A 143,824-nucleotide genomic window follows, 5' to 3' on the forward strand; every position below is an offset into this window, starting at 1 on the left:
AAATTAACATGATTTCTAAGGATGCAGAGCTGTTCAATCAGACCTGGTACTGTATCTGCATGTATTTTCCATCTGAAAACTCTTTTTATCTATTGTCCAACTTTAGGTGTGATAATGGGAGGAAGGTATTCAGAGTGATTAATTTTTGTCAATGAAATGCAGTGAAAGGGTGGAGAAGATACTGCTGCTCCCCAGAGAGAACTCAGAGGTGATTGCAATCTTCCACAGACACCAGAGAATCCATGCAGATGAACCCTTGTGGCAGGAAAAGCCACCCTGGGAGGTTGCAGAGGTTCCACCTTTGTACTGGGCTAGACTCTACTCTTTTAGGATTTTTAAGAAAATAGTTTTAGAAGGATAGTCACACAGTGATGTGCTCAGCAAAGCCTTGTCTGTTGGAGATTGGAGATGGTAGAGTGTAGCAATGGGGATAGGCACTGACATTTCCATGCAAGCCCAAAGGTATTACAAATCCAAAATAATATAAACACAGAGCTCAGTTATCTAAGCATTAAGCAGCATGGCATGGGGGGAAGAATTGTGCCTCTAGCAACAAATATGAAGTCAAGATGTGCAAATTCCCACCCTGGGAACTGTTTTTTTAGAGTATGGAATGGTTATTAAATTGCAGAGATTAAAGGCTACCTCTGTGTTTAAAAGTTGTGTAAATATGTAAAAAATGAAAAATATGGTGCAAAAGAGTGTGTGGCTTTTATAAGGCTGCATTTCACAGATGCAAAATGTAACACATTTTTGCAGGTTTTTCTGCTTTCCCATTACTAGACAGTGGAGTTGCTCAATGGACCTGGTAAGGAGAGGTGCAGTTTAAATGCCCTACATAAGCTGATTCTCAGGCATCACATTGTAGGGCTCAGTTTCAGAGCACTGATTTCTTCTTGCCATGGGGATTGGCCACGGCTGCTTTCAGGTGACATGTGTGACAGCAGCATGGAGTGCTGGCTGATGAGCCTGGTGTTGATACTGAGTCTTCCTTACAGCTGGTCTAAGTCTTATCCTTGTGCCTACAGGGAAGAAACCTGCTCCAAAGTGTCCTATAGACTGTGTGAGGGTAGGATGTGACAGTGCTGGACAATGCTCAACAAGGCTGAACTTCAGGTATTCCACACTGTGGTGGCCAATATTGAAATGGCATAAAGCCTATTCTTTAGCAAACAGAGCTCGCCTATTCCTGATGATGGCCAAAATAGGAATATTTTGCAATGGCAGGATATCCTGCTGAAGCAATGGTACAGCATAAATGGCATTTTTGCTGCTGACATTCCTTGCTATGGAAAAGCTGTGCTCTCTTTAAAGGTTCTCAAACATATCAAGTCACTACTTTATTGTCTATTTCCTACACTGTGGAAGTGATGTGCTCACCACATTATTTTATGGAGTATTATGTAATGGTGTTAAACATTTGGCTTTAGCAGAATCATAAGAGTTATTATGAAACACTGAAGTTTACAAGTGAAAGGAAAAATCTCAGGGAATTGCAGTAGGCAGTTTTTAAATCTCTTTGAAACTGTAAAGATCTATAAGTTTTTGTTATGACCAAGTGTTTCTTGATTTCCAGCTTTAAATGCCTTTTGCAGTCAAAGATAATTGTTTTTCATGCAAATCAATGAGGACCATGCTTACTTTGGTCCTCAAAGTGAAAGATCCCGTGACGAGTGCTTATGAGAAATGACGCTATTAGAGTCAACAAGGAATAGTTTCTGTAATGCCATGGTTGACTGTGAAAGAGAATAGTACAACTGTGAACAGTAAAACAGAAAATTGCTGCAAAAGAGTTTAACTTAGCAGTTCTGGAAATCTGGAGATTTTGAGTTTCTGTGAGGCTCAGGTGATGGAATGTTTTGCATGTGTCAAATAACACTTTCAGATCCAGGCCTCTTGGAACTCTGGTTTTATTGTGCTATTATATTTCCCTTGGAAGTAAATGAGAAATAAAACCAAGCATGTGCAGACCACGTTGATCATGGACACTATCAGCTGATATTTTTCAATTTGAGCTGCACTGTATTTTTGGTACTGTTCCTTTCTTATTCCTTTTATGTTCTTTTTGGATCCTGGCTTTATTGAAACTGATCAGACCTTTAGCCTTTACACTTGTGAACGCAATTCTTACACTCTGCCCTTTGCAGGGTGCAGCAAGCAAAGATGTTTTTGTTCCACCCAGCACAAACACTAGACACAGCCTGGCTGTGTATGTGGGAAGGGGAGCAAGATCTTGCGTGCAGTGCAAGGAGCAGTGACTGCTTGCGAGGTGGGCTTGGTCCTTCTGAGCACTGCAGGCATATTCTTGCTCTGCAGTTTCTGTGGGCTGGGCTGTCAGCCAAAATTCCTTGAACTGGAGGGAAAAAAAGAGTTGTGTGTGATGCACTACAAGCAGCAAATCAAACCTCTGTGGTCCTCTTGAAGAATGGCAATTATGATGAGGGTGGTGAGGCACAAGCATAGGTTCCCCAAGATGTGGATGCCTCATCATTGAAAGTGTTCAAGGCCAGGCTGAATGGGGTTTTGAGCAACTTCATCTAGTGAAAGGCGTCCCTGCCCTTGGCAGAGGGGTTGGAACTAGATCATCTTTAAAAATTCCTTTTAATTCAAACCATTCTATAATCCTATAAAGAGCATCTTGGGACCTGTCTTTCTCAGGAATGGTGGAAATACATAAGCAATGGCTAACCCCATTTGCTGCAGAGAGACCTCAAGAAGAGCTATTAGGAGATCAAGTTATGGAAGAGAGGGCAAACATTGACTGGGTCTTCTGAGAGGGAACATGGGCTATTTGTCACCTCCTCTTCTGCTTGGTAAATTCACACATGCTGAAGTTTTAATTGGCAAGTTTTCTGTCAGAACTCTGCAGGAAAAAGGACTTTGATTGTCCCCTTTCAACACCACAGTAGTTTACATCAGTCTTTAAAAGATGATACAACCATGTGTGGATGTGTCCTTTCTTAATCAAACATTCTAACTAAATGTTAGTGTTGTCTTGCTTGATAAATCTAGGGAATTATGATCTAATCAAACAGCAGATCAGAGAGGTGTTCTTCAAGTACTAGCTGGGATCATCATCCAAATAAAAATATTCATCAGATAGGCCTAAAGTCAGTATTTTCCCTAATGATTTGGATGATGGAACAGTGGTTCATGGTTAAGTATATTTGATAAAGTCATATTTGGACTAGAAGTGGGGCTCAGGGTTTCTAGGCAATGAGTTTCTGGTTCAAAATAACTGAAAGAAATTGAAAAAAAATAAATTTGAAAACAGATTATGTAGGCCAAGGAAGACAAGTGTGAAATTCTTTACTTTGACAAGCAATAATTGGTCAGTTGGTCGCAAGGTGGGAAACTAACAGATTGCAGTTCTGCAGAAAAAAATCTTAAAATGTCAGCGACTGAGATGATAGATATAATTTTTTTCTCAGTAATGTATTTATATTTATCAGTAATATATAGTCAGTTATTCCACAAGGTTAAACTGACAGAGGTGATAATACATGCAAAGGGATCCTACTCCCTCTAAAATCAACTGGAGAGGCTTGAAAGGAATAAGAAGAAAGACTGGGGCCCTACACAGTGAAGAGAAAGACATGGGTTATGGAAATTAAGGAAAGTAAGGCTGAAAGAAACCAAATTAGTTGTTTGCAAAGACAAAAGCAATTCTCTGTTCTCTGGTGCATGGTGGCTGAAATGGGCATTAAGGTGGCTTTGCTGAAAGTAACAGTGGCTGGAATAGGCAAGTTCCAAACCATGTAGGTGACATCTGTCAGGGGTGGTGTATGCTCAGCTGGTTCTGCCTGGGAACATGAATGTGTGCTGTGAATTCAAGGTCCTGCTTGGTCTTTGGCTTCTGATCACACTGGGAGTTGGGGGGGAGGGAAGAACTCTTAATCTATGGTGCTCTAACTTTTTGGCCAGTGTTTGCTTCTGCCTTTCTTCAACCTCATGCTTCTAATTCCTGAATTCAGAGTCTGCTCTGCCTGCTTGTTGACATAAACTCTGCAGCCAGTCCTTTCAGGCAGGGGCTGTGTTTACCTGCCTATTTATCTGGCATCAGTGGGGCTCCAGTGTTGATTGGTGCTCCAAGCATAAACAATAACCATTGTCAGAGCAGATTATTCAGAGCAGAGCAATCTGAAGTCATTTGGTTATGAAAAGCTCCCCAGAGCCTGACTGCTTGCTGTGACCCAGAAATGTTGGCACAAAAATCGATTACATGGTAGGATTTATGTGGCAAACTTGTGGCTCTTCCTTGTGCAGACAGCACATGGTGTCATGGAGATGGCACCTATTGTGTGAAATGTATGTGCGGCCTTCCTAAAGGGAACAAACTCCAGCCATGGGAAAGATGGCTGAAAGAGCCCATTTGTTTGCATAGGGGGTGATGAAAAGAGAGTCTTTGGAATTCCCAAAGTGAGATGATATGAACAATAGTTGCTGGGGAGGGAGTGAGATACAGGGGCCAAAGATGCAGGGTATGAAGCCAAGTGACTCCCGTCGGACATGGTCTCCAAAGGAATGGCAGCTCTGTTGCTTGAGAACTGATTACACAAAGAACTGAAGAATCCAGAGCTGTTTGAAATGGGCCAAAAGCCCTTTTCTTTTTCCATTTCTCACTGCTTTCTACCTTCTACCTCTGATGAACATTCCTGTCATATTCTGCTTGCATTTTAGTTAGTGGGGACTAACTGGGAAAAATTACTGCTGTCACCTGCCCTGCTTCAGACAGCTTTGCTGCTGGAGGTGAAACATCTCTTGAATGGGGATTCAGGCCCTGGAAATTGCTGTTATATTTCCCACCAAAATTGTGGAAACTGCCAAGGTCCTCAGCTGTTTTACCCTGTGGGCCTCTCAGAGCGGTAAAGGACAGTCACTGTAAAGGACAGTCACCTGGCAGGCACACTGCAGGTGCACTATGTAAAAAAAAAAAAAAAAAAAAAAAATCTTTATAAAACTTGGATTTCTCTGAAACAGCTTTAAAATGCAAAATTTGTGCCTTTCTTTGCCAACCAAAACCCCTCAAAATCAAATCACCCCAAAAAGGCTGAAGGTCTTCATCACCCCAAAAAGGCTGAAGGTCTTCATAGAGACTATGTTAAATCTTAATCTGAAATGATAAATCTGCCCCAAGGACTGAATCCATCTGAAGATGATCAAAGCCATTCTTCCAGTGTATTCTGACTTGCAGAGCAAGGGAATTTCCTAGCAAGTTATTATTGGTATGTGAAAGTGCAATGTGTTAAACATCTGAAAGGTATGCTCGGCTTGGAGCAATGAAACTTGTCTTAATTTCTGCTCTGGAGAAGTTTCAGAAACACAAAGACACAGAGCTAGAAAAGTAAAGCAGCAAGAAGATGTGTATGTCCAGCATCCACATCTCCCTCTGGGGCAAATACCCAGTTCTTGAGCCAACAGCAAACAAACCACTTACACAGCTTTGAACTTGTGTGATAGTTTCATATACAGTGAGACACAGTTTCTTTCCTAATCCATATGGTGATCAGCTTAAACCATGAAGTGTGAAATGTGATTACCCTTGTCCAGAGTTTGAATTAGGGGTCTACAAGGAAAGGCTTATTGCTCCAGATTGCAGGAAGGAGGAGAGAACAGGCACAGAGACTGAGCTGCTTCTACATATGAGGCAGGGCAGAAATATTCCTCTTCCATTCATTCCTTGAGATTCAAGTATGGTGAAATAGATAACATTCCTTCAGGAGGGCTTTAATACAGATCTGCCATGCAGATGCAATGCACTGACTTGGAGCCCTTTTTCCTATCCTGTCCTGAAATTATAATTATAATTAATTATAATTGAAAAGCTAGTATGCTTTCCTGTGGATCTAACAGTGGTACTTTTCACACTACAAGGATGAGAAATTCACTTTAGGGTTGCATAAGCTTTCTTTTGAATCTATGCTGCCATTGGAGGTGTCAGAGAAACCCTACTAAACTGTATGTAAATCTAGACTGTAAATGAGAACAGCTGCAAACCAGTGGTGTTTTTATTGAAACACCTAGTGTCATTTTCTGTTGCTTCTTTGCTTGCTTTGCTTTTGTAGACTGCATTTCCATATTTTTTTTAACCAGTTATGGTAGCCTTCTAGAATAAAAAGAGTCACTGCCCTGCTCTGGCAGCAGCTGTGTGAAATGCTTTGGTTTTAAATGTGGTTTCATCTTAGTGCACTGGCATCCCTTGATTGCATTTAGAGAGACAAATCCCATCATAGCTCTGCGCAGTAATCGCCTGCTTGCAAGTATTTGACTCTGCAGTTGCTTGGACTTGAATATGTTATAATATTCATGAGACATTGATGGTCTGTATCAAAGGAAAAGAATTCACTCTGCTAGCCAAGTCTGGAAGCTAGACTTAAGGAAATCCACACAGTACAAGAATCTTAGCTTTAGTTTGGTGGGCTGCTAATACATGATTGGTTTATCTGAGAAAAGAATGTGTTCTTTACCTGCCTATAAAATGCTACACAGCAAATACATTAGAACAGTAAAGATTAGTAGACTTTATGGCTTATTCTCTCTTAGAGGCTTTCTACGGGCCTTTGAATACAAACTTATTTTCAATATTTAAGTATTCACTCCATGCAAGCTATTGCATAGACTATTGGCAAGCTACCTACAAAGAAATTCCAGTCTGGTTGCCTGTTGCCTTTTTCTGTCGCATTATTGATGCATTAATATCTTTCCAAGCATAAGTCTGTGCATTGAGATTTTTTTCATTCCTGGTGTTTTTTCCCCAGCCTGTTGTGTCCTTGAGGAAATTCTGGAGGGATGCTGGAGAGCTGTTGTCATGCTGGGTGAGTGTCGCTGCTGAGCACAGGGATTTTCACTTGTGCATCGGAGCCTCAGACCTGCCTCCTTGACCCAGTTCCACGACTTTGCTGCTCAATAAGAAAAGATGTTGGGAGAAACAGAGTGGCTTTGGGCTGGGAGCCAGGAAAGCTGGGGAGATCCCTGCTTGGCCTGCTGGGGATTTGGCTGGGGTTTTGGGGTGTCTTTTAGTGAGCCCCCCTATTCAGCAACAGCAGTGTTTTCTTCATTCATGCCCTGTCCTAGGCTTGAATGGCCAGCATGTGGCCCAGGCTGTGGATCCTGTGCTAATTAGAATATAAAAGGTCCATTGTTTATTATAAAATAAGCAAGTACAGATAGGAATGATATAGCTTGAGCTATGAATCACATCTGACTCACATAAAGGTTACAAGTCCAATTCTACTTTCATCTGTATCAAGTGCTGTTCTGCTCTTGGTGCTAATACATGCAAAAACAGGCGTTAGGACAAGAAAGCATTTAATGTGAGGTATTCATCTTATCTTGTTTCAGACTAGGTATTTCAACTGTGTCATCACTTGTATTTAACAGTTGTCAAAACAGTCGAATATGGCAGAGGGGTTGTTTCTCATCAGCAGACTTTGCAGCCTGCCTGACTTCAGATAATAAATCCCTTCATAGCATAAAATATTTTCCTATGGAGAAACCAGTTATTAACTTCTGCCTTCCTCAAAGTTTTAATAATATGCTGCATACAGGAGATATCTGTGGTTTGGATAGGATAGAGATGAAAAGAAATATAGCAATTTATTTTTACATATTAGGCAATATGTCTGGACGATGGGGGATGTGATAGAATTAATTATGTAGAGCTGCAGTGACAGCTAAAAAATGGAACGTAGAAATACGGATGTATCTTTTGACTGTTGGTAGTTCTAGCCACCACAAATAATAGAGACTATAAAGCTGGCCCTGCTTGGTTTGGTCATTATTTCCAATTAGCTCTAATTTCTTCCACATGTGTGTGGCATTAGTCATTTTTGTATGCTGTGTATATATGGTTTGCTTCATGCTTTTCAGATTATTTGCTATTTGTACTCTGGACTTGGTTTAGTAATCCCAATTATGCTATTCCCTCACTACATGACCAAAATGCACTGGCAAGAAGAGCATTAAAGAAAGAAAGGAAATGCACTTAGACATCCTAAATTTCATGATCTTGTTAATACTGATCACTGTTTTAGGAGCTATGAACAGTTTTACAAATGCTTGTTAATCTCCAAATATTTTCAAGCCTTTAATATTCTGCTCTGGTAAATGAACACAAATTAAGTTACTGGCCTAATTTCTTTTTAAAGCCATGCTTTATTTTAAGCTTTCTTTTCCCGTGCTACTGCATTTGATGCAATTGCTGCTAGCCACAGGGGTTTGTGTTTGTCACAGGCTATCATTTTCCACAGGAAGCCAGGGGCCTTTGGGTTCCTGAGGCTCTCTTGCTGTGTTGCTGTTCTTTGTTCCCAGGGTCTCTGCCATAGGCATGGCCAGACTCACCACTGCTGCCCCAGCTGCTTTTCTCTTTCCTTGCTGTGGCAGGAGCTCAACTGAACTGGGTTTGCATGGCAAGGCTTTGGTAGCAGGGGGCTACAGGGAAGGCTTCTCTAAGAAGCTGCCAGAAGCCTCCACCGTGTCCTGGAGGATGCCCCAGGATGGATCTGCCATGGATTGAGGCTGAGCCCATCAGTGGCAGTAGTAATGCCTCTGTTACAACATGCATAAGAGGGGGGAAAAAATTATTGTCCAGAAGCAAATTGAAGCCAGAGAAAAGTAGAGTGAGAACATGTGAGAGAAACATCTCTGCAGACACCAAGGTCAGCGCAGAAGGAGGGGCAGAAGGTGCTCCAGACACCAGGACAAAGGTTGCCCTGCAGACCACGGTGAGGCAGGTTGTGCCCCTGCAGCCCATGGAGGCCCATGGTGGACCAGATATTCACCTGCAGCCCATGTCAGAATGGGTGGATGCCCAAAGCAGGCTGTGACCCTGCGTCAAGATATTTGCTGTATTTTCTCTCCCCTGCCCAGCTGAGGAGGGAAGTGATAGAGCAGCTTTAATAGGCACCAGGTGCCCATTCCGGATTCAACCCACTATATCAACTTCGTTCAACAAATACATTTTTTGGCACTGGCAGTCACTCCTATGGTCCTTGTGCCAGCTGGCTGGTGCACAAAGCACAGAAAGCTCCTGACCTGTGCCTCCAGGCAGCTCTCATGACTGGTATCAGCAAGAACCACCTTCCTACATAAGTCCTTATCTCCTTCTGCCTTCCACCATCTCCTAATTATTTGCTGATACATCTTCATTTATAAGGCTGGTTCCTAAAATTAGCTTACATCACTCTTGAGGCTGGTAACAGCAGAAGGTCTGGACCCTGTGCTTTGTGCATGAGCAGTAAGAGATGGTTGTTGGTTCAGGCAGAGCTTCTGTAACATCTGACATGCAGCTTGTCCAGAAAACCCTAAGGAAGACCATTGTTCATCTACAGCTGGATGTAGAAATGAGAAGATGCCATGGACCCACCTGGAGCCTCAGCTGTGAGTCATTTTTGGTACCAGACTTCCATTTTCTGCTTTTCTTGAATCCATAAAGAAAGTTAAGAACTAATTGACATCTGTCTTGCACATCTCTTCACATGTGAATAATGGATCTAATGACTACCAAAGGAGACCTTGAGTGGAATAGGCAATAGAGAGGCACAGGCTCAAAATTTTGCAAATATTTTAACTGTCTAGCTTCTTGGGATGTTAGTTTTATTTGTGTGGCTCCTAAATTTTAGGACTGATTATTTTATATACAAGCTAAGCAGGATACATAATTATGTAAGTCCCTTAGCAACCTTTGGAAATGAAAATCATTTTGCTGCTAGATCCCACAAACTTCAGGAGGAAAATACAGCTTTATAATATCAGGCAATAAAATTAAAATTTACCCTAGAAGACACCTGCAGGAATAGGGTAAAAAGTTAGCCTGTCATTTCTTCTAAGTGCAACTAACAAGTAATTTGTAAGTTCCCATGTGAAGCTGTTTTGAGACTTAGAAGTTCCTTTAACACAGCAATCTATTCTGAGGGTGAAAATTAAGTGCACCTGTAATAACAAGGGATTTGTCCCATGAGAATCAGTAAAGAAAATATGTAAACAATCTGAGAACAGATAGATTTCATGGACATGTAAAATGTCTTTTACTAACTAATAGAATAATTAACAAGAAAGCTATTAACCAATTAGAAGTTGCCCTCAAGGTTTGTAAAAACTATCAAAGACAGCCTGTGGCCATAATAAAGAGCTTTCTGAGCTTTTACTGTGTCCCTCTGTGTGTGGTGACTGCCTCAACAGTGACAGAGACCTCTTTGGATATTTCTTCAGTTTTTCATGATGTCTTAGAAATGCCTGATGTATGCAAGCATAATAAACCTCCTGCAGTGTCTCAGCTCACTGAGACAAATGGCTCCATCTCTAAATGGTCCATGCAAGTGGTTTTCTATACTTGAGGGGTAAATTGTATGATTAGGCAATTAATAGTAAAAACTTTGCTCTTCTCCAATGGAGTGCAGCAATATTCAGCTGAATGTATTGCTCATTTGTTCCATGTAGTTAATTTTTCCTTCTTAAACAGTCAGCACTGGTTGAGTAATCATTTTTTCATATAAGAAAAACAGCTCTGATTGCAGAGTCACCCTTTTCTGTAGTCCCACAGTGAAAACATCTCACATTCATTGCTCCTTTTGAGCCTACCAGTAGAGGAGTCATCAGTGCAAGATACTTGCAATTACCTCTTCTTGTTCAGAGAAGGCAATTAAGCATGTGATCCTTCATTTAGTAAAGTGATGCTTTGTCTTAATGGGCCATTTTGCAAACAAATTCCAATGATCCATTGAGCACACAAGTTCACATGCTGAAGTCTCATGCTAATACTGCTGCAGCAGTAGGTGGTAAATAGGGCAAAGGGATGTATGGGCAGTAGCATTCTTTCCATCAGGGCATATGATTTTACTGAGGGAGAAAATACTAGCACTGAAGAAAAAAAGTATTCCTCACTGAGTCATTGATATCCAGAAGTAAATAATTCACTGTCTCCAGTGAATTATCCACTGTCTCCAGTCTTTCCAAAGTCATCACTTTTGGTAATATGGGCCTGTCTGTAAGAAGCAGTAGAACTTGCCTAAACAGACTATGATTTTGGCAAGCCATTTCTTCTCTTTAGAAAGGATTATGTGTATTTGCTGACTTATTTGGCATGGATACTTGATTATTTTACTTTGTTAGATAGTATTTACAGATGGCTTTTTGAGTCTATTTGGTTTGTGTGTTTAAGCATTCCTTTCACTGGTGAAAGGAATAAATAATCTGGAGGAGGATGTTTAATCTGTCATCATTTTTCATTAATAAAGCAAAATCTAAAGAAAATAGTGAGGATGGACCTTAGAATGGCTGCATTTGATCTAGTCCTGTGAGGTACTGCCTGCTTTGGCTATCTAGCTTGGGTTTCTCTCACAAGCAGAACCCCTGCCCAGTCTGTCCCAGCCTGTAGGGGTGACTGCTTCTCATCAATTAAAAAATATGTTTTAGTCGTGATTTAAGAGTCAGTCAGAAAACCAGTCTTTTCAATTTATAAGAACTGGAGATATACCTGCATAAAGCCTGCAGACAGCTTAGGATTTGAATCTACAGGAACATTCCTTAGGCTATTTCTGTTGATAGATGATTTTTGTATAGGAACTTCTTAGCTTATAGAAGATGGGTTTTCAGTTTTGAATATTTTTTTTTCAGCCAGCTTTAAACACTGACACTTCTAACACATTTATCTTCTTAATATGAGTCTTCTCACTCCACCTCCTTTTCTCTGCACCTGTAGAAGATATTCCAACATGCCTGAGCTTATTATATGGACTCATGAATGGTGTCAGTGAATATGGGCAGCTCTGGTATATGGGGAAATAAAAAGGGAGGTGGTTGAACACCTCTTCCCCAGGAGTTTAGAGGAGAGGGATGGTCTGAAGCTGGGAGAAGGCAGCACATGTATGTGCACACCCATTGCTTTTCCTGGGTTCTCTACAGTCCCTCTGTCACTTTTAGGAACATGAGTTGGATGTGAGGACAGAAAGGCAGAACAGACATGAGGGGTGTGGGAGAGGCTGAAGCAGGCTGTAAATCTCTGTGGGCTTTGGATGCTGTCAAGGTCAGTGACTACAATCCTGAAGGTGAATGTCAGCTGCCAAAAAATCCAGGGCTTGGGCCAGATGTCTCCAGATGTTTTGTATCTCCCCAGTAAGTGCCAAGGGCACTTGGTCCACTTAAAGAAAGCCTTTCTCAGGCAGGCAGCCTGGAGCAGGAGCAGTGCTTCAGAGAAGCACTTGGTCATTCCTTACATCCAAGATGTCAGGGGCCATCAGTGGAGCTGTACAGCAGAGCAGGGTTTGTTTGCCCACAGCAGCCCCGTGGGGCTCCCACACAGGATTTCAGGCCATTGCTGCCCCAACCTGTGCCAGGAATGATCTGCAGAAGCAGCTACTTCACACTGTCACTTCCCCCAGGGAATTAAAATTCCCCTTGGACCAAAGTTATTCCATGGCATGGGAGGGGTACATGGCAGTTCACAAAGGAAACAAAAAGGGATTCTCCTGACACAGCTCCTGCATACTGTATTGTCTCTTTTTCAGAGATGAATTAGTGTCACTGGTTGCTGACATATCCTGGATAGAAAGATCAAAGACAAAAAAGGAGTGCATGAGGAGACTGGTCCTGTAATGAAACCTAGACAGTGAAATTACCCTATCCTTCCCTTGGCCATGAAAATACCTGTTTACAATTTACTTTGAGTATTTTGATTGAAAACTGCATGTGAATTGTGTGTAATCCACAATGATTAGTCACTGCTGCAGACATAGGCAAAAATTGCACGACATAATTTTCTGAAGTGACAATTGGTGGTGTCTTCTCAAAATACAATGTAGGGTCTGGATTTTTAGAGGGGAAGTCATCAATTTGTCTGAAAAACAAAATCATCTGAGTAGTTCTGTGTGTTGCATGTGGCAAATCAGAGATCTAAACTCACAGGTACTTTAGAAAATATGGACTGAAATATAAAAACATTTATTCTTCATCATTTTACTTCCAGGGTTAATTCTCTTGAGATCACCACTGACATAGATGTTGTCAGTCTTTCAATTTCATTCCTGTTGCTGTGGGTACCTAAGCAATGGGAGCATTGTAAGACTTCAAATTCTTGTAGTGCAAAGAAAAGCCTTTTTTATAAGATTTGTTTGTTCTGACTGAATTCAGAGAAAGATCATAGCCTTTGGTTTAAAAGTTTGGTTACATGGTGACTTTTGGCAGTCTTTTTCACAGAATCAGTCACAGAACCAATTTAGGCTGGAAAGGACCTCTGAGAATGAGTCCAACCTTTGCTGGAGCATCACCCTGAACTAGATTGTGGCACTAAATTTTTCTAGATTTTTCTTGATTTTTTTTTTTTTTCAAATCTAGATTTTCTTGTATATCACAAATCAAAACCTAAGTGAAGTGTAGCAAGACTTCAAAAATATTCGTTTTTCCAGATGTGACATTTGAGCACAAGATGTTCAAAGGAAAAGCTTTTGGCTTTCTACCAAAATGTCAATGACATTTGTGATGAATTAAAGTAAATTTTGTTGGTTGCCAAAAACTAAATGGGAAAAAGAAAGCATTTGCAGCTATAGAAAATTATTCTGACTCCTTTCCATTACACTGGATGATAAGGTCCAAATTCCCTACTCAGACTGTTGCAGATCCATAATAATTCTTCCAAAATCAATACCTAGCTCAAATTTACATATTTACAGGCAAGTGAAAGAAATATTGCTCACATAATTTCTGCAACTTTGATAAATATTCCAGTTTTCTCAAATTAATCACATCAGATTAAACTTTTTAAATGTTTACATAGGTCTTAAAATGTATATTTATATTTTCATCATTTCAAATTGAAAGTACAGAGCATTCTGTTTGTGGAAAATAAAACCATGGTTTAATTGATACTGGTTACATCCTGTTAAAATATTTTCTGAAATGTAATAATAAGTGGTTCTATATACTTAAGAAAAAGCTGCTTATTTAGAGTTACATGGATGTATAATATACTGTGAATTAAATTTTAACAGCCTGGTTGCAGGCATTGAGCATTAGGAGTAGTAACCAACAAGTAAGCAGACCTTAAAATGGTAATAGTGATATTTCATTTTGGATTAATCTCTGGAAGGACAACCTGCTAGTTAAAAACAGAACACTGGATGTCTGTCCCCTTAGGATCCTTTACCATGGTTCCTAGAAAATGTGAGTTATTTGCTTCAAATACCTACAGTAATACTTTACCAAACTTCCCTGGCCCAGCAGGATACACCTTGAGCTCACCTGCTGGGATAAAAACTAACATTTGAAATTTCCCCTAAACCATCACTGGGCCAAAGTGCAGGTCATGTGTCCATGTCAGCGTTCCTAGGGGCACGTCCTTCCCAGCAGAATCCCTGGGGGCCCTGGGACAATGTCCAACTGCTTCCTGCTTAGAGATAACAAAAATCACAGAGGTTGGCTGCTGGAAGTACTGATGGAGAACTGCATCCTTCTGAAAGGCAACAGTAACAGGCTCTGAACGAGCTAGGCAGTAAAAAGATCATTTATTTGCCTTCTAAAAAATTTCAATGGTTTGATTTTTTTTTTTTCAACAGAATACATTTGGAGTCCACCAAGAGGAGCACACAAAGCTAACTTCTTGTCCCCTGTGCTCTTGTCTATTTGGCCTAAATTGATTTAGCAAATTTGATCTGAATTTGTACTTCTGATTTGAAGAAATTTCTGGCTATATTTTGCTAATATTTATTTCTCTTGCTAATGCTGAATAAGAAAAGAATTTTATTTATGCATCAAATTTTATGAAGCAGGAGTGTAGAGTATGCTCTGGGATTAAATTATTAAATATAATGTATAATATAAGTGACAGAACTAGCAGAGTATATATATATTTTTATATAGTATTTATTGTATACTAAACAAGAAAAAAAACACTTCAGCCATTATTAATACAGAATATTAATACAGAGAATAAAATCAGAAAGCAGAAGGGACACAAGACTACGTTTTTAAATATTAGTTTAAGTTAATGATTAAACATCTAAATATCTGTAGGATAGGTTATGGTGGGAGAAGAAACCAAGTGATGACAAATCAGTGGCTGATGTAGCTTTAAGACTTAGAATCTGTGGCTCCTGCCTCCCAAAACTCATCTTTGGAAGGACTGAATAGGGCCCTTCAATGGAGCTTTGGTGCCATTTGGGTGCCTGTTACTCTTAATTAGATTTCCAGACCACTTTTCAGTTTTGCAGAAATTTGAGAATGTAAAACAAATACCTCATCTTTTGGGGTTTTTTCCACTTGATTTTTTTTTAAATAGAAACCAAAAGAGCCTGGTTTTCAGTTTTAGCTATGGAAGAAACTGGATTTCTCTAAGAGACAAGATAGCATGAGAAATGGCATGTTTTAGTATTTGTGTGTTTTACACTAGATGAAGATGACAGATATCACCTGTTTTCATTTAGAAGCTTCTTTTAGTTAGAGCTGCCCTTTTTTCAGCGTGGGCTTTACCCTTATGCAGCAACTAACTGAGTAAAATTAATTAATTTTAAAAATACAGTTTGTATTAAGGCCCCAGATTACAGTTTTTAATCTGAATCTTCAAAGAGTCTTTGACCTGAGCAATCTATTTCTTTCTTCTCCTTTATATTCAATCCAGTGTTCATTCCATTTACCTCAGTGCCTCATTCAGATACTGAAACACATATTGTTCTTGTTTACCTTGGGCTGTGATTCCTGTACCTCTGCAGGGTTTTTTTTTCCCCACCCAGCAAGGAAACAAAAGACAGGGTGTGCTTTTAAAGGCAGGAAAGTAGCTTCAAATATCCTGATGGAAGAGCTGCGGGATTTATTTATGTTTTTAAAAAAGGTATCATTTTCTTGAAGACTTTCCAAATTTGTCCCTTTGTGAAACAGTTATTTTAGTGTCCTTTCTGAGTCTGGAAGTGAAGCTTCTTCTAACAACATAAGCAGGACTTCCTTTTCTCCTGTCATCCCCCTGGCTTCTTGGGGCTTTAAAAAGAGCATTTTTCCTGTAGAATAAATAAGTTCACCAAAATAGAAATATAAACCCACTGTAGAACTCCGTCTGTTTATAGCTGAAACCCAACTGTTATTTTGCAGCTGGTCTCTGTAGTCTATGTTGAAGCTCACAGAAAGTTGTCAGCTTCTCTGAGATCTTTATGTGTTAGTTCCTTTAAAATGAGAAATTAACTTTGTCCTGATCTTTCTTAATGCTGAGTTCTACAAGCAGTAGGTACAGGAAGGCTCAATACTTTGTGAATCCTTAAAATGTGTTCACCATGTGCACTTTCCTAATTGGAAGTTGCACCAGGGTGTGTCAGGGCTGAATGCAGCTCTGGCTGCTGTCGAGGTAAGTAAAGGAAGGTGATGAAGCAGAGGAAGGCGACCAATGTGAATGTGTGCTAAAATAATGCAGACAAAGAAAAAGCTCCACGTAATTATCATTATTCCTGCTCTACTAAGCTGTGCTGCTTTGATTTTTTGCATTTTTGAGGTGGGGTAAGAGAGACAGAGACGAGATTTACAAATTAATCTGTGCGGGACCTTTTGTGGGTGAGTTCAGGACAGAGCTAGAATCTTCATTTTGTAACAGACTGTAGTTTCTGAGCTAGAGGTCATGGTCATAAAAGGTTCATGATCCTGGAGGTGATGTTATGTGCCTAGAAGCATGAATAAGAAATGTATTTACAGAGCAAAAAATTTTTGGAAGCAGCCCTCTCTTTTTGCCAGAGCTACTTTTAGGTTCCTGACCACAAGAAAGCAAAGTGTGGAGACAACTGGAAAATCATGTTGCTGTTCCAGTTCAGGTGGTGTTTTCAGAATATACAAGACCTAACAAGATTAGAGTAGTTTTGCCCTTTAATTTGAACAGATGCAAGTTCAAGTTACTAGTAGATCTACATCATCACTCTGGTTCAACCCTGAGTCATGGGATTATTTCATTCTGCTATACTCATTTTTGATGAAACACTTTGCTCCTTTTTTTTGTTTTGTTTTGTTTTGTGAGGGTGGGTTAAACAAATGCTAATTCCTCAGTGAAATATTTCTCCCCTGTTGAAACTTGAATGGGATATTACAGAGTGCAAGATCAGAAACCACCCTTTATGCAATAGTTGTGCCAGAAATGGCTCACCAGGAAAGCAGATTGCTGACGGGTGGGTAACATGAATGAGAGGGACAAGGTGGGGCTTTTCAAGGGGTACTTATATTTTGATGTTTCTTGTCTTTGTCTGATAATAATATATTTTTACTTTTTTTTTGCACTGAATCAAGTTGGATGTCACATATTTCTTTAATCCAAATTGTTGAAATTCCTATCTCTTGCTCAAGCACCCTGTCATTTCTGCTTTTCCTTAAGGCTGTCTGACTATTTTATACCATGGAAAAAGAGGTTATTCACATCACAGCTTTCCTGGTTGTGTGGAGCAGATGGGACTGTATCTACCTGACTGCTAGAGCAAGTCCAGGACCAGGTCATGACTCTGGATTTTACAGGAACCCACATGTTCAGGTTCCTACAAGGCCAAACAGGTAGGAGTGCAGAAACACAGCATCTACCTCACCCCACTGAGGAGGAGGCCCAGGACATTTGCAAAATGTGAGTCACCTGTGCAGCTCCAGAGTGCAGCTGCTACAGCATCATAGGAAAAGCACTAAACTGCAGCTTGAAAATGAGGGGAAGGGACAAACTCAGTGTAGAAAGAAATGCTAAGTTAGTTGAAGTGTGCAGAGAGGATTTTAATAGAGCCTTCTAAGATTTTCTTGTAACTTCTACCCTTTAATGAAGAGAAGCATTTTTCCCAGGATGGGAACAAGATGCAGCTATGTGTATAGTCAAAGGAGGCTTGACTGGTTGCTAATGCAAATGAACAATGATTTTTTTTTCAAGGCACTAGATTTAAATCAGAGTTTAAAGTATGAAGAAAAATTCCATTCTTGCCCAGTACTGATCTTCTCTTTGCATTTTAGCTACATTTATATCTATTTTGCTTTCTCTCCTAGAAATTCAATTCTCCCCAGAGCAGACTATGTAGTTATAAGAGTAAGACTACACTACTCTTGGAAAAATCTGCATACCTTTGTGCTTACATTCCCCTGCTTTTGAGTCTGAGCTGAGCCCCTGACAACTGAAAATATTTAAAGAAGAAAAATTAAACCCCAATGAATGTGAAAAGTATCTGCACAAACCCACAAACCTTCTTTCTTCTGTCTCAATTGAAATACATTAGTAGGCTTGTGGAGGTTATAAAAGTAAAAACAGCTACTCATTTCCTCTCTGTTGTTGTACACCAGTTTTGAAGATCTTTGGTACTGGTTTTGTGTCCTTATTCTTTACCTAATAAAGACCCCTAAGTAAAATTTCTGTCTATGTCTAAGCTCAGCAGCTACGTGGTCAAATCTCTCCATCATTTTTCCTGTGAATTTTCCATTCCTTCTCCTTTACTTGGAATAAAATCAAGCATTCTGTTAATGGCCAGAAGCCATACCACAGCTCATCTGGGCCTGTGGATGCAATAGGTGAAATGCTGTGCTGATGGAACCTATTGCATCCACCCTTCTGGAACGGTCATGACCATCTTTAAAGTCACTTTCCTATAACAGAAACTTCTTTTAAGAGCAGGAAAAGCATTGGTCCCCTTCATGACTTCTCAAGACCTGTTTTTGCCACATAAAGTTAATTGGCTGTAAGCTGTGAACCCAGCTTGGCTTCAAAGTGTGCCTGGCTGTTCATTCACAAACTAAATGCTCTACAGAGCTGCCAAACTGGGGAGATTATTTTGTCTCGTTTTCTGGCAAGCCGCGACTGCGTGTACCACTTCATTTATATGCTAATTGAGGCCAAGCCTCCAAAATAGGCTCCATACAATATCAGTGTGACTTGGCTCTGACTGTATGGTTATTCTGCCTTCAGCAGCCTCAGTGTGTGTGCTCTGAGCTGGACAGGGTTTAATATGTCTTCATCAATGAAGTCTTGAGTCCTGACCCGGCCTTTTGGAGAGTGACAACGGAACTTGAGGAGTCATTCACACTGAGGATTACCACGTCTCTGTGGAGGTGAGTTCATGCCATTTCTTGACCAGGACTCAATGCTTTCCAGGGCTGAGGAGATGTTGATGTTTCTTAGGCCAGCTGGCGTAATAAGAGGTTGCAGAGGGCACAGCTAATTATGGGGACAGCATGTTGACAAGCCAGCTAAGTTGGACAGCCGGTTTTGTTGCCTCCTCTTGGGCATTGTGAAAGCTCACTCTCTCCCAGACTGCCCATTTTGGGAGCATAGTAAGCATCCATACTCTGTCAGCCATTCCTTGAGGCACCCAGTATTGTTACAGAAAGAGCAGATACAAATACGTGCCATTCAAGGCTACTTTAAAAATATATGCATTATGGGTTCCATTTGACTGTTTTGGATGTTATGAATTCCAAAAGTCAAGCATGGACTATTCAGTAAGTGGACACGTGGCTCATGCTGAATATTATAGGACGTTTCACTGACAGTCTCTGACCTTAGGTTGGGAAATGTACATACCTTTTCAGAGAGGAATATTAGTATCTCATGCCTTAAGGCAGAGATGTGACACGTACTTTGCCATCAACCTCAGAGATCAGGGGTTCACACTAAGTTCTGAAATTTCTGTGTGATATAATTTCCACACTTTTTTAAACTTTCTTTTAGAAACATATCAAGGTGTGTTTTTAGAATCCCATTAAAAGAGAACTGAGTGCTTGAAAGTTAGAAAACTCCCAGCTGTCAGTCACCTGTGTGATTCCTCTGTGGGTCTACTCTGGAGCACATACCATTTTGGACAACAACAGAATGGGAACATGGAGTTGCAACACGTCTAACTTTTAAAAACTGAGGGCTTGGGCTGCATTTCCAAGTCCTGGTCCAAGTGTCCAAAATGGGGCTACTAGCCATAGCTTACTGGAGAGAACAAACAGCCAAGGAAAGGCTGTTGACAAGAACAAAAATGTACCAAAAATTCCTGTGCTGTCCCAAGTTGATCGCATGCTCACAACTTTGAAATAAGGGATTATATGAAATCAAGATTTATGGCTTGGGCTCAGGCACTTGCATTGTCATTTTATATATCAGGGGATTTGCTGTTCTCTTTGGAGTTGTATCAGTGCCCATCTCTTATCCAGGAAGCAGGAGAATCAGCTCAGCATGAGCTTCCCTCTCTTCCTGAGGCAGCTCAAACTTGCACCCACCGTGCAGGATAATTGGCTTTTCCAGTTAAAGAATTGACTCGGAGAGGCTCTTCACCTCACCTGGGTTGTGAACTCACAATTTCATCAGAAAAGGAAGATTCATCAAGCCACGGAGCAAAAAGCTAGAGGTAGCATGACTGCTCTGCCTAGTGATGAGGCAATTTCCTGGGATGGAACAGTTATGGGATCAGGAACTTCCCAGAAGTATCTAAGTGTTTTTGCAATCTGCTTGCCATTCATCAGGTAAAACTTCCATGGGATTTCCAACGCCTGCCCATGCATTCACTTTTCTTTGTTCCTATGAGCAGCTTGTGCCTGTTTGCAACAGTGTGTTGCCTCCGGGTTATGACTTGTTGGTTGACAAAAATAGGTGCCAGGTAAGACTCCTGCCAGGGCATGACTGCCAGGCTGAAGAATTCCAAGGAGGTGGCTCATTTATTTCCATGATACTGTGATCCTTTGTGTGCTCCGTGGAGCAGGTCTTGGCAAGCGGTGTTGAAGCAAGTCTCTGTTTAAAGTGGAAAAGCTCCAAAGCTGATAAATTTCCTCTGTCAAATGGGTCAGAGAAAGGACATCCCTGCTCTAGGCCAGGCTGGTGTCATTAGGTAAACGAGGGTTGTTCCTCAGCCTTGGAAATGGCCCAACACAGAGCTGAGCATTCGGAAGCTGTGCTAAAGGGGATGATTGCAAAGGGCAGGATCAGGGTGGAGGACCTGCAGCACTGCAGGGAGGAGAGCTCGCTGCTGCACTCAGAGCACCATCCTGTGCTGCGTGAAGCTCTGCAAGGGGCAGCAGTCTTTGTTCCCTCAGGTGTCAGCTTTTGCCCAGGAACCAAAGGCAGTAAAGAAGCCTGGACAAGCTGAGGAGAGCCAAGTTGGCACAATTTGGCTTCTAGGAGACTTGTAGCTGAAGAACCCTCCAAAAGTCTGAAAATACCCTATGAACAGTGGAGTCTTAAAGATTTCTTCCCAAACTCCATTGCTACCAGTGCTGCAGTTCTGTTACTGCTGGAGTACATTGCTTGCGCCTCAGGAGCACTGGAAGTTTGAAATTTGTTTATTCAACTGTTCTCTTTTTACGTATGTATTTTTCTTGTTAACTCAGTTGCACTAACATTTACTTTTGGATGCTAACAGGATGCTTTAATTCATTAATGCTTGTTTTGTGGTATCAGGCACTGACCTGACACAGGGCCCCACTTAAAAGTTCTGCCTAAGTTGGACCAGAGGTTTTTACTCCAGACCCACACAGATGAACAAAGGAGGAACTTGAATGTGGGTGTCACAATGTCAAGACCTTTCCAGGGAATGAAGCCAGCTTCTACTCATTGCCACAAATGCCAGTTTTGACTGAAAGGTAAAAATTTCTTTATTCTGGCTGTGCTGTATCTTAGCACATTAAGGCTAGCTGACAATACCAGTTAATTTTGAAATGTGTAGAGTTGTGTTTCGAAAAGTTCTAAATCTACAGTTAAGGCAAAATCCAGATATTTCTGCAAAGAGAAATATGTTGGCATATTTAACTGGAAAATAGATTTAGTTGGGGATAGGAAAATTATTTATAGCACAAAAGATAGAGTGGAATAGGCCTTTTTCCTGTAGTACTCAGAGTCTAGTTTTGTCAAAAAAAAAAAAAAAAAAAAAAAAAAAAAAAAAAAAAAAAAAAAAAAAAAAAAGTGAGGCACTGCATTTAAATACAGGGTTTCATTACTGTAGGAATGTAGAGGAAGCTGATGTTGTCTGCAGTTCTAGAAGTTCCCTGGGAAGAGATCTGTGTGTCTGAGCAAACTTACTGTCAGTGGTTAGTGTCCTGCTGAGTAGTTCTGAGGGACATACACACAGTGGCTTGCCTGGGTACTAAAAATGCACATCTTATGATGCTGGCAGTTGCTGAAGGTAGTGGGTGTAACAACCACCCTTCATTTAAATCAACTGCAGAGTGCAATTAGGCTGCAGGGAATAGATAGCTGAAACAATGGGAGCCACCACCCCAAAAATAAGGGTATGTACGAAGATGTTTAAGAATGTGTTGTGTAGGTGGAGGGTTTGACAACAGGCTGAATTAACATGCAGGTGGCTGAATGCTGTTCGTGTGGAAGAGATAACAGAAAGACATCAGGGGAGCATGCAGAGAAGGTAAAAAGAAAGCTACAGCCAAATAAATACTTTCTCTCTGACTGAGTAAAAGCTGAGTTTTCAGAAGTCAGGCACCTGGAGCTTCAAGCAAGCAAGGTGTTATCTGCTTTGAAGTTCTCACTGGTATGTGAGAACCTGTGTTTAAAGAGTTGCTCCAAAATCAGAAGGCTTTGTATCAGAAAAATGCAGTACCAGATTGCAGCATTTGTCAAACTGCAAAAGATAAATTATGCAAAAGTATTGACCAGTTAGAACATGGTAATGCTCTGATGGATCTCCTCATTATTGCAATAGCAAAGAAGCTGTAATTAAGCAAGTGAACCTTTTCTTTGAAATGCAACTTCAGATTCCAGTGTAGAAAATATAAATTAGCATCAATTAGAAGAAAAAAGCCAGGTCAGAATAAAACACAAACCAGACCCACCTGGCCTAAGTCAATTCTACTGGAGCTTTCTACATAGCAATATTTGCTACAGAGTTGAATTTGGCAAAATGAGAGTTGCACTTGGAGGTTTGCTTTTTCCTTATTGTACAGTCAGCATGATCACAGTTCAGTTTTACTCCTTGGTTACTACAGTGTCCAGCACGGTCTCTCGCTTGAATAAGCTCTCCTTGGTTATTCACCTACCCCACTGCCTAGAAGGTGTGGGTTTTTTGCACAATGTTTGTTTTGTTGACTAGATTTAGGATGTAAATGGGTTGTCTGCTGTGATAGAAAGGTTGTCCCTTGTGTTTTTATTAAAAAAAAAAAAGGCTTTTGACAATCTATTTATATGCCTGACTTTAAGAGATTTCTAACATTATGAGTTTGTGAGACAAAGTTCAAGACTCTCTGAACTGTGGCTTTCACAGATAGTTCCCCTGGTTTGAGTGTCTGCAGGCTCCACACAATTTCCCCTGCAACTGAGTCTGATTTTTATTAAAGCACTGTCTGCATCTGCCTTTCATTAGTCCCATGAATGATCACTAAGTGTAGATTTAGATTCTTCTTACACTTACACTGCAGAAAATGAAAAGCAAATGGGTTCAAGGTAAGACTGAAGCAAGGCTGTACATAATTCTGCTGCATTCTTCTGAACCTCAGCTAGCTCTCTGGTGATGCAGTATTGGCTTTTCTGAGCATTCCAGAATGCATTACCCACAGTTCAACATCTAGACATTCCTTCATGTGTATTAAAGAAGCTTTTAGTCAATTTTCAAAGTGAGAATACAACAAAGGCAATTATTTATATCACTTAAAACGGTGAGCAGTGTGAGGTATCACACACTGCACATGGAATAAGCCACCATGGTTATCCAGTCCAGTGCCTCACAAGCACAGGGGTTTGATCCAGAAGGTCTACAAATCACCCATTCTGCACACACCACAAGCCACAAAACCCTCCCCAATGCTCCTTAACAGCTTGAAGTTGTACAGCACAACCATTCAAAGACACAGACCGTTGTTTGCCACAGTTGGGCAATCATGGCAATCCAGCAGCTCTTATCACATACCACAAGAGGATAGCAAAGAAATCTAAGGCATTTTCAACATCCTAAGCACCAAACACCCTGAAGGCCTCTAAATGAAAATGCACTAAGCAATTTTACCCTTCCCCATTCCTTAGCCCTACTTTTGCACTCTGCTGGTATGACACACGCTCAGTAGAGGACTTGTACCTTGCACTTGAGCATGCATGTATGTAAACATAATCCCCAGGGAGCTTCCAAAAAATACTTTTTGGAATTGTGGTGTGCCTTCTTGCCTCTCCAGAGCCAGAGAACAGTGGTGGCACCTCTCTTCCCAAGCACTTCCAAAGCTTGTCAGCAAGCCACCCAAAGCTCAGCAGCCTTGGACATGACCCAGTCCAGAGGCTAAAGGCTTTTCGGTCTCTCTGATCACTGGAAAACACCCAAAAGCTCTGATCTGTGTTTGAGGGGAAGAAAGTTTTGGGTCCCAACTGCCTGAGCAGACACATCTTTGGGACTTCTGCTGCTCAAATGCAGAGGTTTTTTTCCTTCTCTTTTCCTGCTAGTGACTTTTATTTCCATGAATAATTAGGTGTGAATTGCCAGGAATATTTCTTCTCTTATGCAAAGCCACCTTCTGTAATTTCAGAAACAGCTGTGTGGATTTAATATCACCATATCTGGATGCTTCTACCAGAGTCACTGTGCCCGGCTCTCTGTATATGTGCAGAAGAAATACAGAGTATTTTCATTTGCTTTTCTCCTCCTCTCAGAGCAAAACATTAAATAGAGTAATCAAAACATATCTGCTATGCAGGACCCTGTAGAAAATAGGTATGTTTTCAAAATGATGTTTGGTTTGAATTTTGAGATTTAATCCAGTTTAGATCTTCACTTACCCAAAGCAGTTGCATTCACCTTATTTTAAAAAATGGAAATAGCTCTGCTAGTGACCAGAAAATTGATTCTATAAAGCTAGTTCTAAATAAAATGGTTCAAGGAAAAAAAATAATCTGAGAGCAGCACTTCTGGTAGTAGGTAGATGAGAGCTTTGCTTCATGTGGAGAATAGGCTTGAACTATTGGCATCAAAACAGATCAGCAATGTGACATTTGTTTCTCACAGGAAAATCCTTTTCCCTAGGGTACAGACAGGAAGTCCAAAATGAGAGGAGGTAAATTCCAAAGGACCACTGAGGAAAGGGGAGGAGAAAGAACAAAAAACACAGTGTTCACTTGTTGTGTCCATTAAAGAAAGGCTCAGGAAAGAAAACTGCCTGAGAAATAAGTGCTTATTTTGATATTAAATGAAGTGCTGTTATTGCAGGATGAGCCACTTCCGTGCTGCAAAGCTGTAGTTCAGATCACTGTGCAGCCCAGTGAATTATTTATTTACTGTGTTCTTTGTGTCCTTAAAAAGCATTGAATTCCTTTGGGGATAAAAAAAATACATCAAAATTCACCTTATTCAACTAAAGCATGAGATAAACCCTTAAGTTTGTTCACAGCATTTGTTTTTCTGAGTGCTGCCCTCTGTGAACCAGCAAGTTTTGTGACCCTTTCATGACAGAAATTTTGGTGCAAACTCAGTGATGCAGTAGTGGGTGAGGATTACAGCACCACACGTGTATTTAACTCAGGGACCTTTTGCTGACTGTACTGTGTCTAGACTCACACAGCCTCCCCAGCTGCTCCCCTCTGAGTACAGGATGCTCTGTCTCAGATGTAAGGAGGGCTGGGCGGGACAGGAGCCGGCCCACTGAGCCTTGCAGTGGCTCCTGGAACCCACTGATGGGAGCTTTGCTCTGGAGCAGTGCTGTGGCATCAGCCTCCCCCAGAGCTCAGCACGAAAACTCTGGGCAGTGAGGGGTGGGTAAGGAGAACTAAGCAATGGAGCACCAGGAACAGACCAAGGATAATTCACCTTGGAAGGAAAGAAGGGTAATGCAAGAGGCTCTTCTGTGTGGTGCTGCTGAGATGCTCCGTGACAAGGGAGCCTGTGAAACGGGGGCTCTGAAAAGGACATTCTTCATGCTGGAATTGCGCTGACTTGAGGTTTTTGTCAGCTGGATCTTTGGGCTTCTTGCCAGCCCAGAAAAAGCTAACAAAGGCCATTTCTCCTGTTGCATATGATCAGGGAAGAAGGAAAGGAGGAAGAAAATAAATGAGGGACTGTAGTCCTTTTAAAAGAGAAACATATTTTTGCAGAGAAGTAAAAATGGAAAGTTAGGACAGCTTGGAAACTGAAGCTACAATCCTACTGTGGTAAAAACTTAGAAAAAAAAAAAGATTAAGACTCGGAGTTGTTTGAACTGGATTTGTTAATCAAAGGCAAATTTATTTTAAAGTGTTATTTTCACTTACTCAACATTCTTTCACTCAGTTTCCTATGTTCTTTGGTGGGTTCATATTATCTTACTGTTTATCAGGATTGCATGATTTCTGTGCCTTCCAATAAAGAAACAGGATACTCATGTATCCCTATTTTTCAAACTTCCATTTCAGTTTCTTAGCCATTTAAAAGCTGTCCAACTGAGATCAAGGATTTCATGGTGCTCATAGCCTCTGGTCATGGCATATTTAACAAAAGTTGAGGTCTCAGATAATGTTTCCCAAACAAATTCCAGTACAGCTACATTTTTACATTCTCTTCCTGAGCTTTAACCAGACACAAGTGGAACCATTTCATTGCCAAAGCCTATCCAACTTCTATAAAAAAATAGAGAGGTGAAAACAACATTTCTAATAGGGAAGTATAACTAACTGTTGCTGTCCTTTCTCTGTGTAAACTGTTATCAAGACTTTGAAGTTCTGCCAACTTGTTTCCATTACAAGGAAAACCTGATACCAGCTGGAATTTTTGGAGTACAAAGAGAGCAATGGCAATAGTCCTGTTGACTTAAAAACTATGCATAATGTCCTGGGGTTTAGGAACACAGAATAAAGAAACTGGAAACAATTTTCTTTTTAGAGGTCACTGCCTTTTCAACACTCTAAACAGCTTCATCTGTTAAAACTTCTAATGTGATATCCACAGGAACTTTTCTCATTCTCTCATTTTCCAGGCTTTCATTCCTCCTCTCTCCTGTCCATCAGTACTTCAGACTATCAAATGTTCCAGCCCTGTGCTTATCTGCCCCTCGAGAAGCCTCGCTGCTCACACAGCATAACTTCTACTTCATGTTTTGGGTGTTAGCTTCTGGGATTTCTCAGGCATCGCTGCTCCTGAGAGTCCTCTAGTTGGCTTAATGCAAGCCTGGGACCGATGAAAAGGGTGATTAACACTTTCAGCCCAACAGCTGGCTGCAGCTGGGGACATAAAAACCAGCTGCCATGTTCTGTTGCTTGCATGCATCAGCGGGCAGGTAAAGCTTTATAATCAGTATAATCTGTGGTAAGGGTCCTTCCTTGTATACACACACGAGCTTCATCTGCAAAACAGTATTCAGTTTTAGCAAAATGTGTACTGTATTAAGTTTTCTTTGCATCGATGTAAAAAAAAATAATCTTCTGCAATATGTCGTGATTTGAGCCATATGGTGTATGAGAAACAGGTGGAGCAAAGGCTGAGCAACAAGCATGGAAAGAAGAAAACAGCCATTATTTTAAATAGTCAAGGTAAAGAATTACATTTGCGGTCATCACCCTCCAAACAATTATTAACAGAATAGTCAAGCCTGAGAGATGTGCTGCTAGCAGTTCTCTGCTGTATGTTGCCTACTGCCAGGAATTGCTACAGCTCAGTTTTCTCTGACTTACATTTTGAGTGTTCACAATCTACTAGTTTTGTTATGATTTTTTCACCTCCATCAGGGAGATTTATTTAAATGTCCCTATTGTGTGATTCTCAAACCCACTAATGCCCTTTTCAAAGTGGTCACTGGAGCACTTCCCAAGTAAATATTTGTTGAAGTGCTTATTAGCAAGACAATTTCCTTGGATATTTTCTCTTTCTATGAACATTCTTATTAGAAATGTTAACAGAAATGAGAGACAATTTGCAAAATTTGTTGACATTTCTAGAGTAGTGGGAAAGGATGGTTAATCAGGATATTTACAAATGCAAGCCTCCTCTTTATTTTGCCTTTTGCTTGACATCTGTTTTCTTTTTATAACCCTATGCAGTTGTATGTTCCTATGGCATGTAAAAGCCAAAGCAGTCATCCAGCTGTTAAAATTAGTGTTAGATCTGAATTTTCTATGGCTTTCCCACTGCATGGCAGGAAATCAGCTTTCATTGCTGCTTCCCCCTCCTCCCTATCCAGCCTCCTATTAGATTAATACCAGAAGCATGAAGTAACGTTTAACAGAAAGTTGTTGCTTTTAGTTCTGGAAAACTTGGCAGCCTCTCCAGAAATGAAGGGGGAGGGGGAACCTGAAGCCTCCCTTAACTAAAGAGGAGATTGGAGGCATAAAGAAACATTTTTCTCCCATTAAAAATCTGAAGTTTAAAAAATACACTAATGACAAACTGTTTCTAAGTCTAATGAGGATCTGCTGTTGTTCCTCCTCTCTCTTTATGCACTAATTGCCCAGCTCCTATGGGCTACTTTTGTGTCCCCATTTCATATTGCTTACTAACTTATGTCCTGTTAGCAAAGTGTAGCACTGAAATAGTGCATTTCTCTTTTTGTTTAGAACAGGTTTCTAGTTTACAGAATGGTCTGAGGAGCTTGCAACCAAAAAAAAAAAGGTTGTTGCTCAGGTATGCTGAGATGCCTCCCCTTGAGTGCTTTAAGGTTTCAATAGTACAAATAGGAAGAAAAATAAAAAGGAACACGTAAACATGGCATTATGACAAGGAAGCCAGACTACCCCTAGCTTCCTATCTCAGTTTTTACAGTGGTCTTTAAACTACAGTACAAAATTAGAATTTATTAAAACAATGTGTTAAAGATTGTCACATGTTAATTTCCTGTGATACTGTGGGATCAGTAAGCATATTTTATTGCTTCCTGTGGGCCTAATCCTACATGAGTCAGTGGGAATTTCATGGGAAATGGGTGGTGTCATGGTCAGAGCAAAGAGTATATATGGGACTCTGTGGAAAGGGGTCCCCAAGCTCCAGGAGCAGCGTGGTGGGACAAGGACAGGTGCTTTGTGGGGAGCAGTGTAGACAAGGACATGTGCATAAGACAGCAGACTTTACATGGCTCAGCTCCTGTAAAATGGCATTTTCAAACTACTCATATTCCCAAAATATCTGTTGTTGTCATTTGACTTCTACTTTGGTTTAGGTCGATTTTACCTTGGGTATTTGTGCATCTTCAGGATGTCCGTCTTTGGGTTTGGTATATTTTGTCTAAGCATTTAAGGCAATCTTAAGTAAGGTCTGTGTAGGGAGAGAATTGTTATCATTCACATTTTTCAGATGCTTTTAATCCTGTCTCTGTTAGGAGAAAAAAAAAAACAAACAGAAATGTGAGGCTAAAGTATATCTCTGCATCTTATTCTGCCCTTATTACTGTGAGAAAGTAGTAGCAATATTTTGTCATTCTTTGTGCTGCTAATGGGACATAATTCCACATTTGGGGGCCATCTGCTGAAAAGAAAATCTCTACAACCCTTCTGAATGCACATATAAAAACTTGTCAGCAAAAACAGCTTCATGAATAAACTGTGAGAATATATTTTATCTAAACTTCGTTAGGCAAAGCTTTTTCCTTTACAAAAGCCCAAATGACTCCAAACAGAATGAAAGAAGTTCTGACAACCATCTTTCTTTTTGGTACAAATACCTCGTTTTACCTCTTTTGACTCCATACTAATTAATTTAATTTCACTTGAAGGGAAAGAATGCCTTTTTGCAGGAGGAAGAAAACAAATGAGAATTCATTTCAACACAGAGAGATCCATCTTTACAGAGATTAACTGTGAAATTAAAGTAGTAAATTTGGTTCTTCTGTTCCATACCATGCCCCCACTGAGATTTCTTTTGTAACCTTGGGCAAATAGCTTAAATTGCTTTAGGTTTCTTCTCACTTCCTACTAAAGGAAGTAGTGTCTTACTGGCATGACCCACAGTATTGTTATATACGCATCCAGATTTGATAAATAGAGACCAAAGGAGAATAGAAAACTTCCCTGGCTTGGCATCCGAAGGAAATCATAAGGTCCCAAACTTCAGTGCACGTAAGGACTTATGAATCAGCTTATTGCTTGCTGGGTAAAAGATAAGACTAGAAGGGGCAACCATGGAATGAAGATACCCATGTATCAACCACTGAGTACAAAACAATTAGTTGTCCTAATCTGCGACTATAATTGTAAACCAGTGTAGCTACAGAATTTGCACCATGTCTTGTGCCAACTGCTTTCCTACTGCTTTGGTTTTCCTACTGCTCATGAGGAGCACTGACCAAGGTTTTGCTAGTGCTTGTAGTTTTCAATATTTTTTCACAGTTTATATATCAGAAATGTACTTGTGTACAGGAAAAAAAAACACTTTACTACCACTGTAGAGAGCTTAGCAGCAGTAGCAGAGCTGGCTGATGAAGCCCTAAGCCACCCCCACTGACCAGTGCACACGCTGATTCTAGGAAAGGGAAGCAATTAATCAGCTGTGAAGACAGAGAACCATACACAAGCTAATAGGGCAGTGCTCTTGTGATTTGAAGTGATGTCCATACTGTGGTAGCAAAAAAATCCTTTTGATTACTAAAATACCCAATTTAATGAAGAAATACCGTGCTCTTCTATTGCATTAAATGGTCCAGTTGCTTAATAAAACTGGTTACCTCTCTGACAAATCTTGTCTTGTTTATATCTTTAGGCCATTATGGATACAACACTGCTACTACTTAAATGAGTCATTAGGAGTTGTGCAATTATAGACAGACGGATTTTTAAGGTAACTACTTATTATTAGCAGAAAATTAACTGCTGAAATTAATCTCCCTTTAATGGTAGTTCTGCAACACAGTTATACTGTGGGCTGGGCAGTCGGCATAAAGGCAGAGCAAACCTCCCAAATGTGCTGTAAATCAAAGCAAAAACTCACAGATGTGCAACAAAACCCACCTACCAGACCTGTCCCTTAAGTTCTGAATCCAGCTGCAAAAGCAGCCAGTGCCTGATAATTCAAAAAAATGCAAAATATAATCACTTTTTTTTGCCTTGCAATTACAACCTAGTTAATTGTCTACAACTGTGCAAAGGAAGGGAGTAAGGAAATTCCTTTCTTGACCCTTCCAGCAATTGACTTGTGCCCTGAAGCATGAGATTTGATTGCTCATGTAACTTATTTTCCCCAGGCACTTTCTTCATGATAGCTCTTGTGTGACAGTTCAGGAAAGTTTTAGGACGAATCCCAAGAACACTCCACTGGTTGAACTCCAACTTCTTTTATTACTGATAGACATTTCTACTGTGTGCTGCATTAAGAGATTTTTAGATTTTTAACTAGGATGATCAGTGTAACTACAGGGTGTGATTTTTTTTCATCAGAACGCTACTGATGAATGCAGTCATCCTCCACATTGCCTTTTGATTTTGCAGATTCCCAACGAGCCTTAAAAATCAAGATTCTTTCATAACCTAGAATCCAGCCTGCTACACTGCCTCAAAATGTCTTTGAGGAAGTTACAGCAGAGGAATCACTGCTTGCTTTGAAGTTTCACCCAAAGTTCTGATTTTCAAGCTATGAACAAGTAGTTCAAAATGCTCTGGTGACATGCTGGAGAGCACTGAATCCTTACAACTTCATTTGTTGCGACAGGTTTGTTCAAAAAGGGTGCAGCTTAATAATCCATTGGTGAGTTGGTGATGCTGGTTCAAGAAACAGAGGTTCAGTCTCAAGCACCACTGCTCAGATCTATTTGTTTCTCTTCTCGTCAGTCACTCTAATGCAATTACTTTTTGGACCTTTTTCAGAAGAGGTTGAGGTGTTGGGAAGGAAGAGGTTTCAATGGATCATTTCCTTGATCTGGTTTTCATAATTGCATCACCCCACCTAAGAATGTAACAAATCATAGATTGTGAATCCAAATGAGTAGTTAAGGCACAAAATGGAAGACACCAGACCAGTTTTGTCGCCAAAGAAAAGACTGGGTGTAACAGCACCCAACGTCAATGGGAAGCTTTATCTCAGCCGATTTTGTCAGGCTGGGAATTGCCTCTCCTCCTGCAGGTAACATAAAGCCTGCACCAACTCCCAGCTGTGGGCTCTGGTCATTTGACAGAAATGCAGTCATGCCCACAGCTGATGTGGATAAAATCTGTGAAGGTGAGGGACAGGTAATGCAGAGGTTGTGACTGTGGGTGCCTGCTCAGAGATTACTTCAATTCTGAAGCAGCTGAAGTGATCTTTCCTATCTTACAGAAGCATGGCATTGAAGTATGGTAACAAAATGGCATTTTATTACCATTTTCAATGCTCCTGATTAAAGCATGCTTTTTGTAAACATTCCAACATTTGATTTCTACTTATATGAATTACCATGGAAACCAAACTTTTATTGGGCATGCTTGCATACTGAAGGGTGGAGAATTCTAAAAACCTCTGTGATATGCAGTACAGTTGATGTTGAAGTGCAATTGCCATGAGAACTGTTAATGCTGCTACATGGACTGTTGAACCCATCTATGTAGCTTTGTAGCTGCTGTGCATATTTCCATATACTTTTTCCTGACTTCTTTTTTTTAATAGTAGCATTGCTTCTTTTGCTCCAACTAGAGTTTTCAGTTCTTTCGTTTATGGAGGGTCACTTGTTTCCTAATTTTTAAGTGTTTCCTACTCATAAAATGTAAGACAGGGTTTTTTTGTTGTTGCTTTATATTGCCAGACTCTTGCCTGTTAAAATGTTACAGCTTACTGAGTTATTTTAGAGCCTCAGCTACAGCTGGTTTTAAGAATTTATTATTATTTTAGAAATTAGTCTTATTCTGTATTTTTATTTCTTTTGCTGAAAACAAACAGGTGACACTGATTTAGACCAAGTTTTTTCCCAGCATACAGGTACCAGGGGAAGCATATGGTCTGCCTTACCCAGCTTTGCTGCCTCCCACCTACTGGGTAGGAGCTAAGAGAAGGAACATTTCAGCTGACATATCTCAAGTCCTTCAGAGCAACAATTTGACCGCAAGAGCAAAGTCGCAGCTTTCTGTACTCCAAGGCTTCACGTTCCCTGGGGAGATTTTTGCAGACTATTACTTACAGTTTTTTCCCCACTTAAAAGGAAAAGGAAGATCATGTGAGGTAAAGGGAAAGCTGGCTGATTTTGGTTCTGGCTGTGGCAGAATTAAAAGCAATTTTCAGTTCTCCCAACCGTGAGCATGTCCTTAACTCTGCATTTATTACACACTATGCCTTTATTTTTTAAGTGTGTGTGATTCTCTTTGCTTGCTCAGAGAACAAAACAGGTTCAATGCTAGTGGGAAATGAAACATTGGAATGCTTGTGGAGACATCACAGGAGGGACCATCTAGGTTCTGGCCTTTTAGAGTAATTAGTCTCCAGGCTTGTCTTTTTATAGTAAACTAGAGCAGACACCAGGACAGCCAAGGGCGCTTTGATATTCTCTGGTATTGTGGGTGTCACCACACAGATTCCAGGTATTAATGAGTTATTACAAAGTTTACATTGTAATAAAGTTAATAAAGGTTTTAGCCGAGTGAACTATCCCTTGGAATAGGTGATGCAGGAGGTGTTATCACAGCAAACCCCTTTGCCCCCGGCACAGGGAACACTCTGACCCGCCCCATCCCCTGCACAGCAGGTGAGCGCTGCTGCTCCCCAATTTCCTCCCTGGGAAACAAATAAGGAAAGGCAGAGTGAGGAGGCCACCCAGCAGGAAACAAGACCGCTGTGCAGGACACTCTGGCTCGCTGCCCCGAGTTCCCCAGGCTGGCTGGCATCTCCCAGCGCCGGCTTTCCTTACCCAGCCCGACACTGCCCGGGAAGCGGGGCTGGGTACACACCCCGGGCTGCCCAGTGATCCCGGGAGAGGGATGAGCCCTCCTCGGAGGATCTGTCCCCTTCTTTTCCCCCTTGTAACAGCTCCAGCCCAGCCCGGGTCTCGCTGCCTCTGTCACTGAGCAGCCTGAAAACCCCTCCAGCTTTTCCCGGGCTGGCACCTCCCAACGGGACGGGACGGGACGGGCCGCTCTGGCAAAGCCGCTGCGCCGAGCTGGGGCTGGGTTTAGGGTCGCTTTGGTGTGAAAACCCCTCCGGCAAGGGCTCGCCAGCCCAACCAGGGAACGGAGGCGACCCGGCTCCGCTCCGGGATGGGGATGGCGGGGGCAGCCCCCTCTGGATACGGAGGAGGAGGAGGAGACGGAGGGCGGGCGCAGGTAAAGCGCGCCCCAGCCCCGGGCACGGAAAACGGGCCCCGCGCCCTGCCAGCGCCGCCCTGTTTGCTCAGCTAATCTCGCGGGCAGGAAATTGCCCGGCGACTCATGTTTATGGATGGCGGAGAGCTCCGCTGCCGCCCCTCGGGGGATATCCCTGCGCCCCTTTCCCCTGTGCTCGCCCGTCCGCCCTGCTCCGTCCCTTCCCTTCCCCCCCCATTCCCGCTGCCCTTTGCCCGCCCCGCTCCCGCGCCCCCCGCCTGCGGGGAGCGAACCATTCGGCCCGCGGGGGTGCCCCGGCCCCGCCGGGGGGCGGGCGCTGCGGCGGGGGGCGGCTCCCGGGGGCGGCGGCGCTCCTGCGGCCGGGCGGGCACCAGCACCGGGATCGGGATCGGGATGCGCGGGGAGCGGCGGCGGGAGGCGGCGGTGGGTGAGTGAGGGAGTGAGTGAGTGCGGGGGAAGCGCCGTCCCGGGGGCGGGTGAAGCCCCCCCGGGCCGCGGGGATGGGGAGAGGGTCCCTCTCGGGCTGGGCTGACGCCGGCTGGGCTGCTGGCCACCGCTCCCGGTTTTTGGGCTACTTTTAAGGGAGTTTGTGCCATCATCACCACCACCCCATCCGCTCCCCCGCCTGCGGTCCCTTGGCACGGCTGAGGGGGGCGGTGGGGTCCCCCCTTTGCCCCGCAGCTCCCGGGGCTCCCTCCCTATCCCTGTCCCTTTCCCTTTCCTCGCCAGACGCTTCTCCCTCTTTGTCCGGGTGCTCCCCCGGTTGTGCCGCGTCCCCGCTGGCGAACAAAGCCGGGAACATCCGTCCAGGGGAGCGAGGGAGGAACGGCGGGGTTTGGCTTCGCTTGGTTTTGGTTTTCCATCGTAAATAATCTACCTGGCGGAGGGGGAAGACGTGGGACAAGGCTCTTTGTCCGCGATCCTTTGTTCGGCTGGTGGCTCATTAAAGGCTCCTGCGGCTGTGCGAGGGCTGCCGTGCCCGGCGGGGATGGAGAGAGGGATGGATGGAGGGATGGATGGAGGGATGGATGGATGGATGGATGGATGGATGGATGGATGGATGGATGGATGGATGCCGGCTGTCCGTCTCCCCTGACAGATGCCGAGCTCTGAGTCCCCTGTGTATCCCTGTCAGCAGCCGGGTGGGATCCGGCGCCGCCCGGGGTGAGTTCAGCTTGGGGATCAGAGCTTTTCCCGGGAAGATTCCCGCTGCCCACCAGCCAAGGGCTGGAAACTGCGCTCCTCGCTCCTTCTCCTGCTGCCCCAGAGCTGCCTGAGGAATTTACCCATAGAAGTGTAAATAGACTCTCTGCGCTTGCATAAAGACACCAGAGATGGGCTTTCTGCTCCTGCGCTCGCCTGATCCCACACACATGGCTTTTGTCACCAGGTCCTTTTCCCCCAAATGCTCCTCCTGTCAACCTGTCATCCTTGTCTCTGTGCCTTGACTCTGCATCCTCTGTGCCCCAGTCCTCTGTGTCTGCATCCCCAGGGCATCTGGGTGATCATGCTGCCAGTCAGAACATGGTGAATATTTCATTTCTGTGCCATATCTTCCCTCTTTTTTGGATGATCAGCCTTTTTTTGCAAATTTTCCTCCTTAGTGAACTTTTTAGTTTTTGCAGTCTCTACAGTCTCACGGATAATGTCCTCAAAAATAAGTTATTAACGTGGGAAAGGATCAGAGATGGGCAAGTAAGGCATGGCAGAATGGAATTGCAGAGGGTGAGGATGGGCTTGTTTTCCTACAGCAGAAGGAAGCAGTGTAGGAAATAAGGAGATTAAGTGATCAGAAGATGGGAGGGTGCCTACCTTTGCTGTCATGGGGAGGGGGAGTCTGAACCAAAAGGGTTACAGAAAAAGAGAGACCTTTAGGGCTGTCAACTTGTAGCATCCCACCATTTATATGTAGCTCATTTTACACAATCCCTTTTCTACACAAGCAATTTATTCTGCTTCCATTTTGACAAATGCTAAATCGACTCATTAGGGTGTCTCTTTTTACTGAGGAAATGGAAATCTTTGCTATCAGCCAGGGCAGGAAGAGTGGTCATTTTTCCCATTTTTTACTGTCCATGCTTATCAGATACAATTATCAGCCATATCCTTGGAAGTAGTCAAAGGCATCTGTTGATTACTGCTGAGAAAAAACAAAACCCATCATGAAAAATTTGAAGTATTTTGCTTTTATATAGGAAGTGGAGATTGGGTGAGCTAAAGGTTGTTGTTCCATCTTGAGGCTGGAGTTGGATAAGAAAGACTGAAGATGTTCAGATAGGAAGATGTTTTTTGTCTTTTCCACCTGAAGATCCAGAGAAAAGCTGAAATAAAGTAGGTGTGGGCAAGTGCTGGTGATTGTTAATGAAGAGATTAATGAATGCTGTGTTCAGTGCACATATAAGTGTATTATTTCCATTTTAATTTGTTAAAATGAATGGTTAATTCTGGTGTGTAGTAACTCCCAGCAGGGCAAACAGTGTTTCCCACTGAATTAAATGAGCAGCTGTAAATGGTGTTCTGGGTGTTTTGAGCAGGTGCTCTTCATTTAGGATTTGCTTTAGACTGATGGAACACATCCAAGATGCCACAGAAATCCAAGGGGAGTTTTCCTCTGTAGAAAGAAGGTCCTTCAGAGACTACAGTAGAGTGAACTGTGGAAATGTGACCAAGTTTTGGGTTTTTTTCTTACTCAGGTCTCGTGCGGGTGGAGTCAGTTTTTAAGTGAACCACTTCATTGAACATCCTTTATTATAGCAAAGGGTGTAACTGCAGGTGTAGCAGCAGCTCTGTCCCTCACCCAAGGGAACACAGCAGCCCTAGGACCTGCTGGTGACAAATGCCAACCCACGCTGGCACAGGCACAGCGGTGGCTCGGTGGCACAGCAGCCACAGTGGGTGCCACTGGAGCTGTCACTGCCCTGGTGTGACAAGAAACATTTAGTCTGGGGGCATTCTTGTTGCCCCGAGAGTGCTGGGAAATGAGGAAGCGTTAAAGAGCTGGAGGGGATGTTTGGAAATATGGGGCAGGCAGCCCAGGAAGGAGAGAAATTGAGGAGAAATGGGCGAGCGAAGCAGGAGAGACAGAAGCTGTCAGAATAAGTGGGCACTGGAGAGAACTGATTAGCAGAAGGAAGTGACAGGCACAAAGTGGCAGTGAAAGAAATCAGCGCAGAGGAAACAGATCGTGGGCAAAGGTTGCCTGGGAGTGGGAAAACGCAATAGATGGGAGGAAAATGGTAAGGACATCCAAGAAAAAAAAGTGTGGATGAAGCTGTTTTGATTAGTTTTTCTACCTGCTTAGATTTTCTGGGCCTTACCTATCTGATCTCATTGAATTTGTCAGGGATGCCCTAGGGGCAAGTTTGTCACTGGTAGGATGGGAACTGAGAAACTTCTCTATTAAAGTCTTTCTGCTCTTGTACAGACAGAATTTCTGTTCCTGTGTGATATGAATTTGGATACATAATTGGTTTGCACTCAGTCCCCTTCCTGAAATTTTAGATGAAGAAAGTCTGTATTTATTTGGCTTCAGGAATGAGAATTATATTGGTCTAGAGTATTTAAGTGTATTTATTTGTACACCAGCTATGTTGTGTGGTTTGGATTTTCTTAGTCTGCACAGTAAGCAGTCACAGCCCACCAGGAGACCTTTCTATTTGCCATCTCTGTGTGAAACTTTCAAGTTTCAGTTTGCAAATCTTTTGAGTGCACTCAACTTTTCAATAGGAAAGGAGTTAATGAAATAGCGTCAGAATGATACGAGGGAGCTTGTCACTACTGTCATGAGATGATACAGTCATTGGGTCAGATAACTGACCCTGGAGCTTAACTACCAGAAAGGTACCAAAATAGAAAAGATGAGTATGACTGGAGTTTGGCTTGTCCTCTGTCAACCCTGTTTTTCTGCATGATGAAAGGAATTCATTGTTTTAACAGAAATCTGTTCTAGTATGTTTCTACCTGTCCAAGGCTTTTGTTCAAGCAGAAAGGAATTAACTCTCCTTCCTCCTTCACCTTATCTCAGTGAACTACTCCAGGTGAAATGATTAGTGTGGCTGCAAGGTTAGGAGGAGGCAGTGATATCTACTAAAGTAATGCTGTTTGAGTAGGTGGCCTAGTATCTTCTCTTACCAAATGCACAGGAATTAGTTTAGATTCATTGGAATCAGTGATTTAATAGTTTCAGTTTCGGGTAAGAGTAGCTGTTATGGCACAAAAGTTATAAAGCTTCAACATTTTCCGCATTATTTTTATTTGTGTCTCATGTGTCAATGGCTTGACCCTCAGTTTGTAATCACCCAACCGCAGTATTTACGTGGTAATGAATGTTTTCGTTTTGATGCACATTTAAAATTGTCAGCTGTCCTGACCTGATTAAAATTTTAGATTATGTCCATCTATTGGAAAGAGCAGTTGATGTGACAATGCCTACAACATCAATCCTTATCAAATAGGAGAGAATCATGTTTTAACAGTAAGACAGAGTAATTAAAAATATCATTTTTAAGTGCAATTTTTGGAGTAGTCAGGTGGCTTATTAGAGTAAAATATGCGTGGTTTACAAGGGGGATAATGTTGCTTAGCATGTTTTCTGTTTATTTTTCCTCCTTCTCCAGTATCCAACGTGATAATTTCTCAGAGGAAGAGGTAAGCCATAAGAGCAACTTCCTCTGCCACTCCCTTTTCCACATCGGAAACCTGCAGGATTGCAAGGGAGTGACTTAGTCAAATGTGATTCACAGATACTTGATTTTTAATTTATTTAGTGTTGCTGAAGGTGCCAAGCTGTGAGTTTTAGGAGCTAAAACACTCTTTGCCTGAGACCTTATGCTCACTTGCATGCAAGGATCTATGTGCTGCAGGATTTATATCTTGGAAAGACAGGGACTGAGCAGATTCCAGGGCTATGCTGGCAAGAAGTCAGGTGTAGTTTGGGATCTAGTGTATTATGTTGTTGGGGGAAGAGGAGGAGGAAATGAAGAAGGATATTTAAGCAAACCTTTAGATCACAGCCTTGCTGAGTTGTCCAGTTTTTGGCAGAGATGACTTTGCTGTCTCTTAAGTATGTGTCCATTCATGGGTACAGAATCTCCACCACATTATCCAGATGCCTTTCTGTGAGTATATTGTTTTAGTGTGACAGTGGGCTTGGGAAAGGGGGATTTCCATGTGTTCTGGAGGTAAACAGTAGATTCCAGTGAGTTTTACTTTGCCATCAGATTGAGCCTATCAAGAGTTTTGTTTGTAAATAAGCAGAGTAAGTCAGGAATAAAACCAGGTTTGATTTAATCAGGAGTGAGTTCATTGTCCTCAGATTATGCAGGACAAAGGTAAATCAGCTCGGTGATGGAACAGTCTGTTTATGCACGTAGGCGTGCTATACTGTGGGAAAATGAAATCTCCAGACACTGAAGCCATCAGCACTCATTTCACCAAATTTTGTTCAGGGTGTGAAAATTCAAGAGACTTTCTTGTTTCCAAAACAGTGTGTGTTTTATTGGACTAGTTGAAACAGTCCCTAATCATCTGAAGATCTTGTTGCAGAACAAATGAGACTCTGATGATGTGCAGACAGTGCCAGTGATGGGCTTTTGTCCTCACCCTCCATCAGTTGGGATTTCATCTGTTTTCCAAGAGTGGCAATCCACTGCTGTAGGAGTTTCTGAAGAGAAATGTCAGAGATAGTAGAGGTGCCAGGAGCTGTAGGGAGCCACTGTTAATGATCAGTGAGAAACTGAAAATGAAAAAACAATGAAGAGCAGAAAAGCCTTAAAAGATAGATGGCCAAGTTTGCGAGTTTTGTTTAAAACTGTTTATTTTCAGTCAGAGAAGTGCCTTGGTGATGCCTGAGGCACTGCAACCCTCTTGATTGGTAACATAAGAGCAAAGTGGGTGCCAGGGCAGGCTCTGCTAAAGCGAGGTGGGTATCAGCCCAGGCAGAAGTAGAGAAGAGGTGAGAAGCTTATGTGCTGGGAAAACTTTGCCATAAATCTGTGGATGAAATGTTGGGAAGTGCTGTGTACACAGGTAGTGCACTTGGGGCTTGGTTGAGCTGCAGCTTTTGGCTCTGACACTAAGATATCCTGGGTTTGGCTGGGGTACAGTTCATTTCTTCCTGGTAGCTGTTGCAGCATTATGTTTTGGATTTAGTGTGAGAATAATGTTGATAACACACTGATGTTTTCAGTTATTGTTGTGCAGTGTTTCTCTTGAGTCAAGGACTGTTCGCCTTCTTAGGCCAGTGAGGGGGCTGGGGGGGCATGGGAAGTTCAGAGGGGACACAGCTGGGACAGCTGGACATCCTGTGGCATCATAATCAGCATACAAAGCTGGGAGAAGAAGGAAAAAGGATCTCGAACATTCAGAGTGATGGAACCCTGCTTTCCTAGGGGTTTAATTCCTTATTTTGCTTTGCTTTGTATATGACTTTTGCTTTATCTGTCAAACTGCCATTAATGAAATACATGTTTTCCCTCTTTTATGATTGTCTCCCCCATCCTGGGTGGGGGTTAGCAAGCAGCTGGGGGGCCTGAGTTGCCAGCTGGGGTTAAACCACTGCACAAGGGAAAGGAGTTCTTACTGTAAAGCCACCCAGTGTTATAGTATCTTAAAATTGGAATCCTTTGTTTGACTCTCTGCTTGAGTTGTGAATCACTGTTTTTTCTGGTCGTTAGTGAAACAAAACTTAATTTGGCCTGGGCACTGTAGAGATGAAACATGATTGGTAATGCTGTATACATTCACTTCAGATGACTTTATAAACCCCAGATGAAATCATTTTGCTTTGTTCCAGACAAGGCAGAGTGTGGCATGTGCTCTGTAACGAGAGTCAGGCTTGCTGCAGGCCCTGCATAACCTCATCTGAAAGAATATGATTTCATGAGAGCAGATATACTGTGGATTTTGAGCTGTTTGTTACATTAGCACATTAATTCATTGATTGTTTCTTGGTTTTGCTCACAATGGAAAGTTTTTTTTAAAGAGTTCTTTTTCTCTTCAAATCCAGTTATTACTGAGTGATGATTTCTCTGATCTCTCATCCTCTAGGAAGGGAGATGTGTAATGAGTTCTCAAACCTGAAATGAAACCATTTAAATATTTAACCTTAAAAAGGGTTATTAGCAAACCCAGGTATTCACCAGATTGAATAAAAGATTGAATTTTTAATTGCATAGAAACCCTGCTCTCCTTAATGTTTGTCACATTGATTAAGTAGTAGCTGTCACCTCACGAGATAAGAAGGATGGGGGTTTTGGTGATCTTAACCATAAATCAGTAATATTAGAGACATGGGAAATGCAATGAATCTTCTTGTCTTTTTAACCAACCCTTTGTTCTGTCGTCTGACTCCAAGTTGTCCATGATTTGTTCTTCTGTTCGATTATATGGTGACAACCTTGTTGCAGACAACTGTGAAATGTTGAGTGTCACTGGTTTTCTGTGTCAAGTTGAACATGGCCTGAAAAGTTAAAATTTTGGTTCTTTTATGGGGACCTCTGGGCACAACGTGCAGTATTTTTAATAGAGACTATACAAGCAATATGCCAAGGCATTAACACAGTGGCAGAATTAACACAGTGGCAGTGTTAACTGGATTTTTGTCTGGGTCCTTCAGTGTTGGGTCTGCAGACAAGTGGGAGAGTTCCTGTCACCTCATGCTGGGCTCAGCTGCCTGGAGCTGCAGCTGATCTGGGGGTCCAGGGGCAGCCCCCAGCTCCATTCCAGCAAAGCTGCGTGCCTGGGATGCTGTGAAGGCTTTGAGTGTGGAGGATCTGAAGTGAGCTGGAAGGAACTAGGGAAAGGGTCTGTCCATGGGTTGGAAGACAAATGAGGTAAAAAGCATGGTAAATTTTTCATGTCAATAAAATAACCTTTTGAAGATGAAAGTTGGGTTGAAAAGCTCTCTGCTGCCCAGGTTCTTTCCTGTCAGCTGCTCTGGAGAACTTCAGTCCTGTTGTGTTGAAGAGCGTGGACATGAGGGTGAGTCCCTCCAGGAGCTGCAGACTCCTGTTCTCTGGCAGAGATTCCAACACTATTCCTTGGAGAATAGTGCCTTTTGCAGGGAGCAGTGGACGGGTTAAAACTTTCCTTAAGACTGAGAAATGACCTCTGCAGAGAAACTATAAGCATTGCAAAGTGAGGCCAGCACAGGGGAGGATTCCTGGGGGAACAGAGTGGAAGGACAGGGACTGGCCCCCCTTGGGAGAGCAGCTTGCAGGGAGAAGGAGAGGCAGAAGCCAGAGGTCAGAGAGAATGAGCCTCCCTCTGCAAGGATCAGCAGCCAGTCCCTTCTCCCAGGGTGTCCTCTCAGGAGAATAACATGTGAAAGCATGGCATGGAAAGTCAGTGCACCACAACAAGACCTGCAACCTTGGGGCTGTGATGACTGCAGTTAATTAAATAGGTGGCTTGTCTCTAGACAGCCCCAGACATCTGTCTCCATTCTTCCCTTGTTTTTCTGGCACATTTCTATTTGCTTGTCCAGAGCTGAGCCCAGAGGACCTACAGATGGTCACCATTAATTTTGTCACTTGATGCAATTTTTAATTTTTTTTCCTCAACCTTTTAAAAAGATATGTGAATAAAAAAATAAATCTTTTAATAGACCAACTCACTAGAGGTCTTCTAGTTGGATTTAGATGTAATTTTAGTTTTTTATTGGCTGGGATTCAATTTTGGCATTTCTTTTAAACCAAGTCTCCCTTGTCGCCATATCAATTTTTAATTTGATCTTAAATAAACTTTTAGAATTCCCTTTGCATTCCAAGTCTGGCTTCTTTGGAAACTCAGAAATCGTTGCATGCCAAAACATTTCATTTGTTTTGGATCACATACCTGGTTTTGCATAGGTTTATTCATGATTGCAGGATGCTGGTGTTGCGTGGGCTGAACTTGGGCTATGGGCTTTCCAAATAAAGTCTTCAGCAGCTAAGTGCAACCTTGTTAGTGATTTCTTAAGGAAGCCTCAGGATTACAGACAAAACTCAGGAGCTGTGACTAGTAACTGCCTGTACAGAGTCAGGATCATAGATAATGGCTTGTTATCAAAACGAATTACATGTACTTCTAAACAGATAAACCAGCTGCAGACAGGTTTGGTACTTTTTTGTTATTGTTGTTGGGTTTTTTTCCCCTTTTTCTTTTTCATTTTTTTTTCTTTTCCCCCACAGTCACCATATTAAACATGGAGTGTCCTTTCCAAATATCTTTTAACATATTTCTCTTTTAGTCAGATCTGGAAATTTTACCACAAGAAAAGCCAATGGTGTTCTATATTATGCACTCGAAAAATGTTCCCAGGACACACTTCTTAACACAATGCCCTTTTTTTTTCTTTCTTTTACTTTATTTGCAGGTCAAAATTACTCTGGTTCACTGAAATAAGTGTCATTTTAACCACACCATAGAAGAGAAATATGATGCCAAACAGAAGTAATCTCTCCTCCTTCCAGAATGTTGGATCAGGTAATCAATTCAAATGAAGTTTGTTTGTAATGCACTGAGATATTTCAGAATTTCTAATTGACTTTGGCCCTTTAATTCTCCTGACACATGGATAAGATCAGTGCTCTGTTCTTATTCCACATCTAACTCCATTTACCAGGCAGAACAAGGCCACAGCTGGATATGCTGCAGACAGCCAACCCTCCCCCATCACTTTAATGCCTGTCTGGAATAGATATCAGTGACCCCCAGCTAAACAACTCGGGAAAGGAAGAAAAGGAATGAGGGAGGGAAAATAAAATAAAAATAATTAAAAAAAGAAGAATTTCCTTCTGTAGCTCCAGGCAGCAAGTACTTTGCTAAACAGAGGACCCTTGTGCTGAGCATGAATGCTGGGTCTGACCTGGATGCAGGATGGGTTCAGGGCACATCATGGGCTCAGTCCCATCCTCAGTCTCTATAGCTGCATGCTAAGACAGCATCAGCCAGGATGTGTAACACATCCTGGCACATTCATCAAGTTTCTACTCAAACATTACCCTAAAAATAAACAAAACAAGCACGATCTGGTTGGTGGGAAGCAGCTATGGTTTATTTAAACATGTGCTGTTGTCCAGTTGGGATTTAACTGTATGATTGCAGGCACTATGGTGCTGGAAGCAAAAACATGGAATAACTGGCATAAGGGACAGTAGGGAAAAGCTGAACTGGAGTGGCTGCATGAAGGTATTGTGACCTTTTTCTTATTGTACTTGCTTGGATTTCGAGTACAATGAACCCTTCACTGCTGTGGTGAACAGGCATGAAAGTTTCCATGAGCTAACTTGTTTTTTGGCAAAAGCATCCAGTCTTTGAAGGATTAAATGTGCCCTACTGCTGTTGCAAGGGAGTAATGAACAATTATTAATGTCCCATTAATATGTCTGCCAAGCTATTTATAGAGGAGCCAGTGAGAATTTTGCAAAAAATATTTGAACTTCGCTGTGTTAGTTAAGGTTTGGACAGTACAATTTTCATATGAAATTAGATTTCAGTTGTAAGAAAGATTTGGAAGAAGGGGGGAGAAAGAGAGACTGAGGTGGAAATTAGGATCAGTTCCACAATGAAAGGTTAAATATAAAATGTATATACATTGTGCTTTACATCTGGGCTCTTAAATAACCTCTACATCTTACTCTTCTTCCTTAACACACCACTAATATGATGACTGCTTGATTTATCCAGATGATTTTGAATTTGGTCACATTTATCCTTTTGTTCATTTGAACTTTATCATTGCTGTTACCAAAATTTATGAAAATAGCTAAAAAATGTCAAGTAAAATATCACAATATAAGAAACTGCAGTTACAGTGCTCAAAGTGGTGATGGTGTAATAGAGAACTCTATGAACTCACTGGTTTAAAGGCAGCTTAGATAGTTGTATGAGCATAATAAGTATATAATAAATATAATATAATATAAATCCCATAATTACAGCCACCGTAAAAATATTAAATTCTGCATAGAAGTAGACTTGAGGTTTAGTTTTGAAGCTGCAAGTTAATGCTTTTTGTCCACTACCAGAGCTTGTATTTAACAACTGCTTAACCAGGTCCACTGTGGTCAAGAAGATGTGTTGTATTTTTACTTTGTTTTTTGTGTTTGTGTCCCCTAATGCTGACTCCTTTTATCTCCTGCCTATTCAATTCCATTAGTAATGATGGTTACCTTTGTTCCAAAACTTCCAGCTTTTTTCCCTAATAATTCAGGAGAGAACCTGTTGTTGCCTGCCTGGGCTGTGCAGAGGGGCAGCAGAGGATTCTGATACCCTGGACAGGGGTGAATTCCCTGGTGTTTTGCCTTATCAGCAAGGAAGGTCGCAGAAACCAGGACCCCTGTGAAGAATGCATTGCCACCTTCCACAAGATCTGAACCTAGTGATTCTCAATGAAACCAAGTCATATGAGCTCTGGTGGCAGGCAGGAATCCCAAACTCTGTCTCTTGGTTCATACAATTGAAGGGATACTTAGAGTAAAATACTGCCTCCAAGGACATTAAGGGCACTTTACACATTAGATTTTTCCACTGAGTGACAAGCTGAAACTCAGTTTCTCATGAGGAAGCTTAAGTCACAGGTGAAATGTGACTGAGCCAAGAGTAGATCCCAGATTTGACCCTTATTTTCAGAAACAGCACTTGCTGGCACTGCAGTAACTGACACTCAGGAGTGCTTTATTAGTTTTAAGTTTAGACTAGCATAGCCCAGGAGCTGCTGTAAATGTTAATGGTGTCATTTCTGCCTCAGCTGAGGTCTAAGTGTAAGCCTGCTGGGGGTCCTGATAATCTCCTGCAGTAACTGGCACGGTCAGGAGCTGAATTCCTTTCTTTGCTTTTGGCAAAGTGGAGCTCAGAACTGTGTGCTAGAGCTTGATATATTGATGTACAACAATATCCACCACAGCAAAGGCTCTCTTCCTGAGTATAAATTAGATTTCTGATAAATCATTAGGATCTGTAACCTTTCCCCAAACAGGATTTTTAATAGTCAGGTGGTTTTGTTGTTTTGACTGAAGTCATGCAACCTAGCACTCTGCTTCCTTAAGGTTATCTTTTAACCAAAGTGCTCTTTGCAGATGTAGTTACAGCTTTGTTTTTTTAGAGCAATGAGCTGAAACATCTTGAAAAATGTGCCTTGGTTTTGTATCTTCCTATTAAGCTTTGCAGGACCATCCACAAAGTAAGCAGAAAGGTGACAAACTCCTACTGAGTTTTAAATTGAGCTCACTAGTGTATTGGGGCTCAGATGCACTAGTTGCACAGATTAAAGGAAGAAGTGATCCAGAGCAGTATCTTATGTCTTTAGCCCTGGGAGACCTGAGCTGGGTCCTTTACTCTCCTGTCTGCATTGCATATTCTCCCCATGCTTCAGTTCCTCAGCTGCAAAACATCAGGACAATGATTCTTCCTTACTTCATGGGTATCTGAAGAGGCTCAGGATTATAAAGGCTGAGACACAGGGTCCTGCAATGGATAGGACAGCAAAGAAAGAGTCTAGCCTCTTTCCAATTGTGTTGCTGATTTTGGTATGGCTTTTTTGCCTCTACCCCTTATTTTTCAGTCTCCCATCTTTTCCAGAAACAGATGGGAAAATTGTGCATCTTCTCCTTTGCTTAGTGATCTGAGACACATTCACTACAAGCACAGTAATTATTGCAAAAAGTGTTCATGTTATTTTGCAGGCATGCACATGCAAGAGGCTACATACTTGCTAAATTTTTTTCTTATTTTGTCTTTTTTACAGATTCCAGTAAGATTATGGCAGACTATAGCCACTCACAAAAACAGATGGAATTACAAAATGCTAGTTTGGGAAAGGGTTCTGTGGCAAATTCCCTTGAAAATGGTCTCCAGGATATTATGGAAAACCTCAACACGAAGAAATATTCATCAACTCTTAAATTTAAAACAAATGGGGACTATGCTGGCTCTTATTTAACCCTTTCACAACCTATGCCAATTAAACCTAATCCTTCCACCAGTGTTAAAAATACACACGCTATTAACAAAATTCAAGGAGGCAAGCAGTTTCCCTGTGAAAGCCCTTATCTTCCAGATAAAAGCATCTCTGTAAAGCATTTGGGTTCTATATCAAACATGTCTCCATCTCTCAGCGGGTATAGTTCAGGAAGGACAGATTTTGACATTCATGCCAACAGAGAAAATGAAAAATCCCTTGGGCACATGGATAAGTTTCATTACTCAAAGTACAGTCAGAGAAATAAATCTTATGACAACATCTACTTCCCAGGAATGCTGGAGTCAAAGAAGATCTCAGGCTCTCTTCTGACTATGTGGAGTGGAAGCTCGGGGAACGAGGTGGTGCTTTCACCTGGCAGCAATTCTGGGGCAGCCAGCATGCCTTCTAGCCCAAAGCAAGGCAGGAGAATGAATGCTGAAAACAGTCTGGCCCTTCACATAAAGCCAGTTAAGTACAAGGATGGGGTGATGGAAGCTCTGGGTTCACGGCCCAGGAAATACTCTGGTGGATCTCTGAGTCATATGGGAATGTACAGTCGTTCTCTACCCAGACTTTATAAATCAACAGAAAACCAGCTGGTGCCATTAAGTTTGCCCCCCAGAAGTTCTCTGGGTAATAGTAAAAGGAAAAAACTTGGAGAAAAAGATCTACCTCAGAATGCTTTTGATGCCGATAATTACCTGAATTTTTCTTCTTGCAGCTCAGGGGTTTCACCACATGCAAACTCTGTCTCTGGGAGTAATCCCTATGTCAGTTCAACTCTTAGTGTCCCTGCAAGCCCTCGTATTGCTAAAAAAATGCTTTTAGCGCCTTCTTCCCCATATTTCCCCGATGATTTTGATAGACTTGGACTCTCAGGAACAAGTCCCAGTAGTTCTTTCTCCCCAGTGGATTTTGACAGGTCGTTCTCTGTCCGAAGAAACCTTTCCACCAGCTCTGTGGAACTTGATGACCCAGATCTGGAAAGTTACAGACAGACGCCAAATTCCCTGCAGACGTCCATGCGGGAGCGGAAGAACAGCATTAGCTCCATTTCAGGAAGGGAGGACCTCATGGACTACCACAGGAGGCAGAGAGAGGAGCGACTTCGGGAGCAGGAGATGGAACGGCTGGTAATTCTTTTTCTCTTCCTCTTGGTTATCTGGGATAGTTAGCATTTGCAAAAACACCCATCCCAGGTCTAGCCCTCAGGAAGATACAGCAAAGAATAAGCTGCTCTTAAGTTTTGAAATTCAAATTCAGCCTGCTCCAGATACCTTGTTTGTTGTCACAGTGCATGGAGCTGACACTTTCAAAGCACACTGCTTGGATAGACGGTACCATTCAGCCACCCTGAAGAAATGTGGGAATCCACATTTAAATCCACATGTAAATTGTGTTCAGTTATCCTGCGGGCTGTGTTAAAATGTCTGCGTACATAAAACCCACAGATTACACTGCAGGCATCCTGTGGGACTTTTTATTTTAGATGATGGCTCTGTTTTGTGATAAGTGGGCAAAGAAAAAGAGATTCTGCTATAAACTGCTCAGCCTTTTGTGCTGTAGAGTCAGATATACATTGGTGTGGGCTAAACAGCCATCAGCAGGGTTTTTCTGCTTAGTTTTCATTTTTTCCTTCTGAGCACATTCATTAAAAGAGGCCTCCTTGCTTCTCCCCCTCCCAAGATGGGGAGTAGCAGAGAGGGACAGTATCTCTCTTTGTCTTAATCAGTATAAAGCAGTGCATACTGCCTCAGCTTGGGATTATCTAGATAGTAAAATGTAATTTTTGTATTACTGAAACAGTTTGTGGGTGGGAAAAGTAAAAAGGTCTTCAGAACCCAGAGATGTTTAAAACAGTTTTGTACTGAAACTGTCTCTGGAAGAACACATAACAGTTCTTCCAAAGGGTTTTCAAAGTGGCTTTGGGAATCTCTGACCCTATTAATATGTATTCATATTTTATCATCCACATAGAAACAGAGATCATTAGATGGGCCAGTTGGTGTTTCTGAGTTTTAAATTTGAGACATTAACTTTACATTTGTGTACCTTAATTCACATCTTATGAATTTGAGCAAAATAGCAATAGGATACTCTTAAACCTGTCTAGTTTGCATACAGACAACAAGCCTGCAGGAAAATTCACTTTTTGGGCAGGCTGGGGGTGAAAAACCATGGGGAGGATCAATGCAGGGGTAGTGGGAATGTGGGAGAAGGAGATGCCTGTCAATGACCTCTAGCAATGGCCTGGTGCCTGCGCAGGGCCACAGTTCCCATCTTGAACCATACAGGTTCAAGCAGGTTCAGGCTAAAGAACTGTAACCCCGTGAGATGTTTTCCCCCTCCCCATCTCACCTATGTCCTTGATGCAAGGTCATGAGGAGCCTGTTATGCTGACAGGAGTCTGTCTTTTCCTCCACTCCACTGATCACTGTCGTTTATAAGATACACACTGTTATTTGCTAGATGTGAAGAAGCTAGTCTTTGCCTGCTCAAAGGCTGTCGAGGCTCAGGTGTGAGAGGGGCAGGCACTGCCCCCTCCCAACTCCATGAGTTTCAGGGCAAGCCACCCCTGTCCTGCTTTGCTCCCCAAAACCTCTGCTGGCTCCCCTTGAAGATGCAGCTTCTCAGGAGCAGGAACTGGGCATCCCAGGGCAAGAAGGAGGGAGTGAAATGGCTGGGTGCCTTAGGACAAAGGTTTTGAGAAACATCAGAAGAAATGTTTCTCTCTCTTCTTGCTGCCTTTTTCCTGCAATTCCTTTTCTCCTTTCAGTAATCTTCTCCTAGTCCTGGTGTGTTGTGTGCACAGTGGAGATTGCTTCTCTGCTTCTTATCAGAAGGTTTTGCAGGCAGTCGTGCTGTAAAACCTGAGATAATCAGTCATAAAAGCAACGTATTTGTATTTCAAAGAGAGCAGCCTTCTTTTTGTTGTTGTTGTTTTAATTATTATTTTTAGTGATATAATTTGTATTATTTGTTATTGGGTTGTTTCAGTATTCAGAGATGCTGATAATCATTTTGGTCTTATGTTTGGATGAAATGGCTACATTCCTGCTCCTCAATATTTCCTCTTGCTCAACAATATTTCCTTCAAGTCCCAATTCTTCAAAGAGAGAATTTGCTTATTTGAATTTGTTTTTTCAAAGCTTTTGAAGACAAGATGATGTGTTGTGTGTTCCATATAGTTTGAACATGGTGGATTTTCCTCCTGCTTGAGCTCGTCTTATCCTCAAGATACTGCTCCATACCAGCTCCAGTCTTCATTTGCTAGAGCTGTCTGGTAGAGGAGTGAAATATCAGGACAGTGCCCCCTTCCAATGGTTTTGGAGTCTGAAAAATGCCATAAGCAGGTTTCTAAACCTCTGAGAAGTAGGAAGATATATATTAATAAATCCACACATTTGTTCTTTGTGTATTAGAGCCTGTCCTGTTCTGGTGTTATTTTGTACTTTTGTGTGGATCCCTGTCCAAATGATAGTCAAGGATCTGTCCAAACAGGGTCTTGATATATCCATCCAGAGCTTTCAGAGAAGGTTTGCCCTTGTGTACTGACATGGGCAAAGAATCCGTGTCTACTCAGGTCTCTCTTTTTTATGGGGTTGGGGAAGGTGTGAATAAAACCCCCAACTAAAGAAGCGCTCATGGATAGCAAAACTGTGTGCTCTGAGCTTTCAGTACTCTGTAAAAGCGCAGGCTGAGTAGCTGGCGGGTAAATGGTGGGGGAAATGTAGTCTCTCTGTGCACAAGTGTCAGGATTTTCCATACTGGGTTTTTGAAGCACAGTAGGGAGAAGAACAGTGTAGGAATACTCAAATAAGTCCATCAGAAAAATAGCACCCTTTTTTAGAGGACTAGACTGCTCTGTGGCCCAGATAAGATGTGGATAATGTCTTTCTTTGCACCAGCACTGCCCCTGTAGCTATTCTGCTGGCACAGAGTGGCTTGAAAGTGTTCTATTCAATAGCTGATATTCACTTCCGGACTTTTGGTAGTAAAATCCATGCACTCATTGCAATCTGACCTAGTATCTGCCCTTGAACCCTTCTGTTTACTTACACTTGTTTACTTTTTCTTTTCCATATAAATTATTCTGTGAGATTTACTTGTGTTTAGTTTGCTTTTAAGTGTCAGAGGCTACTCTGGAAGTTTTAGAGCTGCTGCTGCAGCCTGTGTATGAAAACAAATTATCTGCTGTCATTTCCCAAAAAGAGAACCAGAGATTTAAAAAAAAAAGTACAAATAGTAAAAATATGGAGGTTGGGTTTTTTCTTTAATTATTTGAAAGTCCAAATTTTCATTTGTTCCTGTGCACCAAATACAAAAGACATAAATGTATTTGTGTAGGATTTGGTGGTTTTCCATATCTATTTCTTTAGATCCGTTGCCGGTGGTTGGGTTCACATAAATTAGCTGAAGACTGATGCCACTTCTGCTTTGCCAGTCTGTTCCTTTGTGGCTTGAAGAGCAGGGGGAGCTGGCATTCTCCTTCCTGCCATCCCTGTGGCGCTGGGGGCTGCTGAGCAGGGGTGGGACAGCCCAGGCTGCTCCTGGCACAGACAGCAGGTCACGACCTGCTGCTGCTTCCTCTGCAGCCCAGCTGACCGGACATGGCATCCTGGCACGGGGATCTTTATTCCAGCTGGACACCAGTAGAAGTTGGAGCAGCTATTGCTGACACTAGCCCAGGAGCCTTATAAACAAGGGAGAAAGTTAATGCTGTGATCTAATTATGTTCAGCGTGATTCAGTTAGCTTTTATTTATTTATTTATTTATTTATTTTAATTATTATTTGAAGATGAAATCTCACTCTTTTTTTTTTTTTTCTTTCATGTCTGAGATGAAAGCCCAATTGAGGTAGCTGCTGGAACTAAAAGGGGCTCTTTTTCTTCAGCTGATGGGGTGGTTGGGAGTGGAACTGCACAGGCAACATTAGTTGGGTAGATATTAAGGGTCATCTGTTTTCTTTGATAGCTGCTTGTTTAAATAGCACTGAAGTTTTCAGTGCTGGTTTTTAGGCAGTACAGTGTATTTCCTCTAGATGGTGGTAGGTACCCAAAAATTAGATGTGCAATAGGTTCGGGATGCCTTCCATTGCCCAGCTGTCTGTAGGGATCTATAAACATACATAGACATTGTTAATTAAGTTTTACTAGATCCCTAGATCCGGGATTTGTACTGGGAAAGGTTTCAATTTATCAATGCCTGAATGAGCAGTATTAAAATTCAAGGGGCTTATTCCATAGTCCAGTTTATCACAGTCAGAAGAGCACTGAATTTCATTAGTTTATTCAGAAGTAGGGAATAATACAGAATATCCCTGTGCCTGGCTTGCACTGATGCCTTGCAATTTAGTAAGATGTGCTTATGCAAAGGGAAAATTAAATGAAACTGTTTTGGAGTTTTTAAGATAGTACTGCTTTAAAATCATGGTTAATAGAGCTATTGTAAATCTTCATACAGTTTGTGGAAATCCTCTTATACATGTTTTATAAATTTATATTGGCACTGTGTCTTTCTGTAGATCCTTTAAGCATAAAGTACCCAAGCTGTATGTAAAACTCTAAGTGATTAGCTCTTAAAGGAGCCCCAACCAAGTAGACAAAGACTAGCTTCAAGGTAATTTTTCCCATCACTAGTATTTGACAGTCTCTACAGCATTACAGAATAGCTTTTAGTTTTGTAATTGAAAGTGCTGTATAATAGGATAAAACCCCCTGCAGAATAGAACGAATATTGATGACTCCGTAACTTTCTTGGAATATTCAGTTTCAATTGTGTTGTAAAACATTTCTGTGGGGTCTTTAATAAGCCAAAATCTGGATTACATATACTTAGTTTTTGCAGCTATATATATTATGCAAATTAACACCACGGTCCAGGAAGAAATCAATTACAGGAGACCTGTTCTCATTTACAGAACTTAAGTACTTCTCTGGAACTCTGGTGTTCAGGCTCCTGCCCTCGGTGTGGTTTGAAAAGGAGCATCTGCATAGGTGCTATGGGGACAAAAGGGCTGAACAAGGCTGTTATTTTGGCAGCCAGTGGCATTCTCTCAGGAGCAGAGAGCTAACTCTCAGAAAGCCATCTGCTCAGCTCCTCCCTGCAGGCTGTCTCTACTCTGTGCCACTGCTCTCTCCTGCTTTTACCTGTCTGTTTCTCCTGTGCCTGCTCTGGGAAGGGAAGGAGGAGGCACACAAGCTCCTCTGCTGTGACCTGGGTCTCTGCATGCTGCTTCTCCGTGCAGGTGTCTGCTGCCAGAGCTGCCTCTGAGAGAGGGGCATGAAGTACAGGGGCTGCTTCTGAAAGCTGTGCTGATGGTGGTAACTTTGGAGCTGAAGCACTAACTACAGCAAGACAAGGACTGGCAATGAGAAAACAAACTAGTCTGGAATGAGAAACTGGAGCAAACTGGAGGGAAGAGAAAGAACACTTGGCGAACTGTTCTCAGTCCCAGTTCAAGTTTATCATTGAAATAAGCTCTTTAGAGATGTAGGAAAGAAAGGAGAAAGCTTTCTCCAGCCTCTCGTCCATGAGGTAGTGAATGTACTTGTGAGAAAGAAAGTTTGGGGGTTTTCTGCAGCTCTCTTCCCCAGTCTCTCTGCCTCTTTCCCAACCATCCTCTTTGACTAACTCCTGTTCCCAGCTTTTGCTGAGAAGGTGGTGTTTTGTCTGTCTGAGCAGCAGTAGGAAACCACTGTTCTTTGGCAGCTGAAAAGTGCAACAGCTTCTTCAGGCAAAGAGAACCTGGCTGCATGGACTAGCCAGGTTAGTCTTTGTCACAAGGGATAGATTGCATATGTATTTTTAATGAAATTTGAGGTTATCCAGTTCCTAATGGCGCTTACCTGAAAAGCTTCCTGTTTTGCCACAGCTGATTAACCAAGGCTTCCCTTGATACCCTGATATAGCAGCACTTCTACACATTTGTAAAATTCATAAATGTGATATGTAGCAGAGGAACAGATTAAGGAATCATGGCATGGTTGCTGTTAAAAAAGTGGGATATTTATCTCTGCTATTTTGGGATTTTTTTTTATAGTGTACCAGGGATGTCTCTTAATGTCATTGATAATCAATAGCAGGGAGGGTTATTATCTCCTTATCCCACCCTTGTCCTTCACTTAAATCTGCAGCCAACCGTAGGTGATGTGCGGCTTTCTCAAAGCCAGGAGTAGTGAAGCTGCTCAGGCAGCAGCTGCACAAGACCTGTTATCCCTTCTTGTAGTGGGGAAGAGAATTACAGAAAATACACAGAATGTGTGAATCTGTTAGAAAGGACATTTTATGGGGAAACACACTGACCAGTTTACAAGGCTTGACTCAACATCCACCCCTCCCACCAGAGTCAATTTTAAATCCATTTCCTGCTTTTCACATACCTTTTTTTTTACTTTTTCCTCTGCTGTGTTCAGTGTCACAAATAACTTGGGTGGTATCTCTTGCACAATTATTGACTGGATTTTCCATGTGCTACTTGTTCTGTGTTCTTCATTGCGAGGGTGCTTTCCTAGCTTCCTTCTTCACTGAGAAATTCATTCTGGAAACAGTTACATGCAGGTGTGCTGGAGCTGGAATGAGCTGGCTGAGATGAAATGATGAGAATAGAGTGTATAAAATAACCACAGAGCTTCCTGTCCATAAGCCTCTCAGCACATGTCAAAATAGAAGTGAGAAATATCAGTATTTCTGTAATGTGTCTGAAAGCTCATCAGGAATTTTTTGAAGACTGATTTTCCTGCAATTTTTAAGCTTTTTCTGAGCAACTGAGACTTAACAGGGGAAAGAAAGAATCCCTTTTTTCCCCTGACTGCTCAGCAAAGGGCCGGTTTGCAGCCAGAGCCCCTCACCTGAGCATTTAGGCTGGAATGAGCACTGGCCCTGCTTTGAAATTCGCTTCCTATTATTGCCCAAGGGATGGAAGCTTGGCTGTGGGGAAACCTGATACAGCCTGTTGTTGCAGGAGGGATGGGACCTCGTGTCCTGATGTCCATGTTTCCCTTCTCTAACCATTACGACAGGCCTGATGCTGTCACAGCAGGGAGAGCTGCATAATTACCGGCTGTCCCAGCCAGCGCTTGCACAGGGCTTCAGGAATTGGGTTGCCTGGCCAAAACACTTAGTAAGAGGGAGGACAGCAGCTTTGAAGAGTTATAATTATGTCGACCATTTGGGGTTGAAGGATGTTTGAGGATCTGCTGGACCTATTTAATGGAAAATAGAAGTTTGCAGTTGCTGCCCCGGGCTCCGTTATTTCATCGGCTCATCCCGTTACAGGAGGATTCCGAGGAAAGCTGCAGTGGGAACCTGGGAATAAGCCACCCAAAGGCAAAATTGCTCTCTCACAGCGCTCTCTTGTTTGGGTAGTGCTTGGAAAGGGGTGGTGGGTTCAGACAGGTTCTCCAGCTCAGAGCTCTCAAGTGCGGGTGATGTGCACATGTGGTGCGTACAGCCAGGTAATCTCTCAGTAACTGTATAAAACTGGGGGTGTGTGTAACCTGTGTTAAATTTCCATACAGTGCAGTGGCTTGCTGCAGGGAAAGCTGGGGCACTGCACTGCCTGCCCTGTTCTGCTTGATCCTTATCACTTGCTGTTGGGCATAGGAAGTGTTGGGGCTGGCAGAAGTAGCTGCTGTGCAAGTCCTCTTTGCAAATGTAATGCCAGGTAGAGCTGGGAAAGCAAGTGTGTCTGTAGTGGTTCCTGGGGGGGGAGGCTGAGGGTGCTGGCTTTTTGGCTTTCTTTTTAAATACAACTGTAGAAGATGTCCTAGAAATCAGAAATTAGATCATTAATGCAAGTATTAATGCCAAGCTTAGAATTCTCACAGTGGTCTTTTTTCCAGCAAAATTTTCAATAGACTTATGGTAAGCAATTTTTTTCTTTTTTTTTCTTTAACAAAGGTAACATGAAATTACAGAAGTGCTTTGCCTCTTAAAAATGAAAAGTATAAAAAAATTCCATCTGAAATAGAAGTTACCAGAAGCTATGCATACAGTAAAGTAAAACAAATACAGTTTGCTAATAGTTGATAAAAGTTATCGTAGAGATCTAGAAATCTTTCAGAAATTAAATGTTTATCACAACTTGAAGTATATCAAGTCAATATGGCACAGCTGCTCTGAGTCTCAAGTTTGAAATGTTGGTATGAATCCATAGGGAATTTGAGTAAACTGGTAAATAAAGATTTCCTCCAATTCTGTGCATTTGACAGATGTTGTACTTTAGATGTGATGCCTCTTTTTTTTGTTAGTGCTCCTAAAACTGTGTTTTTCAAAATGTGGACTAATTCTCTCAAAAGGAGGAATCACAGTTAACAAAATGGAAAATGTAAAAACATCAGGGGTGGGTGAGTTCATGGAAAATCTGTGCAGTATTTTGCAGCTTGGTAGGAATATGGCGTAAGTGTGAAATGGAACAATTAGTGATTTACGTAGTGAGATCACTGGATGTATGTACATACAGATGGGGTATAGACACAAAAACCTCAATAAAAAAATTTAAAAGTACATTTCACAGAAATGAATAGCAACTTAAATAAGATGTCCCTAACACTTACTTATCTTTCCAATGTAGAAAGTTTTAATATTCTTAAAATCTTCTTTCACATTAATTTTGATTCTTCATTTTGTACTGTAATTAATTTATTTATTTATTACAGTTTATTATCTCTGAGTGGTAGATGGACTTCACATGGACTTTAATCCTTCACTCTAAAACAAAAAACCAAACCAAAGCAACAAACAAACAAAACTCCAACCCAAACAATACAAAAAAGCCCAGCAAACTTTTTTAAACTTCATCTTTACTTTAGCTCACATGTGACACTCATTGCTGTCATCTTTTTCTGAACTAGGAACGACAGCGGCTCGAGACAATCCTCAACCTGTGTGCAGAATACTCCAAACCTGACAGCGACCCTGCCGCAGCTACCACTGTAGCCGATGTCCAAAAAATTAACAAGGAACTCGAAAAGCTTCAGCTCTCCGACGAGGATTCCGTGTTCGAAGACTCCCAGATGAATCTGGAAACGAGGTTCAGAGGGCACCTGAAGTCGTCGGCGAGCGACTCGGATTTCTCGGAGCTGAGCGGCCACAGCCGCAGTTACCTGTCCTCGAGGGGGCTCAGGGCTGAGGAGCCCTTCTGTGACAGCACCAAGCCTCCTCCTTTCCCTGCTCCCAGCTTCCTCAAGGACACCACCGAGTCATCCTACCTGAGCATCACACCAAAGGTAAGGCTCTGTGGGGGAATCCAAGCTTGAAATCCTCCTCTAGGAGTTGGCTGTCCTGGTGGGGGCTGCAATTAGTTAAGCAAGTTCTTGCTGGCTTAGGTGTGAGAATTAATCTCGCAACTCATACAGCTTTGTAAGCCGTTGGATGTAGAAAGTATAGCCAGCAAAATGTAGCAGCCAGCAAATGATTATTCCAGATCTTGTGGAAGCTAATAGTACTGTGTGACCACCTCACACAGAGGGGGTCACAAGTTGTGATGTGGGTGCAGACCCACACAGAGGACAGCAGGTAGTAGTAGGTCAGACTTTTTTATTTTTCTGACTCCATCAACTTACATACACTTTTACAGAAGGCCAGGATTGGCTCAAGAAGGTTACAACTTCATTACCTTATTGGTCACTCTTACTATCTATTAAGTTCTCCTCTCAGAGAAGAACTAGGCAAAACACATAGATAATTTCTAAAAATACATATAGTTTACATGAAACAGTGTGAGAATTAGGCTGCAAAGATTCAAACACTTGAAAGCAAGAAAATGCAGGGCAACAGTACTGGAAGTTGGGGTTTTTTTTAGTGGGATGTACTGTTCAGGAAGAGTTTTAAGATCTTCCAAGGAAGAAGGATTTGCATGAACAATTTTAGCTACTTAAATAAAGGTTTCCAGAACCCTGCTTAGCATCCTGCTGAGATGTAAGAGGGAAGGGATGCTCTGCTGTCTTCTCCCAACCTGAGGCTCTTGTAAGAGGAGTATTTTCTCACACTCACATGGGAGGTGAAGAGGAGTTACCTGAGCTGAATTATCTGTCTGGTCTCCTTTCCTGGGGTTGGACTTAAGCCACTTGCCAGATCAGCTGTTGTCTCTTGGGGATGATGCAGTGGCAGCAAGCTCCTGCCCCTCCAACCCAACTGCTGCCTTTAATAATCTGCACCTCCTTTCCTGTGTGCTTCTCACTGCTGTTCCATTACCAAAAGGAAGTTGTCCTTTAATAAAGGAGCTAGCAGCATTCCTAACCATTTCCTTACTAGTGCAGCAGCAGCCTCCTCCTGGCTGTGCCAGAGCAGCAGTGTAGCAAATCCCAGCATCAGGCAGTGTGTTAAATAACTGGATTCAAGAGCTGGAATCAGGAGCAAAATGAGATCAAGCACAGCCATAAAAGCCGGTTTCTGTTTAACAAGTTCACACCTTCAAAATACTTTGTCTCTTCCATTTACTGTTATTTACACACTGTATGATCTTCAGGGTGGTTACATGTCTCACTAAATTGTATTTAACCCCTGCTACACTCACACTTGAGAGGAAAAGTGTGTGTAGAAGAAGAGAGAGGTGTGATAGAAACACATTTTCACTTCCAAAGGGTGATCTCTCTGGAAATCTGTCTGCTGACCCTTCTGGTGTGAAACTGTGTTGAAGAGAAACATGCTATTATGGCTTGACTTGGTCCTTCAGTGTTGAAAAGAAAGTAAAACATTTCACTTACAAGTTACTAGGGTCTTGGATTTCTTTCCCATTTGTTGCTTTCTTCGTGCGAGTCAGAGATCCTATTTTAAGTCCTTATTAGGAAGTTGAAATCAAAGATGTTATGTCAGCATTGTCCAAACAGGAGACCAGACAAAGAGGCTTTGCTGCTAGGATTAGTATTGCTAAATCAAGGAATACCATTCATTCATTCATTGTAAAGGGAGTGCTGTTAAGCCCTGAGGAGAGCAGCAGCAAGCAACTGCATTAATGAAGTGCAGCTCGTTTTAAAATATTGAGCTGAGTTTTGTTCAGGATAAAATGCCTGCTCTCAGAGTGGCCATTCAGTGGCTGAACTGAGCCTCCATTGAGCAAGGCTGTGTGGCCCAGAGGTGACTGCAAAGCCCTGCACTCAGCCCACCTCTAACCCTGGCTGGGGATAATGCACCTTCCCACAGGACGTATATTGCAAACCCCTGGGGTCAGGTGAATGTGAAAAATGCATTTCAAACTCAGTTCTGTTTGATCTAGTGTTGGATGGTGTAAGTTAACAGGTATTTTCTTCATAATCTTGTTTAATTCTTGACACAGATGTCTAGTAAGGAAATGGCAATGAAAAGAGGAGCATTAAGGGCACTACTTCCTCAGTGCTACCTGGGGAGATGGAACCAACCTTTGTCCTTATTTTACAGAAGCCACCCATCTTTATGGCTAGTTACAAAAATGTCCTATCCTACCTCCTGGCCTGTATTAAATGAACAGCTGAAATTTACATTAAAAGCATCTTCATCTGTCTGTGTTATTTTTATAAGGGAAAAATTGGATTTTTACAACCTAAATAGCACAGCATGTAAAGTATTCTCAAAGGTTAAGTTTTAGTAATTCCTTCAGAATGAATAGTATTTACTGTTAAGTATAGTATTTACTTCCAGTGCCTGGAAGTGAAGTATCATGTTTGTTTCTCTTGTACACCTCCTAAATATAGAAATAGCAATACAGTAGATAGGAAATATGTAATGGAGTCAAAACCAACAGAGCCATCCTTTTCTAAAATGAAAACCATATGAAAGGGGGCAGAAAAGAGACAGCCTTTTCTTTTTTTTCTAATGAACCTCTTGTGATGTGCAACTGCAGATACCAGAATGCACCAGTGAAGAGCAGAGGAGGCAGGAGCTTGGTCGCCTGGAGGAGGAACGCATAGTAATACTGAATAACTTGGAAGAGCTTGAGCAGAAGATCAAAGATTTAAATGACCAGATGGATGAATCCTCAAGAGAGGTATGAAAATATGTTCTTGGTTTTCAATGTCTTGACTGTTACATGTATCTACATAGCATAAGTCTGATGGGGTCAGCAAGTTCGACATGAGGGAACTCATGGATGTGTGTAGCCTTCATATTCTGTGCTTTTCCACCAGAATCACAGACCTGGCAGTCTCCTCTTAGGAAGGGTATTTTTCTCCAGCTGGGGGATGCTTATGATGCTTGGATTAGCCTTTCCCAGCTGTAACCATTACACTCTGAAGTGGAATTGGAACAATCTTTCTTGTTTAATGGTCACTCAGTTGATCCAAATACCTTATGTCACTTGGGAGTTTTATGGTGGTATCTCCTGTGACTGTTTAAAGAGAAAGGAAGTGAGACAACTTCCTTTCAAACCTCCTTGGCTTTACAGTGGCAAGGGTATGTTGGCACTCTCTTGGCTTTTGGAATCTCACAGTTGCAAGCTAAGCTGGCCAGGCATTTGGGTTGTGCCTGCTCTAATTATCAGCAACAGGAAAGAAACAGCTGTTACAGAAGGGTTTCCTACAGAGCCTGGGCACAGAGACAGTATCATAACAGGAGGAAGCACAGAGAAGAGATAGAAAATAAAAAGTTTTGGAAAAAAGAATCTTCAAGCTAAAGTTGGTTTGGACTTTATTTTGCAGTATTTTATGTTGCAATTTTACTTTTTCTCAAATTTGTGAACTCTTTTTAACTTTTGTGGGAGAAAAACCTAGGGGTTATTTTTTTCCCCTTCCCTTTTTAAAAAAATATTTCTCTCTTATGAACCAACTCATTCCCCTCCCCCCTGAAAATAATGTGTATCAAGATTTCTTCTGACTCTGGACTGCTTCTGAAAGATGTTTTGTGTTCCTAGTTGGATATGGAATGTGCCCTTTTGGATGGGGAACAGAAATCTGAAACAACAGAGCTGCTGAAAGAGAAGGAAATATTGGATCATCTAAACAGAAAAATAGCTGAACTGGAGAGAAATGTTATTGGTGAAAAGACAAAGGTAATTCAGTTACTGTAGCCTGCTGTGTGCTCTGTTCCCCTTGATTTTCAAAATATATTTATATGGTTAATACTAATGGAGCTTATTTGATGAAATTCTGTAAGAAAATTTGCTTGATAAATATCAGGAAAAGAAGAAAAAATAATTTTCACCATAATTTCCTTTTAACAGTATTGTTTTCCAAGGTATGATTGACAAGCAAAATAGAGTAATCTCAAGTAAAAAAGACTTGACCTACTGTGAAGATACTTTTATTAATAAAAACACCATATAAGGCTTGTAATTGGGTTATCTTTTGTTTAAAAGAACAGTGTTAATTGAACTGTTCCAGTATCCTCCATTATATAATTTGGGTGAAAAGAAAGAAATTATTTTCTCAGCAAAGGAACAAAATGAAAAAGGGTGCAGTTTTTATCTAATATCATATAGAATATATAATATAAGGCATCCATCAAGTATGTAATTTTAAAGTAATTATATTCTTTTATTTTTTTGCTGACTGACAATTTAAGTACTGTGGAATACTCCCTCTGTAATTATGTCTCAGAAATTAATTAGTTTTGATACACAGTCACATACTTTATGCTCTCAACTACACAAGAAATAGATAGGCATATATTTCCTAAAATAAGATGGCAGTATAAGAAGATTTTAAATGCAGAAATGGAAAGGGCCTGCAAGATGAAGTGGCATCACTCAAGCCAGGGAGTGCAGGTTCCCTCCAGCAGGCTCTTTGCTGGCCTCTCCAGGCATGCAGTTCCCCTCTCCACAGGGGATGTGCCATGGCCAATAATACCTCAAGGTCAGGAAGTTTTTCCAGGGATTTCAGCCAGTGTTGTTTCCTTTTTAAATTTCACCCTGTACCTCATAATTTAGACCTGTCACTTGTGGAATTGCTCTAGCTAGTCTCTGCTCTTTTCTTGAGCTTTCCAGAAATATCTGGAAGTCTTCTGCATTTTCTGCTTAGAAAAGCTGCACGTTTTTAGCACTTTCACAGTTCCCATTTAACTCACACCTTACAGCTTCCATTGTTTTATTCTGAGCTTTCTGTCTTTGGTTTCTGCCTGCCCTGTCTGGAGCCTGGCTGCTGTTTTGTGGCTGTGCTTATCAAGCCTGTGTCTGAAAAGGAGAATGGTGCTCCCACATCTCCACTCTGTGGGGAGACAGTGCACATCCAGTTTGAGTTTGAATCTCCCTGGACTTCCCTGTCTGCACTTTTCCTTGTGCTTGTGTACCCCTCACTGATCCTTCAGCTTTCAGTGTTGCCTGTGGTCACATTTTAAGTTGCCTATGGGACATGTTGTGTACTTGCTTTTTAGCAGAAAGATGAGTTTAAAGTGGGTGGCAGCAGATAGGGTGTGCAACCAGATCCTCTTCAAAAGGATGCTGCTGGAAGTTTTGGTTGGTAAGTGGTAATAAATAACGTGTTCAGAAATTCAAGAGATATTTTGTCTTTTGCATTGGCTTTCCAGTAGCTGAAAGCTCAGTTAAACTAAAATCTAGAGGGAATTTAAATTTCCTTGCAGTCACCTGTTAGTGTGTAGGTAGCAGTCAGAGAATTCAAATGACAGGTCTAGTTTAAATTTTCAGTTGAAATGAAACATGGGAAGCAGCCTATAAAAGGCACTTTTTGTCTAAAAGGCAAGTTTACTCAAAACATTCTTTTCAGTATGAGGCATGGTACTAGTCAGATCAGCTACAAAATTTTAGTTGTATTTTCTTTTGTGTTCCTCTTTGTTTTAAACAAACCCAGCTGTGAGTGTGTGCTCTAAACATCAAGCCATGGCTCAGTTAATACTGAAATTGTACACTTTCAGTTTTGTTCTGTTGTTGTTTTTGTTCTGTTTGATTGTTTTTGGCTTTTTTAATATGTCTGAAAGCCTTGTATGAAAGTGAAAGTTGAAAATAGAAATGGGAGACAGGCTTCTACAAAGGGAGTAAAATATAAAGTGACAGCTGAAGTGTTCTTCAGCTACTTTCAGGGGAAAGTAGGGTCAGCCAGCAAAACAGATGGCACTGATCCTGTCAACAAATAAAAAGTTCTGGCTGGCTTGAAACAGAAGCGTTTTTTAAAGCTTGATTATTGTGTCTATGTTGAAGTTCAGCCATTCAGCTCTGATGCATGATAGTCAACTTCTTGGCTCAGTAGTAATACAGGATCAACTCCCACCCACAAAAAGGGGGCTCAGGTGCAGGTGATAGGTGGTCCCTTTTGTGAAATAATTTGAAACTTAGGACAGAATTAAGTACTGATGGTACTTTTTGTGTTATGTCTTGCTAAAACAAGTGTCCCAGTGTCCACAGGTTGGTCACAGTTTCTATTAGTTGCCTGAGTATTCCACCCCTTCTGATACCTGGGGTCTTGGCTTTGGTGGGGCTTCAAGGCAAGAAGTTGTAGGGGTCTCAAACAGTGGTTGGTTACATTTCTGCCAGGGCAAGGGAGTGATAGCTGAATACACCACATGGTGTTGGCTGTCTGGAGGTGAGAGGGGGAGTTCATTTCACTTGTGAAATGATGTTGGGGCATTAGTGCTGTAAATGATGGCAGTTGTCTCTGGAGCAACTTGAGCATCTCATGGAATTTGCCACTGATCTTCGCACCTGTTTGACAGGAAACTCCTGCCTGCTTGAATCTCATCCTTACCCATGCACCTGTTTGAAAAAACCTGTGAAATTCTTAAAAAGTTAGGTAATAAACTACAGTCTAATATTTGAGCCATGTTAAGTGCTTGAAATGGACTGTAGGTAGAAGCTCTTGTACTACCTTCTACCTGACTCTTTGGGGTTTTTTAAAATTATTATTTTTTAAAGTGCCCGGTGCACATTTCATTTAGGTGATGACACAAAGTTTCACCAACTTTTTCAGAGTATTAAAGCCCTAACTGTTAGTCCTTGCAAGGCAAAAGAATTGACTGGAAAACATACTGGAGGTCAGAAGGCAGGAGTGAGTTCAGGTTTGGGCTGTCAGTGTGCTCGTTGCTGTGGTGCAATATCTCTGTGTCCCAGCCCCTTGTTGTAAACCAGGGATGTATTTTGTGGGTGGGTTTGTACATTGTATGTTAAGCTTCATGTTGGTCTCATGTGATCCCATGCTCAACTCTCTCAGATCATGAGGCAGGACTAATGGGGGGAGAGAACAAATGAACCAGTGGGGAGGATGGTGTAGTGCACACCCTCAAGTGAGTTGAAAGCATTTCCCTTGCCTTTGTGATTATGCCACACATTGTAAGGAGTGAAGGCAACTTGTGTTGGTTTGCTTGGGTTTTGAAAATCAGAGCTATGGGTGATTGCCATTTCAAAAAGATAACAAGACCTTGCAGGACTTGGCATAGTTCTGATATGGTACCTGGCCTGTCTGCCAGGTACAAGTGCTGTAGGACTCAGTTGTCCTGGCTGGGGTAGCTGCTTCCAGAGTTGTTTCACATGCCCTGTATTTTCAGCTGTATGTAAACCATGCCAGCATATGGAGAAGAGTCCAATTTTGCCTCATTTGGCTGCCCTTCTTGAGACAGCTTACAATCCCCTTCCTTTCCCCTTCCTTTCCCCTTCCTTTCCCCTTCCTTTCCCCTTCCTTTCCCCTTCCTTTCCCCTTCCTTTCCCCTTCCTTTCCCCTTCCTTTCCCCTTCCTTTCCCCTTCCTTTCCCCTTCCTTTCCCCTTCCTTTCCCCTTCCTTTCCCCTTCCTTTCCCCTTCCTTTCCCCTTCCTTTCCTTTTCTCTACAGAAAAAGATGATAACCTAGATATGTGAATATTAGCTATTTAAGTTATTAATCACAAGTTCCATTTATGCAGAAAGAGCCCTGATAAGTCCTTACTAACACAATTTGACAGATACAGCTTGAAGCTCTCTGCAAAAGAGCTTAGTTATGGATCTTGACAAAATTACTTTGAGCACAGCCTGCTCTAGAGGGAGCTGAGCTGGGCAGTAGCCGAAATGGGCAAGGAGGTGAAGCTTTTCCCTTCTCCCTGCCACCAGCTCCCTGTAATTTCCATGGCACTACTGTCAGTGTTCAATAATGATGCTGTTGTTTGAGTGGAACAGCACCCCAGGTCCAGGGTGCTGCTTACATTTACAACTTCCTTCTAATGAACCTTCGCTTGTGGGACTTAGATCAGGATTTTGTCTATATGGGATGTTTGTCTATAAGGGAATTGGAGAAAACTGTATTTGGCTGATTGGATGTCATCCAGCTCTGCAATGTACTTTGTTTTCGCCCAGTGCCTCCATAATCTGTGCCATTTTAAAACATGCAGTCCAGAATATGTGGAGAAGGATGGTTAATGACTGCCCACACCCTGTGTCTCCAAGTAAAACATGAGGCCAAAATTAATAGCATAGCCAGGGAAAGAAAGAATAGCTCAGTAAGCATGAATAAACAAGAATAACTGAAAATTAGTAGTGAATTCAGCAGATGTGCTGTGGGAGGTAACCACAACTAAATAGGAGTTTTGGGAGACTTTCCAAAACAGGCATTTGTGTAAAAGTTGAGACTCTTAAAAAAGAGAGTGAGATTATTCCTTTTCTTCTAGAGGACCTTTGCCTTATGTCATGGAGAAATACATACTCTGGAGCTCATTTATCAATCTGGATTTCCTCTCCCTCTTCAAGACAGAAATCAGGAGCAGCTGGCGGGGGATAACTCATCCTTTTTGGAATACGCTTAATTTTTGTCCACATGCTTTTGTGGAAATATTTTTTCAGTCATTGACAGAATATCCCAGACATGCCAAAACATTTGAAGCTCAGCCTCTTCTGAATTTGTACAGCAAAGACTTGCAAGAATAGAGTCAGGAAAGAGCAGCTGTCTGAAAAGCCATTAGCAACCAAAGTTAAATATACTGATTGCCTGTCTCCTCAGTCCTTTCTCTTCTGGATGCAACATTCCTGCTGCTGGATTTTATCCTGATGAATCTGACAAATTTATGTCTTGTAGCATAGCCTCTTAAATATTTACTGGTCAGATTCCAGTTCAGCAAGATGTAAGCAAGTATTTTAAAAGGATGAGCTACCATGTCCATAACATTATCTACCTCCTTGAGATACAATACACAGCATTAATTGTTTTGGGGAATAGTTGTATCCACTGGATATATACACATAAGATTATCCTGTAGAGAGAACACTACTGACCACAAAGATGATAACAAGACTCGAGGAGAAAAACCTGAATTCACAAGCTTTATTCTAAAACATTCATGAGTGAAATAGCAGAATGTTATATATTATATATAGGGTATAACATACCCCTAATGCGAGTCCTCTTACTGTCATCTAAATGTTGAAGACTATAAGAATTTGAATTTTCTGACTTGAATGTTTTTCTCTTGTGATTTGGATGATTGTTTCCTCATTTACACTCATGAAGGAACAGTGCTGTAGAATCATGGGCTTCCTTTTGCCTCCCCGACTGTTCACTAGGACAACACATTGCAATGATGAGAGAATGAGCTTAGAAATTCCAATAAATTTGAGTTGTCTTAGGAGGAGGTTACTGTGTGCACCTATTGGGACTTTTTTAATTGAAGCAGAGGGATGGCTTACTCTGACTTAAAATGCTTTTTAATGGTAGATTAATACATGCATCTGAAAAAAGCTGAGATCTCTTGTATAGACACCATCACTGAATACAAACTGTTAAATAAATTAGTTACTACTCATACAGAAAAAAAGAACTATTATGAACAACTTTCTACTACTATCTTACTATGCTCCTTTTAATATGCCTGGCATACTTTTTTTCTCCTCCTAATAGTTTTTGCCACGAAACCAACAGGGATTTACTGACAAAGAGTTAAATTGTGGCAAGTTTAATGCATCTGTCCTTAAAGGGATGGAGGAATGCAAGAAGGAGTAGTCAGAAAATACAGAAAAGGAGCAAGTACAGTTTGCACAGGAGACTCTGTTTTATTTTAGTGGGATTTTCTGGTCAGTTATATGCAGTTACATTTCTCAGAAACCTGTGAGACTTGTGAGACCAGCTGTTTCCATACTGAGAGGGACTGAAGGTGCATGTCTGAAGTTTGGTGTGGGTTATGAGATGTTGCTACCTTAAAACATGATGATTTATAGGTTAGTTGGACTAAGGAAGATCCTGGAGTACTTCAGACTAGAACATTGAAAGTATTAGAAGCAAATAATTCAGTTTGTTGGGGTTTTTTCTTTCAGTTGCCTTGTAGACTTATTTACAGTTTCTCTCTGAAACTAACATATACATTGGGTTTTAGATGGGGCTTTTTTGTTTGTTTGGGGGGTTTTGGGGGTTTCTTGTGTTATTTTGGAGGGCAGGGAGATTTGGAACATTGGTGAATGAGCCCAAATCACCTAGCCATGCAATTCATTTCACAGTGAGCTGGTAAAATGTTAGGGTTCTTACTTGTTGAGGGGGGTTTGTCCAGTTTTTAGCTGGGTTTTCGAGACATTTTCTCTATTTCATGTAATTTACTTCAGTTTCTTCAAAGTTTCTACGAGTTTATGCAGGAAGGTTGGTTGCTCTACAATTTTAGCCAGCCAGCCTCCCTGCAGTGGCAGGCTGGGATGAAAGACAAATTGAAAAGCAGCAGTTCTCTGCAGAAAGGGTGTGAAAAACCACTAAGGCTTGAAGTAGCAGTATTGATCAGGCATAGGGCATCTTTAACCACTGGAGACAGCACTGAAGCAATTTGTTTCTCCTTTTTCCGGTTGTTCCCATTCCTGTAGGGGCTCTGATTGCTCTTTATACCAGTCTTTTCTCTCTTCTCTGTCATGATCATCTATGAGATGTGATGTGTATATATAATTTTTTTTTTTGCTTTTGCTTTGCCCTAAAGTCAGTTCTACCAGATCTGAAGACTGATTTCCTTTTCTGACCCATGTTGATCATTTATGGTCTGTGTTCATTCCATGTGTTCTCTGCTGACATCCCATCTGTGACTTTGGGAACAGTGTCACACATCAATTCTTTCTACTGCTATCTTTCACAATTCCCAGAAATCCCCCAAAACTGATGCAAGAATTGCCCCAGCGTCATCAAACCCTAAGTCAGTCCTGCTTTGTATTCAGGCTGACCCCAGGTTTGTTATAACGTGTTTAGAGCCAGACCAGAGGCCAAGTTGGGAAGTGGGCTAAGACCAGATGTTGCACTTGCTTTCTCTGGAAATAGGATGTTAAGAATTCAGCCAGACTGCAGCTGATGGGGCAATCTGCAGAGAAGCATGAACCAATCCCAGCTCCTGTAGTGAAATGAGGATGAGCAGCAGGAGCTGGCAGCATGGCTTGTTCCCAGCCATGCTGCCAGCTCTGCACAAACACATGTGGAGTCACCCACAGACCTGCCTCAGTTGCATCTTCCACTTGGCTTGCAAAGTCATGAATCTTCTCCCCTTCCAGAAGAACTCACCTTGATTCACTTATAGAAAACACTGTGTGAAAAATTTCTCATTCACATTCACTCTTTTCTCATTCTCATTGAAATTACTTTTTGTGTAATAAATGGACTTCACCAGTGCACAGCCTGAGACATGAGTGAAATCAGCTCCACAGCTGCAAAACATGTAATACCTCTCGTTGCTGAAAGTGATACTTCCTGTTAAGGCTGCACATTTTGAAGGGAGCCAGTTTGGTGGGATGTTAGCACTTCCTATGCTATAAATAGACCAGATGAGTATCACTTTCAATCTCAAAGGAATACATTTCTAATTTCTTGAGGCATGTAACAGTATCTCCAGCAGGATTCTCAGGGAGTTTTATCCTTGCTGATGATGTCTCCTCACGCTCGAGGTTGGACTTGCTTGTTGATGATTGAGCATGCTTGTAGCAGTGCACAGACATTTAGAGAGCTATTTATGGCTTCAGAGGCACTGCAGCTAAGGTCAGAGAAGTCCTTGCTGCTTTGGATGGCTAGGTGGGCAGAAAAGGGAAGTGTGAAACAAGGTGGCAGACTGTGGGCTGAACGTTAAATGGACAGCAGAGTTTGTGAGGAGGGGAACAACCAGTTTATTCATAGCTTTCCTTCCATGTTGGAAGTGAGGATGATTCAGCAGATGGGGCGTCTTGGGAGCAGCAGCCCAGAGGTCACCTTGCAGGAGTTGCATGCTTCTCCCTCATTGTGCAGCTCCCTCATGCTACATCCTCTGTATTTCTGCTGCCTGCTGCTGCTGTTGTGAGACAGAGGCTGGTACAGGAAGTTCAGGTCATGGAATATGCTGGCTCAGTAGCTATTTTCACAAACTTTATAAAATGTACTTGTGTTCAGCATATTGTTCATCTTACTGTGTGAACTGAGAAGCTGCACGTGTAGATGAACATAATGGAGCTGGGAATCTGGTTGACATTGGACTTGATAAAAATTCTTAGTGTTGTTTTCAGATACTGGGAAAACTGGATCCCAGCTGCTGGTCCCACTCAGATTTAGAAACAAAATCATAAAGGAAGCAGGCAGCTAACACATGTTTATTACTGTGCCTCTGCCATGCATAAGGGTTTGAGAAACTTGTCAGGCATAGCAAAGAGGAAGTGTTCCCACAGTTTGAAATGGTCAGGACTGTGTGCTGAAAGCCATTCCTTCTCTGTGGCAAAGGGCAGTGCAATGTCTGATCATACAGCACCTGCTGCACCGCACATTTGATTTCAAAATTAAATAATAGTTAGGACTGGAAAGAGAGGAAATGATGAGATGCTGTGACAGAATTCAGCTGTGTCTTGGAGTACTCAGAATACTGATAGTTTTTGAGTATTAAGGAGAGCTAGAGACCATCAGGAAGGAGATGCATTACCACAGAACATGAAGTAGGAAAAGAGAGCTGTTCAGGTGTGATGCTAGAAGGTAGCAGAGGGCCTGGCTTCAGGGACCTAATTGATTATTTTTGCCTGGCATATCAGGCATAAATTGTTTTTTTCCAGTTATTAATTGCTGAATTGTAGAAAATGCATCTGCTGTGTCAGCCAGTGTAGGTGTAAGTGAAAGACATTGAAAAAATGCTCTGTGCTGTGATTTGCTGGTTCCTAAACTTTGGTCCACAGATAAATAATAGTCTACAGGCAAGCCTTAAGTGATGTGCAGCCAGTTTTGGAACAGTGTTGCATAGTAAATCATGTAGTATTTGATTACAAAGATTAAAAGGCCAAAAGCTTTGGAGGGTGAGAGGCAGTGTGCTGAGTGCTGCTGCTTGAGTGGAGTAAAAGGAAAGCTGAACTAGTTGAAGGAGACCAGGGAAGCTGTCCCCTGTGATCCCCACAAACAGGTTGCAGTTGCTATATCCTGAAGCAAGTTTGCTGGATCACTTGGTGTTTCTGCTGGAACAGGATTTCCTGGCCCAGAGTTATTTCTTTATAATGCTCTGTCTCATTCTGGCTTTTCACTGCTTGCTAAATGTATTTATCTATACAGAGCCACACAGGCATGAAATTCATTCTCCTGGGAAGGTCCATTTCTCCCTCACTGCCAAACTGCAGTCATTTTCCATCCATTTTGCTTTCTAAAAGCTACTCTTTCACTCTTAACTTCATCAGTTACCTCACTAACATGGCTATAGTTCCCTTATTTTTTTATTTTTTTATTTTTTTTATATTAGGTGAGACAAGTGTTTGGGTGGGGGCTTTAACAACATCATCCAGGCACAGGTCCAAAGCACAATGATGAGGGAGAGAATTAATCACCCCACTAAAATGATGAATGTTTTGTTTTGATCCTTTTGCATCCCACCATTGCATTTCAACTAACGAGGTTTCTGTCTCTGACCTGCGTGCTTCAACTGTTCAGCAAGGTTTTGCCACACACTGTCATAATCACTAACAACTGCTTGGGTTTGAAGGTAATTGTCTTTATTTTCTGGTTCATGCTTCAGGAAAAATTAAAACTTGATGCTGAGAGGGAAAAACTAGAGAGGCTTCAGGAGCTTTACTCCGAGCAGAAGACGCAGCTTGATAATTGCCCTGAGTCCATGAGGGAACAGTTACAGCAGCAGCTGAAGAGGGTCAGTAGCAAGTTTCAAGATTGCACTAATTTTTTATTTTGTTGATTTTAATTTTTTTTCTTTTTTTTTGCAGTTAAGTGTTACATTTTCCCTTTCAAGTATCCAGTGCCTGAGCGTATTTGCAACTTAGAATTTTAATAGTCGTGAGTTACAGGGTTTTATTTTTGTGGAATGCTTGTAATAGATTATGTGCATGATGGCAAACAAGTAACATGCAAATGTGTGGATTAGAAATCATTTGGTGTTGAATATTTCTAAAGCTTTGGGTCACTTGCCTGTAATTAGCCCTTTAGGCCTGCTGGGTGATGTGGAAGCTGTTGTGATGTTTAGGTGGCTGGTGGAACATCATTCTTCACCTGAGTGAGCGAAGAGAGGAATTGGCCAGTAAATCACCATCTTGGTGAAGCCATGGATAACTTCTTTTTTTCAGTATATAGCTTAGCTGTTAGCCTTAACTGTACTTTGAAAAATTAATTTTGAAGATTTTACCAGTTACTAAAATAGCTTTATTTTGTTCTATATTTTCAAAAGTGTCACACTGGTATAAATAAACTTCGCATAAAGTCTAATTGCAACCTGATTTTAGTTTGTAAAAAAATTACAGTATTGTCAGTGAAAGCACCCTTAGCTTCTGTAGAAAAATCTTGGTATTCATTAGCCTTAAGTGAGTTATACAGCACATATAGTTATTTTATAATAATTTTATCATTTTAAAATATCAGTATGGGAAACTCAAGAGGCCATCTAAAAGTTAAATCTTTTTTTTTTTTTGTCTTGGGTGTTTATATCAGGAATAAAGGCTGTAATAGCAGTAATGAACAAAAGGCTTTTCTGCTTTATAGGAAATACTCTTTAGATGTTGTTTTATTTGCAGATTTCTATTTAATTTTTTCAAAGAGCAAAAAATAAAAAAACCAGCTTTGGAAACAACAATGTTAAATTCTCAGTTGCTACAGAAAAAGTGTGCTGATTTTGAGACACTTACAGATTTTTGTATGTTATCTTAAAAAAAAAGGGGGAGAGTATTATGTAATGTCTCATACATATTTAAAGGAAAGGAAGCTTTTCCTCTGCAGTCACATGTTTGAATCTGTTAATTCATGAGATGCTGCAGTCTTGTTGCTGTGGGATGGTAGTAAATCTCTTTTCACTATTGACCACCACGAGGCTTCTAGAAATCTGTTTGGTTAAATTTTAATTTTTTTTAAAATTTGTTCCTTGAAAGTTGTCTTAATAATGATTTTGGATTTGAAAGAGGGACAGAGTTGAAACGTGGGGGTGTAGTTAAGTGTCCAGTTAGTTTTATTGCATATTATTCCTGGCCAGTTGTAGTGGGAGTTTGCTGTGGCTGCTGCGATCAATGCAGTAGAAATTGTCACTGAATAAGTGCCCAGTAGCTCTCAAACTGATCTCAAGTGTGAGAGCAGTCATGGAATGATTTAAGTACTGTACCCAAAAGAGAGAAAATACCTTCCCCAAAAATAACTGAGGCTCCCAGCAAAAGAAAGACATGGACCTGTTGGAATGAGTTCAGAAGAGGTCACAAAGATGACCAGAGGGCTGGAGCAATCACTGCTCTAGAGAGCTGCCTTCAGCCTGGAAAAGAGAAGGCTCCAGGGAGCCCTTACAGCACCTTCCAGTACCTAGAGGAGTCTTCTAGGAAATTGGAGAGGCACCTTTTAAAAGAGCAGGTAGTGGTAACCCAAGGGCTTTAAACTGAAAGAGAGGAGGTTCATATTAGATGTTAGGTAGAAATTTTGTATTCAGAGGTCAGTAAGGCACTGGAACGAGTGGCCCAGAAAACTCGTAGACTCCTCACCCCTGAAAGTGTTAAAAGCCAGGTTGGATGGGACTTGGAGGAACTTGGTTTAGTGTAAGGTTCCCTGCCCATGGCAGGGGTTTGGAATGAGATGATTTTTAAGGTCTCTTCCAACCCAAACCATCCTGTGAAATACCTGAGTCTGCAACATGTTCTGTTGTGCTACTTTATTGACAACAAGGAAGGCATCAAGGAGACTAATTCCCTTGTGGTTCTCTGAGGCTTCAGTAACTTGGTAGTTTGTGCCCAAGGGAGTGAGTGGCCAATTTCACTTAGCAGCTGGCTGCAGGGTGGGCCTGGAGTTTGGGTTGGGGTGGGCAGCTGGCAAATTCTTGCTTCCCTGTGTCTGAAACACATATACGCTCTCCCTGTTGGGCAGAAGTGTATTTTAAATGCCCACAGCTGGCTTTTTCATTATCAGTTGCCTTCTCTGAAGTCTTTTCTACTGCCTCAGTAGCAATTATTGTTGTGTAAATAGGCTGAATTTACTGACTCTCATGGCCCAGGCAAAGCCCCTTTGGGCATTTTGGGGATGCTGAAGATGTCTGGCCACTTCTGTATTGTAGGTAACTGCTTTCCTGTAAATTTTAGCCCACACCTTTGCTTTTGATCTCTTCACTGTCTCCTACAAGTGAAGAGCACATCTTTGGAGAGTAAGGGGAAGATGTTTGTATTCCATGTGGGAACTTGCATTCTTCAGTTTCTGTGAGTGTGTCATTCTCTGATACACTGGAACCTAGTTTTGACTTCCTTCTATAGAGATCTACCTTAGTAGTGGCTTATCTTGGCCACTAACCTTTGCCTCAGGTTGAAATAAGAAAAGGAACAAGTTTCCATTCCTTCCAGGATGTAGGTTTTCTTGTGTAGCAAGTCAAGTACAATGTGCTTACTTTAGAGAACCTTACCATCTACTAATGCTGCAATTATTAAACACACCCTTTTCTTCAGGACTCTGGAACTTGTAAGTAGGAATTCATATTATGAATGCACAGATGTTGCAAGAAATTATTTCTTCTTCAGCACATTCATTTCTTGTGCTGAAAAGCACTGTGAATTAAAACTCACGGTCTCATCATCCCTAAGCGGAAGGGAGGTGTGTTCTTATTTCTTGGTTAATTTCTGCAGCATTCAACTTCTTTTTCTGATAAAACGTGGTATCAGTTCAGGGGAATGCATAAAAGTGGACTGATACTTTTTATGAAGTACTGTACCTACTGGCTAGGTTGGATGACTAGAGTCCTTAATTGCACAGAGAGCCATTTCCACCAGTTAATGCCGTGTTCATTTCTCTGGGGTTACTGGTGTAATACTTTGTCTTTTTTGGTTGGAAGGCAGATGCCCTCTGAGTTTGGCATGTGGCAGCTTCACCAGGTAGGTTCAGGCTTTGGTGGTGTCCCAGCCAGGCTACAGCAGAGCCCAGCTTGGGAGGCTCCACTTGCTCTGAGTGCTGCAAAACAGCTCTCTCACTGTGCAGGTTCTTCTTAGCAAGAGGAACAGTAGGATTTATGGAGAAATCAACATCAAAATAATAATTAGCCCTATTTACTCTCTTATTATGCGAGTAGGTAATTAAAAGTATTGAGATCCTGGTGAGACATGTTGTAGGAAATATATAAATATAATTTTAGGTTGATTTTTGTGTTTGTTTGTATGAACCTCTACTGTGGTATCAGTGAAAGCATGATTATGTTTTTTTATATTACCTTTTTGTGTTTTTTTTCCTTAAGGATGCTGATATTCTGGACATAGAAAGCAAACACTTTGAAGATTTAGAATTTCAGCAGCTTGAACATGAAAGCAGGTTAGATGAAGAGAAGGAAAATCTGACACAACAGCTCCTGCATGAAGTAGCTGAATATCAGCGCAGCATTGTCAGTCGAAAGGTAAGAGCACCAAAAGTTCAATTAATTTGTTCTTTGTTGCTAGCATAAAGGCAAGGAAATGGATCTACAACCTGCCCACCTGCAAGAAATAATGCAAAATGTTCCTCTTTGAAAGAGAACAAAGACAATGGCCCAGTGACATCCCACACAAATCAAATAATGCACTTATCCAAGAAGTAAGAAATTAATAACATTTCATGCCCTGTTCGCATATTTCATGTAAAAATCAAACCTTTTAATTTGCTCCAAAAAAGTACCAAAGTTTTTTTTTTTACCTCTTTAAGAAAGAAGATTTGTACCCTTTGGAGGAAACTACAGTTATTTTAGGCTTGTTATTGATTTTGCTGTTAAATGGTTTTGTTAAAATAATGGTAGAACACTAATTAAGAAAATACAGTAATTTAAAAAAGTAGTTATAAAGGTCCTATGTCAATCAATTAAATATCATTTTTTTTTCAGAAATCAGAGGTTGGATCTCTAAACCTGTTCTGTTCAGTATATGAATGCTTGTCACTATATTATCAACTAATATATGCAGTTATTCTTTTGTCTCTTGAATAAGTTTTCTCTTTACTGTCTGATTCTCATTTAATTATCTCCTTCAGAGCATTGAGCTGTCTTGTAAAAACTTACTTTCTTGCTGCTTAGTCATGCATATGAATAAGTGAACTTTAATGAATAGGATCTTTGCTGCAGGTTGTCTTGAGATTTGAAAATAAATCATGTAAATTGTGATTTTCTTATATTAGGAAAAGATTTCAGCTCTCAAAAAACAAGCCAATCATATTGTCCAACAAGCACAAAGAGAACAAGATCATTTTGTAAAAGAGAAAAACAACTTAATAATGATACTGCAAAGGGTAAGTATTTTTTGTCTTTCAAACATTTTTAGCATGCAATAAAAGAGAATTTCATAGTTTAAATGAATGTAAAGGTCAAGAAGAGCATCAGTTGTGCAGAAGATAGCAAGTTGGTAATAATGTGACAGATATTCACCTTTAAAATAATAAAAAAAAAGGAAATCTTTTGCAATCAGCAGATATCCTTAAGAGAACACACTACTGGTGTTTGATAAGCCGGAGTGTTTTAAAGGTGCCCTCCTTCCCGAGGACTCAAGCAGAGGCACCCAGCCACATGCTAAAGCTGGAAGCCTCTGCTCCCTGTGTGGCTATTGGGACTGTGCACAGTGTGCTCAGAGTTTTGGCTTGTAATAGCCCCTGCCAGGCCATGAGATGAGCTACTTCACATCAGCCAACATCTGGTTAATAAGCTGGTATGACCCCTTCACATCTGTTTTATGTTCTCCTTTTAATCATGAGAGAAACCATGTTTAGCTCACTAAGCAGAATCATCATTTTCAAAACGCTGAAGGAGCACTTTCTTGGTTTGGCTGTAGTCGTTAAATAAACTTGATCATTTGTTTTTTGTTCTGTACCTCCAGTTTTTGTTCAGTTCTGTTCTAAAAGGATGAAGTTGAAGCTCTGCTGTGCAGTTTCAGTCTTCTATCCCAGTGTGTTTCTTCACATAGTTAGGGAAATGGCTAACATTTATTTTCACTACACGGCTGTTGGTATTTAATATACAATGTCTGGTTTTAACAGGAAAAAGAAAATCTCTGTAATCTGGAAAAGAAATATTCCACACTTTCCGGAGGAAAGGGATTTCCTGTCAGTCCCAATAGTCTGAAAGAGGTAAAGAGTTTCTCTGCTTTTGACATTACCATAACTAACTTTTATTAGTGCTTCATACAAAAACACTTCAGTATGTAGTATTTAGTGAAGTTCTAGTCATCAAATCTTTACAAAGTAATTTCATACCATTTTTTTAACTTTTTAACAGAAGTCTAAATTCATTAGTGAGCAAAAATAGCTTTTCTTGACATTCTTCCAAATGTAGCTGGTATCACTTTAATCTCTTGCTGTGGAGAAATGATTGGTTTTATGTGTGTGGAATGTGTGTGTCTGTCTAATTTTCTCAAAATAGACAATTAAACCTCATTGAAGTGAAGAGGAATGAGATCTGGGAATAACTGTTCAAGTACAAATACTGTTTGGTCTTAATTTTTTGCACTGTAGGTTTTATCGTTGCCTCCCCTCCCTTATTCTAAGGCTCTTTGCTAGAATAAGGCTCTTTGCTAATGTACATTTTATTCTTTTTAAAAAGCATTGATTTGAAGACTTCAAGCTGTTGTGGTTCAAAGATACATATTGAGCTATTTATTTCACTTTTTTGAAGAGTCAGAGGAAGCAGAAAATTTAGCATTTAAAATACACAGACAGGCATCTGTGACTGCTTCAGTAACTTACTCTTAAGAGTTCTCACTGGTTTTGCTGGATCTGCCTGTATTGAAGCCCTGAACAAGGTCTGCCACATCTAATGATGTAGGTGTCTCTCTGGAAAGTTGGGCTCTCAAAGTCTAAAGCAACCACATATCCTTTCAGCACCTGGGAACTGGAGTCTTGCTTATCTGATCTCCAGGTTCCTAGTGTACAGTTCCACATGCCAGTGGGATTGAGCACCCTTCCTTACTTGCTTGGACTTTCAGTTTCCTGGTTGTGTTCTGACCTGCACATCTGACCTCCCACCAGGACATCCAGCAAGTCTAAGCTTCATTTTTTCCCTTTTGAGATGGATCTGCCTATTCTCTCACTAGAGAGTGGGTGCTGTCTGGTTGGGTTTTTTCACATACACTTCATGGCTTGTTTACTCACGTACTTCAAAATGCAACTACATTAAGTGAGTCTACACTCTCTTTAATGAAATGGATTATTCAGGGGTGTCATTCTGATCACTGCAGCGGAGTCAGTCAGAACTTACTCCAAGGCAAATAAGAGAAGGAGCAGCAAGGGTTATGTGTTTCATCCTCAGTGTTTCCACAGGCTCTGTCCTATGAAAGAAATACCTTTGCCAGATGTCATGTTTGTCTTGGGCCTGTTTAATTTTTCTCTGACTGTCCTGGCACCTTTAAAAATCAGGCACCAAAGACAGGCTTACAGAGACTGCTGGCGCAGCAGTTCATTTCACCACAGGGTTGCTCATGCATCAGTCAAGTCTGTGGTCCAAAGTTTGCCAGCCATCTTCACTAAAGCACACATTTGTAACTCTCTGCCATCCACTGGGAGCTGACTCACAGCCTGCACAGCAAGAGAGTAACACTGCCTCACATAAAGAAGCAGGATGCTTATTCCAGTACTTAAATAAGCAACGAAAATCAATGCTGTTTAAAAGTTCAGCACTGAAAAAATTACTTGGATGACTAATCTGACTTGAAACCCTTTATTTGAGTAAATGTAACAGTGGTCTGAGCTAGTGCACAGGATTTGTTCCTTACGTAGTTTTTTATCTTCCTTCTAAATCCTCACTGGCACTGTGAGTCAGAACTGAATGTTCTTCATCTAAAGGTGAAAGTGTTTCAATCTTTAATATTAACACAATATTGCATTACAGAATTGCTGAGTTTTGGTTGCTGATAAACTGCCACTACAAGATGGTTAGACAAGTTTTATGTTAATTCATACTGGATTCTATTTTACTGTACTGTTGTCACATGTTTTGAGAGATAAACTTTAGTATCTTAGCCAGTTTCCTCAATTAATGGGACATCAAATAATATGAAAGTTAAGATTTGCTGCCCATTTGTAAAGTGCTTTTTTCACTGTATGATACATAATTTTCAGAATTGTCTTATCAGCTTGAAATAACTGATATCATACATTGGAAATTATGCTAATAGATAGTAATGTTGGCATTTCTTTTCAAGTTGTCTTCTATGCTCATTGGTAAATTTAGGCATTTCTAAAAAGAAGAAATACTCTAGCAGTCTGTGGCTTCTCTTACGGAATTGCTGAAGTGTACACACTGGTATGTCACTATGCTGGTGCAGTAATAAAAACAGCCCTTGCCACACACTGTCAGTGTGAAAGCAGCCTTACATCTTGATTTAAAAATAATTATGTTTATAGCTCATCTTTATGACACTTCTTTAACAGTGATTTACTTTTCCTTTTACATAGCCTTATTTTCTGTGGATAAGAAATTAGGAGATTTGACTTTGTACAGCCTGATATCCTATGCACAATGGATAAGAATCCATATTTTACTTCCTAAAAAACATTTGTGCAGTTACCACCAAAATACATGCAATAACTGCCTTTTGCCGTCATACCTTGAATCTGCTTGCTTAAATCTTCTCAGCAGGCAGAAGCACACTTGATATTCCTGCCATCCCTCAGTCCATCACTTTCTGTATGACTGCTTAATAAAACAAACAAACAAAAGCAAATTGTAATGGCTGTAAGCCTAACACTAATGGCATCTTACCTGGTTCTTCTGGTAACATATAAAAGTTAGAAGTGTCTTCAAGATAATGCAAATGGAATATGTGTTAGTGTAATTTTTGGGAATGGCTTGTCCTTATAGAAGTTCTTCCCAGTTCTGTTAGTAATTTGATTTACTCAAATTAGCCTAATAGTTAGGCAAGAAACAAAGCAATTTGTTTAATCAGAGACAAAAAAAAAATAAAAATTAAGACCTCAGAATAAGATTTATTCTTACTTTTTGCCCAATCTGCTTTCCTGAGAAAGAGCTACATAATTTCTGAAGGGTATTTGCATTTTAGTAAAATCTTTTGGACAATTAATGCACATTTGCACTTTGATTACACAAACGTTTTTGGCATTAAATTAAGAACAATTTTCAGAATCCCAGCATTTAACATTCAAAAATCTTGATGCTAATTTTATTTTATTTATGATTAAGTATTTCAATGATAACAAATATTTGGCTGAATCACTCTAAAACTAACTTTCATTGTACTGGATACATTAATACTCTTGCATGTCTTTTGGCTTTTGCTCCTGGTAACTTCTGCATTCCTCCTTTTAGGGCTATATCAGTGTAAGTGAAATTAGTGAGCTGTATGGCAATTCCACGAATATATCCCCTTCCACTCAGACCCCCTCAGATGTTGAAGCAGTTGCCACTGAGCCTTCCACGGCTGTGCTGACGAGCCAGCCACAAAATAAAGAGGTTTGTTTGAGAGACATTTCCCTTTGTTTGCATTGTTTTTTTCATGGCTGCCTTTTTTTATTTTCTTTTTATTTTTATTTTTTGGTAATTCAACATGTAACAAACTGACCCTAAAGCAAACTGCCCTCTGCCAGTTACCAAGTCAGGTAACAGGTTAATAGTAAAGCTGTAGGACTGCTCCAGCTGTAAAGTGTCTTTGACTAGGTAGATGGGACTCTGAAGGCCAAAAAAACTGAATTCATATGACCCAAGCAGCACTAAGTGACAAATTTTGCCTGCCAGACACTGTAATGTAATGCACCTTTGGGAAACCATCTGTGGACAAGCTTAATTAGAGCTTGTTTAGTGGTGTTCAGGTGTTCATTTTGTATGTTTTGTAGCTTCTTTTTCTTCCTCCCCTGTTAAGTGGTAGAAGTGTATCTTGAATAGTTATGGGCGGTGAATAACTTCTACCTATCTTAGCTATTCCTTAGCTATTGGAATCTGTCCAGTCTGTTTTCTAACTTACTTTCTTTTCCTCATTCTTTGTGAAATTTTGAAAAAATCGCCTTTTAAAGGAACAGAATAACCTTATAATTGTAAAGCCACATAATTTTGCATTTCAATAAGGCAGAAACTGGTTTAGAATTTGGCATTTGTGTGCTGCTTCTGGTAACTCAGTATGCCTTGAGATTTGCAGTAGAATGCACCTCCTTTCCTGCTAAACACCCCAACAAACACAGTGCTAAAACTGCAGCTTTTATGTGCCGTATCTTTTGAGAAATTCCAAAAAGAAAACTCTGTGTGTAATTTCTCTTTTTTCTATAAAGCTAAGATCACCTCTCTGTTCTGGATTTGTGTTTCCTCACTCTCTTTCTCCTCGCTCTATTGCTCAACTTCCATCAGTCCATTGGCCTGAGGTCATGGCTACTCATGTAGATCCTATTCCTTTATCTGATACACCTCCACCTCTGCCAGCTAAGAAACACCGCAGGCAACAACAGGTAACAGATTCAAAGCTGATAACTTGGGATTATTTTGTTTTGTTTAAAGTTTATTGATGTGTGAGGACTTTAGAATGATAGACTGTAAGTTGACTGTGCTTGCAGTATTGCACTTAAAAGGCACCACTCATTTAAAAATCAACATGATGTATTATAGAATGTTTCTGAACAAAAATTCACCTTATAATGCAGAAGCAAATATTAATATTCAAGAGCCACTGTAACTGTCAGAGGACTTGCAGCAATAATGTATATGTGAAATCCCAAGTTAATTTTTCATATAAGGCATTGAACAATGCCTTTCAAAAGCTGTATTGGTATTAATCCACCAATTCATTAGAATAACATCTAAGGATAAGTTTTACTTTGTCATTGGGTTCCACTTGTATGCTAGACTTGACACAGAAGTAAAGGTACAGGGACATGTACATAAAATGTGTGCATGAATTCGATGCATTTTTTAAATCAGTATGACTTCAGTGTGATGGAAAGCACTGTAAAGCAGGAGGCTCTCTGTGTGTTAGATTTTGTTCTTTACAGACTATCAGTATTTTCCATGTAGAGTATAACTGAGCAAGTGCATCACTTCATTTTGTCAAAACTGTAACGAATTCCCCGTGAAGCATTTCAGAAGCCTGGAGGAGCGCAAGAAGCAGCACAGGGAGTGCACCTACCTGAGTGACACCTTGCCCCGCAAGAAAACCCCCCCGGCTGTGTCCCCCCACTTCAGCAGCGCCACTCTGGGACGCAACACCGCAAACAAGGTACGTGGCTGCTGCCTGCAGCCTTCCAGCCCCTGCAGGAGATCCTGGGCTGGGCTAGAGGGAGGGCTGGGGAGCACCCTGAGCATTGTGTAACCTCCCAAATTCAGGCGTGAAGTGGACTTTGAAATGACTTGAGGTTTATTAACAAACGGGAATGTATGTGTAACCTTCTGTACTAACAGCCATTCTTCTGGCCTCTGGAAATGCCATGCTGTAGTACATTAATCGTAAATACCTGATTTCTGTCTCAAGGATTGTATTTTTGGGGTGGTTCAAATTGATTCCAGAGACACAACTTGTTGATTTCTTTCCTACTGAAGAACCTCTAAATGGTAAAGATAAAGTTATATATAAAGTTAAAATACTCTTTATTTGTGATGTGGTAAATCAACAAACAGCAGGAAGGTGGAGGTACTACTTTGAAAACATTTTGGCTTAATAGAGACTTTACACAGTTGAAATATCGATGGCTAATTGAAATGACGTGACATTAATATCCATGACAAAGCAAATTATTTTGCCATTGCTGATTTTAAAAGTCTTGAAATACAGTTTTAAGCATGTATTTACAAAACTTCCTGCAGGGACATTTACCATTAGGACAGAGCAACAGCTGTGGCAGCGTACTTCCTCACTGCCTGGCAACCATGACCAAAGAGTCGGAGTCGAGAAGGATGCACAAAGGTAAGACCTTTTCATTGTTTCATTTCTGTTTAAAAATCAGCGTTCAGTTTTCTCAGAAATAAGCATGAAACTAGTGTTGCTATCATCAACAGGTCTGCAAAATAAAGTTTACTTTTTGGTGACAAAAGCAAGCTCTAAATGTAACTGATTTTTTTTGATAGTGGCAAAATAAGAGGTTAATGCTATGATATAGGTGCATGTGTAGTTTTTAAGGTCACCAAATATAATCCAGTAAACAAGAAAAGTATATTGAAAATACACATTGTGTTAACTGGGTAATTTCTGTGAGTGATTTTGAAGCAATATATTACATACTCTTTCTTTTTTCCTCTTCCTGGTTTTTTTTTATGTTGGGATCTTAAAAATTGTTTTTCACAGGCACATGTTATTGACTGGCTAAATTCCCCTGAGAGAGTGAGAAGCTGTGACTGTGGTATTATAAGTGGTCTTAAATATTTGGGCTACAAAATAGGAAGGGAGAGGGCTGTTCTGTTGTTGATAGATGGCTGTGTTTTTTAATAGGGACACAGCAATTCTGGGTCCAAAGGCAAGCTACACCTCTGAGACGTGATCTTGCAGGCGATGGGATTCTGTGTCTGTTGTTTGTTGACTTGAGTGGACACACGTATTTTCTGCTTTAATGGGATGTATTATTCATAAGTGCTCCATCTCCAAGAGGAGGCACTCCTCAGTGCCATCTGTCAGTTTATTTTCTTTCCAGCATCTGCATCACCATTATGGATGTCAGTGCAAGAGGTCCTTGTGCAGAGCTGCACTAACTGAGGCTGAGCTGAGCTAGATCCATCCCGTGGTTACAGGATTTGTCAGAGCTTGCAGCTGGTAAAGGTCACTGCACTGACTGAGGTCACTCACACGCACCAAGATGACTCAGTGCAGGGATGGAACAAGCAAGCTGAGAAAGGATCGTGGCTTACAACAGCCCCTTTATAGAGCTGATCCAGTTGTGATTTGTTGGTTTTGAGCTTTTGCTGTGCAGCAGGCCTTACACAAACCTGCAGTGTTGTGGCTAACTCACCTGTACATATTTTAGGTACAAGGCAAAAGGAGCTTCATGCTCAGCTTGGAAAGCATCTTTGATGTAATGTGTGTGCAAAGATGGAATGGCTGACAATTATCTTCAGACTCATCATTGTGGTGTTATTCCAGTCTGAAAATCAATAGGGATGTTTTGGCTAAATTTTGACAAGAGATCAATTGTTTAAAATTGGAAATATTTCTGTAAAAATGGTTCCAAAGAGTGTTAGTGTGTGTCCTAAACCACGATTTTAAACTGTTACCAAAACTAACACAGGCAAGTGTTTTAAAAATAAATCACTTTCAATGTTTAATTTTTTGTCACTGTGTGATTGAGACAATCTAAGAGTGTGGTCAGATTTCTTGTCTTAAGAGTGAAAAAGAGAGAAACCTCATGAATCAAGATTGAATTATGGCCTGACAAAGAAGAGAGGCAGGGGAGAAGGAGAGAGATGTCTTCATTGGCATAGCACATATGCTACTGAGGAATTATGTGCTATACTGTTTGTCATACTAGTTGGCTGTTATTCTTTTGAAAGATCCAACAATTTGAATGGAAATAGAAAATTATGAAGAGAGCCTTAGGGGATTAATTTGTACTGGGAAAGAGGATAGTTCTAGATGTCCTTTTCTGAAACATCAGCTTTGCAAAAGGGAAACAGGTGCTTTATTTATTGTCATAGGAGTTTCAAAGTGTCATAAACAGGGAGGATATAGGAACACAAGGATCATTTGTGGCCTCTCTTAGTTACTAAAGGGTTTATTCCCTTTCTGTTCAACCTCAAGCTCCTTGAATTTATTGCTACAGGAGGGACTTGAAGAGTGTAACTTATTTTGCACTGGAGTGCCACGTTTCTAGGTTGGGGAAAGCTCCTTTGTCTGGGTAACACACCACAAAAGTGTTTGCAGGGCTCTTCCTGCACTGCAGTGCCAAACTCAGCAAGGACAGGAATATCAAAGTCAGGTGGCTGGAGTCAGATCCCAGAGTATTTATATCCAGCTACACAGAAGGGCCAGAGAAACAGTTTTCAAGCACTTTTCATTCAGCCTTACAGGTAAAGCCTTAATAGAAGTCCCTTCATGGTTTGAGCAGGGAAGGCACTGAGTTTAACTTGGTGGGGTAAACTCACTGGTTTCCCCTCACACACTTCACACCCCTACTCAGAACATGGAAGGAAAACAAACTTTCTTCAAAGTCAAAGTAAAGAAAGTGCATTTTTGTGGAACAGTGAGATGTGGGTCATGTTCTGAACACCATGTATTGCTTCAATGCACCACACAGGACCACCGAAATAGAATATCATTGCCCAGTAAAATTATGAAATCTTACTTGTCTTACACTAAATTCAACAGTACTTGAGTCTGAGTAAGTACAGTTAATTTCATCAGACATCTTTAAATGCATCTTTGAAAACCAAGCCAGATGTCATGTCACTGGACATCCTTGGAGATGTTCTTTTATTCCATCACTCAGTGATAAATGTTTATATTATAATAAATACAGCATATTTATCATAAAAACATTCTTGAGGTAGCTCAGGTTTGCCTTTTCAGAATAAGTGAATATTTTTCAAAAGATTTACCGACAAATCAGTGGAACTTCATAAATGTGTAGAGACTGATTATACTGATAAACACAAACTCTCTAATCTTCCTTCTCCAAAAGTTATTTGTTTGTCTGAAAAAGGTGGTGAATAGATAAAAAGTGTTCTCTACCTGTCATGTGTAGTGAGTCAGCACTTGCTTTCCTTGCGTTTCTTTCCCCAGTTGACAGGTTTTTCACTCTGTCAGTTTTCTGTGGCCAGGGTGATCTATTACAAACGACATGGGCACCTTGTCTTCCTGATACCTTGGGCACAGAGCTGCACCCAGTGCACTGGAACTGGGTTCAGTGGAGAGCCAGGGCCTCACATGATGAATTCCACCTCATCCACTCAGTCTGGAGCCCTGGCTATGAAGCAGTGACCCACACACTGTCATCCAAAGAGGAGGATGTGCTCCAGATGTGGTGTTAGTAGCTTCCTGTGCTCCTTAGGGCTCCACAGCATTGAGCAAAGTTCTAGACCAGATGCTCAGGTGTGTGCATGTAGATCTGAAAACAAGTATATGCAAGGCTGGTTGGAGGCAGTAGCAGCTCAGCTGTTTTAAAGATATTATCTGAGTGTTATCACTAAACTAGTCATGGTCTGAAATGAGTTTTTTCTAATATACTTTCTCCAGTTTTTTTATTTCAGTCCAAGAAGATAACTGTAAAAGTCTGAGCTGAAAAAAAAAAAAAAAAAAAAAAGGAAAGTTAAAAGTGAAATCAGGAAATTAAGAACAGCCTCTTGGGTTTGAACATGAATTTTATTCTCATTTTCTTTATGCAGGAACAGGCAACATCTATGAATAAATTTTAGGCTGGATGCAGTAATATTTTCATGGATTTTTAGGTACTAAACAGTCTTTATTCCAGAGTTATCAAACTGTGTTCAGTCAGTTGTATGAGTTCAAGAATAGTTATTGAAAGAAACAGTCACTGTCAGTAATCACAGCCTGAGTTAAGGGCAACTTAAATGTTTTAGAGGGCACGTATTTGTTATAAATCATTAGTGGAAAAAGGTATTTCTTAGCAGCCATTCATGAGATATTTTTGAAAGACTGTACTTATAAATTCACCTCCTGTGGACATGCCTTTGTACCCAAACCACACGCAAAAACAGAACAAAGAAGCTGCTATTTGGTACAATCTCGAGAGCTCACCCTGTGCAGGTGGATGCTTGGAGCTCCCAGGCAGGGCTGGTGCCAGAAGCTTCCACAAGGAGAGGCAGGAGCAAGGAGGGAGGGTTTGCCAATGCAGACTCACTGACTACAGGATGGACTCCAGAAGGGAAGAAGGAATGGTTAGCTGGGAATTAAGGTGTAAGACCTGACACGGCACTGGAAACAAAGCTGTTGAGACAGAGAACTTAGGTAGCAGCAAGATGATTATTTGGGTCCTTTCCAAGCTCTGTATAAAAAACCCCAGTATACTGCAAGCAAGGGATATTTGTACAAACAATCCAGAAACTTTTCAAATCTACTTTTCAAATCAGACTCTTCAAGTCTGCCTTTTTTGTTTGTTTTTCACTCTTTTTCTTGTCGAACTCAGGAAAAACCAGAAAAGGTATGAAAATATTCCCTTCCGTGGCTGTACTTCTCATGTGATGTTTTTGCAAAAGTACCAGTTGCATCAGCACTGTCAAGTAGTTTCTAGACTCTTTAAAAACTTTTAAATAATTGTTAAATAATGACAGCGTTTCAGAAATTCTTTTTTTCCTGCTGTCAAATAACCTGTCACAACAAAACTTCTGACTTGTGCTAATGTCTGCAGAGCTATGGTTTTGCACAGGCCTAATTTTTTTGCTTCTTTGCTCATAGCCACACAAATAGAGCAGAAAATGTAGAAATCTTTGCAGCTCTGTGGGTGACAATGACAAGGTAGGCAGACTTGGGCCTCCTACTTTGGCATGTTTCCACACAACAAATGTATCTTGACATGTTAATGTCAGTCTTTAAAAATGGAAAAAAAAAAAAAAAAGAAGAGAAAGAAGAAAGAATAGGAATAAAAGAAAAATGTAATGGGATCATTTTCATAAAATACTGGTGGGTTCTTTACATACTTGACAGTGCCACTTTTAATAACAGCTTTCACCTTTAGTTGTTCCTCACCATAATTTTGTGGTGGTATACCTGGATTTTGTGATTCTGCAGTAACTCCTTTGGAATATTTTTCTTTGATGACACGGCTTTATGGATTTTTGCTATATTTTTCTCAACAGTATGGCTTTTAACATTGTTAAGTTTATGGGTTTGCTGCAGCAAAACCAAGGGAACAACAAATATTTTAGCCCTTGTATCAGGTTAGACTTAACTGATACAAATCTTGGCTTGTGGGAAGCTTTAGTTACGTGCTGCATCTTACAAGGAGTCTAACATTTTTAAGTGCATGTTGTGTGAATGGGCACCTGAGCAGTTAAAAATTCCTTAAACAACAGATTGTGCCTGCCCAGGGTGTAGGTATGGATGTAATGGAGGCAAGTTGGTTGTGTGGCCTCGTGGTGTTGGTTCACAGCTGATCCTGAGCTTTGAGCTGCCTGCTGCTTGCAGCATGAACATAAAAGGGAGAACTCTGAATTATGCTTTGTTTCTGTGAATGCAACTCATTTTGCAACCTAACAAACATAGATTTCTTCCAGTGTTTAGTTATATTTGCATGATTGCATAAATTTGAGTGATAGATGTTTTCCTCAAAAATGAGTTCTTCATGCCCTGTAGATGGGTTTATTTTTCAGTGAAATATGAAATACGGAATTAAGATTTCTGAGTAGGCAAGGATTTGTAGAGGGCTCAACAGAAAAGCATGCATTTGAATAAAGTTCTTTCAGTAATTTATTTTTTTCTTTCTTGCCCTAATGAATCATTGATAACTATTTCACAGGAGCAGTTAGTCATTCCAAAGGTTCGAGTATGAAAGGTAATTGCTTATCTGCAGTAACAGAAGCATTTGCCAAAATAAGGGGGGAAAAGCAAACCACACATGTGAATCAGTAATACCTGTGTTGTGTGATGCTATTATTTATCGCTGCTGAGGTGTATTTGTGTCCCTTCTGTTTCTTTTACTAATTGATGCAGTTGAATTTTTGATTGAAATTTAGTGTTCTTTTAAATGGCATGTGAATCCTATTAATTCCTTAGAAACCAGCTTTAACTGTCTCCAAGAAAGCTTTGTATGGTACAGAGGGAAGTGAGGAGAAAACTACCTTGGAAATACTTGTAGGGCACAGTTACTTTAATGGCATGCTTTAATTATTCAGATAAAGACATGCTATTGAGATAACTGCGGTTGTTGGCTCTCTGAACTGGGACTCTCCCAGCTCTGGCATGCCAAAAAATACCAGAGAGTAATCTTGTATGCACAGATAGGGAATGAGAATAAGGCAGAAAAATACTGCACTTTAACCATGCTTACTTAACATCAGTGTCTTAATGGTGTCTGGTAAAAAAATTTTATCTGGACTTTGGTTCATTTGTACATTTGTCTGCATTTTTCCCATGTCTGTTTATCTTAAATATGTGGAATATCAGTGGCTGCCTTCCTGTAAGCATGAGAGATTTTCATGTTGTCTGTCAGTCCTTCCTAATCTCCAGCTCTGCCAGCAGCTCAGAATTTGGGTCAGAAATGTGCAGAGAATATTACAAACCTAACTATCAGAACTATGAGAAAGTCTCACTTCTTGTATTCATTGAAGGAAAAGATGAACAGTGCAGTTGCATTTCTAATCACATAAATGGAACAACCTTAAAAGGGCACTGTAAAGTAATTCAGCAGTTAAAATGACAACTCCTCCTCATCAGGCAAGCTCAACAACCTCTCTCTCTAAGTCTGCATTACTTTGAAAGAGCAACAGGGACACGAGATAAAAATAATTGTGAAGAGACATTTTCAAAGGACACGTTGCCAAACAAAGTTCCCTGTGTTCAAGAAGGATGACTTTTCAGAAAAAATGTTTTTGTGGAAAAATAACAGAACAACCTTATTTTTCTTCAGAATCATTAAGCTATAAGATCTGCTTCAGTCCTGTAGGGTGAACTGCAATTTCCAAACTCCAGTAAAGTACCTCTATCTAGTAACTATGATTCTATAACAAGCAGCCTGTATTATTTCAGCAACCCACAAAAAAAAATCATATTCAATAAATTCAACCAGAGGAGTACTAAAGAATATTGAATTTCAGGACTTTTTTTCTTTTTTCTCTAATTTATTCAGTGGCATTTCTTCTAAATTCCTGAATTTAACTGCCTTACTTTCCAAACGAGGCCTAATTTTCATTTTAAAATGTAAATTTCTTTTTTTTTCAAATTACATTTTCATAATACACATGCAAGAACATATATTGAAAAGTCAGCTATACTAATGTGCCTATATTTGAATCCATCATAGATAAAACAGGTATTTAAAGCTTTTATTTCAGTGTGATTAACTTCTAAAAGTAACCATAATATTGTAGTACCTTGGTCCCAGTGCAGTGAAGACTGAGGTGGTGTTCAGAATGCTTGTGCTGCTAACAAGTTATGCTCCTGTCCCATAATTTTTGTGTGAAATCAGTGTTTCCTCTGTTCTTCACAGGGTATAACCATCAGCGCGTCTGTGAGAACCAAAGGCAGAAGTCTCCAGAGTTCTACAGCAGGACAGCATCGGAATCCAACGTGTATCTGAACAGTTTCCATTACCCAGACCGCAGTTACAAGGACCACGCCTTTGACACGCTAAGCTTGGACAGCTCCGACAGCATGGAGACGAGCATATCAGCATGCTCACCAGATAACATTTCCAGGTAAATCCTCTTTCCTCCTGATCCTACAGTGGTCATAGGGTCAGAATGAGAGAATATGTACATGCTGACACTGTTATACTGTGAATGCTGCTGACTGGTTAAAAAAAATGTAAGATCATTAGACAGGCATTATATTTGTCTAGCTCCTCATAATCAGGTTTAACTACACCTCACCAGTTCATTGAAAGATGGAAAATAGAAATATGAAGAGTTAAGTCATAATGCTGAAGTTTACAGAGCAGTCAGTGCTTCCTCACCTGATCAGGGAAGGAATTTCCTCTGATCAGAAATTTCTCAAGGGTATGTGCCATTGAAACCTACACTTTTTCTACAAGTCCAGTGTGTTAACCAACTAGATGCTTAAGCTGAAACACTCAGGGTTCCTCCAAAAGTCTTTTTGCCCTTTCCTCTCCCTTTTCTGGGTCAGTAAAAATGAGGAGATGACACTGAAAGGCTTGCTTTTCTCATCTTCAGAGGCTGTCAGCTCAGGCATCATTTCTCAGATGAAAGGAATTTGCATGATCTGTGTTAAAAGTCCAGATGAGTCTCAAAATTGTGTGCAAACAATTTTCTCCTGACAGACTGTTTTTTATTTCTGACATGGTAATGCTTTCATTCCTGCCCAAGCAGTTTCTCAAGCACAAATAGAGGCTGATACTTAAGTACAGCTTTCTCACAGCACTGTTAATACCTTGTGAACACAAGGACAGTTCTTTTGACTAGCATGTAGTGTTTTACTTAGCAGCTGTTTGCTGTGGCAGGGAAGCCCCTGGCTTTCCCCTTTTAGTGATTATCACTGCAGCGTTAAGAGTTTCAGAAAATACCAGTGGCAGTCATTCTGCTGGCTGGTTTGCTTGGGCTTTTTTGCATTGGCTGGTGTTGGTTTTTCTGAAGGAAAAACATTAGGACTTGGGTTTTGAGGATTTCTGTTTTAAATGGATAGTCAGCAAGTTTCTGATAGCTGGAGACAGGCTGGGAACTAATTCTGTGCATTGATCTAATGTGCCAGTGATATGAAACCTTTCTGACTTCCTGCTCTGACCATTTGGAAGGAGGATGGTGTGTGTCTGAGCTTACCATCTTTTAAGTCCACTCTCCAGCCCAGGACTGGGAAGCCCCAACAGCTGTTGAATTTCACTGGCACTGTTTGCTCTTCTCCTTCCCTCTGACTCTTGCAGCCAGTGCCAGAGGAAAACAAAAGAAAGCAACACAAAGAAACAAATAGCCCAAATCAATACAAAAACCAGAAAAGGACCCTCTACAACACATCGTTCAGTTTCTCACAAGGCAAACTTTGGTGAAAGAAGAGTGTGACCTGATTTTGTTGATAAAAACTGGAAGATAGGCTGTTAACTTTCCTTGACAAAGTTTTATTTAAGCAAAATTAATGGTGTTTGAGGATATTTTCTAGCCATATCAGACTTAAAAGGAAAACAAATTATGGTGTTTTGTTCTGACCAGTTCAAAATGTTTAAGTTATATTTTGCCAGTTTTAAGGCGAGAGAAACACTATTTTTGTAGAAATGCATAAAATTTGTGGGTGCTCCAAGTACAGAAGAACTGCTGCAGTCATTGATCAACTCACCAAATGTATCTCTTTTTTTGTTAGTGGCTACTGCACTGAGTTGGATCTGAACACTGTCAACTCCATTCTTAAATTATGTTGGACTGCAAAATGTTTATTTAAATACCAACTATTATTTTAAATAAGAAATAATGGGGTTTTTTGCAGTGCTAGCACTTCAAACGTTGCAAGAATAGAGGAGATGGAGAGACTTCTCAAACAAGCACATGCTGAAAAGACTCGGCTGCTTGAGACCAGGGTAAGTGTAATTTTGAGTAACTAAGAGCAGGCATGTAAGTTTGGATAATATTCACCTAATGCAGCATAGAAACCTACCCAGCTTATACCTAATAGACACTTAAAAAATACCTCTTCCCTCTTGGCTTCATCTCACTCTGCATCCTTGAGCCCATATGCAATATCTGCTGTCTTAAAGGACAAGTTGGTAAAATCCCCAGAAACTTGGTTGGCATTGGTTTGACACCTGCTGGGGGAGCTGCTTAAAAAGAACTTTCATTTCTATTTGCAATTCTTACTCCAAATTTCAGTCCAGTGTGCTGGATATATATTTCTGCCTACTTAAGGGACAAAAAGGTATTTAGCCCTAGGTTAGAAATGACATTGCCAACTATAGTTTTGCATATAATTGAAGTTCTGTGTGTGCTGTGGTATTTAGGAACGGGAGATGGAAGCTAAGAAACGAGCTCTGGAAGAAGAAAAACGCCGCAGAGAGCAACTGGAGAAAAGATTGGAAGAAGAAACGAGCCAGAGGCAAAAATTAGTTGAAAAAGAAGTCAAAATACGTGAGAAACAAAGAGCACAGGTCAGATATGGGGATGTGAAGTGGTTTTGAACTGCAAGATTTCCCCTTCATATACAAAAAAAACCACTAAGTGTATTTTTACCAATGGCAAACAGAATTGCTTTCAGCTGAACATACAGATTTAGTATTTCTGAGGTGCAATTGTTTTGCTTGGGTTCTTGGTGCCAAGTTTAATTTAAAGTTAGATAACAGCATAGGTATTTAGCATTTTATATATATAAAGTATCAATATTAATCCTATAATGTTTGTTACTAAATATAGGAGGAGCAGATTTTTTTTTTGCCAAAACAACAGAAATTTGTGAATTTTATAAACCATTGGTATTTTGCTTTTATTTTTAATGCATAAAATACCTTGAAATGTGAATTATTACTTCCAAACATTTGACTGAAAAGAAAAAGACAAAAAAAGAAATTTTTTCAGCACCACATCTACAGTAGAGAATAAATACTGTTTTTTCTTAAGTTAATGGGACTGTACAACATGAGAAATGCTACATAATTTAAAAAGTGTTACCTCCTACATATTTTTGCTTCTTGTTTGGGTTTAGAGGTACCTTGAGTTTTCTTTAGGCTTAGGGTCTTACCTATTTGTTTATTCCTCCAAAGCCAATAATATCTGTAAGGTACAGCAAATAGACTAGGCAGTCATTGCTAGTATACCAGAGCAAGATAATGTCTCCATCTTAATAGATGTATTTGAGTGCAGAAGATTCCATATCATATTGGAATATCTTTCTGGTTTTATCTGTGCTACCTTTGCTGATGTTTTTAACCAGCTGTTTCTAGTTAAATATATTAATTCATTTGTTTTTATATAAAATGTAATTAGTAGTGCTAAATTTTACTTGCTTGCCTTCTTTTTTCCCCAGAAATTTTGATGACAACTCACATAAGGCATAAACAACAATGCAGTGCTGATATCTTTATCCCAAATTAGAGCATACATGTGTTGTAATAGAATGTCCTGTCAGTTACTGCTAATTGTCAGACTTGGCAGAAAGAAGAAGACTGAATTGGCAGGAAGACAAAAAAATATCTGTCAAAAATGACTGATTTTTTTTTCCTTTTTTATTTCCTTTGTACAGTGATACCATTTTTTTTTCCCCAGCGCATTTTGACCCTTAGAAATGTAAACGAGAGGAAGGAACTCCACCTTTGCACTTGCCAGAGCTGGTGCCAGCTTGTATCATGCAGGACTGCATAATTCTAGAAGGGTGCTAAGAGTTCTTGTGAGCAGCACAGCTCCTATTGCACCAAGAGGCCCTTAAGAATGCAATGAGGGAAAGTCCCTTTGATTTGAGACTTACACTGGGATTTAACAGGCTAACTTGAGGAATGGAGCAGCGGCAGATTATTTCTCCAGGTCACTGGAGTCCAGTGGGAGAGAAGACAGGGAGACGCTCCTTTCACAGATCCTTGAAAGCATATAAAATCAGTTTCTGTTCCAAAGTAGCCTCTCTCTGCCTCAACTGCAACAGGAGCCTTCTCTGGGAGACCTGTTTTCTGTGTTTAAAATGAGGGGGTGGTGATTGTGCACAGACCCTCAGGCACAGAAAACAAGCCCTCAGTTACCAGAGGTTCCAAATGACTGTCTCCTCCTGCTTGTTCTCCCAACTGACACTATCCAGGCTTGGTGCAGAGTCTTGAACTGCAGTCAAGAATGAGGCACTGTCTCCTGCACTGCTTTGTCTCGTGCAGAGGGATGCACTTCAGCTTTCCATACCATACTGTGAACTAGTTACTAAAGTTAATTTGTTCAGCAGAAAATAATTCTGTTTTGTTCACTGCAATCTCTGTGAAACTAACTGGCAGTTACAATTCATTCCCATTATTACTGTTTCCTGCAATAGCATATTCTTATTATTTATATATTATACTCTGCATGAAAATACCTGTAGCAGTAGAATTAAAATTAAAGAGTGGCATGTGTGCAGTGAGTATTTGATCCAGAGGAATAAAGGGTTTGCTTAACATGCTACATATGAAGTTCTTGGACTTCATCTAAGGCAGCAGCACACCCTTACATTTAATTGATGTCTTAATTCTAAGACAACTTTTCTGTGCTGTGGCCTCTGTTTTACCAGCTTAACAGCTGTTGATTTGAAGAAATTTCTTATGCTCTATCTCGCTTTGACAACACTGTAAAGTTAGACATTAAAAAAAAATTTCTTTTCAAGAAAATTAGAGCTGCGTAAATAAAAACTCTTTATTTTTCTTACATTTATTCTTAGACTCTATGAGTAGTTTTCAGTTATGTCCTTGCAGCAGAAAGGGTAGGAGATGATAATAAGGCTTCTCTTAAGAATAATATGATTTTCTTTTCTTTCCTATAGGCCCGTCCCTTGACTCGCTATTTGCCCGTTAGAAAGGAAGACTTTGACCTCCGAAGTCACATTGAAACAGCTGGGCACAACATAGAGACCTGTTACCACATTTCTCTCACTGAGAAGACCTGCCGAGGCTTTCTGATCAAAATGGGAGGAAAAATTAAAACGTGGAAAAAACGGTGGTTTGTTTTTGACAGAAACAAGAGAACTTTTACTTATTATGCAGGTAGGTGGCAGGATTGCTACTAGGGTACGTCTGTTCTTCTGTTTTCTTACCAAACTCAGCTGAGTTATGAACAAATAGGGAGTCCAGGTAAAACTCAGATTTCCATTTCATCCATTGACTTAGAGGTCATGTGAGCCCTTCTCTATAACATTCAATCCTAAGTGAATGCTTCTGCAGTCCTGTGCTTAATGTAAGAAAAGGTTGTCAGGAAATTAAACACGCAGGGGTAGACTTCTTGAGTTTGCCTTATTTTGAAACCATAAGGAATTTCAGATAAAGAACACACAATACTCCAAAGGTGTTTGTGTACACAACATTGTGTTACACAATATCTGGAACCATTATAAGCTTTACATTACTTTTATCTTCAGTAAACCCAGAAATGGGGAATTTAAGAACAGACTTATTTCTCCAAATGCTGTGCAAATATACATGTGGTTTCACTTTGAAGTTTCGGTTCTGAGGAAACCACAAAAATAACATTGTGCTCTGAATATTGTTCAGAGAGGCCAGAAAGAGGCATATGCAGGATGGTCATTGCTAAAACACAGAAGGAAACACTGAGTGCAAAAACCACCCAAACAGTTTCATTTACTTTACTGACAAAACTGCTTTCCAGCAACTCGTAAGGAACTTAAAATTGAATCGATTCATTCATTACATACCCACTGAATATTTCTTACTAGTTTGCAGTACAGCAATGAAGAATGTGACAAACATTTTTTATTTTTGTTCTTAACATCTGGTTTATTGGTTAGGAAGGCCTGTAACACACAGTAGTGTTCCCATCTGGTACTGATCTTTTTTGTCTTTTTTTAGTAGTTATGTTAACATTTAATGGTTTCACTTCTGAGTGCAGTACAGTTGCCATAATGTAATCTCAATTACCAAAGAAAACTTTTGCTAATGTCTCAAGGACTCAAGCCAACAAGTGTAGTTTTATGAGGAATCTGTACCAGCTGCACTAAAATGCTGCTGCTTGTATGAGTGAGGATCTATCTAGATCTTTAAATACGTAGTAGATTTCCAGAATAAATACTGGTGCTGTAAATTCAGAGTAATTGAACTCTAAGTGAATGTACTGAGATAATGCTTTAGTTCTGCAGTGCACTGAATCAAGAACTTACCCTGAAGTCTGACAGCTTAGTGCAGCAACTGAAACATCTGCACTTTCTGAACTGCAGCATTCAGGGAACTCTACTCCACTCTTCCAATGGGAGTTTGTAGTACCTGAAATAGTCTGATAACCAAGGCCCCAGGTGGGGCTTCCAAAGAGAGTGGATGCTCTGCTTACTGGTAGTGCACAGACAGCATGCTTTGTGTAGTGCTGTGTTCATCTCAGTATAACGTGTGCTGTAATCTCAAAATCCTGTACCTCAACGCTTCAATGCTGCTTCTCTGGGGACTGTCAGGAAGATTTCCAAAGCTGCATTGTTTGCTCTCTGGGATTTCGTTTTGCCATCATATGAAGCTTTCAGAATTGCCTGCAGCTACACACAGGATGTCAGCTGAGTTCCTCAAGTGTTTAAATGACAGCAGAATCCCTTATGGGACTGATAAAGATGTTTTGCGTGACTGTTCAGTGTTGAGATGATACCATGACTTGGGGGCAGAAAGCATTACATTCCCCTAATACAAAAGTGCTGGGAATGAAAGGAAGTTTGCCTTTCAGTGTCCAGCCTGCAGTTGGGATGATTCTTAACAATTTCTCTCTCCACTGCAGGAGAATGGGGGGTGGATGCTGCCCTCCCTGCTCCTTTTTCTTGTGAACAATTACAGTGGTGACTCTTAAGTTCACAAGTGAAGAAGCATTTTTTAAAAAAGTACATGCACAAACTGTGTTCTTATATAAAAGTTTTGCTGTAAGATTGTATTGAAAATTGATCATTGTTACAGTCTTCCCTTGAAGGCATACTGGAGGTCTTAGCATGTGAACTGTCTGAAGTCTGCCTGGTTTTCATGGAATTGGAAGAGTGGATGTATCTGAGAGACATCTGTCCTTCTGTGGGCTAATATACCCTAATACATTGAGACACTTCAGTGAACAGAGTGACTTACAAGTGGATGAGGAAATTACAAAAGCTTTTATCCTTGGAAGCTAGGTGAAAAAAGGAGACAAAGTCAAAAATGCATCTCTCAACAAAACCAACAAACTAGTAAGAAAGGTTGAAGGTTTCTGTGGGATTTCAGAAGCAGAACTGTTAAGTCAATTGCTTGTCAGCTGAACATATATGGAAATGCAAATTAAGCTTTTGCTTCTTACTTCATTTTGGTTCTGAAGTCATTCTGTCTTTTCTGTTTTAGACAAACACGAAACTAAATTAAAAGGTGTAATATATTTTCAAGCTATTGAAGAAGTCTATTATGATCATCTAAAGAACGCATACAAGGTAAACTTTGTTACTGCTGTTTTAACCACATATCACATGGAGTACCCAAAGTATAGTAGCTGCTGTAAAATTAAAGGGAGAACTAACATTATTGGGAAAAAAAAAAAAAAAAAAAAAAGAAGAAACAAATACTAACAAAAACCCCTTGAGTGGAGGAAAAGGATGAGGAAGTTAATGAGTGACTAGCACTGTTTTGGATGTTTTTTACACTAATTGAGGCAGAGGTAAGTGTCTACCTGCAAAGTGGGATTTGCTGCAAGGAGTTCCTTAGTCCAGTGGCAAGTCCACTGAAATCAGTGGCTTGGACAAGTCAAGGGCTGGCTGCATGCCTCTGTCCCAGGGAGGGAGTTAACTGTGCCAGCAGCTCATAGCCCCCCCTGCCTCTCACCTATAATTTAAATGAGCTGTGAACAATTTATGGAAGTCACTGGGCAGAGTGGGGGAGTTAGTTATTTGGGCATGAAACAACAGTTTGGAGCCCTGTAGTGCTGTATAGTAGGAAAACATGAATGTAAAAAATGGGAAAAATGGTATAAAAGGTGTTTATGGTGGCTACAAACACTTAAAATAGATCTCTGCTGCAATATAAGATGCAGTGGTACAGCATTTTATCTTTATTCTTAGCCCTATTCATAAATATCCCTGTAAGCAATTCCACTTCTGTTACAAATGAATGGCTTTGATTTTACTCCTTTGACATCTTGTGTTTTATTCTAGAGTCCCAACCCATTGCTGACCTTCAGTGTGAAGACCCATGACCGCATCTACTACATGGTTGCTCCTTCTCCAGAAGCCATGAGGATATGGATGGATGTCATTGTTACAGGAGCAGAAGGCTACACCCACTTCATGTTATAATAAAAAGGGGAGCAATAGGGCATCCTGCAATAACCTAACTAATGAAGTTAGCCATAGCTAGTGACAGCTGAAAAGCCAGTGAATACCCTTAAATGTCCCCCTTATGATGTGCACTCGAAACTTCAGATTGAGAGGGGGTTACAGATGCATTGAAAAGGGGGGGTTGTTACCTGTTGTAGTTGATATTTTATAGGAATGGACAAGCTAAAGCTGTTGAGAGAATTGTAGTGTTCCAAAATGGATAATCAGGCAATTTTAATTACGGCATCTTGACCGAATGATAAGTTTCTACAAATTCTCTTATACAGAGAATGTCTTCATAAATTTATACTGAACAGTTTACAAGTGTGTGTGTTCTCATTGGTATGCAAAAATTTTAGTAGTGAAACAAAAAGGTGTATGTAATAAGCATATATTTTAATATGCAACATTTGACATTTATAGATGATTAGGTGACTTTTTAAAACTTTTAGTCAAGTATTTTATAAAATAAAAACGAAAAATCAGCCCTAAGGTACACACAGTTCTTGCCTTAGCAGATAAGTGTTACAACAGAGCCAAAGAGTGACAAGATTCCCTTACGTTTTCATATTATTACTTGTACCTAACTTTCTGTAAGGGGACAGTGCCAAAACTCTTAATGACTTTTAATGTAATTAAATTGTTATATTCTGTGTGTTCAAACACTTTGTGGCATCAACTGTATGTTAAAAGTTTCCATCTATGGAGCTCAAAAAAAAAAAAAAAAGGATAACTTTATAAAGATGCTTTGTTTTTACACAAGGATGAGGAATGGAAACACATGTAATAGCTTCCTCATAAAGAGATTTTTTTTTTTTTTTTAATCTTCCCTGTTGAACAGAATAAGCTGATTCTGGACCCCGCAGCAATTTTCTTTTATGTAATAAGGTCCCAGTATGGTTCTAATCTTACTCTGTGCCAAGTGAATGCTCTATTGAAATCTCTCAAACATTGCCTACCTTTAAGCCAGCACCAAAATCTCTACCTATCTGAATTCTTTGGAGCCAAGCTTTCAGTCCCAGAGAATTGTTTTGTTGCTTAATGTGTATCTGCACAAAATAATGCTGTCAAACAGAATAAAAAGAGAGAGGTGAGTTATAAGAGTTTACACTAAGCAGTGTATGAATAAAAACCCCTGAAAGTTTGAAGTAGTAGGGATTGAGATTCCTAAAACAGCAAAAAAACTGAGGGTGCAGCAGTCTCCCATTTTAAAATCACCTCCAAGTCTTTGAGTGATATTGCAAAAATATAAACTAATTGAAATGAACTTCAAGAAAGTGTCATGACTTTAAGAGGTTTTATTTCAGTAATTGAAACTTACACACTCTGTGGTTTGTTACTAGAAGAAAGCACATTTGCTTTTTTTTTTCCTTTATGAAAAGTTAATGGCTTTTGATTAAACAAACTGAAAAGAGAATAGAAGTATGCTGGCAGAATATTTTTGTTATACTTTTTAAACCCTGTAACTGTAATGAACAGGTTCATGGTATGCACAGGTGATGTCATTGTTCTAGCATGACAAACATCAGTTTCCACTTGAATCATAAAAGAAGAAACTGTTGTTGCAAGATAATTGTTATCATCTGTGCAGATCACGGCCTGTAATCTATTATTTAAAACACTATGAAATAAATTGCTTTTGTTTATACAGTTATTATTTTTCCCTGATGTATCTTGATTTTACTCTGAAGTATAGTTATAAAGGTTTTCTAATATTGATTTTTGTATCCTGCATGATGCAATGAAGGCATTTCAATAAACATTTTTAAAAATACCCTTGGTTCAAATATTTTCTTGCTACATTATCCTGAGACATTTCTGCTTGTCTTTTAAATAGTTGTATACAGTTGTGCAAACAATACTGTATTTCTCATTAACTTTTAATTTAACTATTACATGTATTTTCCCATAAAACAGCTATGGAAAATAATCTTTTGGAAGGCAGTGCAGTTAGGAGTGTAGTCTGTTTTCTGCATGTACATACCTTTTTCATTTTTTATGAACCTGTTTGAAAAATTTATCACCAGCTTTGGATATTGACAAATTTTTTTTTTTGTTTAACTGCAAACCAGATATTGCTGGATCTTAAGGATTTCGGAATTTTCCCAATATTTGACTCAGACATGACCTTAATGGGAATATTTTTGTGGAATTGGAATATTTTTGTGGAAATGAAAACCGGTGTGGTTTTATGATTGATTTGTTTTCACTGAGTTTGCTATTAAGTTTCCTCATCATGAAGCGGGGTGGGTTCTGTAGTGCGGTACATGAAGACAACAAGAAGATAATGGTGATGGACACCCCCTTTTATGATCAATCTGCAGTGATCATAAAAGCCTGTCAAGCTTGCTCGCCTGGGAATCAAATACCTGGGAATCATATGCTTACTCTGAAGGCTCTGGGGCAATTGCAAACACGGAGTCTGAGTCTTAAAAACCTCCTCTGTGGTGTCCCATCACCTACAAGTGCTGTCCTGGTGCTTGGATGGGAAGAACAGCCTTTCCTTGGCAGGCACCGACCTTTCCTAATGTTCATTTTCGTGTCCCAGGGGAGGTTGGAGATCAGGAAGAATTTCTTCCCAGAAGGGGTTGGCAGCATTGGAATGGGCTGCCCAGGGAGGTGGTGGAGGGACATCCCTGGGAGTATTCCAGAAATTACTGGATGTGACACAACAGTGCCATCATCTAGTTCACGTGGTGCTATTTAGTTAGAGGTTGGACTCAATATCCGAGATCTTTTCCAATCTAAATGATTTGGAGATTCTATGATTTTATTATTATTATTATTATTTTCTTTGTGGCTGCCATGGCCTGTACGTAAAAGGTACAGTGCCTAAAGATGCAGCTTTGGCTCCTGTGCTCACACTGCACCTCAGGCTGAGGGAAGGTGAGGAGGCGTGAGCCTGGCAATGAGGTCCCTTCTCTGCCGTCCGGAGGCTGAACAGCCCCGGGCCTTTCCCTCGGCCTCTCCTCCTAACAGAGGTGCTCCAGCCGCCCTGGTTGCCGCCACAGGACCCGCTCCAGGCGCTCCGTGTCCCTCCTGCCCTGAGGAGCCCAGACCGGACATGACACTCCAGAGATGTCCCTCAGGGCTGAGCAGAGGGGCCGCGTCACCTCCCTCCGCCTGCCGGCGATGCCCTTCCCAAGGCACACCTTTCTCCTTCTTGTCTACAAGGCACAGCCGCCTCGGGGAAAATACACGCGCTGGGAAACGCACTATCCACGTTTTGACTCTTTTTATTGACAAAACTTGGCAGTTTCCCAGGGAGGCTCAGCCCTGACCTCGGCCCGCCCCGCCCCGGCCGAGGCTGCCCAGGGGGGAGCGGGGGAGGCGCGCGGCGCGTGCGCGGGCGGCGGCCATGGCGGCCATGGCGGGAGCGCTGCTGCGGGCCGGCCGCGCCTCGGCCCTGCGGGCACCGCGGGCACCGCTCAGCGCCGCCCCGCCGCTCCTGGGTAAGGGAAGGGCCGCGGGGAGCCCCTCGGAGCACAACGGGGTGCCGGCCGGACGGGGAGAGGATGTGCGTCGGTGCCGGCTGTGACGGCTGTGGGCGGCGCCCTTTCCTCCCCTTGAGCGCCGTGTCCGTGGGGAAGGGCCGGGGCGCGGCCTCTGGTGGGGATGGGCGCCTTAACTCGGTTCCTTTCCACGGGGTTCCTGGCTGGCTTCTCCTCCCCGCCAGGCCCAGGGGGGCTCGGTGTCTGTGCACAGGACAGGGCGGCTGCTTTCCCACGTGTGTTTTTCTGGCTCTAAGCTCTTGCTCCTGGTGGATTTTGAGGAGCCAGGTCTCTTAATGGGGTGTGAAACCTGCCTGTCTATAAAGCTACGCCAGGCACCTGGAAAGGTTTGCTGGCATCCAGTCCTGGGAGAGATCTGTCTCTGCCCGAACACGCGGTTTTGTGTTTGGGTTTATCTGTCCCTTCTTGTGTGTCAGTCCCCCTGCTTTTCTGACCTGTCGAGTTTATTCATTGCCTTTAACTGGGCAGATGAATCTCACCTAAGGTTGTTCAATGAGTAAAATTTACTCGCCACTAGGGGTGCACGTTTTGTAGCTGCGTAAAAGCTTCAATACAGTGGGGTTTTGTTGCTGGTTTTTCTCCCTTTTTGTGTGTTTATAACAGTAACATTATCAGAGTGTTTTTATTTGAGTGTGTCTCTAGCTGCTTTGGGACCAGGCCAGTCAGCAGTTCCTGCTGGAAGGTGGGTGGTTGAATGAAACTGGATGTGGACAGAGTTGTGTCCATTACCTGTCACAGCTGCATGAATCTGCTGCTGCTGGCAGTGGGGAGAGCTCAGTGCAGGAACATTCCCACATTTGCTCAGGGAATGTCTTTGGCTTTGATGTGTAATGTAATATTGGTCTCAGTCAGAGTTTCTGGTGTTCATAAAAGTGCACAGTGATTCCCGTAGGAAGAGAATTCCGTAGATACCATCAGTCAAGAGTCCTGTGGTCTTTCTGTAGCTATCACCTTCTGTCTGTAACTTGCTTTTATAAACACTAATACCTGCCTTGCACCCTTCAGAAATGCTTCCCTGGTCTTACCAAGGTCTTTTCCTAAAATCAGGAGGAGAAATTACTGGGTAGCTGCTGATGGTTTTGTCTGTCTAAAGAGAAATCCGAGAGGGTGACTGCATTGAGCTTTGCTTTTAGATTGGCTGCGGTGGTTGCTTTAGAGGTTTGCATTATTCAGGTCGGGATTGCTGCTGGTGCTTCCATTAACTTGTTAAATGCAAGAATAGTTTGTGAAATAGCTTAGGCAGTGGTTGTGTCTTGTAGCTGCAGTTGGAACCCTGCCCAGTGTCAGAATAATTTGAGGACACCTTCAGGGTGCTGCAGTGTGGGAGACAGTGGCTTCAGAGATGGCTGTCAGGGCTGAAGGGAGAGAAGAATACTCTCAATTATTTTTCTGTTAAATTTAGCACTTCTTGGTGTGTCTCCTCTTACTGGCACTTGAAGAAGTGACTGGTTTGGTGAGAGACACACACAAATCAAAAGCCACGGTGTGGATGCATCTGAATACCTTTCCCGTGGAAGTCATTCACCTTTATAAACAACTCATGCCTCAGTAGGATAAAGAACTACCTCATTGTTTGAGGAGCAATTTAATGGCTTTAATCTGTAGTTCAAATGATACAGTTTCTGTGGCAAAATATAACTCAAGGCTGCAGGACAGTTAAGTGTGTGATACTGTCAGGGCTCGGCTTTTGCAATATTTATCCACCCCTAGGAAGGCCTGATGCTTTATTTTGGATTGCATCGTTTCTGTGCCCCACTGTTGAAGAGACAGTCATCTTCTAATCCAAGAATTAAGAGTGTCAGAGTCTTAGAAGACTTGACCAAGCTTTCAGTTTAACAAATTACCTTGCTGAGTTGGATAATAGGGTGGATTAAGTCTCCTTAACAGCTCTCTGCGAATTACTTGTCCTCACCTGCAAGAGGTACAACTGACTGCTAAAGTTAGATTAAATCCTGTAGCAGCTGTTGAGATTCAGTGGAATTATTAATTAGTTAGCATTTCCTCTGTTAATCTTATTTCCTTGTTTGATGTTATTTATTTCATTTGGTTTAAACAATGCTAATGTTGTTTTATGCTCATCATGATGGAAAAAGTCACGAGATTCTTTCCCAGTTCTAATTTTCATGAAAAATTTGTCACCTCATGTACTTGTAAACTTCCATTGCACAGAGTAGTCTAGTCTCAAAATTATGCTTTTTGAAAATAAAAGGTTAAACTAAGCAGATACTAAATGGGAAGATTTTTTTTGTGAAATGAGGAAGTGTATTCAAGATGGTATGAAACATGAGGACTGATGAAGTCTAGGAAACCTTAGTGTTTGTTTTCAGTCAACCACTTTGCTGATTGCTGAGTGAACTCTCTACGTGGTCGGCGTTTAATGATTTGAGAATGAATCACAATAAACTTCCTCTCCCAGGTTCATCAGTACTTGTCAGTCATTAAAGAATATAGGAGATGTTTTTCTTCTCTCTTGAGCCAAAATACCTTATTTTCACATAAGATGTCCGTATTTGCCTAACCCTGTGTTTATGAAATCTTGTGTTTCTGCCAAGGTTATCATGATGATTGCACTGAATAGCTTCTCTTATTAGTTTGCAGGCTGAAGTCATCAGTCAGCTTTCTTTCTCGACCAGATCGACCAAATATTGCTTATCAGAAACTAAAAGGGAGGAATCCAGGGGTTATTTTCCTTCCAGGCTTCAATTCAAATATGAACGGTCAGAAAGCAACTGCCCTTGAAGATTTCTGCAAATCATTAGGTCATGCCTTCATCAGGTACATAGAGGAGGATTGTTCTTGAGAAAATGAAACTCGTCTCATGGGTTGTGGGAAGGGGCTTTAACACAAACACATAAAGTTTGGCTTTTGGATTGGGATGCTGCCTGTGCTAAGGGAGCAGCTTGTATACAACATAAGAAGTCTTTCTTCCATTTCCAAATGTAGGATTTCTGTCAGTAGAGAGACTGAGATAAATCAGGAGAATGTATTCTGAAAGTAATTCAGAAAATTCTCTTAATTTTCTGTAGTCTAGCCATTGCTGCATGTTACAATCAGGCTGTAGGCATACAAATTAAAAATTAAGGACCTGGAGTTGTGGTTTTTATGTTACCACTATAAGCACTGTCCTTGCCTGCCAAGTCTGATTAAGTTACCCTGTGTCTTCTGTGGGTTTAGAAGAACGTGCCCCTGCTTGATGATGCTGTTCTTTGGTAGACAAGATTGAATGCTGGATGTCACAGGTCTTCATATTTGGGTTCAGTGTTTGAAAGGGTTTGTGCATTTTAAAAATACCATTAGAATTGAAGTGTCTGAGGGATCTTTTTATCTGTAAGGAAAATTTTTCGTCTAGTCTTGTAAATTATGATGTTACATCAAATGATAGAGAACGCTGTGTAGCTTAGTTGTGTATGTTATATTTAAACTGTTTTTGTGTGATTTCTGGTCCTAGTGATAAACAGGACCAAATAAGAAAACACTCAGTGTGGTATCTTGTCCCCTGCTGATTTGATTTTACAGTAGTGTTTAGTTAGTGTCTGTGTTGCTGTAGACAGTACTGTGACTTTCATGTTGATGGTTATTTTTTTCAGATTTGACTATACAGGATGTGGAAGTTCAGATGGTAAATTTGAAGAGTGTACAATTGGGAAGTGGAGAAAAGATGTTCTGTCTATACTGGATGAACTTACAGATGGACCACAGGTTATATTTTATTTTTAAATATAGAATGCTGGTTTTCCCTCAGGGTAGAACCTTGATTAAAAATGTGCCATAATAGCTCTGGTCAACAGTAGCTTTTGCTGAACAGCTGACACCTGCTCACTTCCAAGCTGAATCATTTGAGGTCATATTCATAGGAGCTCTTTTGCAAGCAGGTAGGTCACAAAATCATGGAAGCATGGGTTGGCAGGACCTCCTGGAAGTTGTTTGTTAGAATCTCCTGCTCAGAGCGTGGCTGTTGTCCCAGAGAGTCTGAGAAAGCCTCATGGTGGAGGTGCCACCTGACAGGGGACAGGGAATTGTTCCCGTGCAGTGCTGCCCTGTTAATGAAAAAGTGTGTCACTGTCCCATGCTGATGTATTAATTAAAGGATTTGAGGAAGGTTACAAGATACTCCATATGATTAAATAGCTTTAAAAAACAGGCAGGAGAAGCAGCATTTGATTTCTTCAGTTACTTTAGAAATTGAGAAACTTGGAATCTCCTATGACCTAGAAATAACTATTGTGTTTAAAACCAATTTGTATTATGAATTGCTTTTGTTTACTTCTTTCACAGCACTGAGCCTTTACCATGTGCGTTTATCTTGAGAAGGAAGCATAAAAGTATGCATATGATACTGAATTGTTTCAACTCTCATTTTGTTTACAGTGTTTCAGTCTCAGACAGCAATAACCAGCCATGCCAAAAAGAATAATAAATACCAGATCTTGTGGTGCTTACTCAGGCAAAATTTCCACTGGAGGTGACAGCAGTTCTGCCTGGGTAAGGACAGCAGGATTATGCCCGAGGTTTAAGTAGTTATACCAAGTGAACACTGATACTTTATGCAAGAAGAAAAGACCTATTAGCCATTTCCTGTAAAACACTATATTTTCTTCTCTTTTTTTTTAAATTTTCTTTTCCAGATTCTGGTGGGCTCCAGCATGGGTGGATGGCTGATGCTTCATGCTGCAATAGCGCGCCCAGATAAAGTAGCTGCTCTGGTGGGAGTAGCTGTAGCAGCAGATCACGTTGTAACAACTTTTAAGAGGCTTCCCATTGAGGTAAGTGGTGGTTGGCTTTTGTGCAGTCTAAAAATCTTACCAGAAATTATGTTATTTAAACTGTAGTTTTCCTGCAAATTTTAGAGTAAGTTTTCTATGTTTGTTTAATGTAAGCTTACACAGTATGAGACTAGTGTGAGCACAAGCCAGTGTGCTTGTATTACTGTGGTTTAGAGGATGTGAAGGCAGATCCCTGCTGTTTGCAGTCCACTGGATTTCAGTGTTGAATATCTTACATTTGCATTGCAATTGGATCCTTGTGCTTTGAAGGATGGAGAAGTAGCCACTGAAGTAACTGAGGTGGCACTGGATGAGATGAGTATGACACAGGCTGTGTGCAATGAAAGGAAGTTCTTCGATTAGTATGTTTGTAAAGACTGTAAGATTTAGGTAGTGGGAACTCCCCTTCTGAGATTCTTCCTTGATGGTAATAAAGTCCAGGAAAGTAAATGAGGTTGTTACATGGCAACAAATAATGTGTGCTTTAGAATAATGAAAATATTTTCCCAATTTGGGTTTTTTCTAAGGTGCTTTATAGTGTCAGTATTATTATTTAGGACTTGGAATCTGAAAATACTTAAGAATTTAGAAATACAATATTTAGAGACACCTGTTGTGGCAAAGACTAAAAAGACTGATCGCTAGAAAATGTCTTTTCCTTAGGATTTCTCCTTATTTGAGGATCAGTGAACTGATTGAAGCCAAGGAGATTCAGTGTTCATGGTGGCTATACATCTTATTCTTTTCTGATAGATTCTGTCTAAGAGACTTCATTTCATTGGTGAATTTTAACTAGACTAATTTGGAGAGCAGCTTTTGTGACATGGCAGGGGATTTGTCTTCTCAGGTGCTATGAGAACAGTAATATACTTCTGCTAATAAAAGTGAACAAGGTGAAATTTTCTGCCTGGGGGAGTTTTACTGCTTTTAGAACAGAAATAAGTTGAGGTACTCTTAAGTACTCCTCACATCTGTTTTGTCTATTCTTTGCTCTCTCTTTTTATAGGCACAAAAAGAGATAGAAGAAAAGGGTGAATGGAAGTATCGAACAAAGCACAACGAGGAAGGCTATTACTCCTTGACCTATGACTTCATCAGAGAAGCAGAAAATCACTGTGTGCTGAATAGTCCTATTCCTGTAACGTGTCCCATACGCCTTATCCACGGCATGAGGGATGGTGATGTCCCCTGGGAGATCTCCATGCAGGTTGCTGACCGTGTTCTGAGCAAGGACGTGGATGTTATCCTCCGCAAGATCGGCCAGCATCGGATGAGTGACAAGGAGGATACAAAGCTCCTTGTGAATACTGTTGATGATCTAATTGACAAGTTGTCAACAGTAGCATGAGCTGAAGAGTAGCAGTAGTGCATGAACTCTGCACCTGACTTTTCCTTGAGTAACAAAAGCCTTGTTCTTACCCAGATGGTGACAGGCCTGTGACTGTCACAGTAGGAACTGAGCTTTATCTGCTGTTTCCTTACCTCTGTTTGGTAAATACAGGTATTGTATTATTGCTATATTTGCACACAGTTCAAAGTGTGAAGGAGTGCTGCTGTTGTGTTCAGAACCTCTCCTTCACCACTTCAACCATTTTTTTCACAAATTTCCTACAATTTTGTACTGACATGTTGATTATTTTTTGTTACTATTGGCCTGTACAGTCACTTTATTTCCACATCTTTTACACCTGTTATTGTCCTTCTGCTGTAACATCATTGTATCTTATGTCTGAAACCATCTGTGCAAAGCAAAATACAACTCGAGTGTTTACTGAAGTCAGTTATTAGAATAGTGAGTACCATGAAACACAATAAACAGATTTCAGATAAATGGTTATTTTGTTCTGAAATGCAGTTAAAAAGTGGAAGGCACACCCTGATGGTGTGCTTGGGGTACTACATAGGGAAGAATTTGACTTCCAAGAATGCAGGGCCTCAAAGCCTTAAGAGCTCTTAATCTGTGATTATCAAGAGGGTGTGTGTCATCTTCTCCTGGCTGCCTGTCTGTTTTTCATTTGTGGGCCTACTGTTAAGGGAACAATAAATAATCTTGATGTAAAATGAAACTGGATCAATAAGGTGACTTTAATAGTAACTTATTCAAAGTGGGGAGTGCAGTGCCACAGAGCACCACTGCCTCTTTCCTGTGACTTGAGAGCTGTGGATTACTGGGAACAGGGTCTTCTTCAGCTGTGAGTCCAACCCTGAGAAGCTGTAAATGGAATTTGATAGTTGGATAATTCTTCAAATGTAAATCCATAGAATTCAATGGGAAATGGACTGAATTGCTAATATGACTGTTACCTCGGTTTTGTACAGAAATACAGTACCATGCATACACCTGAGAGAGAAGAGCTCAGGTGAGAGGCTGGAAATTCAGGCTGGCCTTAATGTGTAACATCAGTCAAAAGCATAGTTGTTTCTGGGTTTATTATTTGAAGTAGTAAATAGCATCTCTGTTGTTACCTTAAAAGACTAAAGATGTTGGGAGTAAGGTATTTCTACAAACTCATTCAAAAATGAGTTTGTCATTTTCAGTTTTAGCCATGTCACTAGAAGTGTGCTGAACAGGGCTTTGCTGACGTAATGGGTTTTAACGTTAAAAAAACACCACAAACAACTGAAGTAAAAAAAAGCAACAACAAAACCTAACTTTCAGATGAGTTCCTGTGAAGTACAGTTGTATTTAGGTTTCAATACTGCAAAAATCAAGAAGCTGTGATGTAAAAGAATTTAATTTTGATATAAGGGTGAAAAAAGGTGGCTCTTGTTGAGATGCAAGTTTTCTGCTTCAAGTGTACCAATTCATTAACTTAATTAGTCATAGAATCACAGAATGGTTTGGGTTGGAAGGGACCTTAAAGGTCATCTAGTTCCAACCACCATACCATGGGCAGGGATATGTTCCACTAGACCAGGTTGCTCGGAGCCCCATCCAACCTGGCCTGGAACACTTCCAGAGATGGAGCATCCACAACTCCTACGGGCAGCCTGTTCCAGTCCCTCACAGTAAAGAATTTTTCCCTAATTATCTGATCTAAACCTACTCTTTAAGTTTGAACCCATTCTCCCCCTTGTTCTGTCACAACGTGCTCTTATAAATAGTCTCTATCCAGCTCAGGATAAACTAGATTGGGATAATTGCTTGAGGAATTAGAACATTTCATGAAATGTTGTTCCCAAGTATTTCTGGCATAGACTGTTCTTCCGTTTGTATCACTATGCAATTCCTTTTAGCTTTAAAACCTCTGGAATATGTTTTTGACTTTGGAGAAAGTGAATGCAAATTGCATTTCTGGAGTTGGAGCTGTGTTCATGTTTATGTACTGTTAAGCAGTTGTCATCTTCATATGCATCTGATAAGACCTAAAAACTAAATTTTACAAGTTTTAAAGATGCAGTCAAACAAAAATGATTTCAAAACTTTGTGCCCTAAGCCATGATAGGCTTTTTTAAATCCAGTTTTGTCACATCTTAGACTGGTTTGGTTCATAATTGAAGAAAAGGGTGAAACAAATGAACTGCATTAATTCCAAAGTAATTAATTTTAATTAATACCAAGAGTTACCAGTTGTAATAAACTTTTTCTTCACACATATTAAAGTTACTTCAGTGACTGAAAAGTTTAGAGCCTTTGTTTTTAAAAGGGAGTTATACCTGTAAACATTCAATTTATTACTTCAGACAAGAAAAAGGCTTTTTGTGACTGCATAATCTGTAGCTGTGTATTCCTCTTCAAAGAGTTGCATTGTATTCATGCTTCACATTACTCTTTATTAAATAATTGATATTTTAATTTCATACAGGTAGATGTCTGTTGTAATGCCCTAGAGCAAGACAGGTGAAAGCAGATGTGAAGTGGAGCAGTTGTGTAAATAGTGTTCAGGAGGGTTTTTTCCTTGTTTGCTGTTGGTGTTTTGTGTTGTTGCCCACTCCACTATTCTGCTGTAATAACATGAGCTGAGAGAATTAACAGGGTTGGCACAATCGTTGGCAATACAAAACCAGCATCGGTTGCTGAAAGCACAGCATTACTGAAAACTTAATCCTAGAGGAAGTGTTTTTGCTGTCACTTGTTTTGTAGTTCTGTTTTCCTTGTCTGCTGCCTAAACAGAGATCACTGGTAGCATTTACAGTACAGGTAAATGCTGTATTTATCAGCATCTCTGCCTTTGCATACCCAAAGTTTGTTACATATGGCCTAAATGCAAAGGCAGAGATGATACTTTCTTCATAAAGATGCTATTCCAGGTAGTGTTTTGAAATTCAGAGGATGCTACTGTCCTCTCTGGGCTGACTTTTGGTTTTTGTAAATCTGATTTGCTTAAATATGAAGAGCTGGCTCTGAGTAGACCTTGTGCAGACAGACTTTTTTCTTTGACTTTGCTATGGTAGTTCCATTGATACTTATCTTTGCAAGCATAAGCATTTTCCCTGTGTTCATGCTGGAAATTACCAGAGTTTTGAGGACTGTTGGCAACTTGGCATGCTCAGATCCCTGAAAGAAGGGATAGTGATAACTAGGGAGATTTACATCCTACCTCTGAGTAGCTGTTGACCTACCAGGAAGTTCTGACAATCTGAAATAATGTGATATTCACATATTACGGTGTCATTCCAAACTGGTACTGTTTTGTCCTCTGTATTAATGCCTGGGGCATTGCTTTTTACCAGTAGATGCCTACATAGGAATTATTTTCAGTATCAGTCCTGTTTAAAAACTAGTATTTCATTCCTCTGTAGAGATACTGTATTAAAATAGGACATTACATGCTTGGAAAGCTCTGCATGGTGCAGATTTTTAAAATCCTTTGTAATTAATTATATTCTGTTTTGGGGGCTTTTTAACAGACTGCTGATTTGTTGACGAATGCAAAGTATATTTTATGACTATATAATGTACATTTCCTCAACAATAAGCTTGATTTGCATGAAATAATCAGTTTCTAAAGCTTATTCAACTTGTTTCCTAATAAACAAGTGCTCTTATTCTGCTTATATTCAGCTGTACTTACACAGTTTTAGATACATGTATTTTTATCTTGTTAAATATTCTACTTATTTTGTCTCTGCTCTTGTTTGGCTTTGTATTACACACCAGGTGGTTTGAGTTTTTTGGTTTTGGAGGGTGAGGGGGTTTAACTTAATTCGTGGTGTTTCATGTAGTTTCAGTTTAGCTAAGCTGTTTTCTCTTGCATCAACACTAAATGCAAACAAGGCAGTGTTCACAAAAAAAAAGCCTGGCTGGATAGGCTTTGGAAGAACCACCTCCTGCTGTTTCATTTTTATGTTAATTTGGTTACATGCTCTCTTGGACATGCTGTTATTCAATGGGACTAAAAGATTTATGGTACCATACTTTTCATATCAAATTAAAACGTGCTTAGAGAGGAACATTCAACTTGTGACTTCTCTGCAGCTGCTCAAGTATCTTCAGTGCTCCAGTCACGCTGCAAGAAAGAGTTGTAACATTTTCTGAACCACTACTGGGGTCAGAGTTTCTACATTACCTTTGTGCTTGTCATTTCTTTCTCCTCTGTGGCAGGAGAAACCCCAAACAAGATCTGAATTTGTTTTCTAAGCTACTTGGTTGTGCTGTTACAAAGAGACCTGCCTTATCCTTTCACAGTTTGTAGGGTTTTTTTAGTGCTGAAAAGTTATGTTATACTAAAGACTTCTGGGGATATAGAAGAGGATTCTGTGTTTGACCTGTCTGATATGAGCAATCTCTCTGCTTTGTATTGATGACCAAATACATTATGATGTGTATGAATGTAAAATTTCACCAAGGCTTGGTGAAAGTTCATCAGCTGTGTAAGGAATGCAGACAGAAATACCAAACATCAGTGCACTCTCACCTTTCTAAGTTTGTTCTCAAGCCCAGCAGGGACAGGAAAGGAAGAGGGAACTCAGCCATTCCATTTAATAGCAGACAGCTTGCTGAGGTTTTAATGCCCCTGTTCATGAAACTTGGCTCCTGGCAGGTATTTTCTAAGGGAAGATTTTACTGTTGGGAAAGAGGGGCAGAGATGAAGGTCAGAAATGCACTGCTCATAGATTTACTGTTTGTTGGTCAATTTTTATAGCTCACATTTGCTTTGTGACTGTAGCACCTCATCTCTCTTCAATATATATTTGCCTCGAACACAAAAATGTTACAGCCTTGGTCACGTAATGTGTAAATCTATATTAGAGAACTTACAAGGTCAAGCATGCAACCAGACTGCAGTATTTCTCTTTCAAGCCCTGCATATGTATGTTATTTGGTCCAGTGCTTCTTTTCCATTAAAGAGAAATGGGCATCCTCCATATGATGCAGTAATTGCAGCTCACAGTTAGACACATTTTCAGCCTGCTGCAATCTCTTGATTTGTGTCTGGCAAGGAGCTTCAGGCAGCTCTGCCTTTATATTTGGAAGGAAAAGCAAATGACAGCTCCTAAAACTTCCAGTCATTTGGTTCTGAAATCAAAATACGTATTTGAAATGTTTCTAGGCTAGCACGTGAAAGGTTGTGTTCTTTCTGGGCCTTCTGATCTGCACCATTGCTGTCCACTTGCCTCCCACGTGGCAACATGAGAAGGTCACTGCTGCCTGCTGGGGTGGAAGCAGGTGCTGGTGTCAGTGGAAAGGTCTGCTGAACAGTAGCACGCTTAGGGGTTGGAGTGATGCAAGTGGGCTGCCCAGACTGTAGCCTGGGAAAAGCATTCCCTGAAGGCTGCCTAGGATCAGATCTTGGCCTTAGAAGAATCCTCAGGTTTGGGGTTTAATGGGTTATGGCTTGCTGGCTGAAAGTGTGCCAGAATGTCCTTGGGCCAGTAGCTCTTGATAAGTTCCTTAGAGTGAAACTAAATCCCAAACCATAAGAAGCAGCATTTATGTAGTTAGAGGATTTGGTCTTTTGGGGGAGTTTTTTGTTTGTAAATTATGCTGTCTGTTTTGACCTATGTTTCAGTGAAATAAAGATGTTGCTTCCTTTCTGTTCTACTGTGAAAGTGCATTGCAATGTATAATTTTCAAACCAAAGTAGTTCTCAGGTACCATTTTAGTTGGGGACAAATAAGCAATTGATAGGAAACCTGGATTTCTTTCAAAGAAGTCTGTTAATCCAGCACAAAACTTAAGAGGTCCTGAGAATTCAAATGCACAATTTACCTCCAAGATCATCTTGAATACTGGGAATACTGATAATTATTGGTTTCCAGTGCTAACTGTTTCTGCTGGCAAGCTGCTTGGAAGGTGGTCAGTGACTTAAAAATTACAGAAACACTCCTGTTCATGGCACACCTTGTTCTGCAGGCTGGAGTATTGGTGCATTCTTTTTTGTCACACAGATAGGAATGTCCTTCTTTCCTGAATTCTTTTAAACCAAAATTGGAGGTGTTCCAGGTATGCACTTGCTTGGGGCAAGGGCATAACATCTTCAGAGATGGCAAAGAAACCTTTCTGCAGGTGGAAGGGAAGATACTTGCTTAAGTCAGCACTTTTTGTCATCAAGGACCTCTAGATTGTAGATTTCAAAGTAACGGAGAAGTTAGAATTTCTAAAATAAATGTTGTCCCCTGGTTCTGATAACTCTGCCACCTGTTTTTGCACAGTCCAAAAGAGGGCAATATTCTAACAGTACCTTTTCCCCCTAGTCTGACTAGTTCTCTTATGTAGAACACCTACAGGTATCTTATGACAAAGCAAGGCCATGCATAAAACCAAGGCTCTGCAGAGCACTTTCCTGCCTTGAAGCTCCCAGAAAAAGGCCCTGTACTTGAACTGAGCCTGTACTGGACCTGAGCATCCTCCCTGCAACTCTAGAAAACTTGGCATCACATGCAGACATTCATGCAGGGAAGATCTTTGAGCAGCTCTTCGGACATTTCCTTTTGAAGGGAAGTGCTGTAAACTTAGTTTTGGGAAACTCCCTCTTTTTGTTTTGGTTGGTTTGGGGTTTTGGGGTTTTCTTAACTTAATAATGAAAGGTCCATTATTGTACAGTGGCATACCAGAGAAATGGAGCCTGGACTTCACAGTTACTGCTGGATAGATTCAACATACTTGGTAAGATCATGCTTGGGAAAGCTGAAATATCAGGCTCTTTCTAAGGGATGAATTGCCAAACAGTGAATCTGGCAAAGGTTAATGATTGCTCTGTGGTACGATAGGTTTTACTTTTTCTTCTGTAGTCTAGTTGGAAGATATTGAAGACTATTGACTTACCCTGGATCTACACGTGGGTAGTGAGCTAGTTAATGTCAGTTTTGTTGTTGGTTTTGGCATTGTTTGTTCGTAGGCTTACAAAGATTTTTTAAATTTATAGGATAATATTGTGATTATCTGGGAGCATAAGGTGAGTCATGGTGCTTACAGGCATGAAATGCTACTTCAATAATTCAAGCTTCAGCCCTAGTTTTTAGTCATAAATTCTAGTCTTGCGTTGCCAAGAAAAATAAGAGGACAAAATCCATTAGAAGCAGCAGGTAAATTGTTCTAATGGTAGTACCTTCATGCTGTAAACCTGCCCCTTTCTTCTACATCACGTTTCTAACCTTCAGGCTTTAATCTGTCTTTGTCTGACATAAGGAACTTAAATTTCTTCAGTTTTTCTTTAATTTGTAGGCACATGTGCTTGCCATTTCTTAACTTCTGGTTTTGGTTAGATAAACAGGTAATCCTTCTGATGTGTTTACTGTAAAAGCTCTAATTTTCAATCCTTCAGTAACTGGAATCATATTTAAATTTACTTGACTCTTCCAGTCCTTTTTATGAAGAGTAATTGTCAGAACTGGATATGATATTCCCACTGCTGTTTGATGTGCACGTTTCATGTTTTATTCAGCCAAGTCCTTCAGTCACAGTGTATTAGCCAACATCTTCATTGTCCTCTGCATTTATATTTTTATTTTTATTTTACATCTGTTTTGTCATAGGACAGAGTGCTGCGTTCTTAAAAGTAATTTGTCAATGATGACTGGACTTTGGCTGCAATAAGACACTTTTTGTCTGCTTCCATGTAGACTGCTTTCAAGAAGGTTTTTTGCTTACGTGAGCTGAGATCTTAGGAGCCTGGGAGGTTTTCTTGTGACTTCTAATAACATTAAATAGTTCAGGCCTGGGAACGTATTTTTGCACAAACTGAATAAAATACACACCATCATTAATGATTTTTCAGTTACAGTCCTATTACAGGATCGACTAGTTAGCCAGCTTTAATATCTCTAACGTGTCATGTTGTTTCAGAATTGGTTTAGTTCCCCAATCAACATGTCATGGAGTAGCCAGCTCTAATATATTACAGAGCATTTAATAAATTGCATCAACATTATCACTTAAAAAAAAAAAAAAAAAAATTCTATTCTTTTCCCCAGGATTGATGGCACAGAAAGCAGGCTTACAACTTGTTCAGTGGTACTTTGGAAAATATTGGTGGGAAGCTGGCATTTTTCCAATCCTGTGCAGTTTCCCAGTTTTTCAAAGCCTTATGAAAAATTGATATTGATGGACAAGCTTTTCAGCTTTCCCAGCATGGAACAGTCCCTCGAGAACAGGTCGCATAGGCAACATCTGTGAAGGGGGAGACCTCTGCTCTGCAGCTCAGGAGAGTTAAATTACTCATCCCTGCCCCAGGTTAGGAAACAGAGTCAGAGGCTGATGCAAAGGTAGGTGACTTTCATGAAATCTTGTTGGCAGTGAGCACTGAGCCCCCTGGGGTGACCAGAAACAGTCAGGTGCCCGAGGTAGCTCCTTCTAAACAGAAGAACACAAAAATGTCTGAAAGTGTAAAATAAAGCTCACTGGTTTTGGGACTGGCCAAAGAGTGTGAAGCCCAGCCCTTAACAGCTGCTTGAAGGGAAAGGATGTCAAATTCATATTCTGCCTCTTCCTGTTGCAGCTGGAGCCTGTTCCTTCTCTGATCTCCAGGCTGGGCTTGCAGCCTTGGTTCCTGCACATCCGCTGTGCCTTCAGCCCCGTGCTCACTGAGATGGAAAGTGCTCAAGTGGTGGCCCTGTCACGTAGCCTGCTGAGTTATGTAATCAAGTGTTTCATAGGGGTTTAAAACTACCAGTGCAGAGAAGAGAAAGCACTAAATGAAAAGCCTGTGGAGGACAACAATGAATTAGGTCATCTATTAAATTTTTCATCTCTTGAGTCTGCTCAAGCCCAGCAGCACCAGAAGCAGTATAAGTCTGAGAATTCAAAATCTTAAAATGAGAAAGTAATGGATGAATTATGAAACAGATATACAAGGAACTGTATTGCTTTCCCCCCTTTTTTTTTTTTCCTTTCTGAATGCAGCAGAAGGACTTTTGTTGGCCAAGTTCATTGTGTATCCACCTGGAGTTTATCAACCTTCTTGCATATCAAGCTGAACACTAATCATTTGCCAAAAGGAAACTATTTCATACCAGAGTGGATAATGCAACATGAATGAAAGATTTTTGACGAAGTCTTGTGTAACTCAGAAAGAAGCAAAGTGATTTTATTTATTATAGGATTAAATCATACTGCAAGAAAAGTCTCGTCTTGACTCTTCTCTCCCCTTCCACATTGTATGAGTGGTATAATCAAAATTTAAACACTGTACATGGGCATAGCTCCCTTCCTATCACTGGAGGTTAGCTGACTCATACCAGCAGAAAGTATGTGCTTTATCGTAGGTTTGCTAGTTTTCAGTAATTTCCCCTTGGTTTCAGTGGTTTGAGTTGTTTTTCAGGACACCATTCCACTGTTTGATAGCCTAATATATACTGATGAGAGGGTGATAATAATATTCTACTACCTGCCTTCTCTTCCTTCACTTTTCATCCTATTGTCCCCTTGTTCCAACTTTTTATCAGCATTTGAACTGGGAAGAGAAGAAATTATTTGTCACACTCTTAGCCTGTTATCATTGAGATGCAGAACAGGGAGAAAAAAGATTTGTTTCTGGCTTATGATTAAAAATAAACTAGATGTGTGGTAATTTCTGTCACTTTCATTTAACAGAGTCCCTCTATTTGTGTTTCTGCCTGTTTGTCAGCAGGATGCTTGCTGCAGTTTGGGTTGATGCAGACTAGGTGGAGTAAATCTGAGCTGGTGGGGTGAGCAGCGAAAGGCTGAGGAAGGATGCATGAAAACAGACCACAGATGGGCGAGATAAACAGGATCCCTGGGCTGTGACTGAGGAGGCAGGTCTCTTTAATGGCTCTTAGCAACGCCCCTGCTCTGACCCTCCTCACATGTGAGGAAAATCAAATCAATACAGTGTTCTTCAAACCACGATGCTGCTGCAGCAGCAGGGCTTTGTGGCAGCCTTCGTCTCTTAAATTCATCTTCGCTTTTCAGCGTGCTGATCTCTGGATTTCCATCCTTGCTTCTCTGCTGAGGAAGACTCTGACTGCATCTTTAATCGGATTGCTCGAGCTCCCATGCACAACCTTCTTCTTATTAGCAAGAATTAGGTAGGCAATTTTAAAGTGCTTTTGGATTTGCAGGCAGCTGTAATGTTGATCTGACAACCCTATTGTATTCTCTGTAAACATAGCAGAAGCCTCTCTTTCAAACCTACTGTGTTTTAAATCTTGCTTTTCTTCTGTTTTTGTGGTTGGGCAGAGGCGACTGCTGTTTTTTCCTTCCTTTTAAAAAAGATGTTGTAGCTGATTTGTGCTTTTTGAAAAGGATATTCCTTCACTGATCCCTCCCTGTTCTGTGGAGCTATAACCCGGTGCCATACAGTTACTTTCAGTGTTGATGAACATCTGTTCAACTCTCTAACATTTAGGGCAGGCTTCTCATTCTTTTATCCTTTAATTTTCCTGTTGTTGCATACTTCAAAGGTGTAGACTAGGACTCTGCCCACTAAATAAGTTCTCCCTTGTTTCCAGAGATGGCTAACAGAGGACCAAGCTATGGCTTAAGCCGAGAAGTTCAGGAAAAGATTGAACAGAAATACGACCCGGAATTAGAGTCTAGGCTGGTGAACTGGATTATTGTACAGTGTGGAGAACAGATAGAGCACCCACCTCCTGGAAGGCAACATTTTCAGACCTGGTTGATGGATGGAACGGTAAGTGTTTTGTCCAACTGCACACTTTCATGTTTTTATATGCACAGTTGCCCCTGTGTTCTGTCTTCATTTAGACAAATTGGTCAGAACTCATGGTCAGTGCAGAAATATATGTTTTAGCATTGGATCTTTTTCATTTTGACCAAGAGTCTTAATCTCAGAAGATGAATTATCCTACTAGTGCACTGAGATCAGTACAATATTTATGATTCTTATGAGTCATGCATGTTTTATATATAAGTATGACTCATTCCTTCAGCATTTTTTTCATGCAGTTAAATGAGATTTTTTTAAAATGAGATGTATACTTTTATCTTAAAGAAATAAGCAGAGTTGACAAGGAAAGGGGAAAAGATATAGCAAATTTGAAGGATAGGATTGTGTCATAAGTGTCTTCTTGGGAATAATTCTGCAGCTAAAACTGTATAAATAAAATTGTATTCCATTGGTTTATTGAACAACAGGCAGATGTTGCTGTTTGCAGTGGCTGTAAGACTATGCTAATCATTGAATCTCTGCCAAAGTGACTTTAACAACATTTCCATTGACATTGCTTATTTTTTGGCTTGGGCATGAGGCTTCTTCTCTGTCAGTTGTTATATAACCCCTACCAGTGATTGCTTTGTTGTTTCTAGAAGATTAGGATTTATATGGTTAGGCTTTTGCCTCAGTTAATGAAAGCTTTAATGCTTTTCTAATATACTTTGATTATTATCAAATCACTTTTTTGTTTTTAACTGAAGAAATTGTGTCCCTGACAGGAAATGCCAGGTCAAAAGCATTATGGAGCATCATTTTATGTGCAGAAATTGCCTTTTAGTTTGGTGCCTGCTTTCTAATTCTGTTTCTCTCTTTATCTCTCAGCTGTTATGCAAGTTAATAAACAGTTTGCATCCAAAGGGAAATGAGCCTATTGCAAAGATCTCTGAATCAAAAATGGCTTTCAAGCAGATGGAACAAATATCTCAGTTCTTAAAAGCTGCTGAAATCTACGGAGTAAGAACAACAGATATTTTCCAGACAGTGGATTTATGGGAAGGTAAAAATAATAAACTGAAAGTCAGTTTACAGTCTTCATTTTACTTTGCTTTGATGTGCATTTTGTCTAGGCATATTCTATAATGTAATTATCTTTTGTTTCTGTTTGCCTTACCTCATTACCATGTTCTTTCAGTGCTGCATTATTTCCTCTGAGGGATTTATATTACCCTGAGGGCATAACAGAACCTTTCCAAGCTCATGTGTTATCCAAAACCCCATCATTCTGATAGAAATTCACAGATGTAATAAAACAACTGTTCTCTCTGCTAGTTATTTCAAAGTAAATAGCTCCTAATAAGAACATGTAAAACCCTGATTTTCTGATGACAAAATTTTATTGCAGTTTTCAGATTATAAGCAAAGCTTAAATTGGAGCTAAGAAATGTATTCCCAGGAGCATATATGCCTCTGTGAAGCTTATGAAGATTCATTTATGACTAGTGAGAAACAAAACTCACTGCTTAATGCCATGTTAGCTGAGCTTCTCTCTCTAAGGAGACAGTCTTTTAGGAGAGGTCACTATGGCAACAGCAAAAAAATCTCAGGGTGCTTCTGTGGTTTTAAAGTAAGACAGGTGAAGTCTGTCTCCATCCCATGCTCGAAATAGAAACTGCCTGTTCTAGTTGCTGAAGAGCTGAGTCATTTGTGCATTCATGGGGCTGGTTTTTCCCACTTTTGTGGTGGTACATCCCATCCTGGTGCTCTAACCAAAAACACTGTATATCCTGCATCTCCCTGGACAAGGTGATGCAATGCTTTGGCTGAGCACTCAGAGCAAAGACAGCTGCAGGATAGTGAAAGGCACATATGAAAGGGTCAAAAATCTTCCAGGAGAATCAAACACTGGAAAGAGGAAAACAATCCACTGAGAAAGCTGGCCAGTATAGTTTGTGTAGGAGTGCACATTGAGAGAAAAAAAGTGGGGTGTGTTTTCACAGGCAGTCAGGATATATGTGGAAGAGATCACTCCTCTGAAGGACAGCTGGAAAAATGAAAGACTAGGCAGCTCTTCAGGAATGGGTTAGAGGGAAAAGGACATAGTGACAGCTGGAGTTATTGTGATCTGTAGATGTCTCAGAGTGCCAGATTTGCTTGACCATACCTTTGGCACAAAGGCAGGATTGTTTCTTCCAGTTCAGTCTTTAACGTTTTATACAATTTGTCTTTACATGTCTTAAATGAAGGGATTTCCACTTTCCTGAAGTAGCACCCTCCTACCCTTCAGCCTAGCAGGCTACTGAGAGAAAAGCTCTATCTGTCTTGTAAGGGATGATAATCGCTCATTTCAGACATTGTTCTTTGCAGTCTTTTGCAATGGCTTCCCACCACGCATATGAAAATATGGTACATTGATCCTTATGAGGAAAAGGACTTGCTTGGAAGACAAAATGCTCTTAATGCTAGTGGCTGTCTCCTAATCTCCTTTCACTCATCCCCTTTTCTCAACAGACATAAGGTGAAAAGATAGTAACTTCTAGAGGACAGGAAGTCAAAACACAACTTGCTACCTAGGAAGAAGACATACAAGGCTTTTCTTCACTGTTATTTTAAGACTTCCCAAAGCTCATCTGTGACTCCTCACTTTCCCACTCCTTTTTCATCATTCTTGCTGCTCATTTCAGTGCTGGGATGAAACTGTATGTCTCTCCAGCAGTGAGAGCTCTTTGTGTCTCACCATAACTCTGACCTCTGGCATCTGTGCTGCTTCAGGGCTGAATTGTCTGAACAGGGATGCATTAGCTGGGCAGAAAGGACAGTCTCTCATTCACTATTTCATAATTACAGCCCTACACTGCACTTCACAGCATAATTTCTTTAGAAAGAGAGATGTCAAAGTATGTTTATAGGGAAAGAAAAAAGTGTGACTGAGAAACAGCTTTCTCCTGGCATTAATTGTTTTCTGTGAGCATTTGCTTTGAAATTTTTAGCAATGATTAATGAAAATGTTTTAGGATATGATCTACTGTTGACTGTTTCAAACTCACACGGTCCATCTGTTGCATTTTTCCTCATCTCTGTGGCTTCTTGATCCAGGGGAAGTATCATCTCTCTTTTGGTGCCTTCTTACGTAAATGTTCTGTGCTGAGCAGCTTTCCCTGATCCACACCCAAGACATGTTTGCTGCCTTGTACTGATCCCTCCTTGATGTATTTCCAGGCAGGCAAGAGGCATGTGCCCCACTGGGTATTTGTTCAACATTAACAAAAAAGCATTTCTGGAGTACTCTGCAGAGCAATTCTCCATCTTTGTGTTTGAACCTTCTCCTTTCTGGACCTGGAGAGGAGGTCATTCCAGATAGGTTTCCCCTAAAGAGAAAGGCTTAGCACAAGAAGTGAGCAGAGAACCCTTCCTCCTTGTTTTAAGAACAGTGCCAAGTTCCTCTACAATGCTGTGCTATTGAAAGCACACTGCAGAGGACACTGAGATGCAGGAGTGTCATCAGCGTGGGTCCCTGCAGAGAGGCTGGAGCTGTGGGCCAGGTGGGCAGCCCACATGGCTGTAAATAAACAAGAACTGGAGCTGAGGGAAGGCACTGATGACAATTTGCTGCAGTTTGACCAGAATCAAACCCAGTTTCAGGGAGAGTGTATGATCCCTTCTGTCAGGTGACTGCACTGGAAATTTAAAACTTTCCCTGTTTTTTTGATTTTGCTTTGTTCTTTTTGTTATTGTTGTTATTATTTTGGGGTTTTGGGGTTTTGTTTGTTTGTTTGTTTGTTGGTTGGTTGGTTTGTTTTTTCTTGTGGGTTTTGTTTGGCTTTTTGTTTGGTTTTTTTTGGGGGGAGGGTTTGGTTTTTTTTAAATACTGACCATCGAGCCCTTTGTCTCCTTTGCTGGAAGAGGGCAAGTGACACAAGACCACTTGGATTGAGGTCTTTCCTCGCCCACAGCACTCCTCATATGCAGCAAGGAGTCTGCAGAGCAGAGCCGTGGCTCTGTTTTGTCACGTGTCATTCAGCTCCCACTCACTCAGTTTTCCCCCTGCAGCATCTCCCACTCGTCACTGACAAATAAAGCAGAGCTGAGCACAGAGCGTGGGGGGGCTGCCAGATGGCCCTGCAAGGCTGATCATCATATTTCACTGCCTGTCTTTTGTTCCTTTCGCTTTTTTTCTTCGCTTGCCGTCATTATTCAGCTGATTCACTTTTAAATCCTTCTCCGCGTCTCTTTTCATCCCAGGCAGTCACTGCACTCCTGTTCTATGGGAGGCATCCCAAGGACGTTGTATGTGGCATCTGTTGAGGCATATGGTACATCTGCTGCTCTGGGGAGCTCTGAGGGTTCCTGCCTCATGCTCCTCTCTGTGTGCCTGTGGACGTGCGTGTGGGATGTCAGCTCTGCAGCCGCCCTCCTGAGCAAGGAGCGCTTGATGCAGTTTGCCTTAAATGCATAAAAAATACATCAGTTCTGGAGGGCTGACCATTTATTTTCTGAGCAAGTGGTCCACCTGCAGATAGGATTTTTATAAATTTTAGTAGGCTATATGATGGCCCCAGTTGGAAGCTGATAGATGTTTTCAGTTTTAGTGTGCTGTCCTCACTTCAGCCGCTGTGGTACAGAGCCCTGGATCTGCCTGTAATCAGAGTGATGCACTGCATAAACACTGAGTGTGCACTGCTCCCTTCCCTCTACACTCCAGCTCCTCTACAGCGATGTTCAATAATATTGGTGCACTGGAGGTATTTTGTCTCTAGTGTCTCTTTTTTTCTGAATTGCTTCTTTTCACATTTGAAGAACCAGAATCAGATCTGTTAACTAGATACATTATGTTAGGAAGAACTGGAATGAAAGAGGGGAAGGAAGTCATAGAAATGCTTATGGAAGGATTTCATAAGGGAAAAACAAAAGGCAGATTTCCAGTAACTTACCACCTCACGCAATTGGAAATACCTGCTGCAACTTATTTTTGCTAGAAAGTATTCCAAAGCATGTCTGGATTGGGTAATGAGTTATGTAACTTTTATCTGGCTAAAGATGAGACAAGCCCTGACTTTTTGTACTGATGAATGAAGTAAGATAGCATAGGGAGAATGTGGGAAAATAGTGGACCAAATTGGAGAAATTAAAGATATTAAACCAAATAGCATCATAGCAAGTCAGAAGGTTTAGGGAGGTGCTTTGATGGTTAATTTGGGAAGGACTGATAGAATTTATCTGCACAGAAGCTCCCAGAATTGCTGTGAGCTCTGTTAGCAAAGGGATCAAACTTACTCTGAATAAACTGAGACACAGCACTGTTATTTAACACACTATTCTCCTTCAGCCACATTTTACTGAGTATATTACCATTATTTGTATACCAAAGTAATCTCTCCCTAAGAGGAAATTTTGCCAAAGGGATTCTATAGACTTAAAATGGTATGGAGGAAGGCATTAAAATAATCAAAAACCCTGGAAGCCTAGAAATGTCTGAAAAATTAAGTTTTGCTTTAACTCTACCCCTTTGTTGACTTTTAATAAGCTCTTGCACGTCAGTACTTTCATTTCAGCAACGGTAAAATAGCATTTATAATTCTATTAATACACATCTTCAGGGACCGAGGGAGTTACTTAATACATCAGATAAAACTGTTTTTCAGTGGACCAAGCTATTTGTTGTGCAAGGATTTCCTATGATAATTTCACTATCTGCCTTTCTAGGGAAGGACATGGCAGCAGTGCAGAGAACCTTAATGGCTTTGGGCAGTTTGGCAGTCACCAAGGATGACGGCTGCTACAAAGGAGATCCATCCTGGTTCCACAGGTAAAGTTCAGAGCTCAGCTGCTCAGAGCTGTCTCCCCTGGGAAGCTGGTAATATCATCTGCCTTTAGGCTTTTGGAAAATTTATTGGGAAAGGAAAGGAAGACTATTTCCCAAGTTTCCTTGTAATTGGGAGGTTTCTCTCTCTGGAGGCTAGAGAAGGGAAGCAGGAAAAGCGTACATTTGTCATCAGATTTGCTCTCTCACATCACATAGCAGACAGAAAGACTAATGAAGACAAGGCTTTTAAGGATGTCTGTGAATCCCCAAGTAGTGACCCCTTTACTGAGCAAAGAGAAGGCATGAAGTATCTTTATTTTTTCATCAAACCCAAAATTATTTCATTTCCTAGGCTTCTTTTTTCTTGGGGAGCAGCACCTATCTGTGAAGAATTCTCTGTCCTGGCAAAGCTTTTCATTTGTTCTGAAATTCCATTTGTTTTGGCTAGGGAGGCTGTAAAGCAGGGACAGGAAGAAAAGGAAATCCTCCCACAGTTACTCTCCTGTCCCACAGGCATATTATTGATATGAGTTTCTGCCATCCAAGAGTGTCTCTTACACAGAAATGTCAGAGGCAGGTTAGCAAAAAGAGTGCTGACTGCTTTGAATTTTAGGTGCATAAATGCAAACTCCTATGCATTGTTTTTATGAAATCAGATTACATTAACTTAATACACTGCATAAATAGATTTATATTTATGGAATATAATTAGGTTTAAAATTGATTTCAAATCCGGTTACATTCTTTAATATAAACCAGACATGAAATCACTATGACCCAGACAGACTTATTTGTTTTATGTAACTAAAACAAAGTCCCACATTGAAAAATTAATTTTCATCTGGACTCTTAATTGTGGGTGGGAACAGTTTTTCTTGGCATGGATGAAGATGTGATCACCTCCCTTCTCGCTGTCTGTCCAGCCTGTACTGCTTGGAGAGCCAACCCATATCTATTGCAGCCCCTGTGAAATACCATGTCATTATAAGTCTCTGCCTTAAGGAAAGCTGGTGTTATGGCATGTTGCCAGTCAGGAGCTGTTTTCTGAGTAGCTTCCCTATCCCTTTGGGCAGACTAAACCCCCTCACTGCCACCCAGTGTTACTCATAATTCAGGGCTTTCAGGCTGATTCTTAATCGCCTTAAGTTAAATTGAGAGACCAATATCAACCGGCACAAGAGTATCTGTGCAGGGATCTACAGTGATTAGGATAATGCCACACTTGAGCTAAGCCATTTAACTTTCCATTGCCAGTGTCTCACATACCCAGCGCCATCAGACTGATTCCCCCTTCCTTGCATGCCCTAGCAAGGGCATGGATCCATAGCTATTTGTTATCCTGTGGCTTGGCAAACACAAGCACTGGTGTAAAGCTGGCACAAAAATTTGACAGCTCTGGTAGGCTCAGTTTTAAGGAAGAATGATACCAGACAGGCCAAACAGAACTTGACATGGTGTGAGACTTGACTTCACCTCTTTTCTTAGTTAAGGACATTTCCACCCACCTAAAAACAAATATTGTACATGTTATCTGTAAGATCATCATATACTAGATGTGGGGCTTATGATGGTAAGAACAACACTATATGATCCAAGCTATATATATAATCAACTTTTAGTAGCATATCTAGGCTATCCTTTAGTCTCTCCTTTTATTTCTTCTTTGCAGTTCTCATTTTTTTCCCCTGTTTAATTACATTTTGCTTTTCTCTGGAAGTACTCATCAACATAGCAAAAAATTCTTGGAAGAAAGCGAAAAAAAACCAGAATGCTTTCCTATGTTAGTTTTCCTAGTTGTTTTCATTGAAATAGAGGCAGACACAGGGAACCTGAGATTCAATTAGGTAATAGGAGTTGTTCTAAAAACATCCTCTTGTGGAGATCCTGGCAGTAGTTTACTGCTGTGTAAGTATTCTGGAAAAGAAATTAAGCAGTGATGAGAGGGGCATGCTTTCTGAGGCACCAGAGGTCTGTGTGCCTCCCCCAAAACAAGGAGCTTTCTGGCACAAGCTGTGGGATCTGAGAGCCTGTGGTGGGCCTCTGTAAACCTTCTTACTAGTCCATACTTCACCAGTTAAGGACTCATTCTGAAAAATGACTGGTCAGTCCTGGTGTCCTGTGGATCTTTCTCCCCCTTCTGCTCTGCTGAGCTTTCATGAGGACGTTAGTTCATCTCCTGCAATGTCCTGAACACCCTGAGCCCAGCTGAGAGTTTAAGTGCTTTTTCAGACTTGAGCCAGGGTTCTCAGCACAGTGCAGGATCTGACCCTCACACAGAGGATGGTGTTGATGGTTCTCAATCTCAGCAGGTACCTAATCTAGTATTCTCATGTAGTGGAGGGGTGGGGAAGAAAAGGGGACTGTAACTCAATGCCATATTGCATTGTAACCTGTAACCTGATCACAGGACAGACACAGCAGGGAAATAGGGTGGGAGTAGGGTCTGATAGATGGAAAGCCTCCCTCAGTGTGGGACTGCTGATTCATATGGCTCATTTGATAGCAACAGACTGATCCTTCTCCATCAGGAATTGCTTGTTTTCCCCACCTAGGAGAAATGAAAGATGAATCCAAGATGAACAGTTTCTTGCGAGGCAGCAGAGTGAAAGCTTTTGTCCTTCTTCTTAGCTGCCACTTTGGCCTTCAGTGCTGTTTTCAGGGAGAAAAAGGCTTCTTTTATGCTCCAACAAAGGTTCATTGATCTAAAGGGCTTTTGAAACCAGGGACACTGAACAAAAGTGATCAGTATGTTTTGACAGAAGATAAAGGACTATCATACAGTTAAGACACAGGTGCAAAGGGCAAAGTCTATTGCTTAGGAGGTGAGAGATCTGGAAATGGCAACAAAGCGAACGTTCTGTTCTGCAGACAACCAATGTAAACTCTGCAAAAATGTTCCTTCTCTGACCCACTGCTGCTCTGGATACACTCAGCTTTTATTTACTCTACTGAGTTAAATTATACCAGTCTTTATGTTGCTCTAGATGGGTATCAACTTGTAGTACAGCACAGGTAAGTGTCTCATGGATCAGATCCCATGGACTACAGCTGTTAAGAGCTACAGGGTTCAACACAGATTGTATATAAAACACTAAATAGGGTTCTATTTTGTGTTTTATATACAACACTGCATACATAGTTTACCTTTCACAGCTTCTGGGGAAGTCTCTTGGGGTTCTGGAATAACTGGGACGGTGAAAGTCTAAAGTGCTATAGGTCTGACTAGGGCATTACTTGTACATGCAGGAAAGCAATTAGCCCAGCCAGTATTGTCCAGCATATGGGATGGTGCAAATGACTTATTGCATTACAAGAGATATGAGCCAATTTCAGATTGATTTTCATGATCACAATCCCTGTGTGATTTCATGATCATACACAGAATTATGTTTGATGTATGTATGTTGCTTTTTTGTGTGTGTATCTGGACAGGAAAGCACAGCAGAATCGACGAGGATTTTCAGAAGAGCAGCTTCGGCAGGGACAGAACGTAATAGGCCTTCAGATGGGCAGCAACAAAGGAGCATCACAGTCGGGTATGACAGGCTATGGGATGCCAAGGCAGATTATCTAAAAGCATCTCTGTCTGTGGAGGAAACACTCTTTCTGCAGCATGGTCTGTTAAGGAAAAAAAAAAAAAAAAAAAGAAAAAGATAAAAATGCTTATTAGTTCCCTTTCTGCCTGGTTTTTAATAGTTAGTGCTCTCTAAGGTTTGGGGTATTTTTGGTTTGGTTTGTTTTCTTTGCAGCTGCAAGAGTTCGCCTCAGAACTTGGGTTTTTGTGGTGGTGTGTGTCAGTTCACAGCACGTGCGCACTGCTGCCTCCTACTTTTCACTTCGGAACTATGCAAAGACAATTATTCTGTATTAATTTATTTGCAAAGTGTTATCTTCCATATTTGTCTCACATTGCACTTGTATTTCAACCAGTAACCTCGTTCTTCGATTCAGTGATGATATTGTTTGACTGAAGAATAAAGACAAATTAAAGACGCCTCAAAGACTTGTTATTGGAAGGAGGTAAAAGCTGAAACCAACAAGCACATGGTACAGTGCAGATGAGTTAAATATTTTCAGTGGTCAATCTCTTTTATCTCTAACCCAGAGCCTTCTCTGAGTGACTCACTGCTATAGTGTTTATAGTCTATGTTCAATTTAGTGTTTGTCTAAAGGCACACCCAAAGTATTTTCCTAAAAGGAAGAAAAGATTTATTATCCACTAAGTCTGATTCATTAGTCCCACCCAATTTAGCTCAGATTTTTCTTGATCTATTGTGCTGGGTCATCTGCAGCCAACAAATTTGTGGATCGAGCTAAAATCAGTTTTATAGGGAAAGCAAAATCTGTGTGTGAAAACAAAGCAAAATAAGGATTAATTCACTATTTCCATTCGCAGGTAGACATTTAGACACTTCCTAGAAAGCAAGACCTCAACATGCATGATGGTTACTTGTCACCACAGTTATTCCCTTACACCTCTTCCCTGAGCTTTTGCTGCCAGGCATGACACAATAAGTATGGGATATCCTTTGTCCAGGAAGGGCCAGCTGTCCCAGCTGTGGGTCTCCCAGCTTCTTGCCCACTCCCAGCTGTGGGGACAGAATGAGAAAGGGAAGAGACCTTGGCACTGTGCAGACAGTTTAGCAGTAGCCACTACTGGTGAGTTATCAGCTTCTTTAGTCCCCAGTCCAAAGCACAGCACCCAGCCAGACTCAGTACACCCAGCAGCAGGTGAGTCTCCAAACTTAGAGAATTCTGCACTTTGAATGAACAATCTGTCAGACAGGTGAGAACAGGCTTCATCTTGTGATAGTTGGTATTATACCAAGCAAAGCACAAAACAAGTTGTTTTAAATGCAAAGCAAGAAATAGAACAAAAAACCAGAATGCTTCTGACCTGAAAAACATCCACAATTCAAATTCAAATAATCTGTTATGCTCATCTGTGAAGGGCTGTAAATGTGGCTGGTGGTTCATTTGGAGACAGTTTGCTGGAGTGTCGATAGAAGAAGTGGCTGACACAGTCACCTGGCCACCAAAGGCTACCAGAGCATTCTCTGAGTACTTGACTTGCCAGTCAGCACAGCTGCCTTGGGGCTGTGCCCCACACACTCTTGAGGGGTGCACACTATTTTCTCTGCAGGGTTTCCTTGCTATTGACTATCTCTCAGCTTTCACTCACAAAGCCCATTCCCACAAGCAAGAGAGAAGGGCAACATGATAATTGAACTCTGTGGGTTGTTTGGTTTTTTCCTTTTAAATTCATGACAGTCTTCCAAGAGGGCCTGAAAACGTAATATCTAGGCAAGCAACAAATGAAGATTAATGTGTTCTGACAGCTCTCTGAGTGCCTACATACATAGATAGGGTGTTTTTTTCTGTCTGGCTTTGAACACAGTGCCACATGCTGACAGCTAGGTGTTTACTAAGTAGCCCTAGGGCCAGCCACAAACAGGTTCACGTGCCTTCAAAAATTTCTACCACAGAGCAAACTGAAAGGATGGCTCCTTCAGCTCATGGGAAGCTCTATCTTCCCTGTCAGGAGAAGAGAATAACATCTCCCCACTTCAGCCAAGCACTGCAGAGAAAGTGATGTGAAGGTCCTGTAATATTGTTGGGGCTGAGTGGATCTTCAGTAGTTGCCACTGAAAAGGTCCTGTCCCCACTTGTACCTTCTCTTACAGCTGCTAGGGCATCTTGGCTCCTCCACTGTCCTACTGTCACACTGGTTTGTGTTTACTGCCTGTTCAGGGCCATTCTTCTGTTACTTAGGTGAATTAGCTCAGCAGAGGAGCAGATGACCACTCCAGATGGTGCATCTCAGGCAGGGGAGCTCACATTGCAGCTGTGGTAGGGCAGTAGCTCAGTGCAAAGTACAGTACATAACTTCCCCCTAGACATGACATCAGTTGTAGCATGAAGATACTAGTAGGTTTTCTTACTAAAAACAAATAAGTTGAATAAAGAAATTGGGCTGGACTGATGCCAAGACGAATGCCTGCCATCAGAAATTTCACCTTGGTGAACGTGAACAGCTGCCACTTTCCTCTAACAGAAACTACAAAGTCACAGCCATTTCACAGTGGGTGAAATGGCTGGATGGGAGGAGCCGGAAGAACTGCCCTGAAGGTAGGTAAGAGGTCTGAGAGGTCCCAACCTGACCCTCTACCCCACACCACCCTCACAGGGGACACAGCCTGCAGGATCCATCCCGAATTTAGCGACCTTGGTCTCCCCTCTCTGGCTGCAGAATTTTCATTCCATTTTCCATTCATATGTCTTCTCTGAAAACACCATTTTTTAAGCGCTACATGACAATTACATTCCCAGGGTATATTGCTTTCTCTATTTCTGATGCTAATTGCCTCATTGAAGTTATTGAAAATATTGTGTGCTTGTATATATATTAAAAAAAAAAAAAAAAAAAAAAAAAAGTAAAAAAATTAACCAACTGTATTAGGGAAAAACAGTTAAGTGCTCCAGGAAACAAAATCTATACCATGTAGCTCCAGGCACAGGACCTGGTTAGTGTGGGAACAATGGCTAAAAATAGTGGTTCCCCAGGATCTTATTTTTGGCAACCCATCCCCAAGATCGTAACATATTCTTTCATTACCTTAATCCATCAAACTAATCTAGCTCTAAATCTCTGGCAGCTGATGCTGCAAAGTATGGGAGCTAGCTTTATCCTTTCATATCCTCATATGATAGATATAGAAATATTAGTGTTATTTTTAATTAAATGCTAATATGCTCTGGCCTACTACTACTAAGTTTACAAAGATCCTAAGCTAAGAAGTAAATTAATACAGTACCATGTTAGTTGCAACTAAGTTAGCAGAAAACATCATCACTTCTCTTATATTAGCAATAAGCTATTGTAAATTTGCTTCTACTGCATAAAAGCACCCACGCAGGTCTCTCAGAAGGCTAATTAATTTATGTGACAACTTTCTGCATTGTTTCTAGTTAAAAACCTTGATATACATTAGAATAAAGATATACAGGAGCTTTGAACACTGAGGGGTAGAGTGTGCTTGGGAGGAGGGGTTTATATGTTTCCTCTCCTAGCTCTCTAATGCTTGGGGGAGGGTTTCCCCTGCAGATGAACAGCATTTCACTGAAGACTTTGGACTCAGTTTGACAGCAAGGACAAGCTAAGACAAGATTCTGCATACACTGTCCATAATCCTTTTTGAAGCCTGAATGTAACTTGATGAACAATCCCAGATATAGGATAGGATAGGATAGGATAGGATAGGATAGGATAGGATAGGATAGGATAGGATAGGATAGAATAGAATAGAATAGAATAGAATAGAATAGAATAGAATAGAATAGAATAGAATAGAATAGAATAGAATAGAATAGAATATTTTTGTGATAAAGTGCTTTACACAACATTATATCATCCCCCTTCAACAGCTGTACTAGAGAAAGCCCCATCAGAGCAGGCTGGACCAGAAACACCTTAAACATTGTCACCTTTTGAGCTTCACTTTGCCATACTTGTAGACAAGTAAATGACATTTATCTGCTTTTATAGAAGCTTTGGGACTGTGCCCTCATTATGGAAAATTGCTAAATAACTTCTTTCCAACATTAAGTTGGCATCTAACAGCCTTCTGAAAGGATGCTCAACAGCTGTGTGAGAGAGGAAGAACTGCATACATGAGGATGGAATCCAAGTTTATCTCCATGTATAGGAGCAGAAAGAAAATACAGTGAACAGCAAGTCACTATTAAGTTCAGCCAATTCAATTAAGCTGGAGTTTGAGGACTGTCAGGCTAACATAACAAGATGTGATTAAAATAAAAACTAATGAGGGTGAACAGCATGAAGAAGCTTTGCTCTCCAGTAAATCAGCCTGCATCATTGCTTTCTAAGATGCCTGTGCTAAACAGCAGCTCTCACACTCAGCAGGGATGAGAGGAGAAGGAAGGCGTTCCTTGCAGCAATGGGCAGCAGCAGCCCTGTCCCTATCACCTGGGAGCTGTCTGTGTGAGCTGTTCACAGGCCACAAAGCATTCAGACCAAGATGTCTTGTTTTGCTGACTTCTTAGGCCAAAACAGCACCAAGGAGCAAGGATAAGGGCTCAGGACATAAAAGTTTTATTTCTTTGTCTGCAATTGATTTGATTTGGCTGCATTGTTGGGATTGGCTACCTCCATTCCTCTAATGGGAAATCCTAACAATAGTATTGGTTTGAACAGCTCAGATATTAATAGCATCACTGATATGGTAATGTGTCCTAATTAGAAATAAGCTTTAAATATATTGAGAAGGGAAGTGAGCACCTTTAGAGGAAAGAAATTCAGTCAGCTACTCTCAGCCTGTTCCGTGATTGCCATGGTAGGTCCTGAGCAAGGGAGTGAGGGGTTACCAAGGCTGCAGATAAGCCTGTGTACACAGACCTTCCTACAGATATTTTGTCTCCTATAAACTTCAAGAGAAACATAAAAGCTGATAGTTTTAGTGCACACATGAGCTACCAAAGGAAATGATCTGCAACACCTTAAATTTAAGTCTGTCACTAAACAAACAGAGTAACAGACAATTTTGTCAGCGTGAGTTTTGTGCACAGCATGTTCTTGATAAGAAACAAACTATTTTCCTCTTCTACAGGGTTTGCCATCCTGCAGAAGGGGCAGGCAAGAAGACAGCACAAGCCACTAGTAGGAAAACATTCAGAGGCAGCCACTACTCCCCACCCTAACAAATCAATGTATCTATTTTAACTTTGCTGAGGTTGTTCTGCCCACATGAATCTCCAAAATAAAACCACCACAGTTCTACGACTAAGGCTGAGCAGTACAAAACCATGTGATAAAATGGCAGAGGGGAACAAAAAAAAAAATTGTTACTAGGGAAGATCACTGCCTTGGATGAAAGGAAGTTCTTTTGCTTTCACCTGCATTGTTTGTACTACCTCACAGTGTGTGTTGCTGTGACATTCAAGTGAAGTTATAATGCCATTCCTCAGATATAGAAATAGATTTGTCTGTGGCACTATTGGATTTATAGGGGAAATTAGAGAGGTGACCTTTCTCCCTAATGAAATTTCTGTTAAAGGGCTCACTTTGGTAGAAATGTTACTCTGTTATTGGGCAGCAGTAAATCTTACGCTCCAGTGAGTCAGTGCTCTGCAGACCATGTGGCAGCTTCAATGTTTGTGTCTAGGTTCAGAAGAAGAAATGTCCAGAAAGCCAAGCGAGAGTTCTGCTTTCTGAGATCTGCAGGGCCCAGCTTGCTGGCAAGGGGAGAGGCAGTGTTAGAGGGAAGGAAGGAGCAGGCAGCCCCAGGCATGTGGCTTTTGGGGGCTGGAAGCAGCACGTGTGTCTGTGATGGGTTGGTGACTGCTGTTGCCTAGAATCAAAGACAAAAACTTTCCAAACAATATTAAGAGTGCTAATATAAAAAGCAGATCTTGATTGAAAGCTTTCAGGTGCACAGATATGGCTCTGTGCACATGTAGATTGATTTACTACACATTTTATAAGGTTAATTAATTAGGATATCTAGCAGACACATCCAATAAAAGAACAGTTGCCCCAGCAACCCACGCTTGGGGTCTGCACCTTGGAGTTGTTCCAGGGACTTCTTTGCCCTTTTTCTTGTTATGTCTTCCAAATTCTAGTGCAAAACAGTGTCCTTGTTAGAATCCTTCTTCTTGAAAATCAGACTAAACAGAATTTCAGGAATGTGTTAGAAAGGGTTAGCTTATTGTTCTAATATGTGAGAGAAAGAGCAGGAAAAGTACTAGAAGCCATATAACTGTGTATTAATGGTCCACAAAACTACAAGTATATGAAAAATATATGAAAAACAAAAATCTTCAGGCATAACTGCTGAGTACTTTCAAATCAAATTTTAAGAAAGGGCATGCATTGTCATCTTGTCAGCAAAGATGTGAGGTGGATAAAAGCTTTTCTGTTTGCACAAGAATCAGCTAAATGCTCTGTTTCTCTCGTTTCTTGTCAAGACACGGAAAGACCAGCAAAAATGAACAGTGTTTGTTTTTAGGAGCAGGTTTTGCATTAGTGTCATTATGAGTCAACACTTCATCCTAAGTTTCTTTGTATTAGCTCCCACACATAATTTAAATGTACAGGTGACTCTGCTGCTTCCAGCTCCTTCCAGCACTCAGCCCAAGCATTGTTTTGACCAGGTTCTCAAATGTGCTGGAGGATTGCTTGCACCTGTGTATATGCCCCAGCACTCCCAGTGCTGCTGAACACTGTATGTGGTCTTTGTTGGTGTGGTTCTTGGTAAAAAGGGGCAAACCCCTTCCTCATCTTCAGAAAAAGTCACATAAATTCTGGTCTGGCTTTAAAGTGCTGGGATACCATGGCAACATTACTTTTCCAAGAGAATAGTAAAACCTTTTGATTCAAGGAGGAAAAATCAATAATTCATGTTTGGAAGGTGCAACTGGGAGACCAAGGGACTCTGTCCATGTGCCAGGAATATTCATCATCTCCTGGCATTCTTAAAAAGATCTTTTCCCTAGATCTGCCACAACAGCTCTGACAGTGGTGTTTTAAAGCAGTATTTCGTACATTCCCTTACCTCAGAAGTGTATAATGGTCAGACTCAAAGTTCTAAATATAAGAGTCTTTTCCAACCTAAATGATTGTATGATTCTGTGAAGATAAGCTACAGCTGGGTCCCCACTCAAGTAGCAGCTGAAAAAGATTTTGCTAACTGAAAAGCAAGAGCTTGAGCTGCAGCCAGGTGAATTTGGTAGCTAAGAGTGCATGGAGGAACTGGCACTGAAAAGTTCATGCCTTTCCTGAGGAGAGAGAAAGTGAAGTGAACAACACCCAGCCTCATGTGTGTAAACTGAAATAAACTTTGCTGGGGATTTTACTCTAGGGAATATCCCTAAAAGGGCTCAGCAGGGGCAGGTGCTGCTGGGACTGTGGCCAAGCAGCTACTGATCCTCCCTGGCTGTTTGTTCCTGACTGTGGTTTGTTGTCGGATGCCGATGAAGCTGCTGTGAACCGCGGCAGTGCTCCCTTGCCCTGCTTCACATGTGCCAGCTGCCACTGTGAAGGTCAACAAAGTGAGATTTAGGGAACAAATCTCCAGCTTCTGAGTCCTGGGATTTATTTTTTTTCCCCCAGGCTCCTGTGCATTCAGTTTCATTCTCTACCTTTTTTTCTTGGAGATCTTCTCTTTAGGACTTCTTATCTTACTGCAATTAAAAAACATTTCAGCTCAGGTCCCGAAAAGAGATCCACTAAAATCATACTAATTTGTAAGAAATTTACTTGGCTCTTCAGATCTTGCTTAAAAGCACAAAACTTTTTGTGCTGTGACATGTTTAATTATGGAAATCCTACCCCCAGAAGCATTGCCATAATATGAGCTGGATTATGAGGTGCCAAATACAATGGCTAGAACAGAGATGATTTTTTTCTCTTTTGTGGTGGTAGTGATGGTGGGGAGGTTTATGCATTAATAAGTCAAGCTTTTCCATAACCTTTCAAGAAAGAATATGAAGAGAATTATTATGTGAAAGTGATTGTTGGGGTATATTTCTATGTTTTTTGGATGTGAGACATCTGTAACCCATTGAATCAAAGTAAGTAGAAAAAAGAGAGTGATGCTTTTACAGTAATTGGCTTTTTTTCTTTATTACTTCTGTCTTTCTCACTTTCTTTATACTTGGTGTAGGATGAGACTCAAAGGCAAAATTACTGTTTACAGGCTCTGCATTCTGTAAAATGACTCCATGAATGATTAAACAAGTTTTGTGCTGCTTGCTTTTTAAGTGTAGTTGTGAAATAAAGCAAGCCATAGTACTGCCATGCAGGCTGTATGAGTGTACCTCACTCTGGCAGAATATCTTCTCTATTTAAAATGCCTGTCTCCATGTAATATGATGAATCCCTTAAGAACTACCTTCTGCAGTTGCTCTGTGAATTGCACTCCTACTGGAGTCAAGTACATCCAGGCAAATTGGATTATTAGCTAGAGATAAATGGGCCCAGGGAGCACTTAACTGGAGGAGCAATGATGCTCTTGCCCTTTAGCTAAGTGTAAAGGCTGGCTCTTACAAAAGCAGGAGGGATAAAGGAAGGAGGTTTTAGTTCTGAACATTGTCTTCTTCCTCTAAGAGGCTCTGTACTAGCTATAATGGGATGATTCATAAACCTTAACGCACATCTAGAATGAATCTTTAGCTTTGAACACAATGGATTTCAGAAAATGTTACATTCTTTATAGTGATTTTGAAATAAAAGGGGCATTTTAGCTTTGTGTTTGGGAGAACCTCCATAAAATGGTAGTTAGTTTAATTGTGTGGTAGGTATAACACATGTGATCAAGGCCAGCAGAGAACAGTTAGCATGCTTTAGACTTCAAAACCTTACAGTGGTATTTGTAAAGTATGAGAAGACTCAGGATGGAAACAGCTGGATTTATTTGTTTGCTTGCTGTGTCAAGGGGTGAGATGTGAGCTCTTACAGAGTGCTGTGTGGTCAGCAAAACCTGCAGGGAACTGAACTGCCCTGGTCATGGCTGGTCTAGGTGGGGCTGAGGAATATAACACCTTCAAATGGGCAGAGCAAATGAAAGAGGGGGGTTTTGTTGTTGTTGGTTTTCTCATTATTTCTGGGCACCTTGCTTAACTCTGAAAAGGGGAGCAGATGCAGTGTGATAGCACATAAAAACTAAATGCAGACATTTCCTACCTGCTGCTAACCTGCCTGTTTTATACATGTGGCTGGTCTTTAGGAAACAAATGCAAATTAGAAAGAAAAAATAATTGGAGGAATAAATGGTTTTAAAGCTGTCTTTTCTGTGAGGAGACTTGAAATAACCAATAAAATAAGGGAAAAGATAACCCATAAAACACAGGAAAATATGGACAGAATAAAGTAAGTTCTTGGGAACAAAAGACAACAGCAGAGGGTAACCAGCTGTTCCTTTAGAAAAAAAGGAGTATCTGCCTCATTTGGGAGAAGAAGGAGATGAATGACCTCTACAAATGGAAACATAAGCCAGTCATATTTAATGTCATCAATACCATCCCTTCTGTCATCAAAGGTCACCAGGGGCCTCGAATTTTAGTTGTTCCTTTGGTCAATGTTTGTATAGGCTCAGCTAATACTTCTAATTTAAATCTATATATAGCAAGTGAAGGAGCAAGTCCTGTCATCTTGGCTGGGAGTGAGGGAAGGCAGATCTTTATTCACATTAGTGGGAAGTTGTTCATAGCAGAGACCGGTAATGTACATTGCTTAAAGAGACTGGCATTTGTTTGTTTACTTGGCTGTCTTAAAATAAGACTGAATGCACAGCAAAAAGCACATGCTGTCTGCAGATCCTCCCCTCTGTGCAGGCAGAGCTGCTGTGCTGGGAAAAACTGTTCCTGTGTCCAGCAGGAGCTACTCAAAAAACAAAGAACTAAAAGACAGTGCTCTGACTAAGGTGTTTTTATTCCAGTACAGATGAGTGTCTATCCATCAAAAGGTGACCAGGACCTCTAAAGGAACATTTTTTTCTAAATTTGGTTTTTAAGAACACTGTTTTGCTCCTTGGAGCAAGGAAAACTAACTCCAAAAATAGTTCTGTAAAGAACATTACTTATGAGCTGGGTCCTTCTAACTACACTTTGTCCTTTGGGATTGAGGATGTGGCTATTACCATGTGCTCAGTGTTTTACAGAAAGAATCATGTTTCCTCCCTTAGGGTTCATTACAAATGCAAAAGCACTTCTCAGACTTGTTGTGCCTGGGAGTTCTTTATAAGCATCATGAGGTGGAATGCACTGAAAATGCAGGGTATTATGAAGACTCACTGAAAAATACAATATCTATAACCAATTTGAAATCATGTACATACTGTTATGTGTCATGTCCTCATCTCTCCACATCCACTCCCAAAGGGAAACTAGAGTTAAATAAATTCTTTAAAATATTATGAGAAAGAAGTTTGAGAAATGATGAGGCTGAGGCAAGCTCTGAGATTTGATGTCTTGAATGGGATCTCAGCTGTGTGATGGTTTCAGTGTGTAATGAATACTCTGGAGAAATATTGACAGCCTTGCATATCCCTTGCAAAACCGAGCTGAGACAACATGAAGGTGCACAAATTCTGAGTTGTGAGGAGGGGTCCAGGCTGTCCTTATAGAAGTGTAGGCATTTTTTGTGCTGTTTGTATTGTTTTGTGGCCATGGCAGTAAAAAGGTGGCTCTGCCAGCATCTCAGATGATCCTAAATTAGCTCTCTGCTCCTTTTGACTCATCAGAACACCATGAGGAATCCATCTGGCCTGTTAAAATAAATCCACTACAAGTCTGGACAGGCAAAAGGTAGGTAGGTAGCCAACATGGAAGTGAATACAGGGAGCTCCCTGTGTCTGAAGGTCAAGAGACACAGGCATTCACTACTACTGTGTTACATGGAGGAAGTGCAGTCTTTGCAGGTTCTGACATTACTGTACACAAAGGATTTACTGTGGGATCTTATCCCATGCTTTCCAGACAACAAAGGATACTGAAATTTCGCTGCAGTAGGCAGGTGCAGCTTATGTGACCAGCTACCCTTACTAGGCACTGTACTTGTGTGTGTATGATCAGCTTGTGTGCTGTGATATCCACCTGATCCTTAAACAAATCTCAGGTGGCTTGCCTGATTTGGCAAATTGCTGATAAGACTGATTTCCCCAATGGTCTTGATTAGCTTCATTTTACCTTTTACAAGGTGATTGGCTTTAACACTGGAAGAGTTGAAGCTTCTTGAAAGAATACGGGATAGGACAATAGGACCTGCTTATGGGAAAATACAGTGTTTAAATCCCAGGTAAAGCTTTTGTCCAAAAAGCTGCCTCAAGTGGTGTTGCTGTGAGATGTTGATTGATGGAGCTGGATAACATGATGGTGCTGAAGAAAAGGTTTACAAGCTCTTTGTGTTGAGCCTGTATGGAGACACAGCAGCTGGAAATGGTATTTCTCTGTGCTGACTTTCCACATGGCAGACACAAAACGTAAAAACAAAACAAAATCCCCTCAGCTGTAGTTCAAACTACACAAAGATATATATTTTTAAAGTGATTACATTGTAAATGGAGCAGATATGGATGTAACTCCCTCCTGTTCATAGTTCCTTAGTTCTTACAATTTCTTCACAGGGCAGTGAATGTGTAAGGACATGGCCATATGCAAAACATGCCCATATGCAACCCTTGAAGTCCTGCTTCTCTAACCAAATACAAACAGCAATCCCTGTAATGCAGAACCTAGAAGCAGGCAGGGAAAAAATGCAGCTTGTGTGGATCACAGTAACGAGTTTTATATTTAGACTTTCATTTGTTTCCATCAGTCCAGATCCTCTTAACTTCTGTCTGTTATTTCCCTGCACTCAGCCCAAGGACATGAGCAGACATTCAGCTGGTGATCAACCCCTAATGGAGATTAGCATCCCTGCAGCTGATATAAAGAAATTGCCTGCCAGTGCCCAAAGATGTCAAGGTCAGGGAAGACTGCAGTGACCTAGGTAGAACATCACAAGCATCTCTGGAAAAAATAATAAAATTTCAACAGGGCAGTTTGGTCAATAGGACCCAGTGCAAATCTTGGCCAATTATATTCACAGCTAACAGCTCTTATGAGCAGTTCATCTCAACAGGCTTGTCTGTGCTTTCATGAGGTTTTTATTCTGAACACCAGATTTTCCTTGTAAGTTATCTGAGAATAGCAGAGCTATGTTATTCAAACACTAAAAATACTTTTGTGTAAACTTTTCTTTGTCAAATTAGGTGGATTAACTTCCTGGTGCCCCTCCCTGTCAAGTAGATTTTTCCAGTTCTTGAGTTAATTTAATTAGGTCTTCAGGGTACTTATCAAAGTGCTTATCAAGGTCTTTAGTGGGTGAGGGATGACAACAGCAGTGTCAGTCACTTCTAGGGACGAGGTATCGAGCTGTCCCATAACTCATGAACAAAAAAACTGAAACACCAAGTTTCAGACTCACCAGACTCAGTGAAATTGCTTATTTAATAGTTGAAAGAGCAAATAATCTTACTGTTTAATAGTAGATTAGTTTGAGTTACTTGCTTTAAAAAGAAAAAAAATAAATCTGTATTGCTCCTTAACAGGTTGAAGTTGTATGTACATGCTGTATTCTCCCTGCCTGGATCATAACATGGAAGGGTTGATAGAGTAGAAATAGAAGTAACAGAGGTGGCATCAATGTCCTCCTGAAGTCTTTCAGGTAAAAGTAATAAAGCCAGAAAAAACTCTAGGGACTGGGTTTTGTTTGGGTTTGTTGGGGTTTTTTCCCCCAGGCTTTTTCGGTCTATCCTACTGCTTAAAAAGTGATCAGAGTAATAGGAATGAAGGGAAACATCAAAACTTGAAAGGAAAGGGCATGGGTAGGTTTTTGAAAGAAAGAGGAGGGAAGACAAGGAGTTAAACTTCCAGTGCTGGTCTTCTGTCAGAGTATCTGAGATCTTCTCTGCCTGATTGCAAAGAAAATGGAACTGTGGAAAGGCAGAACAAGTAGATTATATTAGAATTCTGTAAAGGCATTTGTTTGTGGCAAACACTGAGTCTAGGCTTGCATGGGGCTTTGTGTTTCCTGGGGAGATAAGCATGAGTAAGATATTTGTAGTTTTCTTGCACTAAACATTAGACTCACATCAGCTGGCATCTGTTGTGGCAACAGATATGACTGCTAAGGAAGTGAGAGAAGAGAGATGTTTTCCTTTTTGCTTTCCATGTGGCACACAGGGTTTAGTGATAGAGAACAGGGTATCCATTAACCATATAAATTTCTGGAGGTCTTAGCCTCATGGACCAGTGCCTTCGTACAGCACTGCCTACAAGCTGAAGCCATGACTTTATAAATCTCGTCTTTGTTCACTTTTAACCAATTTAGGGCCAGGTCATCATCTGTAATGTGATTTGCAGAGACAGGCACAGAGACTCACCAGTGAAAGTGCTTTGACTGGGCTTGTCAGACCCTGCTCAGGCCTGGCCTATCCAAGCACACGTGACTGAGCTTTCTGAAAGATGGGAATTTGCACATCAGGAAATCACCTGAAAAGCTACAAATGTGGCTGAAGAGCTGCCCTGACTTGGCCTCTAGCAGGTGTTACAGTTGGTTTCAGTGCTATTTCAACTAGGTCAACCTCATTATTGCAGAAACTCCATTTTTAACAGTATTTATTTTATTTGAAATGTGGCAGGTTTCATACCGCTGTGATTGTCCTAATAAGTCATATTTAATCTAGCAGTATTACTCTGTGTGTGCTGTGACAATATTGCTTGAATTGTTTCTTGCCTTCCTACACACAGCATTTTCATATAAGCAAGAGAGCAATGGAGAGTAAAATTAGCTAGTGGCACCAATGAATATTGAATAGTGTAAGACCATTAACTGATGGAATGGCAGGGCTTGCTGTCCTTAAAATGGCACAGACTGATAAATGGATGTTGTGTCCAAAAGATGTGCTCAGTTAGCGTTTTAAATTTAATTTAAATTTATGTGATGCAAATAACTACGCTATTCTCAGTCCGTTGTCGAGATGAAATAGATCTATTAGAGCTGCTGTGCAAGATGGTCAGCTGCTTCATTTCAGGTGATGTGCTCTGCCAATGGCAATTATGTATTGTTTCTAGATCCTTGGAGACAGCTCAATTGCCTGTAATTTCCAAGGTGATTTTGTCTGGTGGAAAATGTTTTGTTACATCAGAGACCTCTAGTGCATAATCAAGCATTGTCAGCAATCATAAATTGAGTAAGAGATCAAGGAGAAGAAAAATAAATACAAGCACTGTGATTCCAAGTTGTGTCTCCAGAATGACAAAGATCTGGAGAGAGAGCAACATGGTACTTGTTCAGTGAAGGAGGGGAAAAGAGGTTCAAAGTTGATACTGAAACATGTGTTACTAGACAGTTATCAATAATTTAGTATTTAGTAATCAATTGTCACCCACTTCCATACTTTGATAAAAGCATCACTTCAGCTTGCTCGCAATTTCAGGTTTCAGAAAGTTGAAATAGCATCTCTTGTGTGCTGGTTCTGTCTTCAGTAGTGGAGGAGAGAGATTCAAAATGTTAGTGACTTGCCTGTGTGTATGCAGATCTTTACAGACTACTGATACCACAGTAGTTATTAGTACATGCTTGTTGAAGGTGTTTGACTTTCTCTGTGTTCAAAATGAAGCTGAAGAACAAATTCAGCTGACTTACAAGGAAGGACAGCCAAAACCTTTCCTTCCTCTGTTGGAAGTAATCTCAGCTGTAATTTGAAGAATTTATTTGAGGGACAATGTATGAACTCAGACAATGTGATTGTGTACTAATGAAAATTGATTGATTTAAGAATGTTAATGAAAGCCTCCTGAAATGTTACTATAAATTGCCCATTAAAGTCTTGTTTAGTTTTCACAGACATGTTAAAACCATTACTTTACCTGAGTTTTGATTAAAGAAAAACAGATACAAGCAGTATGCAAGAGGATAGAATTAACTGCTTTGTGCAGGGACTTTCCTCCATTATTTCGTGCAGCTTGTCAGACATTTCTGGTAAGCAAGGGAAGATCCTGCAATACAAGCAAACTCTGTCACTTCTGATGTTTAGTTTGAAAAGATGCCATGCTGAGGTTAGTAGCTCTGTGGAGCTTCCTGCTGTGTTAGTGGGCTGATGCTGTCAGGATGGCTCTGGGCTCCCATCAGTTAAAGGAGCAAGAAGACCTCTGAGCTGAGCATGAAGACAGCCTTGGTCAGAAGGAAATATTTCTATTACACAGAGATGATTTTGTAGAGGATAGGTTTGGTAAGATAATTGCCTCTTTTCTATCTATACTCAGTGGTGAAAGTATGATCCATCTTCTCTATTTTGAATGCTCCTCTGACACCTTTGTGTATAGACTCAGTCTAGAAAACAAACTTGGATATACATGCTTAGCTTCTAGACACTCTAAGGTGAAATGAACCCTACCTCCCCCCAGCATCTGTGCAGCACAAGACAAGCTTTTTGTCCTAGAAGGCTGAATTGCTGGTATCCCAGCTTCTTCCAGGATACATCTATGTAATACAGACAGACATCTCTGCTGTGGCTTGAGGCTGTTGCATGGATCCTCTGTAACCTTTCCCTTAATCAGGGACTCTGTGGCTGGGGGTTGTAGCAGAGGAGTTGAGTGAGTGTTCTCAGCCAGGTGTGAGAACTAGGACACAATCAATGTGTGCATGATCACAATTAGATTTATAGCTAGTACAGTATATAAATATTGCCAATGCAGTATGTAAATAAAAGCTTTATGATCTATTACAATGGATTATATTATTTAAAAGGTTATAAATATGAGGAGGTTTGGCTAGAAACATGTAAATTTACAGTCTTTGGCCTTGTAGAATTCCCAATTATAAAGCAAGAAAGCATGTATGTAGCTAATTCAAGATTGTATCTCTGTATTTATCAGGATCTTAGCACTTTTAGTCACTCGTCTAAAAGTGAGTGTTCTCTGTCTTCCCTGTTAGAGGAATCCACCCTGAAGTGCTGGCAGCTTCAGGACAGCTTGTCGTCAAGGACAACTGCCCTTCTGGTAGAGAGTGTCAGGGAGCAGAATGGTCCCCCTGTTATCCAGGGGGAGGCAGTCAGAGAACTGCTGAACCAATTGTTCATTAATCTAGAAGACCAGATGGATCCATCCCAGGGTGATGAGGGAGCTGGCAGATGAGCTTACAAAGCCACTCTCCATCATTTACCAACAGTCCTGACTCACTAATGAGGTTCCAGATGACTGGAAGCTGGCCAATATGACACACATCCACAAGAAGGGCCAGAAGGAAGATCCTGGTAATTATAAGCCAGTTAGCCTGACCTCAGTACCTGGTAATGGAACAATTTATACTGAGTGTCGTCATGCAGCACTTACAGGATGGCCGGGGTATCAGACCCAGCCAACATGGGTTTAGGAGAGGTCAGTCGTGTTTTACCAGCCTGGTCTCCTTTTATGACCAGGTGACCCACCTGGTGTATGCAGGAAAGGCTGTGGATGTTGTCTATTTGGACTTTAGCACTTTAGGACCTTTGACACTG

General features: G+C 40.8%; 3 protein-coding genes across 12 annotated transcripts; all 3 read left to right on the forward strand.

Annotated features, from left to right (window-relative positions):
• The first annotated feature begins 34,415 nt into the window (after positions 1 to 34,415).
• On the forward strand, positions 34,416 to 99,464 carry PHLDB2 (pleckstrin homology like domain family B member 2). 9 transcript variants are annotated; one of them, XM_083854353.1, is made up of 20 exons: positions 34,416 to 34,481; positions 43,410 to 43,519; positions 46,782 to 48,130; positions 56,853 to 57,227; positions 59,819 to 59,962; positions 60,824 to 60,961; positions 70,783 to 70,911; positions 74,458 to 74,613; positions 75,363 to 75,473; positions 76,215 to 76,304; positions 78,403 to 78,474; positions 79,498 to 79,641; positions 81,248 to 81,388; positions 81,973 to 82,072; positions 89,256 to 89,463; positions 91,196 to 91,286; positions 91,704 to 91,850; positions 94,187 to 94,406; positions 96,711 to 96,796; positions 97,514 to 99,464. In XM_083854353.1, the coding sequence occupies exons 2-20, from the start codon at positions 43,471 to 43,473 to the stop codon at positions 97,652 to 97,654; spliced, it is 3,891 nt and encodes a 1,296-aa protein (XP_083710479.1). In that variant the 5' UTR covers positions 34,416 to 34,481; positions 43,410 to 43,470; the 3' UTR covers positions 97,655 to 99,464. The 9 variants fall into 9 exon arrangements, with proteins under 9 accessions (XP_083710479.1, XP_083710487.1, XP_083710483.1 ...); XM_083854361.1 differs by having other exon boundaries at positions 47,289 to 48,130; XM_083854355.1 differs by having other exon boundaries at positions 34,433 to 34,477.
• A 1,569-nt stretch (positions 99,465 to 101,033) lies between these two features.
• Positions 101,034 to 108,028, forward strand: ABHD10 (abhydrolase domain containing 10, depalmitoylase; the record flags this gene model as incomplete). 2 transcript variants are annotated; one of them, XM_083854302.1, is made up of 5 exons in its annotated part: positions 101,034 to 101,127; positions 103,779 to 103,962; positions 104,775 to 104,886; positions 105,813 to 105,950; positions 106,957 to 108,028. In XM_083854302.1, the coding sequence occupies 5 exons, from the start codon at positions 101,034 to 101,036 to the stop codon at positions 107,296 to 107,298; spliced, it is 870 nt and encodes a 289-aa protein (XP_083710428.1). In that variant the 3' UTR covers positions 107,299 to 108,028. The 2 variants fall into 2 exon arrangements, with proteins under 2 accessions (XP_083710428.1, XP_083710429.1); XM_083854303.1 differs by lacking the exon at positions 101,034 to 101,127 and adding an exon at positions 101,159 to 101,284.
• An 8,979-nt stretch (positions 108,029 to 117,007) lies between these two features.
• TAGLN3 (transgelin 3) lies at positions 117,008 to 127,756 on the forward strand. Its single transcript, XM_083884731.1, has 5 exons — positions 117,008 to 117,380; positions 117,804 to 117,985; positions 118,850 to 119,024; positions 123,668 to 123,770; positions 127,200 to 127,756. Exons 2-5 carry the CDS (start codon positions 117,806 to 117,808, stop codon positions 127,339 to 127,341), a joined length of 600 nt encoding a protein of 199 aa, XP_083740857.1. The 5' UTR covers positions 117,008 to 117,380; positions 117,804 to 117,805; the 3' UTR covers positions 127,342 to 127,756.
• The last annotated feature ends 16,068 nt before the right edge of the window (positions 127,757 to 143,824 follow it).

This window comes from Zosterops lateralis (assembly GCF_965231275.1).
Source record: "Zosterops lateralis genome assembly, chromosome: 2".
Lineage (NCBI taxonomy): Eukaryota > Metazoa > Chordata > Aves > Passeriformes > Zosteropidae > Zosterops > Zosterops lateralis.

Excerpts from the sequence above, each read along its gene's own strand:
- PHLDB2 (XM_083854353.1), top strand. The coding sequence starts at position 43,471 with ATGATGCCAAACAGAAGTAATCTCTCCTCCTTCCAGAATGTTGGATCA. Across the intron at positions 59,963-60,823 it reads TGGATGAATCCTCAAGAGAG|TTGGATATGGAATGTGCCCT; the intron begins GTATGAAAATAT and ends TTGTGTTCCTAG. Across the intron at positions 79,642-81,247 it reads GCCAGCCACAAAATAAAGAG|CATTTCAGAAGCCTGGAGGA; the intron begins GTTTGTTTGAGA and ends TTCCCCGTGAAG.
- TAGLN3 (XM_083884731.1), top strand. The coding sequence starts at position 117,806 with ATGGCTAACAGAGGACCAAGCTATGGCTTAAGCCGAGAAGTTCAGGAA. Across the intron at positions 117,986-118,849 it reads CCTGGTTGATGGATGGAACG|CTGTTATGCAAGTTAATAAA; the intron begins GTAAGTGTTTTG and ends TTTATCTCTCAG. Across the intron at positions 123,771-127,199 it reads GATCCATCCTGGTTCCACAG|GAAAGCACAGCAGAATCGAC; the intron begins GTAAAGTTCAGA and ends GTATCTGGACAG.